At 46.2% G+C, this 127,433-nt stretch overlaps 3 protein-coding genes and 2 long non-coding RNA genes across 13 annotated transcripts; 3 read left to right on the plus strand and 2 right to left on the minus strand.

Moving 5' to 3' along the window:
• Window positions 1-22,314: 22,314 nt before the first annotated feature.
• LOC123392178 lies at window positions 22,315-40,960 on the minus strand. The gene is made up of 4 exons (XR_006606884.1): window positions 40,869-40,960; window positions 39,076-39,243; window positions 37,029-37,087; window positions 22,315-24,816 (listed from the first exon to the last, which is right to left on the minus strand). It is a non-coding gene; the product is annotated as an uncharacterized LOC123392178 (long non-coding RNA).
• MSANTD2 (Myb/SANT DNA binding domain containing 2) lies at window positions 40,492-72,690 on the plus strand. Of its 5 annotated transcripts, none has more exons than XM_004750162.3 (4): window positions 40,590-41,585; window positions 64,891-65,146; window positions 66,729-66,789; window positions 71,154-72,690. In XM_004750162.3, exons 1-4 carry the CDS (start codon window positions 40,824-40,826, stop codon window positions 72,004-72,006), a joined length of 1,932 nt encoding a protein of 643 aa, XP_004750219.1. In that variant the 5' UTR covers window positions 40,590-40,823; the 3' UTR covers window positions 72,007-72,690. The 5 variants fall into 5 exon arrangements, with proteins under 5 accessions (XP_012910445.1, XP_012910444.1, XP_004750219.1 ...); XM_004750163.3 differs by having other exon boundaries at window positions 40,591-41,585; window positions 65,047-65,146; XM_045080390.1 differs by lacking the exon at window positions 40,590-41,585 and adding an exon at window positions 60,091-61,142 and having other exon boundaries at window positions 65,047-65,146.
• Window positions 72,691-76,582: 3,892 nt separating this feature from the next.
• ESAM (endothelial cell adhesion molecule) lies at window positions 76,583-85,010 on the plus strand. 2 transcript variants are annotated; one of them, XM_004750159.3, is made up of 7 exons: window positions 76,583-76,768; window positions 80,281-80,468; window positions 81,491-81,692; window positions 81,895-82,050; window positions 83,436-83,558; window positions 83,832-83,958; window positions 84,196-85,010. In XM_004750159.3, the coding sequence occupies exons 1-7, from the start codon at window positions 76,699-76,701 to the stop codon at window positions 84,509-84,511; spliced, it is 1,182 nt and encodes a 393-aa protein (XP_004750216.1). In that variant the 5' UTR covers window positions 76,583-76,698; the 3' UTR covers window positions 84,512-85,010. The 2 variants fall into 2 exon arrangements, with proteins under 2 accessions (XP_004750216.1, XP_012910446.1); XM_013054992.2 differs by having other exon boundaries at window positions 80,281-80,393.
• A 788-nt stretch (window positions 85,011-85,798) lies between these two features.
• Window positions 85,799-91,155, plus strand: VSIG2 (V-set and immunoglobulin domain containing 2). 4 transcript variants are annotated; one of them, XM_004750157.3, is made up of 7 exons: window positions 86,037-86,249; window positions 86,829-86,992; window positions 87,813-88,020; window positions 88,821-88,979; window positions 89,902-90,021; window positions 90,137-90,281; window positions 90,970-91,155. In XM_004750157.3, exons 1-7 carry the CDS (start codon window positions 86,189-86,191, stop codon window positions 91,100-91,102), a joined length of 990 nt encoding a protein of 329 aa, XP_004750214.2. In that variant the 5' UTR covers window positions 86,037-86,188; the 3' UTR covers window positions 91,103-91,155. The 4 variants fall into 4 exon arrangements, with proteins under 4 accessions (XP_044936328.1, XP_044936327.1, XP_044936326.1 ...); XM_045080392.1 differs by lacking the exon at window positions 90,137-90,281 and having other exon boundaries at window positions 85,801-86,249; XM_045080391.1 differs by lacking the exon at window positions 90,970-91,155 and having other exon boundaries at window positions 85,819-86,249; window positions 90,137-90,285.
• Window positions 91,156-91,419: 264 nt separating this feature from the next.
• Window positions 91,420-98,140, minus strand: NRGN. Its single transcript, XR_001179015.2, has 4 exons — window positions 97,949-98,140; window positions 92,911-93,137; window positions 92,637-92,654; window positions 91,420-92,234 (listed from the first exon to the last, which is right to left on the minus strand). It is a non-coding gene; the product is annotated as a neurogranin (long non-coding RNA).
• Between the last annotated feature and the right edge of the window lie 29,293 nt (window positions 98,141-127,433).

The following is a 127,433-nucleotide window of genomic DNA, read 5'->3' on the forward strand; positions in this document are numbered from 1 at the left end:
TCTTCTCCATCCAGCATGCTTCTGAGTTTTCTGCAGTTCTTTTTACCTGAAAATCTCTTCGTCCCCCACCACCCACTCACTTGCTCACTTTCCTAGGCTGGAGATAGCATTGAGGTGTCAAGGAGAGCTAGAGACCTTGGCCTATCTATCTGGGCAAAGCCATGTTGATGGCTGAGTGGTGGGGTTCTAGTCCAGTCTTCAGGCTCTGGATGATGAGACCACCTTCCTGGGGTGGCTGCTTCTGACCCGGGAGGGGCTGGTGAACAAGCCTGGATCCAGAGAGGTGGATGCCACCGGGTCACAGAGCCCACAGTAAACACATTCCCCGAGTTCAAAGTATCAGGCAGGCAGTGCTAAAGTGAAGCAGACACTTTGTCAAAGAGGGGGAGGCTTGCCCCAGAACTCCACCCCCAATCTACACCTATGAGCTCTGCGCTGGACTGAGTTCCCAAAGCCGGAAACAAAAGTGCTAGGGGGTTGGGGTGCTGAGATGGTCCTGCTGGGAGGCAGCGCCCTGGGAGCTGTTCTTTCAGCACCCTCTGCCTGTGCTGAACTTGGGATCTGGTGCCCCACAAAAGGCTTAAATCCGACCTGACCTTGAGGCTGAGATGAGTCAGTGTAGACAGGGGCTAGCAACACATTTTCTCTGATGCACCAGGGTACTAAAATATGGGATTTGGCACTGTCCCTTGCTCCAGGGCCAGGCAGCATTCAGGTAAGAGACTGTAAGAGATAGGTTTCCCTCACCAGAAAATCAATCAGTTCAGGAATGATGCACCCAGAAGGGCTTTCCAATCCCTTATTTGCCAAATGAAAGACATCCCCTCTGTGGACTTCAATTTCCTCTTCTGATAAGGAGATATTGTACTACCTTCTCTCCTCTGATGCTTCAGATTTCCGGTTCTGGGACCCTGTGTTTTGTCTCCTGCTGACTGGGGTCACCCAGCTTCCATTACACCAGAGGCTAAGCCTGGACAGATATCCAGGGTCCTGGCACCTGGCCCTGCTGCAGGACACGGAGAGCAGACAGGAAACTACATCCCACCATGTGGCTCCTGCCCCATCCTAATCCCCTGATTTGCTCCCAATCGGCCTCTCAGCAAACACAGAGCCTGCCAGCGTCTAGGGGCTTGTCACCCTGTTAGCGGATTTGTTCCCAGAGACAGCGCAGTTAATTGGCCCTTTATGTGGGGATCAGGGTGTATTTGCTCAGGGTTCCCTGAGCGGAGGCTGCAATTCAGCCCACAGGCAAGGCTGCTTCCGAATCCCTCTCATCCTGGTTTGGAGGTCGGACAAATAGTGCGGCCACTCTCCTTCCCTAGACTCTCCTGGTCTGGATCTCTTTTTCCCCCTCTACACCTCCCCCCTTCTTGGCATGTTCTTTTTCCTGTCCCTACCTTTCTTCTTTTTTTTTTTTTTTTAAGATTTTATTTATTTATTTGACAGACAGAGAGATCACAAATAGGCAGAGAGACAGACAGAGAGAGAGAGATGAGGAGAAGCAGGCTCCCTGCTGAGCAGAGAGCCCAATGCGGGACTCGATCCCAGGCCCCTGGGATCATGACCTGAGCCGAAGGCAGAGGCTTAACCCACTGAGCCACCCAGGCGCCCCCCTACCTTTCTTCTTGTTTCTCTCTGGTCTTTCCTTCTCGGTACTCCTCTGTATCTCTAGAATACTCTCCCTTTAAACCTACTCAGACTGAATGCCAAAAGGGGGTGTGTACTCAATTGGGGGTACACTGGGAAATAAATACCTCCCAAGTTCCCTTCCCCTGCCCTAGTGTTCTGAGAGCCCTGGGCCTAGAAGGAGGTGGAACAGAGAGAAAACAGAGGGGTCACCCCTTCCAGTTCTTCTGCAGCCCTCTCTTTCCCTTCCTTTCTTAAGGTCAGATGGGCAGCCGAGAAGTTGGCCCTGCACCTTTCCAAGTCCAGCCTTTCTCTGGACTGTTTCCATAAGCCATTTTAGAAGCAGTCTGCCTCCTATTTGTCTCCTCACCAGCCTTGCCTCCCCTCCCACAGAATAACAACTCTGGAGTCTCTCTCTTGCATAGACAGAGTAAGTAACTCCCTGCATCTACCTCCACTTCCTTACCTGTAGACGGTAGGTGCTCCTATAAGACATACAACACTCCGAGTGTATGCACTGAAATCGGGAAGCCCTTGTCTGGGGGTCCACTCAATTTATAAGTTTCTACCTTGGGCTGAAGGAAGAATCAGAGTTGAGTTCAGGGCCCCTCCCTTCTACTACTTCAGGAGACTCTTTTCCAGAGTCTCATCAATAGTAACGTCTGTACTTTAAAAAGGGTAAGGAGGGGTGGTTCAGTGGGTTAAGGCCTCTCCCTTCAGCTCAGGTCATGATCCCAGGGTCCTGGGATCGAGCCCTGTATTGGGCTGTCTGCTTGGCAGGGAGCCTGCTTCCCCCTCTCTCTCTGTCTGCCTCTCTGCCTACTTGTGATCTCTCTCTGTCAGATAAATAAATGAAATCTTAAAAATAAATAAATAAAAAGGGTAAGGAAGAGAAGAGGAGGTTGGGAAGTTGGCAGAAAGTAGCAGCAGGCAGAGAGGATGGAGATAGTTTGTTCTGAGAGGGTTATGGCATCTAGAGGGAAGAAGTGTGTGTGTGTGTGTGTGTGTGTGTTGAGGGAGAGAATAGTCACCCCAGGCCGACTTCCTTGGCCTAGTGCCAGCAAACAGGCCAGAGGATGTGATGGGGAGTTTTCAGGGACTAAGCTGGGGGCTATATGGGAGGTCTTGGTGGTCCCAAGCCTGAGTGCCAGCTGGTGGATGAAGTTGCTGGCATGTAATTGCCCAGGAGGGCAGTCTGAGGACAAACCCCCCATCTCACACTGAATACTGCGACTGTCTGTCTCCCCAGTGTGCATGCGTGCACACACATACCCCCCACCCCGCCCAGCCCATTTACATCCCCCTGGAGCCTGCAGCCTCCCATCACTCTCTCTGCCTGGACCCCTTCCCAGGGCGCTGGTACACATTGAGCAAATGTGTGTGTTTTGGGGGTGGGGGGGGGGCAAGGAACTAACATCTGTCCCCCACCCCCACTAGGCTTTGCCTGTGAATGGCCCAGCAGGGTTGCTGGCTTCAGAGTGGTGATGCCAGGGAGGGCAGTGACCCAGCCAGCAGGGGCCAGAGGGCCAAACGGGAGGGGGGTTCTGAGAGCAAAGAGCAGACACCCGGCTGGAAGGCGGACAGCAGGAGCCTGCCCCTGGCAGGAGCCAGGGTTTGTTGGCCCAAGCCCTACAGCTGCTGAGATAATAAGCCAGGCCCCCTGCCCAAGAGTACCCCTTGCCCCACAGGGTTCCAGTGGAAGAACCTGCGGGGAGACACTTTGCAACACACTCCACCAAGTATGGAAATCCGGAGGCAACTGGGTAGAAATATCCAGACCCCAGTACGGATGGAACAAGGTCTGGAAGAGAAAGAGATTTCCTGGGTCCCTTTATGAATGGTACACAGCAAGCACTGCATAAAGATCAGTTTTGTGAATACATCTAATGAACTAGCCAGACCTCACGAGTGCCCGAGAGCCGACTAGCTTCTCTGCCTCCTCCTCCCCTCCTTCTTATATTTGTTTCCTAGGGCTATTGTTACAAAGCACCACAAACTAGCTGGTCTCACACAGCAGAAATATATTCCCTCCAAGATCTGGAGGCTAGAAGTCTGAAGCCAGTGTGTCCGCAGGGCCCTGTGCTGGCTGTCAGAAGACTTAGGGGAAATCCTTCCTTGCCTCTTCCGGCCTCTGGTGGGTACTGGCCCTCCTTGACATTGCTTGGTTTCTCATGCAACACTCTAATCCCTGCTTCTGTCCTCACGAGGCATTCTTCCCTGTGAGTGTGTGTGTGTGGATGTCTTATAAGGACAGAGGTCACTGGGTTAGGACTCATACCAATATGGTATGATCTCTTCTTAACTAATTCTGTCTCCAAAGATCCTATTTCCTTTTTTTTTAAAAATATTTTATTTATTCATTTGAGACACAGAGCACAAGCTGGGGGAGCGACAGTGGGAGAGGCAGAGAGAGAATCTCCAAATCAGCTCTGCACCAAGCATGGAGCCTGACGCCATGCTTGTGCATGTGCACAAAGATCATGATCGGAGCCAAAATCAAGAATTGGATCCTCAACCAAAGCATCCTCTAAAGCCACCCAGGTGCTCCAGAATTCCCCACCATTCTTAAGTCCTTCATCCTTAGACCCATTTGCCTGGGGGTAGCTACTAAAGGTTTCCTGTGTATCCTTCCAGACTGAAAAAGCATACATAGCTCTATCCTTTTTTTTTTTTTAAGATTTTATTTGTTTATTTGATAGACAGAGATCACAAGTAGGCAGACAGGCAGGCAGAGAGGGGAAAGTAGGCACCCTGCAGAGTAGAGAGCCTAATGAGAGGCTCCATCCCAAGACCCTGAGACCATGACCTGAGCTGAAGGCAGAGGCTTAACCCACTGAGCCACCCAGGCGCCCCATATCTCTATCCTTTTAAAAACATAAATATGATCAAACTATGTACACTGCTTTGAACCTTGTTTTTTTTTTAACTTATCAATATTTTCAGGGCATAGTTTCATATCAGTATATATATCTCCATCTTTTTTACTTTAATGACTGCTTAATATTCCATATGTATATATGTATGTATGTATGTATAATATACTTGTAATCAGTCCCCTATTTATGGAAATTTGGATTGTATCTTTTTTGAAAATAAACAGTGTTACAAATAAACATACAGGGTGCCTAGGTGGCTCAGTGGGTTAAAGCTCTCTGCTTTCAGCTCAGGTCATGATCTCAGGATCCTGGGATCAAGCACCGCATCGGGCTTTCTGCTCAGCGGGGAGCCTGCATCCCCTCTCTCTCTGCCTGCCTCTCTGCCTACTTGTGATCTCTGTCTGTCAAATAAATAAATAAAATCTTTTAAAGAAGACAAATAAACACACAGATATCTTTGTGCACATGGATAACTGCAGGATAAGTTCTTAGAAGTGAAACTATAGAGACAAATAATAGCTGAGAACAGTTAATGTTTATTGAGAAGTTCTATTCATTCACGTAGTCAGCAGACATTCATCAGGTACCAACTGTGTGCCAGACACAGTTCGGTAGGTAGGGGCTACCTGTCTGAGAAAGACAGACAAGGAATCTGGTGTGAGCCCTCTGAAGACGTAATCTTGTATACTTCCCACAGGAGCCTATGACGTAGTACTGCTATCTCCGTTTTTCAAATGAGAAAATTGGGCATAAGAAAGGATAGTAAGTGAAGTAATTTTACTTAAGTAAACTCCCCAAAATCACACAGCAAGACTTTTGAGTAGAGGAGTGACATAGCCTGACTTATTTTTATTTTTTTAAAGATTTTATTTATTTAATTGATGGACAGAGATCACAAGTAGGCAGAGAGGCAGGCAGAGAGAGAGAGGAGGAAGCAGGCTCCCTGCTGAACAGAGAGCCCGATGCGGGGCTCCATGCCAGGACCTTGAGATCGTGACCTGAGCCGAAGGCAGAGCTTTAACCCACTGAGCCACCCAGGGGCCCCTGACTTATTTTTAATAGGATTTCTCTGGCTGCTGTGATGGGAACAGACAGAAGATAAGGCAAGGGTAGAGAAGGGAAAACAGCTGGAAACTTTTTGCTATAACACAGGCAAGTGATGACAGTAATAGGACCAGGGAGGTACCAGTAGGAAGGGTGACAGCCAGATTCTGGATATATTTTGCAATTAATGCTGACAAGATTTTCCTGAGATGGGGAAGCTCAGATTCGATGGAAAGTATTAGGAAATTAGGTTTGGGGCATGTTAGGTTTGAGATGATTATTAGGAATCTTGGTTGTGTCATCACGTGGACAGTTGGATGAACTCGTCCGAAGCTCGAAGGAGCAGACGAGGTCAGAGCCATGAGTTTGAGAGTCCTCGTCACGTAAATGGTACATAAAGCCACAAAAGTAAGTGAGATCATCAAGGGAGATAGAATAAAATGGACAGGCCCGAGGACTGGGCCTTTAGCTACTCTACGTTTAGAATGGAGGAAGCTGAGGGTGAAGCAAAAGAAAACTAAGAAGGGGCCAGAGAGATGAGAGGGAATCTGGAAGCGCGTGATGTCCTGGAACCCAATTTAAGAAAGGAAATACCAAGTGACAGAGGAGGGGGTCCACGGTAAGTGTAGTAAGATCAATTAGGATTCGGATGAGGACAAAGATTAACACTGGATTTAGTAATGTAGATGCCACTGTTGGCCATGCGGAAAGCAGTTTTGGTGCACTGGCGGAGGCACAATCTGATTGGAGAGGGTCCAAGAGTCAATGGAAGGAAAGGAATTAGTTTTGCCAAAATGGGAAGATTTGTAGGGAAACAGTTAAAAAAATATGTTAATATATATTTATAAACAAATGGGAGAAATATGTTTATGTGCTGACTGACATTATCTAACAGAGAAAGGAAATCCATGATACACAGATGAGAGGGGGAGAGTGCTGGCGCAATGTCCTTACGGGGGAGAAACGATGCAGTCTGGTCCATAAGTGAACAGGTTCATTTAGAAACCACAGTAACAGCCACAGTGACAGACAAAGGGTAGGGTGTCTGGGCACATACAAATAGGTGATAAGAGCCAGTGGGCGTTCTCTTCTGATCGTTCCTCGATTTCCCATGAAATAGGAAGCAAAAATATCAGCTAGAACGGAGATGGGGGAAGAAGTGTTGATAGTTTGAGAAGAGAGGAGAGTGTGTAACAGTCGTGTGGGACAGCAGGAGACTTAACACACAAGGAAACACAGTGTAATTGCTAGGCAGCATTAGAGGACCGCTTGAGGTTAGCAGTCATGAATTAAAAGTGAGACAACTGGGGCACCAGCGTGGCTCAGTCGGCTCAGTTAAGTGTCCAACTCTTGATTTCAGCTCAGGTCATGCTCTCAGGACCCTGAGATTGAACTCCCACTGTGGGCTCCATGCGGGGGGTGGAGCCGGTTTGAGATTCTCTCTCTCCCTCTGCCCCTCCCCCATTCGCTCTTTCGCTTGTCAACAAATAAAATAAAAATAAAAGTGAGACAATGGTGCATGGTTTTGCATTTTTTTCCCATGTCCATTCAGCTGCGTGGGTGCAGGCACAGAAGAGGTAGAGAGTTGAATTCTCCCATTTTTGTGGGTTAGCCAGAAAAGCTTAAAGAAATGAGAGTCGGGTAGGGAAGTTGAGAATGTATGCCAGAAACTGATTCTGATGATTGAGTTAAAAGGGAAGTAGAGCCTAGAGTTGATAAATTGAAAAAAGTGACACTGAAAAGAAGCTAAGATCAATGGAAAGAATCGATCAAGGGATTGTCCTCATGGGATCTAGAGTTGGTGGGAATTAGAATATCAGAAGAGGTAATAAATAGGGAAAAAAACAGGAGATGGTGGTTGGAAATGAGAATGCCCAAAATTAAGAGCAAGAAGTGGTTTGGCTATTGATTAACCAATAACCAGTCCTGATTCCTACAGGATTATGACAAGGTCTGCAGGGTATGAGTGCAGGAACAAAGACCTAGGGTAGAGCGGACAAGATTGTGGTAGGAAAAGTAAATAAACTGAGCACAAAGGATACTGGATGGACCATCTAAGTGGTCATTAAAACCACCAAGAATTAAAGCAGAGGAAGAGTGGGTGAGAGACGGCTACGCAGCAGCTAAAACCCTCCAGGAACAAGGAGGAACAAGGTGACATGACCCTGGAGTAGCTAGTGGGTGTCTTATTTATTTTTGTATCACTGGTGTCTAACTTAATGGGCAGTGTGTAGTCAATGCTCATCTAATGTTAAGGAAAACATGAATTACTGTAGATAGCATTTACTGTAAACGTACCATCGCCAGGGCTGTTCTAAGTGCTTAATTCGTGCAGTTCTTCTAAAGCTCTATGAACAGGTACTGTTGTTACCCTCATTTTACAGATGGGGAGACTTAGGCACAGAGTGATCAGATAACTTGCCTAAAGTTACTTGGTTAGTAGAGGATCCAGTATTCCAACTTGGGCCAAACCTACACCTGTCTGCTTAGTCCATCACATTTCTATAAAAGACCTGCCTCTGGGGTGCCTGGGTGACTCAGTGGGTTAAAGCCTCTGCCTTCGGCTCAGGTCATGATCCCAGGGTCCTGGGATCGAGCCCAGCATCGGGCTCTCTGCTCGGCGGGGAGCCCACTTCCCCACCTCTCTACCTGCCTCTCTGCCTGCTTGTGATCTCTATCTGTCTGTCAAATAAATAAAGTCTTTAAAAAAAAAAAAAAAAGACCTGCATCTGAGGACAGCAGAAGGAAAACTCCCCCTGTTCCTCCCTGCAAAATTCTACTCTTCTATATAATTCTAGTAACAGAATAACTTCTACAGTCACATTGTTGAGTATAATCCATTAAGGCATCCAGGTCTTTTTCTCCCACTGTTTTTAGTTCCTAAATTTCTTAGTTCCTGGTACCTACCATTATCAAACTCACCACTCTTCATATTTGCTCACTTCTCTAATTTCTTTTTTAAAAAATATATTTATTTATTTGAGAGAGGGAAGGAGAGCACAGAGGGAGAGGGAGAAGCAGGCTCCCCGCTGAGCAGAGAGCCTGCCCTGGGGCTCAATTCCAGGACCCTGAGATCATGACCTGAGCTGAAGGCTGACACTGAAACACTTAACAGACTGAGCCACTCAGGAGTTCATTTCTGTAATTCCTGATACTTTTACAATTCCAGGGAAGTCAGAAATGGACTCTGTTCTTTATGTCTCAATCTGTACATTGAATTTATGTTCATTAATGTATGAAATTCATAAAGGAAAAGACTAATTAAGATCTTCAAATCCCCTGCACCCAACAGAGGATGTTCCATTTTTCAATTAAAGAGGACTGTTCCCTTGCCTCTAATGATTTACATTCAGAGGGAAATACTTTTGCGTTAAATATACATGTGAACGGTTTCCCACCTTACTTTACCAAGTCTTTATTTTTCATGTTTCTTTGGTTGCATTCATAGACTTGTCTATGTTTACCTTGAATACTAGACCCATCTCCTTTATTTGCAGGGATCCCTCTGCTCTGGAGTCCTTCCTTCCACTGTTCTATACTGATCCTTGGTTGTCCGTACCATAAGGGGTGCCTTTTCGTGACATATCCTGGAGCTCAATTCCTTGGAGGGGAATGACCAAGATCTCTTTGGGCTCCCACAGAAGGACAGTCTGACCTAGAAAAATTCAACCTCATTGTGACCTCATTCCCCATCTAGATGATGAGTAGAGATTTGACTAGATTTTAAGAAGCAGCAGAAAAGTCACCATTCTTTCTTTTAATAAGATTTTATTTATTTATTTGACAGACAGAGATCACAAGTAGGCAGAGAGGCAGGCAGAGAGAGAGAGAGGAGGAAGCCGGCTCCCCGCAGAGCAGAGAGCCCAGTGTGGGCTCGATCCCAGGACCCTGGGACCATGACCTGAGCTGAAGGCAGCGGCTTTAACCCACTGAGCCACTCAGGTGCCCCGAGAAGTCACCATTCTGACCAGTAATAGGAACCGAGGCTGCCTTTCCTTCCTTCTTCTCATGTGGCCCTCTCCTTTTCCCATGTTTCTCTCCCCTTCAGTCCTCCCTACCCCCCTCCTACTGCCTGTTTATTTTTAAACCTTACCTCCTAGGTCCTGATTGCATAGCTCATAAATATTCAACATTTCCTAGAAGCAACCTCTGAATGATATTTCACTGCTCAGTGTTATTCCTTCATCTAATCAGAAATGGGGCTAGACTTTTCATAGGGTCACTTGCCTCCGCCCCTGAGCCCCACTTATCAGAATGGGGGGCCTTATTTTCCTCTCCACGATCTTAATCATAAAGAGATTGCCCACTGTAACTTTGGAGCCCCTCATGGGTTCCAACCTTGATAGACCCTGAGACTCCTACGTCTAAATGTGAGAATTCTCAAATATTCCATGATGAGAAGTTTTGCCTATTCTAGGGCAATAGAAGAGGAGAACAGAACTGGAGTTATGATCAGGGTAGAAAAATTAAAAGCACTGTGCTTGGCAAATATTTTCATTGTGTTGAATGATTTCCTATGTGCATATAAAAATGGAAAGAAAAATAAGCCAAAATATAAGGAATGTTTGGTTAGGTGTGAAGGGCATTTATATGATTTTTCCATCTTTTCTCCTTTTAAAAATATTTTGTTCACTAACAGTGGAAAATATAAAATTATCATTTCAAAGGTGCTAAGTAGAGGAAGGAGGCAGGCAGATTATGGTCCAGGACTGTCCTCAGGACAAAAACTCCCACTTCCGGGGGCCCTCAAGAGCAGCCCAAGCCCAAGGCAGAAGCCAGTCTCACCTTTCCTCCACTGGTTTGGAAAAAGGATCAGCAAAGCCACCACTCTTTGCATTGGGGCGAAGGAGGGAACAGAGACACAGAAATAGGAAATAAATGCAGGGAATCAAAGAATGGTAGGTCCTTTTGCAAATATCCTCCCCAAACCTCCCTTTATGACATCTTAAACAAATCTCATCCAGTCCTGGCTTCAATCCTTCCAGAGACACAGGGCTCAAAACCTGATGGGGAAGTGGAGTCTGAGTGGAAACAGCTCCAACAAAGAAAAGAGGTCTTGTCTGTGGGTATCTGCCACAGTTCTAGCTCCCAAAATAATTGGTTGGGAAGTGGTTCAGAAGACAAATAGGATCGAGAAACAGATGGAATCAACCCAAGAATCAAGGAAAAGAAATCTCTAGCTAAGGTTCTAATAGTTGAGACATTGGAGACTCAGGGCCAAGCTCACCTTTTTTTTTAATTCCTCCAAAGATTTTATTTATCTATTTGACAGATATCACAAGTAGGCAGAAAGGCAGGCAGAGAGAGGGAGAAGTAGGGTCACTGCTGAGCAGAGACACCGAAGTGGGGGCTCGATCCCAGGACCCCAAGATCATGACTGGAGCTGAAGGCAGAGGCTTAACACACTGAGCCACCCAGGTGCCCCATTCAAGCCCACCTTTTAATGCTCTGCCCAAAACACGCAAGAGGACCTATGTTGGCAGAGGTTGGGGCTAGCGTGGACAGCAATGTCCAAAAAAGCAGCTTCATGGCCCCCAGTTTGGTCCTATTTTGGCACGGCTTAGGTTGGAGAAGGGAGTGGGAAATATTCTAGGGCTATTTCAAAAGGCTAGGGCTGCTGTCAGAGGAGAGCTGTAAAAAAAGTGTGTGTGTGTGTGTGAGGGGGGAGGGTCGGTGTGGGGACAGGGCCCATGTGTTTTGGGCTCTATTAACTAACTCCCTTCCATCCATCACAGCCTCCCCCCCCCCGGGGCCGCTGCAGCCCTGGCAGCTGGGTCACCCCGGGGAGGCTGGGCTGGGGGTCCCTAAAGGGAGCCAGGCTTCAGGCAGAGCAGCGGAGACACATGTGTGCCTGGCTGGGTTGGGGCTGGCGCCTCATTGAGAAGGGGGCTCTCCAAGCTGGGCTTCATTAGGGCAGTGGCACTAATAGGGGAGGGGGTACAGGGGGCTGGGCTGACAGCCAATTACTTGCTCGTCTGCATTATGGATTAACCCATCTGGGCCTGGGAGATTGGCTCTGAAAGGGGCACAAAAGGGGGGGCGTGACCACAATCACACACTGAATTATCCTGTCTGAGCGCAATTGTCCACCAACAAACGGGGCCTCAGGATGGGTGACCCCCTTGGGTTCTCTCCATCCCCCACCCCTCGCCCCACAGGAAGAGCCAGAGATAAACCACTGCCTGGTTAAAAGGCAGGGTCTGGGACAAGGAGAAAAGGGACGCCATTCCAGAGAAGCAGGGAATTTAGGGGAGGAGGCTGGGTTTGAGATGAAGTCAGAGAAGCCAGGAGCCAAGCAAAAGTTCCCTCAACAGACTTTTCTACTTCACTCCTCTGCCTCAGAGGGAAAGCCTGACAGAAGAAACTCACCTATCTGAAATACTGAGCAGAATCAGAGGGCCTCAGCAGAGGCTAGGGGCCAGGGATGAAAGCAAGGACCCTCAGAATCAGGTGTTTTACACTCACCCGTCACCCCTTCTAAGGCTAATTGATTCCAGACATAAGGGGCCCTCAGATGGGGTCTTGGAGGACCCCTGCCCTGCTCTGGCATCTCTGATGCTCTCCCAGTGGGAGTGCCCGCACCCTCCCCCACGCCCCCTTTTTCCAGGAATAAGCATGCTTGCTGGGTGATGGAGAGAAGAATGGGAGGGGGCAGCAGGCAGGGGGGCTCTCTCTGGCTAATCCCCTCATTACCATCTCATAATCAGAATCACGCTTTCAATGTAAATGGGGATGTTAAATATTGGTTTCTCTAGACACAAGCTCCTTTGGAGAAAATTACTGATGCTCCCCCTTTTGCCAGTGCTGGCCCACTCCCACAGTGAGGGGGGTGGCGTGAAGTATGAGTGAGGGCTGGGGGCTTAAGAGTCCAGGGGTTGGTGGGGAAGGTGGAGGGGTCTGACAAGAGGGGACAGAGTGATTTGTTTTTGGTTGGCCTGACCAGCCTCCATTTTCCCGACTCTGTAGAAGAAACTCATCCGGAGGAAACTGCTTGTTTCAAACTCACCAAGACCTTGTTGGAGCTGACTGGCTTCCGGTCTCAAATCACTCTTGACTGGAGATCAGTATGGAGTTGTAGAGCCCAAAGTCGTATTACTGGGGTAAGGGAGTGGTATTCATTAGGGAGCTCGGGCGCTGTTGTCCGTTACTGGAAACTCCTGGCAAACCCCTGGGAAGGGACGTGGACTTTCCTTCCAACAATTTCCAGATACAGAGCACATCAAGTTACAAGGGCTCTTCAAGGCAGAGCTTCGTGACTGTCCTTTCCCATCAGCCCCATGAAATACGTATGGCAGTTATCATTCCCAGTGGGCAGGCCTGGAGTCCTCAAGCAACCCAGCCAGGTCCACATGGCTAGTCAAGGGCAAATCCATGCTGGAACATGGTTCTTCTGAATCCAGCTCCCTCTGCTCTGTGCTCTACCCTTGAAAAGTGAGGCCACTACTCCTATGCCACTCATGGGGACACAGAGAACACTTGGTGTGGGGACACAGAGAGCACTTCTGGTGACCACAGAAGGGTGTGCATGGAGGGTAGGTATGGGGGGTTCAGGCAGAGGTCATTTTCTGCTCTTCTCTATCTGTGTATGTTAGAACACAAGGCCGCAGACTGCTGGGGAGATCATCATACTGTCTGTTCTCTCTCTCTCTGTCAGGGGCTCCATCCCTCACTGCTTCCTCTCCACCCTGGGTTCAAAACTGGGAACGAAAAAATTCATATCATAGTGGCTTCTTCTCAGTTTTGCTTAGCATTTTACAGTTTTCAAAGTCCTTCCCGGAGTCAGAGGATTAGATCCTTACAACCACCCTGTGAACTTGCACCATCACTTCCTGCTTCAGGACACGGGTTCCCACGTCCCACGATAGATTTACTTGCCAGCCCTACTGTTCAGTAGGACGGTAACCTTGGGCCAGTGGTGCCGTATTACCTGCCTTGGTGTCCTTATCTGTGGAACACAGATGATTATAACAGAGCCTACTTCCTAGAGTTGCTGGGAACCGTAAATGGGATTAGGCGTGCCTAACGCTTAGACTAGGGTCTAGCTTATACTAAGTTCTCAGTCGAGGTTAGCGATGGGGGGGGGGGGGGAGGTAAGGAGCGTGACCAAATTTGACAGACGCAGCAACTGAGGCCCAAATGACTAGGAATTCGTTTAAGGTTGGTAAGGGCAGAGCTGGCTCTTCGTGCGGTGGGAACGAAGTCTGCAGGTGGTCTGGGACTTCTGCCCAACGACGTTCCTCAACGTGAAAAGAAAAGGTTGATCTCCCGAGGTCCTCTGTTGTGCTGTAGACGGCGAGGGCAGGCTCTCTTTCTGCTTAGCCAGGGTAGGCCCACGCAGAGGAAGGAGAAGCGAGCTCCCCACTGAGGCCAGCATGCGGCGGCGGCGGCGACCCCTCCTCTCCCCGGGCCGGAGGCGCTGGCGGGAGCCAGGGGCACCATGTGGTTTGCGCTAAGCCTCTCCCGAAAAGAGAGGGCGGGAGATGCCTTCGGAGAGCCCCCTCCAGGGCCTCCGAGACGGCTTCCGCTGCTCCGCTCTCTCCGTTTAGCTTTCTCCTCATTAACTCCCCGGCCTCATTAATCAGCCCCGATGAAATGCGCCCCCGGGAACGCTGCCCGCCAGCTTCACCGTTTGGCGCTTTAATTATCCTCCCAGCGGGAGGAGGCGGGGTGGGCGACGTGCGCGCGGAGGTACGCGCGCTCTCGCACACACACTGCCCCGCGGTGTGCGCACACACACCAGCCCGAGGATGGCCAAGCCCAGGTAGGTCCTGGGTCGTGACCCAGCCAGGGCAGCAGATACCGGGCTCGGTGCCTAGGATGCTGCATGAGCCCCAGGTAGCGGCCAGCGTCTCCGCGGCATCTGTCCAGTCAGTCTACTACGGACCTGTCATTTGCATGAAGTCTCCTCCCTACGAGGGAAGGGGTAACTTCTGTCCCCAAAACCCCACCAACCTTCATCTCTCTCGTTTAATTTCATTTACTCATCACATCCTCGCTGAGCGCCCGCAGTGTGCTGTGGTTTGGGACGTAGGACACATAGACACAGTGACTTCAGGGACTTCCCAAACCATCCAGGAGGGACAAAAGAAAAAAATCCAGTCCAACTTGAAAAAGCAACACCAAAAACCCACCATGGCAAGGGGAGATTCTTTTTTTTTTTTTTTTAAGATTTTATTTATTTATTTGACAGAGAGAGATCACAAGTAGGCAGAGAGGCAGGCAGAGAGAGAGAGAGGAGGAAGCAGGCTCCCTGCCGAGCAGAGAGCCCGATGCGGGGCTCGATCCCGGGATGAGAGATCATGACCTGAGCCGAAGGCAGCGGCTTAACCCACTGAGCCACCCAGGTGCCCCGCAAGGGGAGATTCTTAAAGGGAGCACAGGATACCGCATTAGAGCAGAGCGGGACAATGGAATGCAGCTGTGGCCTGCCTGGAAAGGTTTTCCTAAGAGGATCAAAGCTTGAAGCGGGACTTCAGCTCTAAGTGGGAGTTAACTGGTGAAGGAGTGGTGCCTAAAGAATCAAACGGCAAATACAGAGGACCAAAGCTAGACTGCACTGTGTGTGTGCAGAGCTCTGTGTGTGGGTAATTTGATCCCGTTGAAGGACAGGGTCCAGACCAGGGGACAGCAGGAGGAAAGGAGGCAGATGTGGTAAGACCCAGGTCAATAGGGGCCTTGTACGCTATGGAGAGAAGGTAGATTAGTTTTAACCTAAAGGCAATGAGGAGTTATAGAAGCATTTTACAGCCAGACGGGGACATGGTTAGACTCCTGTTTTGGAAAACCTCTTTTCCAGCGAGGAAGATGATTTGGAGGGAGACAGGAATGGAGGGAGGAAGGCCAATTAGCAAGCAAGGGGACTGAGTGGGTGTGGGAGCGGAAATGGGGGGGGGATGTCTCAAATATTTCCCAAGTTTCCTCTGCAAAGGTTTTGGGAATTGGGAGGAATATGATACTAAGGTATTCCAAGGTGTCTGACTCATTTCAGATTGGAGGGAAGTCAGAGTCCAGATACTTCTCCCCTCATGGGAAGTTTATCTGCTAGTCCCAGGTAAATAATTTACTTCATCAGTTCTCTCATCTGTAAGATGAAACATGGGTTTAATCAGGCTTACAAACTCAAACCTACAGGGTCCAGGAAGATTAAAAAAAAAAAAAAAAAACAAGATCTAAGCAGACCAGGGCGAGAACAAATGCCCACTGAGGGCAGTCCCCTTCAACCTGAGGCTACTCCAGCCAGGCCAGAAAGGGTCTCGGGCTTGACAGATCATCTACAGGACAAGCCAGAGCTCAGTATTTTTAATATGGTATCTCCTAATTTAAAAACACCCATGCAATCAAAACATGTTGGTGTAAAACACATCACATGTATTGAAATCCATGAAATTATATATATATATATATATATATATAAATTTTAAGTCATTGTTCCCCTTCAGAGCACGCTAAGTAATCAACTACTTCTCTAAAGTATTCCAGATAATAAATGAAGAAGGAATCACAGAATTAGAATGTCACAATTTGGCAAAGTCTAATGAAATAATGGGTCTAGGCAATGATCATTGTTGGTTGTTAATATAACAACAGCAACAACACCACGACACAAGGAGCCATTTGCTCTGGGGACAAACAGTATTGCCTATGAAGAATTCGTGCAAAAAAAAATCAGACATTAATTGATCTAGCTTCTATATCTAGCAACCTATTTACAGAAAATATAGGGGCAGAAGAACATGTTAAATGGCACCATGGGGATACATTCAACAAAATCCAGACTGTGGAAAATTCTACAGAACAAATGGCCCAGTTTTTCAACAAACAAATTGCAAGGGGGGAAAAAGAGATTAAGCAGTGAATATCAGGTTAAAAGAGTCATTGACCTGGACAGATTCATTTGGATTCTAATCTGAAAAACAATACCAAGAAGACAAGTAATTGAGACAGTTGAGGGAGTTTGAACATTGATTATATATAATGATACATGGTTGATAATGGTATCATCATTATACTACTAAACAAGTCCTTACTTTTTAGAACTATATTGAAATATTTACAGAAGAAATATGATTTCCAAGATTTGCTTCCAAATCCTGAGTGGAGAATGGGGGTATAAATGACAGGAGATTGCCTTTGAATGTTAAGTGCTCAGTCTGGGTGATAGATACATAGGGCTTCATTCTATTATTCTAATTTTGAATGTGTTTATTATCCACAATATACTCTTATCCACAATAGAATGTTATATAAAATATATATAAAATAGACTATATATATGTGCATATATATATACATACATACACACACACATGCATGCATACATATATATACACACTGATTTTAAAAAATACTTTCTGGGCCAAAAGGTGCTGTTGTCTCCCCTGGATTCATGGGCAGCCAGGTTGTGGTTCCATTCACCTGTAAATTGCCCATGATCGAAACCATCAGTGGTGAGAACCTTTATTACTAGACCTCATTTTCCCATACCTTTTTCTGGTCCCTTTTTAGCTCCTTTCCCAGAGGTGCCCATCTCCCAGAGAAGACGTGATGGTGTGTAGAGAGGAACATTAAAAAGAGCCATAAACACTAGGACCAGTTCCCTGGGACCAAAGACACACAGGATGATGATGTGTGGAGCAGGAAGTTAGGAGCGGTCACACCCTAGCAGGCTTCCTTAAAACCCCTGCCTGCGCCCTTCTATCCTGGCCTCTTCCTACTGTTTCACCTCAACCTTAAAGGTGCACACAACATCTGGCCGACCTCCCACCTTCTACCTCTGCGTTCCAGAACCCAGACAAAGGCATTCACTGCCCAGGAAAAAATAGAAATAAAAGGCGGGAGTCTCCTCGGGTCAGTTTGCCTTAGAGAAGACGGCTGTTAATGTGGGGAGTGAGGGAAGACCCCTTATCCACAGACACGCGTGAGGGACAGTGTTGGACCCAGGCTGTGTGTGTGTATGCGCATGCAGTCTCTTCTGGCTGCATTCCCTCCTGCCTCCACCCCCACTTTTCCCTCCGCAGTGGACGACCCTTCCCCCCGCACGTGTGTGCGGCGCTAACTGCTCATTTAGAGCCGAAGGGGCGGGCTGAGAGAATGAATTACGCGAGCCCCGAGCAAGTGGAGGCTGCGGGGCCGGGACGCTGGGCGCCGGGCGGGGGTGGAGGGGCGACGCACAATAGGCAATCAGCGGACCCGTGCGCGGCGGGTTGGGGGTCGGGGGAGGAGGGAGACGCCTACAGGGAGGTGCTCCCTGAAGAGTCCCGGCCCTCCCCAGCCCGCAGGCATCTTTTTGTCCCTTGGCTCCTCCTCCCGCCCGGCCCTGGGGGCCCAGCTTGGCACCCTCTGTAGGCGTTTGGCGAGGGTCGCTCCAGGCCGCCGCTAGACCAGCGTCCTCGGTGCAGACCTCGCCCCTCCGCCCTCGCGAGCGCGCAGGGGTCTGCGCGCAGTGGTCGGGCAGCCGTCCTCCCCTGCTCCCACCTCTTTCATCAGCCGCTCCCCGGCCGGTCCCGGTAATGAGCTCCTGGCCCCCGCGCCATTGTGTGCACGTTAGAGTGAGGTCGGGTCTCCGCGGTGCGGTGGAGGGTGACCGCGCGCGCGGCTGCGACCCCCGCTTCACACCTGCTCCCCGCCCCCAGCCCGGGGCCGGCGCGGGTGTGTCCTCTCGCTCCCCGCGGGAGGGGTCTCAGCTGGGGCTGCACTTGGTAAAGAGGCCGTGGAGAGGACGGCGGCGGCCGGAGGAGCAGCTATAAATTTGGAGCAGATGTGGCCTGACAGTCACCCAGCCTGGGGAGGTGGGCGGGGCGGGGTGTGGGGGACTCCGTGCCCCTCCCAGGCCCCATCTTCCAGTGTTACCAGCACCTGGCCCGAGGTGACCCGGGACTGCGGACATACGGAGCCTGTCCCCCGACTCACACCGGCACTTGGGCTCTTTGTGTGCCCACGTGTGGGGGAGGAATGGAGGTCAGGGAGATGCCCGAATCAGCTTATTCCTTTTCCCCCTTTAAAAGAAAAAGTGTTTTTGTTTTGTTTCGTTTCGTTTTCAGAAGAGACAAGCAAAGTCTGCACCCCTGGCTCTGAGCTGCCACTTTTCTGCCAGCAGCTCCAGGAAAATGAGGAAAAATAGCAGAAGCAGGCTTCGGTTGTTCTTTCTACTCTTTTTAATCAGGTGCTCATTTTGTGCAGGAAATGCCAGGTCAGGAGGCACAGGCAGACAGGATGGTGGGGGAGGGCGGGGGGGGGGGGTGGAGACGGAAAAGATAGCAACACACACACAGAGTTAGGGACCAAAGCCTGCCCTGAGTACTATATATACAGCAATACTGTACCTTTAAATAGCACTTCCTTTAGTAGGTAGTATTCTCTCCATTCAACATAGGGAGCAGCCTGCAGTGTGTCCCCAGGAGTGTGGTGGAGTTAGCATTCAATGCAGGCATCCCCACACTAGTGTGTCTGTGTGTTGGGGCGGCAGGAGTTGCAGTAGAGGGCTTACCACTATACCACACTGCCACGGAGCTACCCAATGGGCCTTCCGTGGACCTGGGAGAGTGAAGAGACTTGGAGCTGAGCCTGGGTAGGGGTGGGCACAGCCTTGGGTCAGCCTGCCTGGCCCGACACTGTCTGGGCTCCCTACCTAAAGCAGCACGAATTGAAGGAGGAGTCCGTGAAGTTTCCAGCATGAAGGTCATGGTACCATAACCAATCTGACAGAGTAAATTTGGGGGCTAGTGTCCACAACACAGACTCCAACCTCAGTTGGCAGAAACCTCTACAATGACTCTGTGTTCCCTCCTTGTGGCTGCCCCTCTGCCTTCCCTAACCCTGTGGGGCTCTCTCTGAGTGGCTTGTAGGATCCATTGCTCTTTCCCACCCTTCCACTCTCACTGGTCTCCCCGGTCCATGCCCAGATGGTTTACTAGACCAATGGTTCTCAGACTTTAACTTGCATCAGAATGCCCAGAGGGCTCATTAAAACACTCCCAGCTTCTGATTCAGTGGGTTTGTGGTAGGGTATGAGAATCTGCATTTCTAGAAGTTTCCCAGGTGATGACAATGCTGATGCTTGGGACCATACTTTGAGACGAGAAGATGGGAAGCAAAAGTAGGGGCTGAATACTGAAGTATTGTACTTGTGGTACTGGAAATGGTTACTGGCAGTTCAAGCTCCCAAGGATACTGGGGTCTCCTTTCTCTGTAAGGGAGAGATGGGCTAAGTCCCCAAGGAATTGTGGGCATGGTTTGGAATTAGCGCAGTGCCTGTGACTTTCCTGGGGACTTAGCACTCCCCCTAATGGACTGTAACGATTCTGCGCTTTCTTCCACCTTAAAAATGGAAGCAAGAATGACCCTAATTTATATTCCCAACCTAGTTTGGTCATCTGTTCATCTCTTTGTCATTAGGGTGCTGTCATATATGTTTCTATTTGCAAACTAATTAGCACAGGTTTTTGGTACTCAGCAGTGAATCAATGAATGTGTATGAGTAAATCAATTATGCTTTTTTTTCTCTCTTTAGGAGAAAATTAACACTTATAAGTCCCCTCCTCTTCCCTCCCCTCCCCCAGCTGTTCTGAAACAATTTAAGGTTGATTTAAGGTGTTCAAATTCCAGATATTTGCCCAAAAAATTCTCTCTGAGGTGTCAGTATCTTTATCATCCATTAGAAGCCTTTGGCACGCAAGCAAGCAAGATTTAAGCCAGAAACTGAGCGTGGATTTGCAAAAATTGAATTGACAGAGGGAGGGAGGGAAGGATGGACAGAGTGGGAGTAGGGAGGGAAGCAGAGAGGGAAGAAGGGAGTGAAGGAGAGGAAAGGGGAGAAGGAAAGAGGGAGGAAGGAGGAATGGAGGGAGCTCGGAGGAGTCGAGCAAGTGGCATTTCACTTCTTACCACCAGGTGGCAGACCTTTCCTCAGGAATGTGAACAACCCTACAATTATTTGAAGCCGGGCCTAAACAAACTTTTTTCAAATCAGAGCTAGGACAAAAAGGGTGTTTCTCTACTTAGAAGACTTGGGAATTGAGGCAGGAGAGCAGTTGCTTGTAAATACCTTTGTAACTGCTGCCAGGGTACTTGAGCGATTCCCTGAGCTTCCTTAACAGTCAGAAAGGGATCAATGAGACGTTCCAGTTTTTCCTTCTGGGAAAGATGTACACCCTGTTGCAGATGTAAGAAAATGGGTTACTTAACTAAGAAAAATACAAAAAATGTGTTTTTTGGTTTTTTTTTGTTGTTGTTTTTAGAGGAAATGAGGCTTTTTAGAAGAATGAGGTTTCTGGTACCATAAAGACACGTGGCAGCCCTAAACCACTTTATAGGCACATTGTTTGGCTTCCTTCTCCTGGCCATTGTTAGGGAGGTACTCCTCTCTTTCCTACCATCCGAGAGTGCTTTATTCTGTTGCTCATATTGAACTTTTCTCAAACAAACAAACAGCAAAAAAAAGAAAACAAGTTTTATTCTAACCCTAGAATCCACTCAGGGGCCTTCTTATGAAATTCCAGCTTGCAATCTAATGGACACTTGCATGGTCTCTCTTACACCCCAAATGATCGTGAGCCTCAGATGATACTCAATAGTCAACAAAACCTAACTCCTACAATAACTAAAGCAAGAGATACACACTTACAACAAGAATATATGTATTGGGGAACCGGGTGGTTCAGTGGATTAAATGTCTACCTTCAGCTCAGGTCATGAACCCAGGGTCTTGGGATGGAGCCCCTCATAGGGCTCGCTGCTCAGTGGGGAGCCTGCTTCTCCCTCTCCTTCTGCCCCTCCCCCTGCTTGTGCTCTCTTTTGCTCTCTCAAATAAATAAATAAAATCTTTTTTTGAAAAGGATGTATGTATGTATCTCTTATAGCAGGACCTAATGAAAGTTTTGGGAGAAAGTAAGGTAAAGATTTCTGTTGTATACATCTCATCTCTGGTGTGGGAACAGCAGATACTGAGAATATAGTATGACCAACGCCAAGGTCAGAGCAGATCTACTCCTTACATAGAAAACAGGAAACTGTATATACCAGTATCAGGCTCTCTAACACAGGTGGGATATTATCCTGTTAGCCTGCAGGGGTCCTTAAGTCTCTCAGTTGATCAACATGAGGGCTTCTCCCTCATTTGGGAGTGCTCAGATCCCAGGTGCACACTGAGGGTCTCAAACTAAGCAAAGCTCCCCTGCCCAGAGTTCTTCGCTAGTCAGTTCTCTGCCTCGGGCTCAGCTCCCTTGTTCACCTTCAATATTAATGGATATGGGTGGTAAATACAGAGACTATGGAGAAAAAGTATTATTTAAATAGTACACATTTGTTGTGTGTGTGTATGTGTGTGCGCTCTATTTGGGTGAACAGAGTCACTCAAAACATATTTATGGAATGCCTTTGGGGCACATTGCATAGCACTTCACCCTTCATTGAAAATCCATTAAAACAATTACCAGGTCATGCTTGGAAACTTTTTTCCACAAAGGAATTTGCTTTAGTTGCTCAGTTAGCAGAAACTAATTTGAGATGCAAATTTAACAGCCCCGTTTGCACTAGGAAGGCCTTATGTAAACCATCACACAGTGAAATAATATATGTGAATTTATTCACACTTGTATCTGAGTAGATGGACTTAAAAGCTACAAAACAGGGGCGCCTGGGTGGCTCAGTGGGTTAAGCCTCTGCCTTTGGCTCAGGTCATGATCTCAGGGTCCTGGGATTGAGCGCAGCATGGCATTGGGCTGTCTGCTCAGCAGGGAGCCTGCTTCCTTCCCTCTCTCTGCCTGCCTCTCTGCCTACTCTCTCTCTCTCTCTGTCAAATAAATAAATAAATAAATCTTTTTTAAAAAGGTGCTACAAATCTAATGGGATAGTGTTCATGTGAGGGAAGAATAACTTTAGAAGTTAGTGAAGCATCTTGTACTAATTCTCCAAAGTTAAATGTTTACCTGGAAGGTTATGCCCTGGTTATAGGCCATCTAAGGCCACCAATAAATGGAAGTGGGTTCACATCTGTAACACTTATGGAATGTCCTATCTTCTTGACTCTCATACCAGGAAACTAGACTCAAAAAACAAAACAAAACAGACCAAACCCCTAATTTTTACTGAGCTAGTGTTGATCAAGGCAAATATCTAGACTCATTCAAACCAACATTTGGTCTTTGAAATTAATTTATAATTGTTTTTTCCCATTGCTCCCTTTAGGAGCCTTTATTAGCATGTGTATGTACACCAACTTGGTTCTGTCTTCTTTCAATTAATCATTTAAAGGAATTTCCATTGCCTACATAAGGAACGAAAATGGAGCTTTCCCCCACATCTTGAAAAACCTAAGTTATCTAGCAGAGAGATGCAGTTTGAAGGAGTTGTGGGCACTTGTTAACAGTTCCCAGCTGCAGTAGAACCTCCTGCCATTCTATTCCTGTCCCTTGTTTCGTGTCCCAAATCTCTGCAACCAGTGCTTAATCCAGTGTCTAATCCTTTTTAAGGCAGGAGGAGAGACAAAAAGTGGAGGGGGGCAGAGGGTCTTACTCTGCCTTGAAAAGATACATTTTCTAGCAAATGGCGGAACTGACATAAGGGAACTGAAATAAGGAAAGCAGTACAGACATAAGCTGGCATCAGACAGTCTCGGATCTAGGGTGGAGATCCACCACTTACCAGTGATAAGATTTGGGGTAAGGAACTTGTCTGAGCATAGGCTAACTTCATTGTAAAGTGAGGCTTTACATTTACATTATCTTTACATTATTACATTTACATTATCTTTGAAAAAGATAATGCATGGGAAATGCTTCATATTCTGTCTACTAGAAAGCATCAGTGAATGAAAGCTCTTCGTATCTCCAGACCCGAAGCTCCATGATGATAGATGCCTGTCTAGTTCACTCCTGTGGCTTCGGGTGGGTTCTGGCAAAGCTTCGCCTGACAGAGTATGAAAGGACCAGCAGAACAGCAGAAAGCCCACTGAACCATCAGTAAACCAGGGTCTTGCATCATAGGAACTTTCTATTCTGGAAAAAAGCTCTGTTTCGAGAAAGAGTCAAAGATGTTCTAAATTGTTGGTCCATTAGGTGGGGTCCTTCCAGAGGTGGATACTGAGACAAAGATTAGAAAGCAAGGAGCTCATTTCAGAGAGAGAACACCGGTAGGAAACGAGAAGTGTGGGAGAGAAAGGAAGGACGTCAGTAATCCCATCAGGGAGCTCTGGGAGATGGCACAGGACACATCTCGGAGTTTATACCATGTGAGGAGCAAGGAAGCCAGGATATTTATTTACCAGCATTGGTTAAGATCTGCTGCTGGGAACATTAAAAAGAATGGAGGTGCAGCAGAGCCCTTAACGGTCTATATGGCAGATTTCCTAATGGAGCTTGCCAGACACTGAGTGGCATGGACACCCATGACAAACAGCACTCTGGAATCTACTAGTCCTGTGACCCAAGCATTGGTTAAGATCTGCTGCTGGGAACATTAAAAAGAATGGAGGTGCAGCAGAGCCCTTAACGGTCTATATGGCAGATTTCCTAATGGAGCTTGCCAGACACTGAGTGGCATGGACACCCATGACAAACAGCACTCTGGAATCTACTAGTCCTGTGACCCAAGCAGCAAGGCCACTTAAACTGCAACCAGAACTTGTTGCAGCGTCTAGTCTTTCTCTGGCTCCCCGTCAAAACTTGTTACTTTATAGACAGATGGGAGCAGTATTCCTAAATGTGTATGTATCACCAAAGTCTGAAGAGGTCTACCCAGTACTGGATCTCTGAGTGGTAGGAAAAGCAAGGTACTTGTCCTCAAACGTGGTGTGGATGTCTTGGGATTCTTCAGACAACTGGTCTCCTAAAACCTTCACTGATATAGTAGACTACCCACCCCCGCTCCCGCCCCAATCATTTAGGATTTATTCGTTTCCCTCTGGTATTCCAGTGATCCAATTAACATAATGCCATCAAAATAGGGGAGCTTCATGGTGTTCTGTGTTATATATATAGTCTTTTGGGCAATGATTTGAGGCTGCTGTGAGAAAATATCCTTAAGATCTCAAAAGCTCTACTTGAAACAGTCCTTTAGGCATTACTTAAATTATTCAGGGGTCTGAACAAGGGTCCTTACAGCCATACCCCTGGTTTGATTTTTCACTTCGAGAGATTTTTACCAGATGGGAGAACTGGGGCAAGAGTTATATTTTCCAAACCAGCAAATCCTTGGGCTTCTAGATGTCCTCTAGATTCTTCTAAGTTTCATAGTTCCTTCTGTTGCTCCTCTCTTCTTGTCCATTGTTACGCAGCTAGAAGAAGCCAAAGTGGCACTTTTAACATTCTGTCTGGAAATCTCCTGAATCATATTTTTTAAAAAGGCTATGAGGTACATTTTTTAGCTTTCAAGTTTTCACAGGCAACATTTTGCCAATAATTGCATCACCACATAACATGAGTTGTCTCCTCCTTCGGCCTCTGATAAGGATTTTCTCACTGCATTCCCAGCCTCCAGCAACTGTTTGTCCACCATTCCTCCAGTCTTTGCTAACAGCCTTTTTGGGGTTTTTCCAGCTTCTAACCACCAACTGGTCCAAGGGCAGAATTCCAAGAGCATGAGAGTGGAAGTTACAAGCCTCTTGAGGTTAGGCTCTAGAACAGCATCACTTCTGCAAGCCACAGGACCATCCAGAGGTTAGGCTCTGGAACAGCATCACTTCTGCAAGCCACAGGACCATCCCAGATGTAAGGAGTCCAGGAAAGACTCATCTCTTAGTGGAAAGAGTTATGAAATACTGTGACAACGCCTTTCAGCCTACAGCAGACATCTTCATAGTTAACACGTGGATACATCTTTAGAATTCTTAAAATTGAACTCGCTGAGTCAAATGCAAATACCTATTGGTGAAATATTGCCAAGTCACCCTTCCCAGAGGTGAGACAAATTTTTAACCTCACCAGCACTGTATGATGCCAGATGAGGGTTCTCCAGATCGTACAACACAATGCATTTTCCAAATTATTTTTTTGCCAACCTGACAGGTAAAAATGAAATCTTCTTGTAGTTTTAATTTGTATTTGGCGTATGATGAGTGAGATTGGACATATTTTCCTGAGAGCCAATTGTATTTTCTTGAAAGCAGCTAGTCATATGTTTGCCATTTGGTTTGTAGGCATGACTTATCATGTTTCAAAGCCTTTGAGAACTTGCATATGTTAGTAGTTGGAGACTTGGATACCAACTCTGGGACAGGTTCTCTTAAGTCTCTGAAATAAAAGATTCCTAACATACTCAATTTGGGTCTTTCTGACGGTAACAAATTTTCTCTCTTGGGGAGGGCCATTCATAGGAGGAGATCAATATGTCATTGTTTAACTGGAGAAGACCCAGGTTCCTAGATATTTTCTCCTAAATCTTGCTGTCCCAAAAGGAGAAGATCACATAGGTGGGAGAGAATCCTGAGTCCTGTCTGGAGGGACCCAGTTGCCTTCAGTTTCCTACAAGGTGTTAAAGGAGAACTGATCATAAAGATACCTCCCAGTGCAAGTGATGTAGACCATTTCTGCAGTTTGTGGGTCCCTGTGTGAAGCGCTCTGCAATGAAGCACAACACCTGTGTTTGAGTCTAATGACTTTGGGTGAGTATTTCCCCCTTCACTTCAGTTTCTTCACCTGTAAAAGGAGGGTGACACTACCTGTTTTGAGGCTCAAATATGAAAGCAATTTGCAGAGGCAAGATATAAAAATATATGGTGTTATGATGTTTACCTAGAGGTTCTAGATGCCATTCAGGATCTAACGCAGGATGTGGAATCTCAGTAAACTAAACCACTGTTGCCTGTAGGACACCACTATCTTTCCCAGCCCGAGATATGGATACTCCTGCCTAAACTCTTCTAACACCACCATGAGTAGCCAAACTTGAGGTTAAGCGAACAGTCCTCCAGTCTGCCAAATGTGTCTAAGACTCCAGGTACTTGCTGCAACTTTGGGGACACCTAGGTCCACCTTTACTTCAGATTGGCTGGCTACAAATTAGGGGGCTCTCATGACCACCATCAGGTTCAATAATTTGCTAGAATGATTCCCAGAACTCAAGACTTATGATTGTAGTTTTATTATAATGAAAGGATACGAATTAGAGCCAGTCAGAGGAAGAGACGCATATGGCAGAATCTAGAAGTGAGAGCGTTCCAAATACAACCTTTAGTGTCTTCAAGAACGTGCTTCGCTCCTGGCATTAATGTGTGGTAATAGGCAAGCTACTGCCAACCCCAGACACTCACCCACATGCTTTGTATATTCTAGAAACAGCAAGGAAGCCAGTGTGACTGGAATTGGAGACTGCAAAAAGAGATGAAGTCAGACAGGTAATGGAATGGAAGCAGGAAGACCACACAAACAGTTCTTAAAATCATCTAGGCAAGAGATACTAGTGGCCCAGAACAGTGGTGGAAGCTGCAGGAAGTGATATTTTGAGTAATTTTGAAGGTAGACCTAACAAGACTGGCAGATAGCTTGGACACAGAGTGAGAAAGAGTCAATGACAGTACCATCCTTCTGAGGCTGAGCAACGGGGATGAGGAGGAAGCCTGGAAGGAACAGGTTTGTAGGGGACGATCAGGAGCTGTTTTGTACACACAGTGTGAGAAGCCCATCAGGTGACCGCATGGAAATGTCAGTCAGGCAGCACATTACATGAGTGTGTGGCTTGGAAGAGAGGCCTGGCCTGGAGATGCTTTTGAGAGCCACCAGCCTATGGGGAATTACTGAAAACTGTGAGACTGAAGGAGATCACGAAGGAAATGAGTGCAGATAAGAAGGACAAGCGGTCCAAGGACTGGTTCTGAGACACCAGCAAAGGAGACCAAGGAGGAACAGTGAAGGTGGTGGGAGGAAAACCAGGAAGCAGGGGAGTGTCGTGTTCTGAACGCAAAGTGATGAAAACAGCCGAAGGTGGGAGACGGGATCGTTTGTGTCAAATACTGCTGGCAGGTCAAGTAGGATGAAAATGAGACTCCACCTACAGGATATGGCAACAAGGAGGGCAACGGTGACCTTGACAAGAGTGGTTTCATTGAGTCCATGGAGCGTCAGAGCCTGCATAGAGTTGGTTCAAGAAAGAGGTTGGCAGGGAGCAGGAGGAAGGAGACAGGATTTGAACAGGAAGTACTGACAACACTTTTGAGAGGGAAGGAGAGAGAGGATGGCTTCTGGAATGGTAGTGTGAGGAACTCTGTGGTTCTTCTCTCCCACGAAATAGCCATAACAAGTGAAAATTATTTCTTTAAAAAAAAAAAACAACTTTCAGTTTCTGGAAATTGTCCTAGGGGCAAATAGCAAAAGAAGAAATATTTATTCAAGAACAGTTTATCAGATCTGTTTGAACGAGAGTCTGTGGCACCTCAGCCACAACCCCCTGCCTCTCTTGACCACTCTCCCATCTCAGCTTGATAGAAACTCAGCATGGCAGCAGTGGCCTTGAAGACAAGGCCCAAACTCCCCAAACCCCAGGTCCCCATCATAGATTGTGTTATTTCCCTGTGCATGGTGGCCACCAGAATGTTCCAGACCTCCCAACTCTGTGTTGCAGACATTAAATGCCAGGGATATGTTGCCAAAAGGTTGGAATCTCTCTTCTTTCCCTGAGCCCCCATTCACAGGTCAGAGGCTTTACCCAGGTATGACAGGCCTAGAATACTGGGAGCCCAATCTCTCTCAGCTCAGTTCACTCGTAGAACAGAGGCTCTACATGGCCAGAGGTAAGCCAAGAAGACCAGATGGTTATGACCCTGACCCTGTGCCCGGGAGAGGCAGGTCACTCTGAGATACTTGGACCTAGACAGTTAGAGCTGTCCCTGCCACCAGCTCTAATGCATAAGTGCAAAGATTTGGCCCAGGGAGAAAGGTAAACCATAAGAGTACCAAGGCCTTCACCAAGTGAACTGACTTTATATGGAACAGAGTGCAGGAAGTTCAAGCCTAAAGGCACTCTTAAAAACAATGGAGGTTTAGGTGGTAGCAATGAAAAAGTTGGTAGCTCCATGAGGACAAGAAGCTAAACTGTAGGCTGATAAGTTTATCAGAGAGAAGTAGGGAAAGATTCAGCTAAGAATAGCACTTCTGGAGTGAGGACAAACCTCCAAAGCTTAACTCAGAAACTACCCCTGCAGGGGTGCTCAGCTGTAGAGGCGCCTGGGTGTAGAGATTACTCAATAAAATCTTAAAAAACAAAACAAACAAACAAAAACCACAAAAAACCAACTAGGCCTGCAGAGGACCAGACTTAACTAGTTCCCGCTGTGGGGCAATGTGGGCCTCACTTCATAATAGAAAACAGAGAGAAATCAGCTGGCAATCAGTGAAGCCTGACTGTCCAGTGGGAATATAGATATAAAAATCCTAAAAAAAAAAAAAAAAAAAAAAAAACCACACACACACAAAAACCAAACAAAAACAAAAACAAAAAATACTTATAAACTGAATCCAACAACATATAGAAGAAATTACAACTCATAACCAAGGGATTTATTCCCCCAAAGGCAAAGTTGTTTAAAGACCTGAAAGTCAATTAACATAATTTATTATATCAATAGAGAAAAGACAAAAATCACCTACATGATCATCTCAATAGAGGCTGAAAAAGTTCTTTGACAATATTCAACACTCCAGCATCCTTTCATGATAAAAACACTCAACAAACTAGGAATAGTACAGAATGTCTTTAACTCGATAAAGGACATCTACCAAAACTCAGAGCTAACATCATTATTAATGGTGGAAGACTGAATGCTTTTCCCCTTATGATCACAAATGAGACAAGGATAGCCACTCTAGCCCCTTCCACACTGTACTGGAGGTTCCAGCCAAAGTAATTCAGTGAGAAAATGAAGTAAAAGACATTCAGATTGGAAAGGAAGAAGTGAAAACATCTCTATTTTTTTTTTAAGATTTTATTTATTTATTTGACAGAGATCATAAATGGGCAGAGAAGCAGGCGGTGGGGGTGGGCGGGGAGGGAAGCAGGCTCCCTGTGGAGCAGAGTGCCCCATGTGGGGCTCAATCCCAGGACCCTGGGATCATGACCTGAGCTGAAGGCAGCTGCTTAACTGAATGAGCCATTCAGGCGCCCCTAAATATTTTTTTAAAAATAATCTCCACATCCAATGTGGGACTTGAACTCACAGCCTCAAGATCAAAAGTTGAATGTTCCAGTGACCGAGCCAGCCGTGTACCGCCAAATATCTGTTTTTAGATGACACGATCTTGTTTGTGGAAAACCGTAAAGAATTCACTAAAAAATTATCAGACTAAACAAGTTCAACAAGGCTGCCAGCTACAAAATCAATCACATACATCAGTAGAATTTCTAGACACTGGCAATGAACAATTTGAAAATGAAATTAAGAAAACAATCCTATTCAGGGGCACCTGGGTGGCTCAGTGGGTTAAGTTTCTGCCTTCGGCTCGGGTCATGGTCTCAGGGTCCTGGGATTGAGCCCCATGTCTGACTCTGCTCAGTGGGGAGCCTGCTTCCCTTCCTCTCTCTCTGCCTGCCTCTCTGTCTACTTGTGATCTCTGTCTGTCAAATAAATAAATAAAAATCTTATTAAAAAAAAAAAAGAAAACAATCCTATTTGGAGTAGCATCAAAAAGAATAAACTACTAGGGTATATTTAACTGCCAAAATGTATAAAACTTATACTCTGAAAACCACAAAAATTGTTGAAAGGAATTAAAGAAGACTTCGAGGGACGCCTGGGTGGCTCAGTTGGTTAAGCGGCTGCCTTCGGCTCAGGTCATGATCCCAGCGTCCTGGGACCGAGTCCCACATCGGGCTCCTTGCTTGGCAGGGAGCCTGCTTCTCCCTCTGCCTCTGCCTGCCACTCTGTCTGCCTGTGCTTGCTCTCGCTTCTCTCTCTATGACAAATAAATAAAATAAAATAAAATCTTAAAAAAAAAAAGAAGACTTCGATAAATGGAAAGATATTCTTTATTCATTGATTGGAAGATTTAATATTGCTAAGATGGCAAACTGATGTACAGACCAATGCAATCCCTATCAAATCTTTGCTGGTTTTTTTGGGGGGGGGGAGCGGGGAGCACAAATTAACAAGCTGATGCTAAAATTCATAAGGACACAAGGGGCCCAGAGTAGCCAAAACAATCTCGAGTGAGACTAAAATTGGAAGACTCACTCTTCACAATTTCAAAACTTATTATAAAGCTACAATAATGAAGACACAGTGCTTATGTCAAAGTGATTGATATGTAGATCAGTGGAGTAGAATTGAGAGTCTAGAAATAAATCTCACATTTACAGTCAATTGATATTCGACAGGGGGTAGGCAAGACAATTCGATTGGTAGCAAATAGTAGTTCCCACAAATAGTGCTGAGACAAATGGATATCCAGATGCAAAAAAAAAGGGGGGGGGCGGGGGGAATTGGATTTCTTCCTCACAAATATTTAATATGAGAAAAAGACATTGAATAATGTAGTCATACAGGAAAATGAGAGAATGAATGAGAGAAATGAAATGATTGCTCAAGCATATCAAGGGGCCACTTGAGGTCAGCAATCAGCATTTGATTGAGAAGCAAACCAGTCAGCCTGATTGGTCTATTTCTCCAACCACCAGCAGTGGTTATATGGTTATATGGTGCAAGGAGCATAGGCAGACAGTTGGATTAAACAGGATTGTAATTTTGACAATGAGTACTATAAAGACAGAAATTAATAAGTGAATGGAAAGGAACAGTCCTCACTTAAAGGGCTGAAGTGGGAAGCTATGGAGAGCCACAGTTGAGTTAGAGCAGGAAGGTATAAAGAAGGCTCAGAGAGGAAACCAAGGACATTAGGGAGTTTTTCTTACCACTGATCACAAACACCAGAGGACACAGGAGCTTGAAGGGGTGCGTAACAAAATCAGAGAAGAGAATTTACAGAATCCCAGCGTTATTAATTTCGAATGCATTTAAGATGCCCTTGTATTCCTGGGCTTCCTATGTGGAGTGACTTAAACAGGGAAAAAGGGCATGAGGTTAGTCCCTATAGTCTCGAGTCAGATAGAGATGGCAAGGCTGTCACTGCTGGTCTGGGTCAGGGCTGGGGACTGAGAGACCTTCCTTAGCAGCTATCTTTCATTAAGGGAACTTCATCATTATCTTACCTATGCTCCAGAATTTCCTAAGAGCTAGGCCTTCTGTCCCCATTTGGAAACAAAATTGACACAGTCCGCCTTCAGTGTTACCATGTCCCACAAGTGCTATAGCAATGGGAGAGAGGGGAAATGGTTGCATTACTTCTTCAAATACTTCTTTTTAAAATAACTGGGTCTTAAAAGGAAGAAAGAACAAAGAACAGCTTGATCATTGCCAGAGGGGAGGAGGGGTAGAAGGATGGGCAAAATGAGGGAAGGGGAATGGGGAATACAGGCTTCTAGGTACGGAATGAGTGAGTTATGGGAATAAGAGACACAGCATAAGGAATATAGTCAATCGTATTGTAACAGTGTTGTTTTGCAACAGATGGTAGCTACACTTGTGGTGAGCAGAGCATAATGCTTAAGCTTGTGGAATCACTCCTTTGTACCTCTAAAACTAATGTAACATTGTGTGTCAACCACACTCACATAAACAAATTCATTAAAAAATAACAAAGAAAAAATAACTGAATTTTTTTGTTTTCTCAAATATCACAAAACCATCATTTCTTTTTGAGAAGACAAAGATCAACAACAAAATGAAAACCAGAATTAGGTATTACCAGTATTAAAACCTGTTGCATATTATTTCAGCCCTTTAAAAATTAATATATTACAATGGAAGCTTATTTTTCAACAAATTACTAAGAAACCTTTTTTCTTAAAGCAGTTTTAGGTTCACAGAAAAATTGAACAGAGGGGTGCCTGGGTGGCTCAGTGGGTTAAAGCCTCTGCCTTCGGCTCACGTCATGATCCCAGGGTCCTGGGATTGAGCCCTGCATCGGGCTCTCTACTCTGCAGGGAGCCTGCTTCTTCCTCTCTCTATCTCTGCCTGCTTCTCTGCCTACTTGTGATCTCTGTCTGTCATATAAATAAATAAAATCTTAAAAAAAAAAAAGAAAAAAATTGAACAGAAAGTATGGAGACCTTCCCACCCTGCAGCTGCTCCTATTACTAACACCTTATTTTCCTGTGGTATATTTGTTACAACTGAGGAACTGCTATTGATACATTATTATTATTATTTAAGATTTTCTTTATTTACTTGAGAGAGAGAGAGAGAGAAAGGGAATGCACAGGGAGACAGTGAGAAGCATACTCCCCACACCCCAGCAGGAAATCTGCTGGTGGGGGGAGGGCTTGATCCCAGGACCCTGAGATCATAACCTGAGCCGAAGGCAGACGCTTAATGGACTACGTAAGCCACCCAGGCACCCTTCATATGTTATTATTAATTAAAGGCCATAGTTCACATTAGCATCTGCTCTCTTTGTTGTCAAGCTGTAGGGATTTTGACAAATGAGTAAGGTCAGTATCTATCTACATGTATGTCAGTATCATACAGTGTATTTTCATGGCTCTAAAAATCTGTGTTCCACCTCTCTCTTCCTCCGTCCCTCCCTCTCTCCTGCCCAGCCTCTGGCAACCGCTGTTCTTTCTGTATGTCTCCATAGCTTTGCCTTTTCCAAAACATCATATAGTTGGAATCATGTAGCTTTTCAGACTGGGTTCTCTCACTTAGCAATATACATTCCTCTGTGTCTTTCCATGGCTTGATAGCTCATTTCCTTTATTCGCTGTGTGGTTGTACCACAGTTGGTTTTTCCATTCACCCGATGAAGGACTTCTTGGTTGCTTCCTGATTTGGGCAATTATGACTAAGGCTGTCATAAGCATTCATATGACGATTTTTGTTAGATTTTTAAGAGGTTGGAACCATTGTCTTGAAATCCATTATTTCATATATTTTGTCTAGTTTTCTAGTTATTTAAGATAGGAGGGTATTAGTCTCTGTTACTCCATCTTCATTGATGGTGAAAGCCTGCCTGACACCATTCTATGTGCTGGCTCTATTAGAAGCAAATAAATTGGACACTACTTAGATTCAAACAGTTTACATTTGGGGGAGAACAGATGATAAATACATGAAAGAAAAATGTGCATAAATAAATGATTTTGGAAAATGTGTATTGATAAAATAAAATGGTAATGTCATAAAAGAGGCACTAATGGCTTCTCTGGGGAGGTGACATCTGAGGAGATGGATTATAAGAAGGAGGCTGTCACTTGAAGGGTTAAAATTGTTCTAAGACAAGGATCTATGATAACTCTAAAGGCCCCCAAACAGATATAAGCTTGACTTGTTTGATAGCACACATACAATGCCAGTGTGGCTGGAATGTGCCTGAGGTGGGAGATGAGGTTGGTGCAGAAGGTAGGCTGAGCTTCGAGTAAAAAGGGCCTTGGAGACCATTGTTCTCATTACCTATCACTGCCTAACAAAACACTCTAAAAATCAATGGCACAGACCAACAATCATGAATTTTGCCCATGAATCTGGGCATGCTGGGGCCAGCAAGGCAGCTCTTGCTAAAGCTCTCGCATGTGTACACAGTCAGATGGTGGCTGAGACGAGGATTATTTCAAAGCTTCTTCATTCACATATCTGGCTATGTGGACAATCAACTGGAGGCTGGAACATTTCTGGCCCCTTGGCTTTCCCTCTATAGATACATGGTTTCTACATGGGTTAGGGTAGCCAATTTCTTACAAGGCGGCTACAGGTTTTCAGAGCAAGTATATCCAGAGAAACTGGCAGAAGCTTCAGGGTATCTTGAAATCTTGAAAAGCCTTGAAAAATCACACAGTGTCATTCTACCATGTCTGATTCATTGAGGGAGTCACAAAGATTCACCCAGATCAAAGGGAGGGGACATAGACTCAGCTTCTTGTTGGATGATGTCAAATAATGTGCGAATACGTTTTAAAACCACCACAGTCGCTGCAATGAGTTTGGATTATATTTCTACAGTAGGAAGATATTGGTAAGTTTTTAGCAAAGAAAGGATGTGCAGTCATTTACAATTTTATTAAAAGACTGTTTCAGCAAGATTACTAGATACAAAATAAACATGCAAGAATCAGTTATACTTTTTTATATCAGCAAAAACAATTAGAAAATAAAATGTATGAGATGACACCATTTACAAGAGTGTTAAAAGAATACACCAACTACCTATGGATAAGTGCAATAAAATGTGTAAGATATCTTTGTAGAAAACTATAAAACCTTAAAGAGAAACAAAAGACTAATGAAGGGGTACCTTCCCAAGGAAATGTTCCAAGAGATATCATTTCCAAGGACTGTAAGACTTACAAAGATGTCAGTTTTTCTCATGGTGGCCCACAGATTCAGTGCAATACCAATCAAAATACCCACAGCTTTTTCTGTAGAACCTGACAAGCTAATTCTAAAATATATATGGAAATATTAAGGATCAAGAATAGCAAATCACTCTTGAAAAAGGAGGAGGAGGAGGAAAAGGAAGAGGAGGAGGAAGGACTTTCTCTACTTGACATAAGACTTATTATAAAGCCAGGGTGACTCATTATTGTGCTGCAAGGAACACAGAAAAATAGACAAATAGACCAATGTAACTAAAGAGCCCAGAAACAGACCCATGCACATATGGACACTTGCTTTATGTCAAAGATAGCATTGCAAGAGAAGGAGGGAAAGGATGGTCTTTTCAGAAAATGGAGTTAGAATAATTGGGTATCCACATGGGAAGAAGGAAGACAAGAAGGGAAGGAGGGAGGGAGAGAGAGAGAGGGAGGAAGGCACATCCTCTTGCACATATGCGCTGGGAGACATGTACAAGAATGTTTGTAGCAGCATTATTCATAATATCCTAAATTAGAGACAACCCAAAAATTCAACAGGAGGATGGATAAATAAAATGTGACATAGTCATAAAATAAGAGTATTTTACAACAACAAAGATGAATAAACTGTAGCTTCATATGGAATAGATGAATCTTAATTAAAAACATAACATTGAATGAAAGAAGGGAGATACAGACTACATGCGATTTTGCTTACCAAAAAAAATCAAAACCAGGGAAAACTTTTAGCAAAGCATGATACCGTGATAACACTATAAAGAAAGACAAGTCAGTATAGTGGTTATCATTAAAAGGGAGATAGGAATTAACACAGGGCAGGGATTATGGGGCAGAGCTTCTGGAGTGTTTCTATTTCTCTGACCTGGAGGGTGACTATGTAGTATTTGCTTTCTAAATAAACCATATAATAATAAACCATACAATAAATAAACCATATAGTAGTAATTGTACATTATAATAAGACATGTAATAGTTGTACACATATGTTTCATGTACTCCTCTATACTCATGTTATATTTCACAAGCAAAAGGTTGTATAAAACCAAATTCACCACGTCAGTGGGCAAGTATGCAAGCAGGAAGTCCAGTTGTCCAGTAAAGACATGATGGAGGCTTGGACTAGAGCTGACAAGTAATCAGATTTAGGAACTATTTCAGAGGTGGAGGTAACAGGACTTGATGTGGAACATGAAGGGGTAAAAAAGCTGAAGCAACAAACACACTGACAGTCATAAAAACACAGCAAGAGAGTGTACAACAGAATTAGCGAAGCTTTGGAAACAGAACACATTAAAGTAGAGCGCTAAATTGTAGGAGTGGGTATTAGACAGAGGGCTTCTGTCCAGCTGGTTAAGAGATGCTTCCTAGAAAAGTTGGCAATACAAGCACTGAACACAGAAGATACACACAGTCTCTTCAACAAATGGTGCTGGGAAAACAGGACAGCCACATGCAACAGACAGACACGGGACCACTTTCTTTCACCGTATACAAAAATAAACTCAAAATGGATGAAGGACCTAAATGTGAGACCATCAAACTCCTAGAATAGAACACAGGCAGTAATTTCTTTGACATCAGCCATAACATTTTTCTAGATATATCTCCAAAGGTAAGAGAAACAAAAGCAAAAACAAACTCCTGGGACTACATCAAAATAAAAAGCTTTTGCACAGTGAAGGAAACCATCAATAAAATAAAAAGGCAACCTACCCAGTGGGAGAAGATATATGCAAATGATATATCCAATAAAGAGTTAATATCCAGATCATATAAAGAACTTCTACAACTCAACACCAAAAAACACACAAATAACCCCATTAAAATATGGGCAGAGGAAAGGCTCCTGGGTGGCTCAGTCAGTTGAGTCTCTGACTCTTGATTTTGGCTCTGGTCATGATCTCGGGGTTGTGAGATTGAGCCCTGCTACAGGTTCTGTGTTCAGCAGGTGGCCTGCTTGGGATTCTCTCCTTTCTACTCCCTCTGCCCCTCCCCCTGCTCTGGCATGCTCTCTCTCTCCCTCAGATAAATATATATATTTTTAAATTGCGCAAAGAACCTGAACAGACATTTTTCCAAAGAAGACATACAGATGGCCAACAGACACGTGAAAGGATGTTTAACATCACTCACCATCAGGGAAATGGAAATCAAAACCATGATGAGATAACACCTTACACCTGCCTGGATGGCTAAAACAAAAAAGACAAGAAGTAAGTGTTGGTGGGGATGTGGAGAAAAAGGAACCCTCATACACAACTGGTGGAACATAAATTGGTATAACCACTGTGAAAAACACTGTGGAGTTTCTTCAAATAATTAAAAGTAGAAATACCATAAAATCCAGTAATTCTACAGAGGATGTTTACCCAAAGAGAAAAGGAAACACTAATTTGAAGGATATACACCTCTATGTTTATTGAAGCATTATTTACAATAGCCAAGATATGGAAGCAACCTGAGGTACCATCAACAGATGAATGGATAAAGAAGAGGTGGTAAATATATATAAAATGGACATTACTTGGCCAAAAAAAAAAAAAGAGAGATCTTGCCCTTTGTGACAACATGGATGGATCTAGACAGTCTCATGCTAAGTGAAATAAGTCAGACGGAGAAAGACAAATGGCATATGATTTCATATATATGTGGAATCCAAGAAACAAAGCAAGCAAACAAACAAAAAGCAGAAACAGACTTCTCAATACAGAAAACAAAGTGGTTGCCAGAGGGGAGGGAGGTGGGGAAATGGGCAAAACAGGTGAAGGTGGAGTGGAAGAGGCTTCCAGTTATGGGATGAATAAGTCATGGGAATAAAAGATACTGCATGGGGAAGAAAATCAATGAAGGAATAAAGGGAGAGAAAAGCTGAGAAATTCTGGGCACAGATTGTGGAGGAAGTAGAAAAGGGAGGTATACAATTAAAGGGAGGACTTGACAGGTTTTTGTGTTTTTTTTTAAGATTTTATTTATTTGTCAGAGAGAGCGAGCACAGGCAGACAGAGTGGCAGGCAGAGGCAGAGGGAGAAGCAGGCTCCCTGCTGAGCAAGGAGCCCAATGTGGGACTCCATCCATCCCAGGACGGCGGGATCATGACCTGAGCCGAAGGCAGCCGCCCAACCAACTGAGCCACCCAGGTGTCCTGAGGACTTGACAGTTTATAGGTCAATTACCATGTATTGTTCTGTATTCCTTTGCACATTATTTTGAGACATTGTGCACATTATCTCTCAAGTAGGTTTTAATCTACTTATGCTATCATTTGAATCCACAAAAAAAGGTACAGTACTTCAAACACATTCCATACATTCTGATTGAACTATGAAGCCTTGAACAAGTCCATCACACAGCCCCTGGAAGCCAGAATCAGCCATGGTAAGCCAACAAGACAAGCACGTGATGCAGGTTGCCTATATAGCAATGTCTCCACACTGTGTAGTACATATTAATAGCTTTTATGTTATTGAATTAATTTTAACCTCAGGATATTACTGGAAATTTTATTTTTGATATTTTTTCTCATTGGATAGACTGATGAGTGTGGGAATAAAGGGGGGGGTATAGAGAAATAATGTCTAGAAACAGAAGTTTGTGGGAAGGGAGACTTCCCAGTCAACCCACTTTATCTAGGAAAGCTTCCTGCATGAGTCAGAGTTGATCTGAGAATCATCCAGAATTAACAATAGGAGGAGGGAGGATCTTTTTCAGGCTTGTGGGAAAATGAGAGCAGGATAAGCAGAGATATTAAAACTCCTCAGAGTCTCTGATCTTATTAAAAAAAAAACAACTTACTGTTGGGCTGAATGAGAGTGAATTGTGCTTTGACAGGTGTTTGAGATGCCACTAGAGCCCTTAAAAAAGCTGACAGGGAAGACACCGGAAACTAGTGATGGAAAGCGACAAAGGAAAGATTCTCTATTAACTAAAAGTACAATAGTCCTCTTCATCCATAGGGGATTGTTCCAAGACCCCCGCGGATGCCTGAAAGTGCACACAGTCCCTAACTCTACATGTACTATGCTCTGTCCTGTGCATACATAGATATGATAAAATTTAATTTATAAATTAGGCATGTTTAGAGATTAATGACAATAATAGACCACTTAGAGCAATGTGTTGTAATGAAAGTTATATGAATGTGGTTCCTCTCTACCGAAATATATTATTGTACTGTACTCACCCCTCTTGGGATGACATGGGATGATGATAAATTGCCGACATGATGAGATGATGAGAGCCGAATGACAGAGGCATGGTGAAGTAGCCTTAGGCTACTGTTGACCTTCTGGACCGTAGATGAGAGAATTATTTGCTTTCGTGACTGTCTTTGGCACTGGTAATTGAAACCCTGAAAGTGAAACCGCACAGAAGATGGGACTACTGCATAGCCAAAATGAGGTAATAGCGCATACAGTGTTTATTATGAAACAGACACCATTCTAAGAGAATTAACTGTATTAACCCATTTACTCACAACAGTGCTGTCAGGTCATCCTCACTTTATAACTGAAGAAACCAAGGTACTGAGAGATTGCTTAAATAAATTGGCTGAGGTTACTGATCTGGAATTTGAAGCCAGGCATCGACTCTAGAATCCATACTTTCTTTTCTTTTCTTTTTTTTTTTTAAGATTCTATTTATTTATTTGAGAGAGAACGAGAGAGCAGGAGAGGCAGAGAGGGGCTGAGGGTGAAGAAGCAGCAGACTCCTGCTGAGCAGGGAGCCAGATGTGGGACTCCATCCGGGACTCTGGAGCCATTGAGCTGAGCTGAAGGCAGCTGAGTAACCCACTGAGCCACCCAGGCAACCCTAGAATCCATACTCTTAACTAAGGAGCTGACTATATATTTTTTCTTAGAAAAAGAGGAAACGATGGCATAAATTCTGGAACTTCTTTGATTCCTCATACTGGTAATTTAAAACTATGGTGGCATTGTAATGTGAAATACAGACCCTCTACTTCTTCCCAATTGCTTATTCTTTTTGGCTTTCTAACCATCTTTCTCTCGGGTGATTCTGAGTTTAAACGTAGCCAGTCGATGCCTGGCTTCAAATCTGAGGATCTATTAAAAAAAAAAAAAAACAGACTAATGTATATTTGCTTTTAAAAAATCGCATGGTTTATTCATATTTGAAAGAAGGTCCACTGAGGCTTTTAAGTTAAGGATCCAAGATAAACAATTAAGAGTTTTGGCTTTCAAGAGTAATGAAATACCTTTCAGCTATGTATTGGATTTGGGGTGCTAATGTTGATTAAATTGCAGCATTTGGAAGAGTATTCAGTAACGGTTAATAAACTAATTAGTAGAGGTCACAAGAGTTGCCAGAGACAGTCTTTTTTTCAATCTCCTTACACTCCAGAGTGTGAAATACAGTAGGAAAATGATGCAACTTCCAAATTAGGAGGTTGGGGAATGGTACCGGAAAGTAACTTTTCTGCCGGGCTCCAGAGTTTGTAACATATTTAAGCTACAAATTAGAAACGCGATAATGACATCTCATTCTTCTACAGACCGTCCGAGTTACCCAGGCTAACCGGAAAACACATCTTAACTGGAGTCAGAGTTGCAGCTCTTCAAATAATGCACTTGGGTTTCTTGAAAAGCCACAGCTACCAACTCTAACCCCGGTCCACAACTGCTTTTTTAAAGCCTCCCCCAGAAATGCACTCCTTCAGCCTTGGCCCTTCCTGGATATACCCTCCGCAGCTTTCCCCAGTCCCCGCCCTGGACGTCAGCCTCTGCACCCCGAGGCCAGCTTGGAGGGAGGAGACGCAGAGAGGAGGGAGAGAGGAACGAGAGCGAGCGAGCGAAATGGTCAAGTCCTCCTTAACTCCTGGCCCCCTCGCGGGCCTCACCCCTCCTCCCGGGGGCTGAGATTGGAGAGGAAGTGGGAAGGCTCCAATCTGTTCCTCACACCAGCGCCCTCATGCCCCCACCCTTCTCCTCCGCTCGGGGCTTCGGCGCGCCTCACCCCCGCCCCTCGCCCCGGGAAAAGAGCGCGCGGCGCGGTAGGGCTCGCGGAGAGAGGCCTGGGGGAGCCGACAGCGCCCGCTCGGCAGCAGGAGCCCGAAGCCGCCCGCCCACAGGCGAGCCAGGCCCGAGGGCAGCCCCGGAGACCGCGGCGGCCGGATGCGCGGGCGCGTCACTTCCGGGCGGTGCAGCGGCGGCCGCTTGGAAGATGGCTGCGCCCTGTGGCTCGGAGCTGCCCGCCAACTCGCCGCTAAAAATCCCGAAGATGGAGGTGCTCTCCCCGGCTTCTCCTGGTGGCCTGAGCGACGGAAATCCATCGCTGTCCGACCCTTCCACGCCTCGGGGTGCCTCCCCGCTCGGGCCGGGCAGTGCAGCGGGCTCGGGGGCAGCGGCGTCCGGGGGTCTCGGGCTGGGGCTGGGGGGCCGCAGCGCCGCCTCGTCCTCGGTCTCCTTTTCCCCTGGTGGCGGCGGTGGCGGGGCTGCGGCAGCCGCCGCCGCCGCCTGCCGGGGCATGTCGTGGACGCCGGCCGAGACGAACGCGCTCATCGCAGTATGGGGCAACGAGCGGCTGGTGGAGGCGCGGTACCAGCAGCTGGAGGGAGCCGGCACGGTGTTCGGCAGCAAGGCCCCTGGGCCAGCCATGTACGAGCGCGTGTCCCGGGCCCTGGCCGAGCTGGGCTACGAGCGGACCCCGTCCCAGTGCCGGGAGCGCATCAAGGTAACCGGCCGCCCGGCCTGGGGCAGCGAACCAGAGGCAGAGAGAAGGCGGGGAAGCGGGCCTCGGGGGCGGGGGCCGGTCTGAGCGCAGGGCTCCCCTCCGGGGCCCGGTGGGCGATTCGCATCTCCTCCGCCTTTTTCTTCTCTCCCTGGGAAGGGGGCTTTTTTCCAGATGGCCGCCAGCCCGTAGGTTTCCTGAGTTTGAAGTTGGGCGTGCCTGCCGCCGCCCCTCTTTCTTGCCAATTGAGGATGTTCCTGCGCTCTGAAGTTGGTAGTTTCTCATTGTGCGCTGTGCGGCAGTCCCCGTGTCGCTGGCGCCTCTCGCCCCCACCGCCGGGGCCCCTCGCTTTGTTCCAGGCCGAGGGGCTCCCAGGCAGAGGCTTACCAGCCGGGGCGGGATTGAGGAAGGGTAGAAGAGGGGGGCCGGTGAGCCCCCAGTTTAGGAATTTTCAAATGAGTGGCTGTGCAGAGCCATGCCAAAAGCGCTTTTGGACGACTGGCCTTTGTGTCAGTCGCCTTGCTTCTAACTTGAGCTTCGAAGGACGAATAAGACTTGAGATGCTTTGGAGAATTGGAAGGGCTTGATTGCAGTCAGATAGTGTATTGTTATCGTGGAGTTAGGGGCGCAATTAAAGTTAGCCTGGCTGAGAGTTGGTCTGGAATTTGTGGAGTGTCGATGCCTCCAGAGTTAGATTGGCTTGAGGCCCTGCTATGTTTCTGACTAAGCTCCTTCACGAAAGCCAGTTTTTCCCTGCTTTAGTTATTTTGCCGGATGTGGTGACAAGTACAGCTCTCATTGTGCATCTGGCTATCTTTGTGTATCTGAATGTTTAACTACAGAGGCTTAATTTGGGCTAGAAATTTTTTATCACCAGCCAGGTTATCTTTTCGCTGTTTCTAGTGACTTTTAATCTAGGCTTTCAGATTTGTATTATTGGCAGCTAGGGAGTGGTTTTATAGGTAAGCTAGTTCCCTCATCATAGTGTCTGCTAAAACATTCTGTTAGGACTCTTTCTCCCAGTTTTCAATGAACTACTTCTTGTTAAAAGTCAAAGTTATGTGTGTACTTCTTTTCTGGTAGGGTTGACACTTTTTCAGAGCTCTTTGGGGGTAAAAATCCAGTGAGAACAATCGCAATCACACTAAATAAAATCAGAGATTGCTCCCAAGTTGAGGAGATCTTGGCTCAAGTAGTGTTCATCCTGGGGTAATGTTTCTTAGAAAATTTGGGTCAGAAACAGATATTTCAAACTTACTATTGTTCAAGGAATTTGGCACCCATTTCTCAATTACAAAATTGAGTTGGTTTACTTGATAACATGTACCTTTAGGTCTTCTTTTGTCCCCTCTTCCCTGCTCCTCCTCCCCAATTAATAAGATGGCATTAAAATAATTGTTTATAGACAGGACTAAAATAGTACCTAATAGTAGCCACTGTTTCATTTTTCTATTAAAGAATAGTTGTAAGTTCAATTTCAAGGTTATCAGGGTTAAATTTCTGGAAGCGTTTTTGCACTGTACTGATTAACATCCACCCATCAGCTTTTCTTGACTTTAGAAGTGTACTTCGGCATTTGTAATGGTTTCAGCTTGATCGATTTTGCCCATAGAAACTTCCCAAATGGAAAAAGTGTTGTGCTGTCAAAACCTCACTGAATAGAAATCCCTCCATAAAATTGTTTCTCAAGTAGCCAGGAAATATCTAGTTGGGTTGCATCTCTGTCTCGTTATGAGAAGCATAACCTAAAGCAGGAACAGGAGATTAGGCTTATCTGAAGATTTTTAAAAGAGGGTCAGTTGCCTGTTTTCAAACAGGTAAGACCAAATTGACCTCAACCTCTTAGAATTTTTGGAAAATATGTTGATGATAATGGATTCTCTGATCAACAGTTGTAGTTGATGAAGGGGACAGATAACTCTGTGTGTGTGTGTGTGTGTGTTTTCTCTACTTGTTAAGTGATTTCAACCAAGGAACCGATTACTTCATTATAAGAATGTTGGTCTTTCCTGCCAGAATTATAAGTACCATAAGGCAAGTTCTGGTTTCTCTTATTCAGTAATGTATCTCCAGGGTCTAGCACATAATAGTCACTGGATACGTATTTATTAAATTTACCAAATAAAGTCTAAAAGGAGAATTTTGAAACATATAGAAATCTAGATTAGTGTTACTCAAGCTTTAATCCAAAGATAGACTTTGAAACCCCGTTTGAAAAATTTTGCATTGAAAACTAAGCTCTGTCCCTCCAGAAGACTTAGGTTAAATGTAATGTTAAGCATAGAAGCAAATGTTGTCACTGAAATCATAGCCTTACCCAGTTATGAGGTGGATGTCCAAGTAATCCAGAATATGTTTATGAAAATAACGCAACCTTAAAAATATCGTCAGGGAATCTCAAATCCCTGAAAACAGATCTTTAGATCCTAGTTTCAAAAATGCCATGTGTGGTTCAGAAATCTCTTCTTTAACTTTATTGTCTTGATGAGAACTGCAAAAACAAATTCAACCATCCTTTTTGCTTTAGATTTTGTAAAATAGAAAAGAAGTGGTACAGAAGATACGGACCATAAGGAACTTACTCAACAGACGAATGTGCTCACTTAATTGTGAGCTCATGTCAAAGGTTCTCAGGGAAGGAATATCATTTGTGTCAATTAAATTTCTGGCTGAATGTATCTGGAATATTTATTAAAACTCAATTATGAAAACTCCGTAAATGATTTCTTGTAAATTTGAAAGGAGGGAAGAGATATACAGGAACTTCGGTTTTTCCTTGAAACTTACTTTAATCCTAGTTTCAGCGTGTTAATCTCATCACAAGAAGGCATCAGAAAGCTGAGTGGTAGCCCAGCCTCTTCCCTGGCCATCTACCTGAATAAACTGAAAGCATATCACTACCCTTTTCTGGACTGTGTTTTAGATTTCCTGTCTATTGAAATTGTAAATGTTGAAATGAATAACTCTTGGATTTTGCTACCAGAGTATTATTTTTCAATACCATCCAAGTGAAAATGTGTATTTCTAAGTGCACAGGATTTTAGCTTAAAGTAACATAGAAACATTGTTTATTGCTGTGAAGGGCTTCAATTTGAAGTCTGACATGTCCAGTTACTGGTATTTATTCAGTCCTTTAGATGAAATGGGTATGTTTGAGACTGTCTTACTCCACAGACTGTTTGGTTCTGAAGTTTTGTTGCTTTTTTTGTTTGCTAGAGGGAAATTTGTCCACTAACAATTCCATTGTCCACTCTAATTTTAGAGTCAGATAAACACATAATAAGGTGGTTTTCTGTCTGGTCCTTGCATGATTTTTCTCTTCCTCTAGAGTATTTTTCTCCCTCTCTCCATCCACAAATACTTAAGTGCTTTCTATGTGCAGGGCTGTATGCTAGAGGTTAGGATAAATTTTAAAAAATTGTAATATACAGCCCAAGAGCTTCCAATGTATTTGAAGTCTGTATACATGCAGCAAAGAGTTAAAAAGCTCTACAACACAAGGGCTGGTATGTGATGCAGTATTTGATTAAGTGTCATATGACTAAAGCAGACAATAAATGCGATGACTTCAAAGGAGGGAGAGATCTCATCACAGTCCATACTGTAGTAGTTGAAAGATCTATCTAGACTTGGCATTCATTAAAGCATTCACTTCGGGGCCAGATGCTGTATTCACACTTCAGTCAGTTAATCTGATGCACTGCAAAACTCATTCTCAAGTCCCATATTTTTGGGTGTTCTCCAAAAATTTGCCTCTTGAGAGTTGGCTTTATGTCTTTGAAACAGATGTGTACTTCTAGCTCTGCCTCAAGATGAAATGCAAGGTGTTGTATGACCTAAAAAGCTTTTTTTTGCTGGATCAGTACGGGTTGCTCATAAGACAAATTTAAAAGTGGTCGGGAGTCTTCTGCCTAGCCAACAAAATGATCAGTTTCTTCAGGGATATTTCTAAGATTTATTCATTAGTCATTGTCATAACCTTTAGAACAAATTTCGTACTTTAGCAGACAAATAACATATAGTACATTTGGTCTTTCACTTCTGGCTCTCAAGCTTTGTCATTATTTGTTTGCCAGAACCACTAGGGTAAAGTGACATGGAGCCAGAAGATATCTTTGTCCCTGTATAAGCATTGTAATAGCCTCCACCCATCTCTGAGGACTTTCCTCTGATGTTTGCAGCCAAGATGGTACCTCTGTACTATCATTGAAAGATTTCCAAGAAATACGGAGTATGGCTCACATAGTTTGTAAGAAGGATTTAGTCAGATTTGTTTGCTTCCATTTTTTGACATATTCCTTTGTTGTTCCCTTGCCCCTGTCACCCAGAAGCTTGTGTGTTCCAGAATGCTTGTCTGCATGTGAATCTGATATAGGCTTGATGCGTATCTTTAGAGAATAGACCATCTTAGACTACTGAACGTACTCTTACAGTCTTTCCGTTTAGGAGGTAAGCATCTAACAAGCACATATTAAAACTTAGGAGGAAGAGGCTTCCAAGCTTATTTCTTGGCATTTTGGGAAATCTAGTGAAGACTGGAGTGAAATTATTATGGATCCTTCATTAAGAGGATGTGTAAAAGGAAAAAAGAACTTTGAAAGCACATAGTTCAGTGCTATTTAATAAAACTTTCCATGATGATGGAAATGTTCTATGTCTAACGCAGTTCACTATGATAGCCACCAGTCACTTGTGGCTCTTGAGACATTGGAATGTGATTAGTGTGTCTGAGGAATGGAATTTTAAGTTATATTTTGTTTTAAATAATTTAATCTTTTTAAAAATATTTTATTCATTTTAGAGATCGAGTGAGTGGGGCAGGAACAGAAGGGGATGGACAAACAGGCTCCATGCTGAGCACAGAGCTTGACATGGCCCTCGATCTCATGACCTTGAGATCATGACCCGAGCCGAAATTAAGAGTCAGGTGCTTAACCGACTGAGCCATCCAGGCACCCCTTAAATTATTTTAATTTTAAATTATAAGTGCCACATGCAGTTAGTGGCTACCATATTGAACAGTGTAAGTAAAAAGTTGTTATTTAGAGTCCTAAAGAAGTCTATTTTATGAAACAGTTCTCTTAGCTACATACTCACACTTTTAGGGAAAGCACAAAGTTCGTTTTTCTTGTCCTCCCTGTTACTTTACTTCTGCTCAGAAGTAAAGTAACTTCTATCAAGAAGTCAAGAAAAATGGTCCACTGAATTAGGGAGGAAAAGCGTTTAGTGCAAGGAATAATGTGTTTTAACCTCAGGTGGCTTAGGTAAAGTTTGTCCTATTCTTGGTTCTCTAGGATAATACCATCTAATAGAACTTTCTGTGATATGAGTGTCTTATTGTCTGCACTGTCCATCAGTCACTATGCAGTAGCCACTACCCACAGCTGGTTATGGAATACTTGAAATGTGGCTACTGTGACTGAATTTTAAATTTTATTTGATTATTAATTAATTTAATTTTAATTAATTTAAATAGCCATATGTGTGTAGCCACTGGCTATTGTATTGGCCAGAACAGCTTTGGAACAATGGTATTTAAGCTTTTTTGTTTATGTACTCCCAAGAATTTTAAAGCTGACATTAAAACTTTTTCATTCTATATGAAAATCTACAGAAGTTAATAGGATATAGGAAATAGGAAATCTAGAATGAGGTGAATAAGATGGAGATTTGCTATAAATTTACTCAGTAATGTACTCTGAATCAGAAAAATCCATACAAAATTCATATCTGTAGATTTCTATCAAATGCATCTTTCTATCAAAAGTACAAAATAATGTACTCTGAATCAGAAAAATCCATACAAAATTCATATCTGTAGATTTCTATCAAATGCATCTTGAAAATATTGATGATCAGACAATGTTCCACTTATATGTAAAGATGTAAAGGTACATGTAAAGATACAGTATCACTAACCTATTTTGCTTTGGTTATTCTAAATTAAGGGGCCAAGCTTTATACCTAAAAAATAAGGACCTAGACTGGGAATGCCAGGAATCCCTAAGGTTTTAAGGGGCCTTCATTAATCATTTAAGAAAGAGTAGAAGATACCCCAGTGGGAGGCCATTGCTTTAGAACTCTGAGCATCTTTCTGATATCTTTCTTGGCAGATATAGTGGGACTGGGCCCTTGGAGTCCACTGCCCTTAGGAAATGGGAGAAACTTTTGGGGCTTAACTCTTGGCTAGAATGCAAGAATCCATGGGAAGATTTGGAGATCTTGCCCATTCTCTTTCATCAGACTCAACTGACAGATCACAGCGTTTCTTCAAATACTAAAGTCTGAACTAGGCACTTAACTTTTTTTTGTTTTTTTTTAATTATTCACTCACAAATATTTGAGTACCTTGCATGGAAGGTTCTAGACGTGCAGCAGGGTACTATCCACCATCAAGTGTCACCTTCCAGTGAAGGAGTCAGACTACGAAAGCACCAGTGACGGTGTTGTGAGTAAGGTCTGTCAGCACATTGGCATTATGTTCATGGTGCTTTGGACTCACACAGGAAAGGCATGTCATCATAGACTCTCAGGAGGTGGCTCTTGGAGGTAAAGACTGAGCAGAAGAAAGTAGAGAGAGATGAGCGGTTGGGGTAAAAGGCCAGAAACAGCAGAACCTAGGACAGTGCAAACTGCAAATACAGTAAAATATATTTTGTTCATGAATCCTAAACTGGAAACATCTAAATGCTGTAGTTCCAAAAAATTTTTAAGTGATAAGTTGTTAAGAAAAAATGCATGGCTTTCAGGTGCCTTGTTAGCACAGAGGATAGTGTGTCAGTCTCATAAAAAGTCATGCCTTTCAGTTGAGGAACAGTTTGCCATAGGGCATGGTATTGGTGAAGGTAGGACTTAGAATGTACAAATGACTAGTTGGTGGTATCCTAAAGAACCAAGAAAAGTGAAGAGCAGGTAGTTTTGGAATAATAGTAATTTGCACATACCAATTCTAGACAATTTTATGTGTTGATGAGTAACCTTTTTATAGTGTTGGATTATAGTTGTGCAAATGCCTGTTATATACCTCATTCTTTTTTTTTTTTTTAAGATTTTATTTATTTATTTGACAGAGAGAGAGAGAGATCACAAGTAGGTAGAGAGGCAGGCAGAGGAGGAGGGGGAAGCAGGCTCCCTGTGGAGCAGAGAGCCCGATGTGGGGCTCCATCCCAGGACCCTGGGATCATGACCTGAGCAGAGGCTTAACCCACTGAGCCACCCAGGCGCCCCATGTTATATATCTCATTCTTATATACTGGAAAGAAAAACTGAAGCAGTACATCTTTTTTTTTTTTTTTAAATTAAATTTTTAAAAGATTTTATTTATTTATTTGACAGACAGAGATCACAAGTAGGCAGAGAGGCAGGCAGAGAGAGAGAGAGAGGAGGAAGCAGACTCCCTGCTGAGGAGAGAGCCTGATGCAGGGCTCAATCCCAGGACCCTGGGATCATGGCCTAAGCTGAAGGCAGAGGCTTTAACCCACTGAGCCACCTAGGCGCTCCCAAAGCAGTACATCTTCTGAACATACAATAAGAAGGCAAATATTTTACCCTGTGGCCTAATATTCCCATGATACATATGTGTAACTGAAACCCTTTCTCAAAATTATATTGATTATAGCTAAGATTTATATAACATTTGCCACGTGCTGTTCACTGTTGAAAGTGTTGCACAGACATTCCTTTATTTAATCCACAAAATGACTCTCTAGTTAACGATGTACAGTATACTCTGGTATGTTCTGTTAAATGGGAGCACAAGTATCCTAGCTCCGAATCCACTAGGCCTTATGTCCTCTTGAGTGTCCCAAGTATACGGTATCTGAAAGGACCCAACACGTTGTCCTCTGGTAGGCTCCCTTTCCCCAGTCTACTCCCTGCATCGTCCTCCTCCTCCTCTACCACCTCTACTTTGCAGCATAACCTCCCCTTTCACCCCAGTCCCTCTGGTGCCTCTCATCTTTCCCTCCCACAGCCACAGTCTCAAGTTCCCTCACCTAAAGCTGGTGCAAAGAAAACCTGGGTGGATGGGGGTGCCCTCTCCCACTGGTACTGGGCAGCTGGCTTACTCCTCGGGGACTGGCAGCTCAGGGTCACATTGGTCCCCACACGGGGCACACCCAGGAGACCACAGGATGGAGGAGCTAGAGGAACTGAAGCAGGGAGACAGGTTAAAAGCTCAACCCCAGGGGACAAACAGATCCCTCCCACCCACCCACAAACACCGCCGACCCCCCCCCCCCCCTTCTGGCACTCTGTCTGCCTCCTCTAACCTTTACACTCATCAGCCCTTTGGGAGACAGACCTGCCTGGGCTCCCGTGGAGCTGGGGAAGGTGTTGCCAAATGTGTGCTTCTCACTCACCCAGCACACTGAGTTCTAAAGTTTTGCTGCTGTGGCTCCTTTTGATGCCTTGGTGGTCTTTTTTTTTATTATTATTTTTTAAAGATTTATTTATTTATTTATTTGACAGACAGATTACAAGTAGGCAGAGAAGCAGGCAGAGAAGGGAAGCAGGCTCCCTGCTTAGCAGAGAGCCAGATGCAGGGCTTGATCCTAGGACATTGGGATCATGACCTGAGTCAAAGGCAGAGGCTTTAACCCACTGAACCACCCAGGCGCCCCAGAAATAGCAGAAAGGTGATCACAACCTACTGAAATTCGGATTTCCCAACCCAGCTCACTAATGGGCTATAACCTACAGTTAGATAAAAAATGAGAAGATACTGAGGTGAGATCAAGATATTTCCAGTCATTGTGCTCTTAGCTTAAAGGTATCAGAACTTCAGAAACATCATAATTTGGAACAGGTCACATCCCAGATATTCTGGTGAAATGTTTTACGCTGTGTAATTCTAGATAGCTGGAGCCTAGGGTTGGTGGAAAGAGATGGACGGAGGTGGGCAGTGATAAGAAATGAGACTGGAGACATAAACCAGAAGCACAGATCATTCAGAGGCTTTTTGCAGTAAGCTGGACTAGAAGTGCAATAAAACAATCGTTATGAAAACAGAGAAGACAGTAGATTTCAGATACACCCAAGTCAGCAGGGCTTGTTTGGGAAATCTGAAAATTCTAATCTCTAGGGTATGATAGAACTTAACCCCACACACAGCTTCTACCAGCTTACACGGGATCTTTGTCATAGCCTCAGAGATCATCACAGTGCCTCATAACCTACGTTTTTAGAGTTGGTTCTAGAACCAATGAGATCCAACTAACACACCATTTTAGCAGAGCTCTATGTTACCTTGAGGATATATTCTAGACTCTTGGATTCTCATCTCCCTGAGCTTTAGAACTGATGATCCTGCCCTTTTTTCCCCCCTCCTTTTTCTAACATTACCAGAGGGCAACAACTAAAAGTCCCATCTCCAATTTCAGATGTTAATTGTCGTACAGGCCCTCTGAAGTATGCTCATATCAGGTAGAATAGCAGCTCCTCCCCTCTCCTTTTCGAAGGTTATATCTATGTAATGTTTAAAAAGGTTTAAATATGGGAGGAAAAATGTCTTGACTTTGAAAAACAAAGACCAGTACCACAAAGCTGTAGATTTGAGACAATTGATTGTTAGGATTGCTATGATTATCAGGTTCTCTTTTATCTTATTTCTATGGTGGGTTCATGCAGTTTGGTTGTCCGCCTGCTAATGACCATCGCAAAAACTTCATTCAGTGTTCTGGAATGAATGCAAATCTGTGCCTCGTATGCATATGTTACAAATTATCTGGAGTTTGTAATCTATGCGGAGTCTTCCCCCTGCTGTTCTGAATCACTGGAAAATGGGTATTAGAATAAGGCATGTATTTAAATGTTTTAATTCTTACCTATTGTGGCGGAGAGAGTCCTTGAGAGCCAGTGGAAATCCTTTTTTTTTTTTTTTCTTGGCACTAATCAAGCAAGTGTTATCTTGTCACTTAGTGGGATGTATTGTTATTCCTTAGTAAAATACAAATCTGTGTTTATTCTCAGATACTTAAGGAATAACAGCCATTATTTTATTTTTATATATGTGTTCGTGGCTGTATTCATAAATTACGTATTTTGAGCTACCAAGTAATACTTCATTCAATATAAATCGATACAATAGAATGGAAGTTATTTACTTAGATTTGTTTTCTAGTTGCATATTCTCAGCCTATGTAAGACTATTTTGTTGTAATAGCCTGAATTTTTGAAACTCACAATATTGTTTCTCTAATATCTACCTTCAGATTTCATTTATTCGAATAAGTCAATTATGTTTGTAATCGATATTAATAAAATCAGAATAAAGTTCGTATCTATCAAAAACTGCTTTTATTATTATTATTTTAAATTTACAGATACTTTCTCTAAATGGAAGGAGCTGGTTTATGATTTAGAAAGAAGAGTGTGTGATAGGTCAAAGAATATCTCACTTTATATTTGATCTCTCAGTCGCCATATAAAATATTAAGGAAGTTTTATTCATTCATTCATTCATTCATTTAGCAAAAAATCTTCTGAGCTGCTTCTGCATGCCAGGCATTGATTTAGGTGCTGGAAATGTATCAATGGACAAAATCAAAGAAAACCCCTTTCAAAGAGCTTACATTCTTATAGAAACCAATGTGATATTTAAAATAATGCAATTTAAAACAATTAGCACAATAGAAAGAAGGCCAATCAAATATATTACTAGGTATCAACCTTATTGACCTTACAATGTTTGGGCTTTTTTTCTTTTTCTTTTCTTTCTTTTTTTTTTTTTTTTTTTTAAGTAGGCTCCATGCCTGGGGCTTGAACTCCTGGAGATCTAGAGTCGCATGCTCTGCTGACTGAGCCAGCCAGGCGCCTTGGAATGTTTAACTCTTATCTTTCATTGTATGTTAGTCATAGAGGTTCAGTTTGCCTTTTCTGTATTAAGAATGAGTATATGGTTTTATATGAGACCTTTTTATTGTAATATGTCCAGTTGTCACTGAAGTTTGCCCCATGAAGCAGCAAACTACAACATTGTTAATATTCATTCAGTCATTAGAGAATGAACACCCTTAACTCAGTCTTTTGCATAACCAGGTAATGTCCCTTCTCTCTTTTGCAAATTAGGAGACATGGGTAATAGTTGGACTTTGAGGGATCAGAGGTGTGCCTGTTTTTGAACAGTATAAAAGAGTATTTCTCCTTTATATGGTAATATACAACCACAGTATAAAATTAAGAAAAATCAGTGGAGATACTTTAACTTCATGGTAGCATAATTCTATATCTGTGAAATGTTATTTTGCAAAAAGTGGTGAATCTAATTTAAAAAAAAAAAGATTTACTTATTTGAGAGGCCGGGGGGGTGGGGGTGCGCGAGGGCAGGAAAGGCACAGAGGGAGAGAATATCCAAGCAGACTTTCACTGAGCACAGACCCTGAAACCTGAAGCAGGGCTCCATCTCACAAGCCATGAGATCAGGACCTAGCCAAATCCAAGAGTCAGATGCTTAACCAACTGAGCCACCCAGGTGCTCCCTGATTTTAATTCCAGTAAGTTTTCATGCACCAAAAAAAGAATGAGAGATCCACATGCTTTTTGTTCCATTAAACTCCAAGAAAATATATGGGTCATTCATACTTATTTGATTCATGCTATTCTGCCTACTGCTTCTTGTAAGCAGGTTGCTCGATGAGTAAGGCCTATTCCTGTAGTTAGTTAGGATTCTTTGTCTCCCCTTTTCTTTATATGTCTGTGTTAGTCACCATATTCTCGCCAAGACTACAGACCTTTGAAAATAGTTAGATGATTGGTTTATATATATAAAGAGGAAAGGCAAGCAAAAAGTTAAAGAAGCTATGCTAGTATAGCCTGGTGTTTCTGAAACTTGAATAATTCATCTAAAACATGTTTATGCAACAATGTTACTTAATATGTAACAAACCTAAATCTAGGTATAACACTTGCTGATCTCACATGTTATCAAACAAAAATAACTTTAAAATACTTCTACATACCAATAAAACTAAGAATCAGAAAATCAAGCTAGCATTCCTTTAACCTTGGGTGATGTGGTTTAGCGGAAACTTGCTTTCCAGACAAGATTCTGATACGGACTGCTACAATTTGTTATTCTTACCATGTGCTTTGTGATAAAACTTTGGGGCTGTCTTTTTCTATTTGAACTAACCTTTATTTATAAGTGGTCTCCATGTGGTGTGACTTTCATTTTTGTTAGAATGGCTAATATTTATTGAGGACAAGCTATTCAGTAGATACTATTTTAAGTGATCTGTATTTTTTCATTGAACCCTCACAACAATTCTATGATAGAGGTACTATTATTAGCCCCACCTAACAGATGGAGAAATTGAGGCACAGTGAGATGAATTCACCTAAAGTCACAAAGCTAGCAGGTGGTGAAGTTGGACTGAGCAGTCTGTATCCATGCTCTTAACCACTTGTTTATGTTAACCCCTTTATGAATCATCAGCCCACATTTTTAAAAATGTTGACAGTTGAACTGTTTTTGGCAACAGTGTGATCATAAACAAATGCAATAGCAAAGACACATAGCAACACGGATGTTATTATGCTCATATATGTTACTTAACATGGAAAACACGTTTCAAAAATTCTTGCAGGTAATTCATGGTGTCCTAAGATTATAAGCACAGTGAAAAACATTTGACTTGAAGACCCAAGGAAGAGTTTACAACAGGTGTTGAAACAAATAGTCTTATTGTCAAAGATTCAGTTCACTAAGATCTTTATATAAATGATGGTATTTATTGAACTACGAACTCCTCTTAAAGGAAGTTAAGTTTGAACTGCAGAAGGAATTTACAAAGTAGAATTACTTTTTGGCAGTGAAAGCAGGTAAGGATGTGGGTTACCAAAAGGAGGCCATGGAGTTTCATTACCTAAGCCTGCCATCACTCACCTAATGTGTAAATGGTATAGGTACTCTTCTTAGAGATGATGAGGATGAGATGAGCTGTTTGTAATACATAATGTAAATGGGTCAAAGAAAGTAAATATGCATAGGAAGAAAGCTAAAAATAGAAAATAAGAAATCAGTGCAGGGAGTAACCCAAGTAAATACGGTTACTTCCGCTAACTATTAAAATGAGCTCTGTTATAAACTTCTGGCAACTATGGCAGAAAGGTAAATACAGTGAAGAGAGGAATACCGGGTCCTAGTTTTGAATCCTTAATCTGCGTGAACGAAGCTCTGATAGAGACCTTGGATAAGTTCTTACCTTGCCCTTAGTTCTCTATTCAGTTAAATAGGGATGTATCACGTGTCTTTCATATACTTGTGATACACTCCTCAGACCCTCCTCTAGGAGTGAGACACTAGTCAGTCTACCCCCAACCCCCCCCCCCCCACCACAGGCTGCTTGGAGCAATGACTGGTCATGGCTTCCTAGTGAATTCCTGGAAGGAAGTTCTTTTTGCCCAAGGGAGCTGTCTGTCCCAAGGTCAGGCTCCTTCTCCAGGGGCAGCCTGCATCCGGTGCTGAAATACAAAGATACAGCCTCCTTGCCCCAGTTCAGGACGACTCTGAAGGCTCATCCCAGTTCCCTCACCTCACTTTAGGTTAGCTGAGGCCTCTGTTACAACCTGTTTGTCTCCCCAACCCTGTTCCGGTCAGTCTCTCATAGGCGTTCTCAAGAGCTCTCCTCCATAAGACTGCTGCCCTGGCTCCTGAGACTGCTTCCTGGGACCCTCTCTTTTAGCATTAAAGTAAACATTAGGAATAATAAATATAAACTGCTTAGCCCAAATCTCAGCATACAGTAGGCACTGAGAATAATGGTAGTTAATGGTTTTTACCTTCATTGCATGGGACATTGAGCCGCATATGGAAAATGTTTGATTTTTGTAAGCTACATTTTTCATATGGCTATTACTTTTAGCAAGCCTCATAAAGGTAAGAGTAAAATATAAAAATGCTACCAAATGAGCTATAGAAAGTGTTATGATTGCTTGAATTTCTTTCTAACAACTTCCTAAATAAGTTCAGGTTGCCAAAGGACAAATGCATAAACTTAAAACATGCTTATTTTCAGGGCTTTCATTGAAAAGGTATTTGTCAGCATATGAAGATGTGTTCTGTGCATGTGTTTATGATCTGTAGTTTACACCATGGAAATGCAAAAGAAAAACCCCACTTTTTGAAGTACATTGACCCCTGAACAACATGGGGATTAGGGACACCACCCCCTTGTGCAGTCAGAAGTCTGGGTGTAACTTTTTTTTTTTTTTAAGATTTTATTTATTTATTTGACAGAGACAGATCACAAGTAGGCAGAGAGGCAGGCAGAGAGAGAGAGAGGAGGAAGCAGGCTCCCTGCTGAGCAGAGAGCCCGACGCGGGACTCGATCCCAGGACCCTGAGATCATGACCTGAGCCGAAGGCAGCGGCTTAACCCACTGAGCCACCCAGGCGCCCCTGGGTGTAACTTTTGACTCCCCAAAAACCTAACTGCTAATAACTTACTGTTGACCAGAAGACTTGCTAATAATATGAAGAGTTGATTGACATATTTTGTATATATATTATGTACTGTATTCTTATAATAAAATAAGCTAAAGAAAAATATTTTGAAAATCATAAGAAAGAGAAAATACATTTACAGTCATGTATTTGTCAAAAAAAAATTTATGTATTTAAGTGGACCCTTATAGTTCAAATCCGTGTTACTCAAAGTTCAACTTTAATTCAGTATTTACCCTTTTAAAAACAATTGTCTGAATCTTGTCCCAGATTCAGTCAAGACTAATGCTTGTACCCAGATACCATGATGGGGGATTTCTAATAACCTTTCTTTTTAGATGATTTTGTCTAGACGTCACAACCAAATATGCCAAATTTACTAAGGGAAAGAATCTGTGGTATAGATTATCTTTGCATAATAGATGGTAGTTTTTGGTAAGAAAATATATACAAACCTTTCATGGTTCACATGAAAGGAGTAAGGTGGCTTACTGTATTTTTAATGGGGGGAGAATTGCTTTGCACCATTTTCCTTTTAAACACTGGTCTCATTACTAGCAGGAAGTACCCTGTGTTTGGGAAGCAGTACAACGTTGTAATGCTAAAGCTGTGTGAGGTGTTTTTGTAAGTGTGTGTGTGTGTGTGTATGTGTGTGTGTAGTTCTTAATTATGGACCAATTAGTGTCCAATGCAGGATGTTTGTGTGGGAGGCCTTTACAGATGAGCGGTTTCCCCCTGCTATCCTAGAAATATTTTAGATAACTCTCTTGAATATGTTTTCTTTCTTTTTTTTTTTTTTTTTTTTAGTTCTCACATATTCACAAAAGTTAACATTTTAAATATCATCTGAATGTCCTTTGAGGTTCTGCCCCAGAGTGTGAAGTACTGAGAAAAAGATTTAACAGAGATGCTAATACAGCAGCTTCAGAACTGATGGAGGAGGGCAGGTGAAAATAACCTAATCCAGGTGAATTCTTTACCAAACAACTGATTTTCCCCCATTTAGATGGGGAGAAAGTTCTAGACAAAGAGTGGTATGTGACCATCTTTGATGGCTGTAACTCTCTGTGGCTGCTTATGTCCAAAAGAGTTCAATAGTTCAGGAAGCCCTAATTTTTTGACCTGTCTTGTTCTCAATAGAGCAGCACTTGAGGATTTCATGCCTAGAAGGATTCTCGTATCCCAAGAAGCCCTTAAACATGACCACACTTCCTAGGTCCCCTTGTACGGTGTTGCTGCCAAGACGAGATACTGTATGAACACCCACATGACTTACCAACAGTATAGAATTGAAAATGGATAGTCCGTGAACATAGTTCCTTGAGCAATGGAAGATGTGTTTTCAGCAGTTACATTGCCCTCCTTGAGGGTTTTTCTTCTTCATAATCTGAATGGACAAGACCCTCACCTGCTAGCACGGAGAAACCTAGAAAACATAGGGGAGCTGATGCTCACTGAGGATTAAAAATCTGAAGAGTCTCTCCCTCCTGAAGCCAGGACTGACCAGTTATAGACACAAAAGTGAGTCACTCGTAGCCAGAGTTGGAATGTGGCGCAAGCTGAAAAAAAATCCAATCCTGGCCAGTTCCCCACAGAAACTGGGGCTCCAGAGAGGTAAGATCTCTTGGTTTGTGGTGGGCCTTCTGTCTGGCCCTATCAGAATCCAGGAAACAATTGAGTGTTTTTTCCTTTTCTATCTTTGACAGAACTGTACTCTATATCCTTGAATATTTTATTTATTTAATGTGTAAGGCATAAGAAATGATCAAATTTGGACAGAGCAACAGAGCCCTATTTGGTGGGTGGACCCCTCCCTCACCCAAAGTAAACCGTAACAGCAAGCATGGTAGATATTGTTAAAATAGCCCTTGCCCTCTGCAGCTATTCCCTTTGTTACGAAGGGAATTTGCTTTGCTAATTATAGCTGTATCTATGTGTCATACCGTTTTCTGCTCCCGCTTTTTTCAAGGCGGAACCTTAGCTACCTTGGATTTATTGATTCTATACATATAATACAAAACCGTGGTTATACAATGAGTTTCCTGATTTTCTCTGCTAAGAAAAAAAAAAATTGCTCTTCTTGCAAGTGATTTACAATGTGAAAATTACCTTAATTCATTTACTTAATAAATATATTTATTGAACCCTTATGTGATAGGCACTATTCTGGGCATACGGGAATATTGAACTAGGCAGACATAATTTCTACCTCCCAGAGTTTATGATCTAAGGGAATAGTTCTCTTAGGGAACATTCATATTTGCATTTGGTACCTCCCCTTCCCCCACCCAAATCCCTTTCGAAGGAATACTTACTTCTCTTGGGTCCTTGTCTCCTCAGTTGGTAAGTGAGGAAGGTGGACTACATGATTTTTGAGGTTCTTTTCCATTCAAAACATCTATAATATTTTGAAAGATGGAACCTGGTTTGCTCTTAGAGCCTTGGACAGCTCCCCCCACCCGCTGTCAATCAGTGTATTATAGAAAGTTTTACCAAAGAGATTTTCTGGCAAGGATAGTGATATAGACACAAAGTATCAAGTGTTCAAATGACTTAAGGACAAAGTTTAAGGGTCATTCTTCTTAGTAATTAAGACACTGCCAACCATGATATGAACAATTCCAGCAGAATAATAGATCAGACTTAGTCCCATCGGGTTAAGGACAAATTAGTGTAGACATTGCCAATTTCTTTGAGACCCTTTGGTCTTTAGGCAGTATTAAAATGGGAGGATGCTAGAGCTTAGCCGTTGTGACTACTAAGGAAAGTAGTTAAGACTTATTACACTTGTTTCTAGATCTGTGAACTTCCCTGTTGTAAGTTGTTACCTTAGTAATTTATCTAGCATCTGTAATGATAAGTGAATCAGATAATGAATAATCACATATTATGTGATTCAATTAATAATCAGTATAATTTATGAATCATTTAATATTGCCTAATTACCACCTTGGAAAAAGATTTCTTCTCTAGCAGGTGGGAGAAAAGTCCTACATGTTTGTGATGAGTAAATTGATATCCTTGTATGTTTTTACTGCTAGGAATTGCTTCTTTCAAAAAGCAGGGGAATTTGGCTAATTATCTCTTAAAGGAAATATTAATGCTGCTTTATCTAAAGGAGCAGGATACGGAGCAAATTGGTTAAATTGTACTTTAACTGGTTGTCCCAATCTTTCTTGTAATACCTAATACACAAATTAAACCTACCTTATTTTAGGGCTTCTGACTAATACCTGTTCTATTCTTTGATGGAAGAAACAACACCGTGGTATAGAGCAGCTTTTTAACCCAAGATTCTTGTATGGGCTTTCAGAGTCCATGTTCCCCTTGAAATTGTATGAAACAATTTCATATGTGCGTTTTTCTGGGGAGGGGATCCATGACCCAAAAAAGTTAAGAACCTCTGTTCTGGAGAGGAAAAGGAAAAGAGAAATTTAAGAATAGAAAGATCTTTCACTTGCCAAAACCTCCTCTGTAGCGCTAAGAAGTGGGAGAGTGTGAAAGTGATGTATTTTTGGTCTTGGTTTTGATCTGTTGGGGTTTGGGGTTGATTTTAAAGCGTTTGGGTGATTGGCAAATGCACTTGCCAGATTTTGATGGAAAACCTAAGAAAATAGGTAGTAAAACTTCTGCAAGCCCCCAGAGGGATTTCACCTTGAGTGACTTCCTAATCATTAGTTATAGTTCTCTGTAATAGACATGCATTTGTAGTAATATATGCTATACTTATAATATCTCTCTTACTGTATGCAGAAATGTGTTTATTTGCTTATGTCTCCTGTTTCGGGGTTTGTTTGTTTTTTGTTTTCCCCCACCTTTTGTGCTCCCAGTAAGCAACTAACGCAAATTAAAGAACTTTTGAGTTTCTCTAAAAGATACTGGAAGAAACTCAGTGGTTTTGTTGTTGCCTCATTAACTAAGAGCAGCTTGCTGTAACAGTTACACTACAGCAATAACATTTTTAGAAAGATTTTATTTATTTATTTGAGAGAGAGCGTGAGCACAAGGGGAGTGGGGGTGGGGAGGGAGGCGCAAGGGAGAAGCAGACCCCCCGCCGAGCAGGGAACCAGATGTGGGGCTCGATCCCAGGACCCAAAGGCAGACGCTTAACCCACTGAGCCACACAGGTGCCCTAAAGCAGTAACTTTAAAGGAAGAAGATAGATGTATTTCACAAAGACCTTTTTGCTTCAAAACTCATGTGTGCTTAGGCTAAGGTATTGTTTTTAACACTTTTATAAATGACTAGTTTGGCGATTTTCCCCCAGGATGATTTCCCTTATCTTTTGTGGAATAGAACATGTGATTTTTAAGACTCTGACTGCAAATAAGTATATTCTTTATAAGTAACCATTTGGGTTTAAACATCCATTTGGGTTTAAAACATCTCAAATTTATCCTATTTAGTTGCTAGAGGGTTAAGATCAACTCTGTAATCCATTTCTAGTGTTCCCAGTTCTACAACTCCATTTGAAAATCTGTTTCAGTGCTTGTGTTTTCTTATAACATTGTTTCCTGCTATACAACTAAGCTGTCCTGCCTCGCAGTTTGATTTTGTTTTTCATCCGACATCCTAGATGGATCATGCCAGTGTTTCCTAAATGACACATTTATGTGGCCTTATTTCCATTCCTCCTTATTACATACCCTGTCCCACCTGTAGTCAGTTTGGTTAGAACAGTGGTTTTGTCATGGTGATTATTTTATGATTGTATGAAATGGGGCAAATTTTGAGACAATGATTGAGCCAGTAGCAGAATTGGTTGGCATATGCCCATATGATTATTTAGTTTGCTTCCCGCTTTGCCGTAGCAGGGAAGAATTCAATTCCTCCCGCTTCCTGAAAGTCAGAGGAGGAATTGGAGGACACAGAAGTGAAAGACACCTTATTTTTTACCCCCAAAGTAGCTCATGTGATGTCAGGAAGGGCTTTGATGAAACCACTGGCCCTACTTATAGATCTTATTTTCCAAGCCTTTCATTATTTTATTTGCCCTTTTCTGAACTCTACAATTTCCCTCTCTTGTAGCTGGTTCGATGCCCAGAACTGAATGCTGTGCTCCAGCTGTGGCCTCACCGGTGCTGAATAGAGAGGAAGAGCCACCTTCATAGCTTACATGTGATTCCTCTGCTTATACAACCCAATACTGGATTTACTTACTTTGGCAAGATAGCTGCATTGTGCACTGTATTTAATGTTACGTGTACTGTAACCCTGGGTCTTTCTCTGCATTGCTGCCGTTAAACCCCCAATCCTGCCAATCTAGAACTCCTGCCTTTGTTTACCCGCACCCCCTCTCCCGTAGACCCTTCTTACATTCATCCACAATGAATGTCATCTTTATTCTCTCATTTCCTTTCACTCCAGTCTTAAACTTTGGTGAAACTTTCCCTCTGTCTATAAATTATCGGTTGTCAGCCATCTTACTTTCCTCCCTGCTTTGGTAATGGGACAATCTTTCAAGCCTTTTCTCTGGTTCTTTTCCTGTTGGAGTCATTAGCCACTTGGCGTTTCTTCCAAACCGAATACCTCCAGACTCTTCTGATTTGACCACCTGATCAAGTTGTTACCTCTCCTTTAGTTCTTCTTTCCAGATTTTCTTGACTCCTCCTGACCTCTATCCCTCTGACTTCGTTCAAGATACAGTATTATCTCACTCCTCTTCCCCAGAAGGGAGATTGTATATTGATTTATGAGGAAATTTCTAGTAATAAGGAAAGTGTTACTCTTCTCCATTGTGAATAGACTGGTCTTTAATAATTTTAAGCAAATTCTTTCCCTGCCCCTACTCCCTCTGCGAGATCATAATTAAAAAAAAAAAAAGTTAGAAGTTAATTTCCCATACATTTCTAAGACTAGTGAGCTAAAGAAAGAAGGAAGGGCAGTGAGGTGGGTATTTGTGTTGGGTAGGAAATGGCCTTCCAAGAAAGCTAAACTGAGATTCTTGTTGGGTTTGGCATGGCTGTCTGAAATGGGAGGTGAGACTTTGTTTTTCCTAGATTCTGGAGCATTCTCTTAATCTCAGATTTAGAGTAGGTTTTTCAGTTGGCTTATTTAGGACTGTTGACACAGACACACAGTTATTTAATTGCCTGCTTTGGTTCATCATTTAGAGTGTGGGAAGTGTAACTTTTTCTGATTGGAAGGTCTCCATATGCTCCTTTTATCCATTTCTAAAGTCCCTGCAGTTCCACTGAATTCCAGTGTCTCCTGTAGTGGTGGTCAGGTTCATGTTTGAGTTCTCACTTTTTTTTTTTTTCTATCTTAGTTGATGTGTCCCTATTCAAACAGCCTCTCCTTGGATCTGTGGGTCTTTTACTGAACTCAGAAGGTACCTCTTATGTGTACTTATGTCTTGAGAGAGTTAAAGTCAATCTGGAAATCTTTTTAACATTATTTCAACATATCAAATTCCTACCGTATGGATTTAGGAATTACGAAACATTTTTCCTTCAGGCTCCTGATAGATATTTTACATATCAGCACATTACACTATTAAAGTGTATTACAGAAGTACACTATGAAGAAAGAGGTGGCAAGATCTCTTAGCCTTTTTTGATGAAATATAGAATGTATCCTGACTATTCTTCGGTCTCTAAAATCATTAGATATTACTAGTTTCCTTATTCACAGTTATTTAAGCCAAGTAAAATTGTAAGCTCAATTTGGTGGTTTCAAAGAAAGCCAATCTTTTCTGTGGTTTTCCATCATGTATATAGTCAACAATTGGTGGCTTTGCTTTATGCCCATATCACATCCTGAGAAGGCTGGCACCTTTCTTCGAAGGAACATCAGTTTTATTCCTTGACTTCTGAAATAACCCTCAGTGACAGATCCCACTGGGCTCTTCTGTGTGCTGCGTGCTTTTCTCTGGGCAGCCAGTAAGGAGTGAGTGGTGGCATCTCCATTTATGGCCTTGGAAGGGTGAAAGGGACATGGCCGGGACTCTCCATGTACGGTCTTTGGAGGAGTTGAAAAGAGTGGTTGGGGTGTTCTTGGAGGCAGAAACAAGACATTGTGAGATAAAAATAAATTGGCAGGAGATGTTTGCAATTCAAATTCCAATCCCTGCAAGGAGGGCAGAGGGCACTGGGAAAGGGGAGTATATAGAAAGTCAAATGAGATCTGCTGCAGGCATTTGTCTCCTTCCATTGGAAGAGTTGCCCTGTGACACATTTCCCAAGTTCCTGCCTGATTTTTTTCTAGAAAGTTCTGTGTTATGTAGTTGTGACTATCTTTTACAAAGAGAAAGAGAGGGAACACTTTTTTAAAGAGTGTATTAATCAGAAACCTCAGTTCTTTAAGGCATCGTTGGAGGCACCAGAAGAGATCTCTAGAAAGAGGCGGGAAGAGGCAGGTGCTTATGCAGGGGGTAGGCTGGCTGGTTTTCTGATGGGGAGACTGCTCACTGCTCTGTTTATGTCTGAGGAAGATCATCCTGTGTGTCCTGCTTTGATTATTCCTTTTGCCCATCTGGATTTCTGGTCTCAAAGGACAGATCTGCAAAGTATTTGACAGTGTCTTGTCGTTTGTCAACTGTGATTTAAAGATGCGGAACTTTCATGGAGGTTCTGTAAAGACCATTAAGAGTTGTTTCAGTTTGGTGAGAATATGTGACATATTGGCTTATGGAAAGTAATCTCACATTTAGGAGAAACCTACAGTCTGGCTAACATGTATACATTAAGTCTGAGGTGAATGGGTTTTGTAGAGTTGAGTCAGAAAGTATTTGAGAGCCATCAGGGAAAAAGGGTCTTGTCTCTCTCAAGAAAATTCTGAGTGAAATCCAGTCAAGGAGAAGGGAGGTTCGAAGGAACAAAAGCAGCAGAGATGAGTTAGACAGTGGATAGAACTGAACTAAATGTGGATGCTGGGACTAAGTCCTTGATTTATCCTTTAGAACATGTAAGACAGAGTTAAGGAAGCAGGGCTAATGATCAGAAGTATGCATTGAAAGACCATGAAGAAAATGGAAGTGTTGTGCAAGATAATAAAATCGTCCGGGTTTTCTCTGTGGACTCACATAGTGATTTTTATTTGCTGTGTGGCACGAGGCAGAGAAGGAAGTAAAATGATCCCTGTCCACCTCACTTCCCCCCCGTGCCCCCCAAAAAGGAAATTATTGGCCTTCTTTGTTGGTTTTAGCTGGCAGTTTGTGTTGGTTGAATTGATGAGTACTGGCTAATCGTTCAATGTGGGAATGAGTGTATTGTTTCTGGATGGTTGGTGTTTGAGACCGGGGGATCTGTAGCATAATCAGTTTGACCTCTTTCAAATTTTAGCAACCTCCTTAAAGATAGAGTAAGTTAGTTAAGGACTATGGACTTCGTAAGTAATATGTTTTACTAGCTGATTCATTTAGACAATTGTTTTGACCCTGTTTTCCTTCTTAGGAGTAAGGAAGGTTATATTCTTTGCTTTGGGAAATTCTTCTTTCTGTCCTCCCTTCCCTCACTTTTTCCAAATTCTGGGCACAATAGCAGCTCTTTTCTCTTCTGTGGCAGGTGTGCATCCTATTGGCTGGCTGGTATTTCTTGTTTTCTTTTTTTTTTTTTTCTTATTCTTTTTAAAGGGGGGGGTGGGGGTATAAAAATATATGTATGGGGTACATGCAATAATGTTGTAATGTTTCTTGTTGTTTAATGGATGATTAATTGCAAAATAATTGTTTGAATTATAACATGTTTGAGTAAATGCTAAATTAGTTTTTTTTCTAATATAATAATGAATTTGAAATCTAGCATTCCTGTAACAATGTGTCTATGTTTGTCTGTCTGTGTCTGTCTAATAGTAATTAATATCTGTGGTCCGTACCTGGAAGAGGAAGTACAGCTTTAAAGGAATAACAAAAGACTTTGTGTCTTAGACCCTTCGCAGGTGTTACAGTCGGGTGAAAGAACATGGTGTTGGGAAAAGAAAGAGCAGTTACACATTTGAACAGTTGGAACAGGTGTTTGGTCAGGGAGGATGGGATGCTCAGCCCTGCCAGCCTGTACTTATTAACAGTAGTGGCTTGTACCAGGAGCTGGAGTCAGATGGCAGCACTATGGAGGAGTATTCACAGGAGGACTGGGGAAACCACAGTCAGGATCTCCATGGCTATCCAACAGATCAGGAATTGGGTAAGAAAGCCAATACATATGATTTAACGTGTGTGTGTGCATGCGCGCACGTGTGTGTGTGTGTATGTACCCCTTCACATGTGCACCCACCCTTAGTCGCTGTCCTAGCCTCTGGTGCTGCTCCCACTGTCCACATGAAGCACATGGCCAGCCTCCTTGGGGCAACATGGGCATCGTTGTTTTGGCCCTAAATTGCCAGCTAGAGCTTGGTGTGAGTCATTTGGATGAGGCTACGAACAAAATTCCTAAAGATGCAGAATTCCTAATCAGGGACAAGTGAAATCCTATGCAATTTAAAATATCCTGCACCTCCTGAGTTCTAAGACAGCTGCCAGGAGTGTTAACTCTTGGTGCAACTTCTCTGGACATGACTATCTTTTCCTTGCTTTATCCCAAATACTTTTCTGCTTATGAATTGGAAAAGGTCCCCAGCCAGACTTTAGTCTGAACAACAACAAAAAAGAAGCCTCAGTTTATATTGAAAAGAGCTGATGTTTGAATTTTATCAGTGATCATACTTCAGAATTCACTAAGAATCCCATCCAAGCAGTAGCTGGAATGATTTAGATTAGCATTAAAAATGGAAAACAAAACTCTTGGCCATCGATTTCAAACTGGGATGGCCTAATTGAAAAAGAGGTATATGTAGTTGTTTTTGCAACAATTGCTCCAGTTTGGGCTTTCATAATTTGGAAGTCCCAACCCAGTTTCTGGTGCAGGCAGTGTGGTTCAGTAACAAGTTATGTGATGAGTGTTCACTTCTAAGTAAACGTTCTGACTACCCAGTGAGCTGCTCAGGTAGCCTCCAAGGAAGCGTAAGTAGGATTGGCATTGTAAATGTGCTTCCTTAGCTCACGGTAGAAGTCCACAGGCCAGGTGTTACAGAATTCCTGATGATAGAGAAATGCTAATTTCAAAAGAAAAAGGATTAAATGCTAATATCTCTTACAAATGCTATATTTTTTTAATCTCTCAAATATTGGAAGGGAAAAGGAGAGAAGAAAGAGGCTATAAAACTATAAGATTAACACAATGCGAGAAACTTAAAGATTGGGAGACTAAAAAGGGCTGATGCCAAGTTATCGCCACCCTTTAATTTCTAAACGGTAATAAGGTCTAAATGGCTTTGGCATCCCATTACTTGGGTTTTGCCCTAGAGAGTTAAGTTCCACCCAAACCTTTGAGAAAAAATAACATGCAGAGTATATTGATCGTGATATTGGGAGAATAATTGCTCTGTAAAACCTACATAGAAAATCTGAGTAGGAGAGAATCATTTTTCATTCTCGTTTCTTTAAAAATCATGTTTGCCGTGAAATTAAGCTTTAAGCTCCTAGCTAGAAATCCACTGGTGACCTTGAAGAATTTTATACTTGTAGAGCTGGTTTCTGATCTTGCATATAAATGTATGCATCTCATTATATAAGAGTTATATTTATAAATCTGGCATTGGACAGTGTTTGACACTGGAATTACAGCCTTGCATTCAAAGTATGAAATGAACAGTAAACACGGTTACTTCTCTACCTAAATGTGTGCTACTTAGAAAAATATAATTTGTTTCAAAAACCTTGCTTTTCAGATGAAATACCTGTCACAAAGAGAGCATTAAAAATAAAACAAGAGTCTTCTGAAGAGGCACAGTAAGTAGATGCTTCTTTCTACAAAGTATATTAACCTAAATTTAATGACCGTTGGGAAGACATAGAAAGTCACTGCTGTCATTAGACATGTATGGAAAATACAGCCATACCATTGAGGGAGCAGTTGTATTCACAGTGTCTCATCTGTTTAGCTTATGTTTGCCAGTAGTTAATCTACACTGAGAATTTTGTATATGACATGAAGAAATAAATGTGTTAGCACAAAAACAAATGGTGTTTGCCTGTACTTGAATGTGGCTATGTAGGTAGGTGTTTCATTACATTACAGAGATGACTCGCAGGGCCCTAAGTTAATCTGGGGTTGCCTACGATGCCAGAAAGGCCAGAGGGGCACTTGCATGCCTTATGATATTACACTGTGGGGATCAAGAAGCAAGCTCCTAGGTGGCCTTTTTATCCATTTGGAAAAGAAAGACATTGACAGACGAAAGATGGAATCCCGGGCTGGGGTCCTTCTGCTGGCTACGTCAGTTCAGTTCTGTCTTCTGTAAGGAGACCACAGGACTCTGAGTTTCAGTGATGCTATGTTTGTAGTTCTTTTATTTATTTATTTTTAAAGATTTTATTTATTTATTTGACAGAGAGAGAGACAGCAAGAGAGGGAACACAAGCAAGGGGAGTGGGAAAGGGAGAAGCAGGCTTCGTGCTGAGCAAGCAGCCCAGTGTGGGGCTCAATCTCAGAACCTTGGGATCATGACCTGAGCCGAAGGTAGATGCTTAATGGCTGAGCCACCCAGGCCTCCCTGTGGTTCTTTTAATTAATTTTAAGGAAGTCCCTCACTAAGTCTATGACATAAATATATTAAAAGATCAATTTAGGGGGAAAGTAGAGGAACGCCATTCTTTTTTTCGATCTGGTCATCCAGAAACCCTGATAGCACCCATTTTTTTCTTCTGTACTTCATTGTGCGCATGTGAACTTGGTGTTTGAGGGGACGGTGGACAAAGGGGGAACAGGCAAGATGGAAAGAGCTGTGATAAGCAACAAGCAATATAAAAAGGAAACTTGTTTTCACAGAGCCAACCACCACCACCACCACCCACTTTGCAAATGCTTCTTTTTCAGAGTATCTGTAGAACAAAAGAATTCCCAGTATCAGCTGCTCCCCTGTCAGGGGAAAGGGTGAAAGTTTAGGGATCAAGAATTATTTCTCAAAATTATAACCACTCCGCACGCCTCAACAAAGAAGTTTATGACTCAAGTCAGTAAGCCTGAGGCTGTTTCTTGTTGGGAAGTAGGTCTGTTTTCCAGTTGGGACATCAGAATGTCCCAAAGGAAGGGAAACTCTGATGTTGAATATTTTTTAAAAATGCATTATTACTAGTCCATCCCTTCAGGCCCTGAGTCTCCAAAAAGGCCATTGTCTCTCCTTTACTAAAATGACCCGTCTCTCCCTTTCAACTGCTTGGACCTGGAGGAGAGGCCCAGGTGACCTAACTGGAGATGAACTCAGACCTCACAAAATGGGTGTCCCTACCATCTGCACTTTTCCCGTGGTTAGAATTTCAGAAATCAGGAACTAAAATAGATCCTTCTCTGGAGCCATTTAAAAACCTGGGTCTCATTTTTACTGTGCTCTGTAGTTTTAAAAATGTGATGAGTCATAGGCCCAGGGATCTCCAGACAGACATCAGATCAGCAGGTTCTGTAGAAATGGACCACTTGCTGCCTCTGCTCCAGGTTTTAGCTCACACAGTGAGAATCTTTAAAGTGGTTCCTAATGGGCCATTTATTTTCCAGTGCAAGTTTACTCAGAATTATTCCTTATGGATGATTTAAGGCTAAGACAATGCTGAATAAAATAACTTCATCTGGGCATTGGATATGTTTTTCTCCAAGTATAAGTGGGATGAGCCTAAGATAGTGGACATAGTGTGTAGTTAAACATACCAACCTTCAGGGTGCTTGGCTGGCTCAGTTGGTTAAACAACTGCCTTTGGCTCAGGTCATGATCCTGGGTTCCTGGGATTGAGCCCTGTGTCAGGCTCCCTGATCCTTGGGGAGCCTGCTTCTCCCTCTCCCTGTGCCTGCTGCTCCCTTTGCTTGGGCTTTCTCTCTCTGTCTCTCTCTGTGTCATAAATAATCTTAAAAAAAAAAAAAAAACTCTCTTAAAAAAAGAAAAAAAAATATATATATATGCTCCATCCTTCATCCATAAAGTAGAGTCACCTAACCTGCTCATTTAGTTGACAGATATTTGCCAAGTGCCTACTTCATGGCAGGCACTGGGATGTTGATCAGTGAGCAGAATCAATGAAAATCTCTGCCCTCTACCATCCCAACTCCTTAGCCTGGTCCTTGATATCGTTGTAGCATTTCAAAAGAGGACAAGGAAGGATGGTTTTCTTTCAGCATTCATGCAGACACACAGTCCTCTATCTTTACCTCCTGAGCACCAAGCCGAAAGTGAATGATCACTGAGTGCCTTTGTGTACTCTGAGAAGGAACAGTTCTCCAGCAATGCAGTGATTTTATCGAGATGGCCACTCCAATACCTGAGAATTTCTGTGACAAACTAAAGAGTGGAAGATAAGTCTAGGGCAGTCTCTGGCTTCGAGAAGCAGCAGGCGACAAAATCTTAGCATTTTGTCATCTTGCAGAGAACGCCAAAGAGAGTAAGAGGACAGACGGAGAATGAGTACGTGGGAGGTTCCCCAGTTTGTTCCCCAGACTCTTCCCCTAGAAGATACAAGGATTTAATAGGAAACTTTCAAGCATTGTCTCCTTCCAAGAAGTTGTACACCCTCTTCTCTGCCTGCGTTCAATCGTACATAAGGGCGGTCTTTGAGTATTTTTGTAGCTTAAACCTATGACCGATGTAGACCGTAATAGATTGTTACTAAGTTAACATTTAACAGACTTCCATCTTTCAATGTCAAAGTCTTTGCCATACCTGAGAAACAAACTTGTAATTACATATGCTCATATATAGTGCATGAATTATCGTAAAGTATCAGTTCCGGTTTTAGGAGTTAAGCAGCATCTGAAACAAAAACTTCCCAGCACGTTCAGCCTTACTCTGTTAACTCTCCAAATCCAAATTGAAATAATTTCTATACTTTTGCTCCCCTTGAGCAATAGTCCCCATTCATTTTTCCCTTCTAAGTTTGATGTAGACTTTTTCCATCTGAATTCTCAGATCTTAATTCTGTGATTAACTGACAATTCTTCGACATTTGGGAGTAGTATGAGTTTCAGACAACCGGAAGAAAATATCGTTTTGTTTCTGCATCAGGCCATTAGACATAATTGGTTGTGCATTTCCTACAGCAAACACACATGGGCCAAAATTACTGAACTCTAAGAACTTCCAGGTTAGAAATTAAGCTCTTCATTATTTTAAGTGATGCAGGATGCCATTTTGAATAGAGCACCCTTCGCCTGCCTTTGGTACTTAGATTGGAAAGCCATTCTATGCATAGAAATAGCCACTTTATAAACCAGCCAGAGAAAGAGAGATACCATATGATTTCACTCATCTGTGGAATTTAAGAATCAAAACAAGCAAAGGGAAAAGAGAGAGATAAAGCAAGAAATAGACTCTTTAACTATAGAGAACAAACTGATGATTCCCAGAGGGGAAATGGGGGCCAGGGATGGAGGAGTGCACCAGTCGTTAGGAGCACTGGGTGTCGTGTGGAGGTCTTGAGTTCCAGGATGGTTCGTCTGAAACCAATATAACAATGTGCGTTCACTGTACTGGAATTGATTAATAAGTTAAAAAATTCTAAATTCTTGATTTGGGTTTCTAAATCAGGGACTTACATATCAATAGTTACTAAGTTTAATATAGCCAGACTCTAGAAGTCATGGAAAGCACTTTATCATTAATTGCTAGAAATTTCCTAGGAAAGAGTGTTTCTCAGATTTTAATACTATGTTCATCTTGGCTTGCACTGTCCAGTACGGTAGTCCCTAGTCACATGTGGCTATTTATTTATTTATTTATTTATTCTTAAGATTTTATTTATTTATTTGACAGAGAGAGAGACTGCAATAGAGGGAGCACCAGAAGGGGGAGTGGGCAGAGAGAGAAGCAGGTTTCCTGCTGAGCAGGGAGCCCAATACGGGGCTCGTTCCCAGAACTCTGGGATCGTGACCTGAGCCGAAGGCAGATGCTTAATACCTGGGCCACCCAGGTGCCCCAACATGTCTATTTAAACATAATTTTTAAAATTATGACTAAAAATTTCATATGTCACTCACACTGATCACATCTTAAGTGCTAATGGCCACCATATTGGACAGCACAGATTAGAACATTTGCATCACTGCAGAAAGTACTGGTGCACCGTGCTGAACTAGACACCTGAAGAATTTGACTTTGTATTTCCCTTTCTAGGAAGAGAGACATCATGCAAAATATCGTCCAGATTTTGGAATCAGTACAATTGAAATGGGAACTGTTTCAGAGCTGGACGGACTTTTCAAGGCTTCATCTTTCTAACAAACTGGCCATTTTTGGAATCGGTTATAACACCCGTTGGAAAGAGGATATTCGTTACCATTATGCTGAGATCAGCTCCCAGGTGCCCCTCGGCAAGCGACTGCGGGAATACTTCAACTCCGAGAAGCCCGAGGGACGGATCATTATGACCCGTGTGCAGAAAATGAACTGGAAAAATGTTTACTACAAGTTTTTAGAGATCACCATTAGTGAAGCTCGGTGCTTGGAGCTGCACATGGAAATTGACTGGATACCCATTGCCCATTCCAAACCAACTGGGGGGAACGTGGTTCAGTATTTATTACCGGGAGGCATTCCCAAAAGTCCAGGCCTTTATGCCATTGGCTATGAAGAATGTATGGAGAGGCCCCCATCTCCACACCTGGAGCGACATTCTCTGGACCCGGGAAAGGAGGGCCGGGTTGACTTGGAGACCCTCTCGGCGCAAGCCTCATTACAGGTGGAAATTGAACCCACCCGAATAATCTATTGCTACCTCGGGATTGCTGAGGTTAGGACTCTCCAGCAATGCTTATTTTTACATTTCCAAGCAAATACCAAAACCTTCAGCAAAGATTGGGTTGGTATTAATGGGTTTTTGTCCCAGAACTGTATTGTGGATCCCGGAGTCTCCCCCAAATCTATCTATATCAAATTCGTAGAAGTAGAGAGGGATTTTCTTTCCGCCGGCTCTTTAGTTGAGTGCCTGGAAAAAGCCATTGGATATCCCTTAAAATTTAACAACTGAACGTCATCCTTCATAAGGATTTGGGCTCTTACCTCCCTCTTCTCTACTCACTCTGCATTCCCGAGACTGCCCCTTATCCAGATGCTGGCATCAGACTCTTCACGGAAACTCTTTCCACAGTCGGGCCTGTACAACTGCAACTGAATTATACCAGACTTTGGGCAGAAAAAACAGACCTCACCTGAAAATGCTCATTTTGAGCAAACAAGATACACAGCGAACTTGCATGGTGGGTCAGCTGTTCTTTTTTTAAAAACAAAAGACAATTTTTAAATGGATTTTAGAGCCCTAATATAAACAAATGTAGGTACATTCCATATTGGACAAAACTTATACTTTGAGTTTCATATGAAATTGAAAAATTGTATTTTTTTCACAATGTTTCATTTTTACACATCTCTATGTCTCTATATAAGTATTATTTACAACCCTGAATAAATAAGCAATAGATAATGGCAAGTTAAATCGCGAGTCACAGTAAATAAGACTGTTTTTCAATATCACCCTTAGCTACTATTGTATATAATTTAGAGTTTCATTTTTTTCACCAGCCAAGTGTTTTGCTATTCCCAATCAGTGTTGCCTGCAAAGACCTTTGTTTCTGTGATGTATCAACTTTACGGTTGTGTTGCCATTTGAACTTTTTAAAAAAAAAATTATTAAAGTAATTCTTGGCCTCTTGGAGCACTGTTTGAGCTTTTTTGTAGCAGGGCATAGGCACACCGGTGGTATGACCTATGCAGACTTCACTGCTCACAACATACAGAACAAAGGGAGCAGGATATCTTCACTCTCTGTACCCCGCTGACCAATGTCATTATTTGTCAGAGCACCAAAGTCACTGGATGTTGCATTTTATATTTCTTTTTGAAAAATGGGATATTCCTTCTAACCCTACGTACGTGAATTTGCAAGAGATTCTCCTTCTTCATCTTAACGCTCAGTCATCAGGGGCCACTCTCTCAAAGAGTGTAAGTGGGGAATTATTGTCATCATGCTGTTTATAAAACAGAAAATATAACAGAAACATCCAAAAACTTTTTTTTTAAGTGATCCACAATAAAGCTTCCTATCTGTCCATTAGGAAGGCAGCTTCCTTGCTCAGGGATTTCTTGGCATCAACTAATGAACACTCCACTTAGAGGTTAGCACTTTTGGCTAACAGCTAGTTTACTGGAAGGGCAGGCAAAGATCACTTTGGTCTCATGGCCGGGACTTGTTAGCTTGATGGTGTATCTTCAATGATTCCCCCAAAATGTCTCAGGTGCTCTCCTTTAGATGGACTGCAAATCCAGGTAAGAGCTATAATTTCGCCCATCTTTTTTATACTATTAAATATAAAATTGCATATTGATTAAAAAAAATAGTCTTCTTCTTCCTACAACCTGAATAGCCTTAAATCAGTGATTTTCTCATCCTGATACCTCTTAGTTGGCTGACGCTTATATTCTGATGGCTAGAGAGCTTATAATCAATGGGATGATTTTATTAATGTCTTATTTAATGTATTTTAGTCTAAGGAGTTGACTGTTGCTAAAAACGGATGCTAGTTGGGGCCCCTGGCTGGCTCACTTGGTAGAGCATGTGACTCTTGATCTCAGGGTTGTGAGTTCACATTCCACATTGGGTGTAGAGCTTACTTAATAAAACAAACAAACAAAAATATAAGTGGATGCTAGTTCAGGGAGAATATAAATATTCTTGGAATTTAAGTGTAGCACCTCTTCTCTCTGGGCACAGTAGACAGGTATGGGCCTTAGGAAATTCTCCTGACTTTGCTCTTCTTTGGAACTTGGAATTACAGACCATCTTTTAGCAGTAATTTCTTAACATTCAGTGCTAAATGCTGCAGGAAAAAGCATTACCAGGAGTAGCATACAGCATCCCCCCAAACTTTGCCGCCAACCAAACCCAAAACCAACATGCTTCGTGCATTTTTTTCTATCCCACTTTCTGTTGCTGTTGAGTTACTTAAGCTGGGGGATCATTTTGTGAGGGTATTTCAGATCTACCCAACATTACTGAGAAGGGGGCATTACTAGAGCACCATGGGCAGCATGGAGAAGAGGACCAAGGCTGGCTGGATCCAAGAATCAGTGTGTTTTTACCACTCAGCATGGGATGAGTGAGAGTAGGGGCAAGAGGACAAAACAGACTGGGAAATGGGAGCTTGGAAAGGAAAGGAAAGCTTGGAAATGGAAAGCTTGCTGATAACTGAATATCCAGTTTCTCTGGCCAGAACAATCTTGAGGAGAGGGTAGCAGGGTATCATGTAACTAATTTGAGCATTATTAAAGATAAAAAAAAAATGGACCTTAATGAAGCCTTAGAACTGAGTCAAGGGGAATGGAGACGCTATGTTCATGCTTTGAGAAATGAGATGAAGTACGATCGGAAGAAACACTAGTAACCTGCATGTCTCCAAACACAGGAAACCATGAACTTAGCTCTCTCATTCAATCCGTTTATGGAAGCAGTCCCCAGGCCACTCACGGGTTATCTGCTAACATTCTCATTTTACACAAGGGTAGACAGCTGTGTTCATCCTAAAAGGCATCCTGGCAAAAACTTCCAGAAAGGAACGGAGCTGCTCTGCTAATTTCTGTCACTCTGACTGAGCCGGGGTCAGTGGAAAGAAGTGGTTGGAATAGGAGTTAGAATGGAAGATCTTTTGGTTGGGGTGAGGGCATTGAAAGAGTCCTAACGGGATGGCCCCTATATAGCACTTGGTAGGAGTGAGCACAGCCCATGTAATTAGATGCTTCGCCGTTCTTGGGATACAACCAAGAGACTTGGTGCTACCTTTCTTGGAAGGAGTTACTGATTTGGTGTAACTTAACCCTAGTCTGGAAATGAAGGAGGAATGTTTACAGGAGGTGGTTTGAAGCATAAACTAAAGGAAAATTTGAGTGTGACAGAATAGAAAAACTAAACCAACAGCCCCCAAGTACACACACACACACACACACACACACCCTCTCTCTCCTTGACAATCCAAGTTTGCAGGCCCTTGCATAAGGGTATGAGATTAGCAGTTATCTGTTTCTGTTGCCTTTGCTGCCTCTCAGCTGCCAAGTATTGGATTCCAGGGTTGCATGAGCGGTCTAGTGTTTGCATAGGTATTTCTCGAAGCCACTGCATGGCAGATATTTGAAGAGCAGTCAGGCAAGTCACACGAGGCAGAGGCATCCTACAGGGTGTGTGGGGCAACTCTGTAGAAAAAGACGTTCCACGCAGGCGCCCGGACCACACCCGGTGTTAAAACAGAGCGGGACTGTGTGGAATAAATGGAATCGGAGGCCTGGCTGCTTTTCTTCCCTGTCAACTGCCACCCAGAGCAGGCAGCGCCAAGAATTGGTTGTTATGCTTTCTGCCGCCGGTGACCTTTGCTCGGTGGTTAAGCTGTGCCCCAATGTTTGAAGCATCTGTATTTGGGCTGTTGGACTGAGAAGCAAGAACAGGTGCGAGCCCGGCTGTGGCGAAGCTGCGGCCGCCAGAGGGCGCAGAGGTGCCTTTGGACCAACTGGAGGTGGGGGGGTGCGGGGGAGACGGTTAAATTAAATTCACAGCGAACGAGAGCTGGTCCCGGGAATTAAAGGATCAGAGCCGGCCTGACGACGGATGGGGGGCAGCGAAGATACGGGGATAAAGAAACGGGGGGCTTTGTGGGGTCTTCTTCCCACAGCCGCCCCCACCTCCCCAATTAGCATAAGGTCCATAAGCCATTCTTTTCGCTGGGAGCCGGGCGCCTGTTGCCTCAGTTTCCTGCTTAGCTCCTGGGGCTTTCTTAAGCCGGTCCTTTCCCTGCTCGGGAGCTGAGACACAAGACCCAGTGACCTGGGGCCTGGGTTTTAGGGAGTTTCCGAGGACGTGCTGAGAGCCCCTCTCCGCCGCCCGCAGGTGCAGACGGTTCCCGCACGACCCGGCTGGCGCGGCTCTCGGCCTTCCCCGGAGCAGACAGTGGGGGCCCCTGCGGGGCTGGGCGGAGGCGGGCTGGGCCGCATCTCTTCCCCGTCCGGTTCCGGAGAACCGGGCCCCCTCCCGCCGCTCCGCCCCACAGCCTGCGGAAGCCCAGTGGCTCCGGGACAACGCAGCCCCCTTCTTCCTCCATCAGGGAGGCCGCCCCGCTTAGGCGGAGGACGCGGTACCCCCAAGCTCGGAGCGGTGGCCAGAGTCTCGGCCGGCTCAGGTGTCAGAGATGCGGGCGGCTCCTGGACGTCGGAGAGTCCCCCAAACCTCCCTCGGTTCCCCGTCTTTCCCCCACCCCCGCGGCGGAGGGGGAAGGGTATGGCCCCAGTGTGGGAGTTCAGGCCCCTTCCCTTTTCCCCTGGCCCCCCGGCCGGCTGTGGGGGCACCGAGACTTACCGGACCCCACCCTGCGTCCTACCAGGGTGGAGGCCGCGAGATCCGGCCGTCGGAGCGCAGGAGCCGCCCCCCCCCCCGTGACGGGTCACCCGCACGCCCCGCCCGGGAAGACCGCGACCTCTCCGCCCCCTCGAACGCCCCGCCCCCCCGTCCCCGTCGGTCCCCACCCCGCCGCCGGGACACACGCGCACAGATTCTGGCTAGAGCCGCCCTCGGTGTCAGTGGCCAGACTCCTGCGCCCGCCCCAGCTGCCTACCCGCCTCAGCACCTGTCGCTCAGTGTGTCCCGGAGCCGGCGCCCCTTACTCCGTCGGGGCCAGGGAGTGCCATGGTTTCCCTGCCCAGGCCCCCTGCGACCAGCTTGCTGCGGTTTTTGTTCCTGGGGCTGAGTACCCTCGGTGAGTGAAACGTGCTCCGGGAGGGAACTTGAGCCGGGTAATGGGATGAATCCGACCCTGAGGAAGGTGGTCTTGGGCACGATGAAGGAACTGGATGGATGGGGCCACCCCCCTCTGACTCTTGCCCTCCTCCCCCACACTCCCTCTCCCCTCTACCCACCCAGGGCATCACTGGCTGGGGTTGACTTCTATCTCCACTGTGTCCCGACAACTACCACTTTGGGTGTGGACTCTGCCCGGTTGGAGAGAGGGTCAGGGCATCTGTGTGGGTAGACCTCTCTGGGAGTTGTGCGAACCATTCCTCACCAGCACTCCCCACCTCCACCCAGCAGGGCCAGATGAGCTGAGCGGCTAGATGAGACACAGGCTAAAGAGCTTAAGGACTTAACTCCAGCCCCCTTATGTCCCCCCACTCCACACAGGAGCTGATATGTAAGAACCCCAGGAATCCCCTGGATCCCAGGCTTGGCAAATGCACTTCACATCAATTCCCCAGTCCAGATCCTCCCTCTCCCCCCTCCAGCTTCCTGCCCTGGGAATAAAGGGAGGTGCCCCAAAAGTTTGACCGTGAGGTCACTTGGGACACAGGAAACGGGGGAGGGGTTTGAATGCCTAAAGGAGCAGAATTGTGACCCCCCCCCATGAGGTCCACCACCCCCATTGGTTCCCAGAGCTAAACGGACAAAGGAAATAGAGAGAAGTTTCCTCAAAGAGTCAGAGAAGAAGGGCGCTTCCTTGGAGCAAGTGCTCAAGGAGTGCTGAAGGCTTCCAGGAGCTCTCAGGAGCTGGGGATGGTCCATTGTGACATCTGAAGAGTAAGGGCCCAGCAAGAACTAAACCCATTGTAAGCGTCTTCCTCTGGGGCTGTCTTGCCATCTCTTTTCAAGGATCTCCTGAAGGGTGAAGGGTGAGTTTGTCAAGGTCAAATTTAACTCATTTCACTCAGGTTGGAAATCACAGATACAGAGAGACAGAGTGAAATTCATCCACAGTGATGGGGACAGAGACAGGGACCAGCTAACTCTCACCCATGCCCCCTTTAGCCTGATTTGTGCTGCGAGAGTGTTGGGGCATGAAGTGATTAGGGTCCCTAGACAAAGAGGACTTCGAGCAGCACACCCGCCACACCAAAGCCTGGACAGATTTCTGTCCCTGTAGGCTCGGTGGGCTTGCTCTGGATCCCTTCACTTCTTGGCTGCCTTCTCCCAAAGGCAACCTCAGCACCCCTTTCCCTTCTGCATTCTATCCCCAACTCCCCCATCTCTCTGCTGGGGCTTTTGCCAAGCAAGGGAGAAAAGTCCCAGTTCCTTGCTTGGACAGTGTCTGCACCTCTCCTGCAACTTCTCCTTTTCCTATCCTAACTCTGGCCCTCAGTTTTCACAAGGACAGCCCAGGCCCAACCTCCCTACCAGGCGGCCCAGGGGGTTGCTGACCTCCACCAGCCACTCAAGAGTTAACTGGCACTAGGGCCCAGGGCCCTGGGGGCAGGCACCAGCTCTGCTGGACTCTGAGGCACTGGGCTGTCAGGGAGGCCCGGCAGCTCCACGCTCCTCTCCTCGGTGGCTCTGCGCTGGCTGCTGCCCCTGGGGCGTGAGAAGCCCAAGCGGGGAGTTTCTCAGAGAAAAGGAGACTAAAAATAGTAGCCTCGGGGAGCAGGCCCATTTTTTGTGCTTCTTTGGGCCTTGCCGGCTCCATCACTCCGGTCTCGGAGTGGGCCAGAAGGGTCCCTTTCTTGGCCTGTTCCTGTGTCCTTCACTCGGACCCAAACACTCAGTTGCCCTCTGCCTGTGGTACCGTGGACCCTGCCAGCGAAAAGGGGCTTCTGCTCCCATTGACACCCAGGCCTGAGGGTGCCCTAGTTTCAGCTCTTAGTTTCCCACTGGGGCGTAGGACAGGGAGCATTTGCCCAGACCCCAGTGTGTCCATCACTAGCTCTTTTACCGCCGCCACCTTTCCCAGTGAAAAAAGGTCAATGCAGGACCTGGGGGAGGTCGCTGGGGGCACCTGCGGCGAAGGAAGCTCAAGCGTCTCCCGGACCCCAGGCAGGTTTCCCGACGGGAACTGTTTGCGGCCTCTCGGGAGTGCGCTGCAGAAAGGCCGGGGGAGATTCGGCACCGCCCACAGGCCTCCTGTAGTCCTGGCCTCCCGAGACCCGCGTGCGGGCCAGGTCCGCTTGGGTCCCCAGGGGGGAGTCGGACTCCTTGAGGCAGAGTTTGTTTTCTCCTGTAGAGCCTCCGGTCCAGCGGCGCCCCGGTCATTGTCTTCTGGCTTATCACCGGGCACAAGTTTCCTGCCCAGCCCGCAGGGACCCGCCAGGAAATGGATAGGGGGGTGCTGCGAAAGCCAAGGAATAGGGGTGGGGGTTCTGGAAAGACGCGCAGGCGGAAAGCGGTGGGGGTGGCTCGCATCCTGGCCGGATCCGCGCCGGGGCCCTTAGGGGCCTGCAGCCCGGCTCCAGGTGGGCGGAAAGCCCAGCCTGCGTGCGGCCTCTGTCCGCGCCTTGGCCGCCTGGTCATCACGCGGAGATGGCGTCTCAGACTCAGAGTGCGGAGGCCAGGGGCTACGGTGGCTAGCCTCCTGGGGCCTGGCCGGTACAAGCCCAAGGTTATTCCTCCCAAGGGCTTAGGATTCCGCTGCTCCATTGCCTCTCTGAAGGGCAAAAAGTGAATGTTTCTGGACCTCATCAGCAAGCACTGGTTCCACTGTCCTCTTCTCGAAACCGACACCCCGGTCCACCTCCTGAACGCCAAACACACGCAGATTTGTACTTGACTGCCAGGAGGCCTTCCTTCGTGTTCCAGCTCTGCCCGGGATTTCCTACGACATCATAGGACCCTCCCAGATCGCCTGGACCCCCAAAGGGCCCCTTTCTGGGCCTGCTTTCCCAGGGCAGGCCCTGGGTCGGGACGGAGCGGGAGGCGGGGGAGCGCGGCGGTCAGTCGGTCGGCTGGAGCGCTGGGCTGCTCCAGTCTCTCTCTCCGAGCTGTGAGTTCAGAAGGAGCCGCGGGTTAATCGCTAATCCGGCGGCCTCCCAACCCCCTCCACCCGTCGGGTTGAGAAGCAGGAGCGGGGAACGCTTGCGATCCTGACCAGCGTCGCTACGCCCTCTTGGCTCCCTCCCTGGGGAAATTGAGGGAGCAAGTGGGCTACGTAGAGTGAAGATTAAAAGTATTCAACACGCCCTTCCTCTTAGAGATCTTCCTCTCCCCTCGCCGTGGAAATCAGCCCCCTCTTCTTGGTGCTCTGAAATCTGCTCCTCTGGATACAAATAAATGCACAGAAATGGGTCCCTACCCCTGTTAGGAACCCACAGGCAGGCCGAGATTACGGAGAACACGTTCTGATGAAAGCAGGACACTAGGTCAGCAGTCCCTGGGCCTCGAGGCTCGAGGCCTACAGAGGTGGGACTCTGCCGGAGTCTTCCTCTCCCCCCGCTGCGCTGGGCAAGATCCGCAGGTGGAGGAGACAGGAGCCCGTCCTCCGAGCTCATGCCTCTGTGCTCTTGTCCCCAGCCTCTCCCTCACAGGCCCAGCTGGAGCTCCACGTGCCCTCTGGCCTCACCAGGTTGAAGGCAGTGGAAGGATCAGAAGTGGTGCTCCCAGCGTGGTACACCGTGCAAGGACAGGTATCTTCCTCCCAGCGGTGGGAGTTGCTCACGGTGATGTGGTTCTTGGAGCAAGAAGGGAAGGATCTGAACCAGGTGAGGGAGGGCTGCATCTCAACTGGAGGCTACAACGCTGTGGCTGAACATGGGGAAGAAGTGGCCAGAGCGGGAGGGTTCGCCAGGGGTGGGGGATGGGGAAGGAATATTCAGGAAAAAGTAAGGTCCTCCTCACCAGCTCAATTTTTGCTCTGACCTTGGAGGCCCCCAAAGAATTTTCTTTTCCCCAACTTACCCTAGAAATCCAGGACACAAAACACAGGAAAGTGGAAAGGCATTTTGCTTTGCTTCGGGGGAGGGGCAGCGAGGATTGGGGTTTGAGGACCAGGGAAGGGTTAAGGCAAGTTTCTCACAACTTGAAAAAGCTGAGCATCTTCCTATTTTCACCTTCTTTGTGCTTCTGGGCGCTGTCACAGGCCACTTCTCTTCCCGAATCCGTCCCCCTGCCCCTTTACACAGGGGCAGTCTCCTTTCCCAACCTCACATCTATCCTCTTTCCTGATATCAGACTTCTTCTCAGAGGTTATTTACCCGGAAGCCAATGAAACTTCATTTTCAGAGCCCCTTATTTGCTTGGGATCTCCCAAGGCTCTGGAAAGTATTTTCTAGAGGTCCTTTGATAAATAGGAGTACATATGAGAGAAATCTAGATTGCAGGGGTACATCCAGGGTTTCACAGAGCCTGAATTTATACATGGGGAAGGGGGGACATCTTCAAGAAGAAGATGATAAAAAGGTTTAAAAAAATCTTTGACCTACCCCCTGTAATCTAAGTTTCTTTCATAAATACCTTCTGTTTACATTATCCCTCACCCATCATACCACCTTTCTTAACACCCCAAGAGGGAAATGAAGAGACAAAGCACTGGGGAAGAGGACCCAGGGGCAGGGAGAGAGAGGGGAGAGAGACAGTGGGGGAATGGGGAGCTGGGGCAGGTCAGAGGAGGTGAGTGCAGGGGAGAAGCACTTGAAGACTGCCAGTTTGGGGGAGGGGGGATTAGCTGAACCTGTGGGCACAGGGCACACACGGAATAACGGGGAGGCATTGTGTCCCACACCAGGTGCTGGCATACATCAGTGGGACCACGTCAAGCAAAAATGGGGTATCCCTGGTCTACGCCATGCCTTCCCAGAACGTGTCACTGAGGCTGCAGGACCTCCAGGAGAAAGACTCTGGGTCCTACCGCTGCTCTGTGAATGTGCAAGACCACCAAGGCATCAAAAGGAGCCACAGCAGCAAAACTTTAGAACTCAGTGTGCTGGGTGAGTGAGAAGCACACACTTGGCAACACCTTCCCCAGCCCCACGGGAGCCCAGGCAGGTCTGTCTCCCAAAGGCTGAGTGTAAACGTTAGGGGAGGCAGACAGAGTGCCAGAAGGGGGGGGGGTCGGCGGTGTTTGTGGGTGGGTGGGAGGGATCTGTTTGTCCCCTGGGGTTGAGCTTTTAACCTGTCTCCCTGCTTCAGTTCCTCCAGCTCCTCCATCCTGTGGTCTCCTGGGTGTGCCCCGTGTGGGGACCAATGTGACCCTGAGCTGCCAGTCCCTGAGGAGTAAGCCAGCTGCCCAGTACCAGTGGGAGAGGGCACCCCCATCCGCCCAGGTTTTCTTTGCACCAGCTTTAGGTGAGGGAACTTGAGACTGTGGCTGGGGGAGGGAAAGATGAGAGGCACCAGAGGGACTGGGGTGAAAGGGGAGTTCGTGCTGCAAAATTCTGGGCTGAAGGAGGGAGTGGGGAGAAGGGATGGAAAAAGAGGGCCCAGCAGGTGCAGGCTCTGTGTTGGGGACTTTCACACGCTGTATACTTGTGTCACTGAAGAGGCTCTTGAGCTAGATAATCTGCATTAAAATTCCAGCTCTGTCGTGTACTAGCTGTACTTGGCTCTGTGCTTCCATTTGTAAAACGGGATGTCATAGCCCTGATTTGAACCCACTAATTATAAAAAATGTTTTGGGACAACTGGGACATTTTCAATATGGATAATTAGATAATTATTATTAGGTATTAGATAATTCCATTAAAGGATTATTAACTTAGCAGATGTGGCCGTGGTATTATAGTTATGTAGTCGATGCCCTTATTTTGGGGGGACTCATGGTGAGCATTTATTTTTAAGTGTCTCACAAAAAGAGGGAAATGAAGTAAGTATAGCAAAATGTTAGCAAACTACATTGGTATGTGGAATTTCATTTTGTCCCTCTTTCTACTTTTCATTTGATCATTTTTATAATAAAAAATTATTTGTATTTTTTAAAAGACTTTATTTATTTATTTGACAGAGAGATAGAGAGCACAAGTAGGCAGAGGAGCAGGGAGAGGGAGAGGGAGAAGCAGACTCTCTGCTAAGCAGGGAGCCCCATGAGGGACTAGATCCCAGACCCTTGGGATCATGGTCTGAGCCAAAGGCAGCTGCTTGACTGACTGAGCCACCCAGGTGCCACAAAAATCATTTGTATTTTTTAAATAGTGCTCAAGCTCATAGGTTTGTTGTGAAATTTTCGCAAGTTAGTTCAGGTAAGAAACTTAGTCTCTGACATAGAGTAAGTGGCCAATAAACTTTAACTGTAATAATGATTATTTAATATAATCCTTTCAACACCATCAAGGAGGTCATATTACCCCTTTTACAGATCAAAAAGTTGGGACCCAGGGATAGCAAGTAACCTGTTTAAAGTCACATGTCCTATTCTGGACGGCAGGTTTTCTGATTCCTAGCCTACTGCGTTCTTTCTCCCACACCGCCAATCGGAAATAAAAGCAAACATGGTGCTTGGGTTTTTCTGGGCACCAGTTCCTCTTGGATGCTTTTTAGATATCAATCAGGACACTGACCTGTGGAAATGGGGAGGGTCATCGAGTTAGCAGCATGATGGTTGTCACAACTTTTACCACTGTGAGGGAACAGACAGATGAGTCTCCCAGAGAGTCAGAGAGGACATTCCAGAAGGGACAGAATTTTTTCCATTGGGAAAAAGGGTCCCTGGACTGATGGCCCAATTGTGTCCGCAGATGCCATCCGTGGATCCTTAAGCCTCACAAACCTTTCCAGTCCCATGTCTGGAGTCTATATCTGCAGGGCCCACAATGAGGTGGGCAGTGCCCAGTGCAATGTGACCTTGGAAGTGAGCACAGGTCAGTGAGGGGTAAGTGTGGTTAAGGAGAAGATTGGACACCGGTGGGGGTGGGGTTGCAAGAGGAGAGGAGGCCTCCTGCTGAGGCCTCTCACTGTTAACAGGACAAAGAGCTTGTCCCGGTCAATGTTTCTACAAATGTCTGGTCACTGCATTTTCTGCTTGACAGGAAGAAGAAAAAAATGTTTATGGCCGCAGTGGGGTAGAGGGATTGGAGGGGGTGGGGACCAGTGTCCACCCTGGATGTCTGCCCCTGACACCAAGGCTTTTCCAGGGCCAGGGCCTACGGTTGTTGCTGGAGCTGTTGTGGGCACTCTGGTTGGACTGGGGCTGCTGGCTGGGCTGGTCCTCTTGTACCAACGCCGAAGCAAGGCCCTAGAGGAGCCGGCCAATGATATCAAGTAAGTGTGTCTGGTCTCTGCCCCAGTGGAGTTCTCCTAGCTTCCCTTGGCTGGGAGTTCTGGCCGCTGTCATCTAAGGGAAAGGTGGGCAGTGACTGAAACGTCATTCCATTGGGGGAATTTTAAGGGCGGGGAGAGTGAAAAGGTGTCTGAGCAGGGAATAAGACAAAGCAGGTAGAAATCCTCCCTTCTTGCTCCTCCAGCTTCTGACCTCTTAATCACTTCTTTGATCACTAGGGAGGACGCCACTGCTCCCCGGACCCTGCCTTGGCCCAAGGGCTCAGACACAATCTCCAAGAACGGGACCCTTTCCTCTGTCACCTCAGCACGAGCCCTCCGGCACCCCCAAGGTCCTCCCAGGCCCGGTGCACTGACCCCCACGCTCAGCCTCTCCAGTCAGGTCCTGCCCTCACCCAGGTTGCCCAGGACAGATGGGGCCCAACCTCAGCCAATATCCCCCAGCCCCGGTGGAGTCTCTTCCTCCGCTCTGAGCCGCATGGGTGCTGTCCCTGTAATGGTGCCCGCCCAGAGTCAGGCTGGGTCTCTGGTGTGATGGTCCAGCCACTTATTACCCAAGCCATCTGGTTTCTCTCCTTCCTGTAAGGGTCAGCCCTAGCTCAGAGGCTTGAGTCTTGGGGGAACACCTTCCAGACCCCCAGTCCTCCACCCACATCTTTCTCTACTATGGGAAAACTGAGTCTCAGTTAAGATCCAAACATCAGGAGGTAGAAGAAGAGGAAGTGGACCTCAGATTAGGAAGAGCGCCCACCCCCTTCCCCAGTCCTCCCTATGACTGCAGGGAACGCTGGTCTGGGTAAGGACTGCTGGCCAGTGAGTCCTCCAGGCCCCCTCCATCTGTACTCCTCCATATCTAACAGCACCGTCACTCCCACTTCAGCTCCCTGCATTCATATAACCTGTCCTGCTGTCTTAGTTGGGTTTTGTTGGGACAGGGGATAGGGAAGGTATTTTTTTAAACTAACTTGAAATGTGTGTTTTTGTTTTTATTTTGCAAATTTCAATAAAGATGCATTGTGTTTGTATGAAAAGTACCAGTCGAGTCATATTGCCTTTTCAAACCCTGGAGGGCTTTTCCACACAACTTCCTGGAACAGCTCTTCTAGAGTCATTAAAAGGGTCATTTGTGGGGGCGCCTGGGTGGTGCCACCGGTTGAGGCTCAGATCCTGATCTCAGGGTTGTGATCTCAGGATCCTGAGATCGAGCTCCAGAGTCTGCCAGGGATTTTCTCTTCCTCTCCTCTGCCCCTCCTGCTCATTCTCTACCTAAAACAAATAAATCTTAAAAATAAATAAAAGGGTCATTAGCTCTCAGGTATCATGGGGAGGGCTCAAAAAGTCTGAGGCCAGGAAGACCCTAACCCACTCGGAGCAGGAAAGGGTTGAAACCTGGTGCCCTTCCTGCTAAGGGTGCTCACAGACTTGGGGTGTCGGTGCTCTTAATCTCCAGCTTCCTCTTAAGGGTAGGAGGGAGAAACCTGACTTTTTCCTCCCTCTCCCAGACCACTGAGTCCTTAACATACACATCTTGCCCTCCAGTGCAGTGTGGGAAAGCTGGACATAGGACAGGATGTAGGCCTGTGCTCCAATTCTGCCACGCCTGTCCTGTCAAGGGTGGGGTCTCCTCCAAGACTCAGTTTCTCTGCCCAGACAAGGAGTGCCTAGACAGGGAGTGGGGAGGTGGCTGTGGTTTCCATGGAGACTCCTACCTCAGCAAGCCTGATAAAGGTGCCAAAGAAGGATCTCAGACAAAAGAAGGGTTAGGAAGGATAAGAATCTCTGAAGGGGTCAGAAAGGGTCTTCTGCCTGGGCTCATGCTCTGGAACACCAAAGTAGTGATGTCCATTTGCCAACTCAGGTTATTAAAATGCCTCCCTCTTCTTCCAGGGCCACTCTCTGTTTACAGATCACTCCAGATCTGATCCTTTCCCATGAGGTGCCCACCCAAGCCCTGCTCTTTTCCCCGGGACCTGACAGTTTCAGAAACAGGGGGGAAGAGGAAGGAAGAGGGAGTGAGGCTAGGATGATTCCAGTATTGGGGCTGGAGGAGGGAGGAGCATTTCCTTACCTGAGGGCAGCGGCCTCTCCCCTTGTTTGCTCTGAGATAGCCAGTCTCGCGGCTGCCCTGCACGAGGAGGCTGCCCTTTGGGCGCTGCCTTCCCTCACCCAGACCCAGACGCCTAGACCGACCCCCAGACAGCTGGACTCGATCATGGCCCGGCTTCCGGGGCCCATCCTCTGCGGGGCCCTGCTGGGCTTCGTCTGCCTGGGCGGTGAGGAGGCAGAGGGCGGGGGTGGGGCCGGAGGTGGGAGGTTGGGGGGTGCTGAGCTGGGGGCAGAGGCCTGGCTTCCCGGCTGCGGGTGGGGAGCCGGCTCAGTCCCGCGGGGCGGGCCAGGGGTGCTGTCGGCGGGATGGGGAGAGGGCGTCGAAGGCCGGGCGGGCGGGTGAAAGACACAGTCACGAAAACCTGCGGGCAAGTCCGGCCTCCCCGGCAGGGTTTAACCACCACCGGACTATTGTTTTCTTTTCCCTGACAAACACACCCTCATACCTGGCCCAGTCTCGGTCCTTTTACCCACAAAAACCCTGCCTAGATGTGTGCTCCTCCCTCCGGAAACCTCCGGTTTCGAGAAGGGAGTGATTGAGGGCCCGGAGCTGAGCTCGGGAGGAGGGAGGGAGGCCCCCCTACCCAACCCTGGGCCTTGGAAGCCGCATGTCGGGCCGGACCCCCACCCCCACCCCCACCCCCACCCCCCGGATTTGGGGCCGGGCCTCCACTCCACCCCAGCCCCGGGCCTGGCTCCGCTCTAGCGCTTCTCCCGCCGGCCTCCTGTCCCTCTTCGTCTCGCAGGCCCCGGGCTAGCGGTGGAGGTGAAGGTCCCCGCCGAACCCCTGAGCACCCCCGCGGGCAAGACCGCAGAGCTGATCTGCAGCTACAGCACGTCGGTGGGAGACAACTTCGCCCTGGAGTGGAGCTTTGTGCAAGCTGGGAAGCCTATCTCTGAGTCCCATCCCGTGAGCTGAGAGTGGTGGCGCTGGAGTGGGGGTGGCTGGGAGAGGCTGGAACAGAGGGCCCACCCAGGATGAGGGTGCTGGTCAGAGAGGTTGGGTTTGGGGATCAGCAAACCCAGGATGCTTGGATGAAAAAAATGAGTGGTCTCTTTCTAGATGTTCTTAAGACCACAGTCTGCATGACTCCAAATCCCATATATGACTCTGTATATCCAACCTCTCTCACTCTCTCCCCTAACTCCTACAAGCAACTCTCCTATCCCTGTTTCGGTTAATAAGCCCACTGACACTCAGCTTTGGTGATTGTTAGTAAGATCAAATGATGTCCCTTCCAGGAATGTTTGCGTTAATCCACTCCCCCGGCCCCGAATCCCTGCAAATTGAGACCCATGCTTAGCTGAAAGCAGTAAAACTAGTTCATTTAGCACTTGGGGAGGGATGGTATTTGGGAACAGATAGATCTTGCTTGTTCTGGCTTCAGAGCATTAGCTTCCCTGTCTGGTATAAAAAGAGGGGCCCCGGGGCGCCTGGGTGGCTCAGTGGGTTAAGCCGCTGTCTTCGGCTCAGGTCATGATCTCAGGGTCCTGGGATCGAGTCCCGCATCGGGCTCTCTGCTTGGGGGGAACCCGCTTCCTCCTCTCTCTCTCTGCCTGCCTCTGTGCCTCTATGCCTACTTGTGATCTCTGTCAAATAAATAAATAAAATCTTAAAAAAAAAAAGGGGGGGCCCCTAATACCTTCTTATACCTGCTTTCAAAAAAGGACTGTAGAGTTGACACCAGGCAGACAAAAAACACGTTTGTGTGTCTTCTGCTTCTCCCCAGATTCTGTACTTCACCAATGGCCATCTGTATCCAACTGGTTCTAAGGCAAAGAGGGCCAGCCTACTTCAGAACCCCCCCACAGGAGGGGTAGCCACCCTGAAACTGACTGATGTCGACCCCTCAGACACCGGAACCTACCTCTGCCAAGTTAACAACCCTCCAGATTTCTACACCAATGGGTTGGGGCTAATCAACCTTACTGTGCTTGGTAAGGCAGGCTGGGGACCCAGCAGCCACCCGTGTACCCTGAAAGATTGCACTGGTCCGGCTAAGTCCTCCCTGCCCCCCAAGCCCCCGATTCTACCCCAAGCACACACTGCACTGGGGACCCCAAGGGGAAATACCTCCTTCCCAAAGTCCTCCATCCTCCACAAAGATGGAGGAAGAAGACTCCTCCCTCAGTTCTTAGTCACAAAAGATTCAAGAGAAAGTCTTTCTCATATATAGATCTGAGTTATGCCCCCCAATAACCCTATCTTTGGGGGGACATCCCATTTGTAGCTCAGATTCTGTCTCTCCTTAGGTCAGTGGCAGAGAAAGGGAGTGACCATGAAAGGAAAAAGGGCCCCTGTTACTAGGCACCAACCTTCTGTGCAGAGTTTCCAGCTCACTCCAACCCAGAACCTGCTCAGAGATGAGCAGACAGGAACTATTAAAGAGTCTGGGGATGTCTAGATGGAAAAGTGAGAACTTAGGAGGTGTGTTACAACTGCTTTCAAGTATCTGAAGGCTTGTCCTATGGAGGAGAGATTTTTCATTTCTCTTTGTGAGCAGAAATTGGGACCAAATGGGTAGATATTACATTAACACAGATTCTTGCTCAACATGAGGAAGAATTTTCTAACAATCAGAATTTCCAGTAGTGGCAATCATTTCCTGGGGAAATGTGGAATGTGGACAGAAGTGGACTACTATTTGGTGGGAGTGCCAGAGCAGGAAATCTAGCACTTAATGGGGAGGCAGGGCAGAGCTAAAAGATGGCTAAGGTACTTTCTTTGATTTTTGCAGTGCCCCCTAGTAGTCCGTTGTGCAGTAAGAGTGGTCAGACCTCTGTGGGGGGCTCTGCTGCACTGAAATGCAGCTCTTCCCAGGGAGCCCCCCGGCCAGTGTACAACTGGGTACACCTTGGATCTTCCCCTACACCTTCTCCTGGCAGCATGGTGCAAGGTAAGGGCCTGGGGCACCAGGCAAGAGGGGACTGAGGTCCTGGGCAAATCTGATCTCTAAACTCCACGTCCCCTCATTTCTCAGTTCTATGCCTGTGGGTCCGAGACAGACGGCTGTACCTTTCCCTCTTCTTTCCTGGTGTCTGTATTGTTCCCTCCTATCTGTCTTCCTGCCATCTGTAGCTCTGTGCTCCTGGAAGCATTTCTCGTTACATGCACTCCTGGGATGTTGGAAAACAGTGGAAGGTGAGGGGGGTCTTTTATGATTCCCACTTTTGAGGATTTCTTAAGGGTCATGGATCACTTCCAAGCTTCCCAGAGAGGAAGCTGAGGCAGAGTAGCGAGGATGGGCTTGAATCATTTAGTCAGTGTCTTGGGAGGAACCAGAGAAAGAGTAAGAGCCTTGGCTTCTCAGCCTTCTCATGCTTGTTCCAGTGCCCTGTCGCTTACCCCAGCCCCAGCGCACTCCTTTATCAATACAGAGAGCCCCCCCCCCATCATCTGGTGTGTGTTCTGCCTTCTAAAGGGAGGGTAAGCAGCTTAGTGAAACATTTGGGGGAGCTTTGGGCCACCCCAGAAGATACCGTTTCTAGCAATCAAGCCTTCCCTCCATCCCAGTCAGGAACCTGCCATCAGCCAGTAAGCATCTCACTCCGATTCCGTGAATGTGCCCTCTCCCTCTCCCCTGAAAAGGCAGCTTTGCAGGGTGGAAAGAACACAGAAGTGGCAGTGGCTTTGGCACTTCCTTTCTGGGTCGCCTCAAATGATTACTTTCCTTCTCAGAGCCACCGTCCCCCCTAATAAAGGAGATTAGTCCCTTCCTGACAGGATTGTGGTAAGGATGAAATGAAATATGCTTTCATCATAGTAGGCGCTCCCTGTGAGTTGAATGAATGATGGGACCCTTCCTCTTTACCCTCCAGATGAGGTGTCTGGCCAGCTCATTCTCACCAATCTCTCCCTGACCAATTCTGGAACCTACCGCTGTGTGGCCACCAACCAGATGGGCAGTGCGTCCTGTGAGCTGACCCTCTCTGTGACTGGTAGGGGATGCTGGGCAGAGGTCTGGCTGGCAGGCCCAGGCTGGGAAGGCTGCATGAGACATCTGAGCAGGGGCAAGGAAGGTCTGCTCCTCTGAGTTCCTTGTGTCCCCTTTAGACCCATCCAAAGGCCGAATGGCTGGGGCTGTGATTGGGGTGCTCCTGGGTGTGCTGTTCCTGTCAGTCGCTGTGTTCTGCCTGATAAAGTTCCAGAAAGAGAGGAGGAAGAAACCCAAGGAGACATATGGGGGTAGTGACATTCGGTGAGCAGGAGGGTTGGGCGGGGGAGGGGTGTCACAGAAAAGGGGAAAAGGATAAAAGGGCTTGGGTTATGAGTAGGTGACTTCAGCCCTCAAACTCTGACATCTTTCAGGTTGTTTGGGGGTAAGGAGTGCTGCTCAGCTCTGGGATTTGGTGGTGGGGGTGGCAGGTACAGCAAGTGCACTTGCGTGTGAGCAAGGCACAGGGTGGAGGACTTGGTTCATGGCTTCCCTCACCCTCCTCATACTTAAAAGAATTTTCAGTTTTTAAGGCCTTTTCGTATACATATACAAGAGTTGCGTTTGTCCTGAGACTTCAACTGAGTTTAGTTCTGTGTGGAAAAAGCTGCCTTGGTCACCCACGTGAGCAGTCAGTCGTGGGGTCCAGAAGAGGGCTCAGAGCAATATTTCACCACGTATGGTATTCAGATTATCTGGACAAAAAACACCAGGGGCTTCTTAAACATTCAGATTCTGGCTACTTCCTATATCCCTCCTGAAGCAGTGTGTGTGTGTGTGTGTGTGTGTGTGTTCCCGTGCACACGTGATGGGGCATGGAATCTTCATTTCAACCCAAATTCCACAGATGATTGTCATGCACAGTAAAAATCTCAAGTCTTTAGGATAGAGAATTGGTGGGGGTCCCTTGAGGGATACCCCCAGCCTTCACTAAAAAATTTTCTTCTATCAGGGAGGATGCCACTGCGCCTGGGATTTCTGAGCAAACATCCGTGAGAGCTGATTCTAGCAAAGGGCTCCTGGAGAGGCCCCCCTCTGCCAACAGTGTGACGACCACCAAGTCCAAGCTCCCTATGGTTGTCTGATCACCCCCTCATCCTTGCGGAGGAGTATCAAGAATTAAAGCCTTTGGGCACCATATTGTCTCGCTTTTCTTTCTGCCGGCATAGCAAATTCCTCTAGGCGGCACAAAGAATATCACCAGTAGAAGAAGGAATGGGCTTGGAGTTCTAGAGGAGGTGCTGTAGGTGGGAAGTCTGGTTGGCTCCAAGAAAGCAGGTTTTTAACAAGGTCCTCTTCCCCTATTCTCCCCCTCCTCGCCTCAAATTTCAAGTGAAATTTGCTCAAGCTTCAGGTGATGGCCTTGTGCACCCAAACTCCCTTCCCTCCGGCACCCTCTGAATACTTGGACATTCCTCTTTATTGTTCACATTCCAACCCAGCACGGTCACATGCACACACGGATATAAAAATCCTTCGGGCCACAGCCCCAGGAGCCCGGCGGGGGCGGGGCTAGAGGGGCGGGGGCGGGGCCGCGGCAGACTCCTCCTACCGAGCCTCCCAGGCGATTGGCGTTTGCATAAACAACAGGAGAGCTGGAGAGGGGAAGCAGATTACAGGCAGGCGTGGGCTCGGGTGCGAAATAGGTACTTGGTACTTTCCCTCACGATCGGAACAGGAGGTATTTAACACCATAAAAACCCTCTTTCCCTCTCTCCTCACCCCAGAGCCAAAGTTCTGGGGCTAGGCTGGGGCGCGAACAGCACGGACACGCAGAGCGCCCCCTTTATCTGAGTACAGAACCAAAGGACTTTTCTTTCTTTCTTTCTTTTTTTTTTTTTTTAAAGTGTACTTGGGCGACGCTTAGGGCGCCCTCCGCAGTGCGCGCAGGGAAGTGCACGGAGGCTGCGGAGGCAGAGCTGCATGCGGGGTGCGGTCAGAGGTGGGCGAGAAGCAAAAGAAGGAAGATATGAGAGCGCGGCGTTTGGGGCTAGGGTGGGAAGGAAGGGCGAATAGGGACCATATTAGACTGGAGGGCTAACTAAAAGGGCACGGACTTAGCGACTCCTCGACGGAGCCTGCCTGGGAGAGGGGGGTCTCTGGGGACGCAGGGAGGGCTCCTGAAGCTGGCAGGCTGGTGGGAAGGAGAGGATCACAAACACTGCAGGGAAGTCTCGTCACTGCGAAGGGGACGCGGCATCCATCTCTCCTCGGCAACTGAGGACAGAGAAGGTCTGAGCACCTGCCCTCCCCGCGACTTCCTCTCCCCCTTCCTTCTCCCTTCCTGAACCAGGACACCGGGGCGGCGAGCGCCAGGGGGCCCTGGTCACCCAGAACCCCCACGCGAGCCACTGAGCCAAAACAAGCCCGCGGCCAGTGCGTGTGTGCGCCGCACTGTGTTTATAGCCTCAGGCCGAGTTTGTGCAGCCAAACGCGGGTGGCTGCGTTTCTGTGTTGGTCCAGGTGTGTCCCTGTCGCAGCCTCAGGCGTTCTGATGTATCAGAAAACCCGCAGGCTGGGAGGGGGTGAGGGCGGACAGAGGGAAGGGTGAGGGATTTGGTCCTTTCCTCTCCCCGCCAACCTCAGGCCTCCCACCCGCTTCCGAGTCGTATTCATTACCTTTGAAAATGCTCAGTTCTTCGTCCAGGGCGGGGCAGAAGGGAGGGAGGAGAGAGAGGAACAGGTGAGCTCTCGGGACCAGCAGCGCCCTCAGCCTCCTCCCGGCCACCCACCCCAGGTCTCGGATGTGAGTCCCCCACCCTTAGCTTTCTCTCCACCCCGCAGCCCGCCCGGAGTCTTCGGGTTCCTTCGTGGGGGAACCGGGGCCGCTCTCAGCAGGCCCCAGGCTTGGGAAGGGGGGAACCTGCCGCCCGCCGCTCCCTGCCCGCCTCACCTGGTCTAGTCTCCGCTGGGGCCGCCGCCCGCGCCTCCCCGGGCGCCCCCAGCTCCGCCCGTTCCCCCGTGGCCCGGGCCCTTCCGGCCGCGCTCTCCACTCTTTATCTTCTTCCGCGCCATGTGGCCCCGGAAACTCGCCTGGATTTTGGCAGCGGCTGCGTTGGCGCCAGGATCGTCCAGCGGGATGTCTAGGATGTCGTCGTCCGGCTTGGAGCACGCGCTCTCCTGGGGGCGGGGCAGGGGGGTACTCGTGGGGTGACTGGGCTGAGACCCCGCGAGGGTGAGATAGGAGTAGAGCCGTGAGGGGCCCGGGATGAGGGGGAGCCCCCTCGCGCGAGTGGGAAGCGCAGAGAGGGGAGCTGCGGGTGTGGAGAAATAGCTGAGCAAGGGCCGTGCACGCTGCTGTGTGTGTGTGTGTGTGTGTGTGTGTGTGTCCCTTCTGGAGAGAGGCAAGCAAAAAGTTAGGGTCAGGGTCAGGTGAACAGCTGGGTCTCCAACTCGGGAAAGAGTCGTGCACGGTGGAATGGGGTACAAGACAGCCAAATAGCCCTAAGTGAGGGAAGGGTCCATCACCATCCGCTGAGCTGGAGAGCAGCAGAGCTGATGGAGGATGGGCTGGGAGGAGCAAAGTAAACAGCGGCAGGGACTCCTGGAAGTGGCTGCTCCTCCCACGTTCTTAGAGGGTGCCTCCAGCTCAGAAGGGCCCCTTCTGAGTCCAGGATTCCCTGGGACAGGGTGTAGAAGGATCAGGCCAGTCCCTTCCCTAGCTAAGATCACATCAGGGCTCAAAGCTGGAATTAGGGTGAAGGTGGGGCTAACCCCTGGTAAGTCAGCCTCCCTCCACCTAGGGCTAGAGGCCCGGAGACTGCTTTGCCAGTGATTCTTCCTTTTCTTGTGCTCCCCTGGAGGTACTCAAACAGCAGAGAGGAGGTGGTCTGGAAGAAGCTACAGAGAAAAGGCTTCACTCCAAAAAAGGACAAAGGAAAGATAAGGAGGAGCAAGAAGCCCTTGGTGTTGTGTGCTCCAGAAGAAAGGCGTTATGACAATAGCTATCCATTAAGTACTTCTCTTGTTCCAGGCACAGTAACACAATGTTTTACAGACATTATTTTATTTAGTCCCGACAAAGCTATGACGCACCTTTTATTGTCATCCTAGCTAATAAAACTGATGATTCAAGTGTTCATAAACCTTGTATGAAGTCGTACAGATAGTTACTAATGGACCTAAGATTCTGACCCTTGCATGTCAGAGTCCAGAGTATATCTTCAACCCCTATTCGGTAGGATAAGCAAAGGCAGTCAAGAAAATGAGCCAAACTCTTCCTCGTGTTACCTAATGCTTTCTTGTCTTAGCTCCTTCACTTGCAATCAAAATCATCGTATCTACTCTATGGGTTGTGAGGAAGAATAAACAGCATGATATACATCCACTGTCTGGCACAATCTAGTTGCTCAATAAATGGTAGCAATTATCAATAAGTTGATATGAAATAGTTGTTTCTGTTGGCCAAAAAAACCCCCAAAATTCAATTTCATATGGATCAGCCTATAATAATCATATCCACTCCCAGTCTTCAGGTTTCTGTCTCCCACAGCCTACCCTAGCTGAGACAAGCAAAGGTTAGGGACTTGATGGTATTGATTTTAGAGGTAAGGCTCTGGAATGGAGAGGGCCTCAGTCTCTGAGCCCCTTTCTTGCTTAATATTATGCAAAGCACTAATGTGGGTTGGGATGTAGATGGTTACTATGGAGTTAAAAAGGCATTTCTCTTTTGATCTGACCCTCTGGTTTCTGGGCATTGTCTTTAGCCCCCCCCACCCCCCAAGGACTTCTACTGCTTTAAAAATCATACTTCACAATGCTGAACTTCACAGTTCTGCCATTTGTGCTCAAGATGCCCACAACTGATTTAAATGCAGTTAAACAGAGTTATTAAGAGCCAATATGGTTGTAGACAGGATTGGCATTCTTTTTGTCTTCTGCAGGTCTAGCTCTCTCTCTTTCTCTCTCTCTCTCTGACCTCTTATTCTCCATCTGTAATCAGAAACAACTCTTTTGAGTTCCCTGATTCTCAGAGCTCACGTCTCTCTTGGAATATCCTTAGGGAACAGTGATTTAAAACCAACCAACCAACCCATCCCTGACCCACTTATCCTTGGCCAGCAGCTAGGGAGGAAGGGGTCTCTTCCCCAACCACGCTGTGGCCAACCTGCTGTCTCTACCCACCTCAGCCAGATCCAGAATGGAAACCTGGAACAACAGGCAGAGCTACCCAACACACAGCTCCTCCCCCAGAGCCGCTCCTTCTCCCTCCAGCTTAATTCTCAGGGCATAGCTGCTAAGTGGCCTGTCCACAGGCAGAGCCAGAGAGAGAATAAATGGAATCCAGGAAGGGTCTCGGCTCTGGGCTGGTGCCTTCCAAAGCCTGAGAGCTCCGTATGAACCAGAGGTGAGAATGTGCTCTAGAGGGTCAAACAGGAACCATGACTTCTGGTCCCAAGTGGGCATACCACTTCACCTCGGGGAGGGGGGGGGGTGTCTCAGTTTCTTCAGCTGCAACTGGAACTTGGCCTAGAGGGATAAATCCTTTAGGTCCCCAATCCTAAAGGCCTTAAGAATTATCCCTGCCTGGGTGCCTGCATGGCTCATGGCTCGGTCAGTTAAGCATCTGCCTTTGGCTTAGGTCATGATCCTGGAGTCCCAGGACTGAGACCTGCATAGGGCTCATTGCTCAGTGGGGAGTCTGCTTCTCCCTCTGCTCCTCACCTCATTCTTGCATTATCTCTCTCTCAAATAAATAAATAAAGAAAATCTTTTAAGAAAATTATCCCTGCCTATTGCTTACTATAAGCTAGGCCCTATGCTTTGCATACATTACCTCACTTAATCCCCACTTCAGAGATCAAAAACAGCCTCAGAGACATTTTGTAACTTAACCAAAGCCACAGAGCTAACTAATTGGGATGGGATTCAGAAGCCTCAGGGCAGGTAATTATTTCTAGGAGTTCAGCTAGACCAAGTCAACCAGACTCAGTAAAAGAAAGGAGTGGGATCCAAAAAAATGTCTTTTTGCTTTTCATATTAGGTGAGTGGAGGGAAGTCATATATATGTGACTGTGTAAATCAGCAACTGGTACATTTGAATCAGCAGCTCTGCGTCTTAAAAAAAAAAACAAAAAAAACAAAAAACTGTTTTCTTCTCATTTCTGTTTGAGCCTCCTTACCGAGGGACAAGAAGGAAATAAGGCAGGATTAAGTGTTTACCATACACCAGGTCAGATGGTCAGCAAGGAGAGCCCCAGAATGAAAGATAAAGAGGGCTCTGCTTTGGGGTAACTGGCTGGCTCATGCAAGAGGGGGTTGACATTGAGGGGGTTGGGCATAGAGCTTACTTTAAAAAAAAAAAAAAAAGACAGTCTTGCCTCTAGACCCCAGGTGCACTCTGTTCTCTGCATGTCCCAGGTCCCTTCCAGCTCTCAGTCCACCTCCACAGAATGGGGATGGGGTAGGAAGAGGCTCAGTCCCAGCCTTGTACCAGCTCTCTGCCCCGGCCATCTGCCCCTGCACCTCTTCTCTTTTTTCTTATCTCCCCCGCCCCACACAATCTGACCATGGTGCTATCTCTTGCTTAGTCTTTTAGCCCTGCAGATCTGGGACAGGGTATCACAGGGTTGTTTTGATGATTAAATATAAAGTCAGACACATGGTAAACAATCACAAATTGACCAATATTATTGATGTTAATGAATCAAAATCATAATAACAACCACAATGATTCACCTCTAAGTTCTTTCTGCCTCTTGGTACCCAGACATAGGGAAGTTTCACCTCTTATAAACTGGGTTATTCTTTCCTTCCAAACCCCACTTTTTTCTTTTTAAGATTTTATTTATTTATTTGACAGAGAGAGATCACAAGTAGGCAGAGAGGCAGACAGAGAGGGAGGGGGAAGCAGGCTCCCTGCTGAGCAAAGATCCCAGGATCCTGAGATCATGAACTAAGCCAAAGGCAGAGGCTTAACCCACTGAGCCACCCAGGCGCCCCCTCACTTTTTTTTTTTTTTCTTTTGTAAGCCATAAGGTGGAGGGTGGGGAGCAGGTAAAGTCATAACCTCTGGTATCTTTAGCTGGGTTGACTGAATGACAAAGAATGCAAGGACTTTGGAGTAGCCTTTCTCCATATGTAGGGTCTAAAAATAAATAGTAATTAAAATTAAAAATAAACACATTTGATATATGTATGATCACTGTACTCCTCTAGTGTGCAAGGAGCCAGGTCCTGGGCCAGGCGTTCTCATACCCAAGTCACCTTAACAGCAACCTACTTTGGCATCAGGCACTCGCAGCATCCAGGTCTCCGTGTGGGCGCTGACAAATTGCAGACACTTCCTTGCCTCGCCAGCAGGGCTCTCTCGCGGTCACTTCACCCAGCCCCCTCCGGGGCTAGAAGGCATTGGGGGACGGGCCAAGCCCTCCCCAGAACCACACTGACTAGGCTCTCTGCTGCCCATCATCAGTCCTAAGCTAACCAATATGAACTGACTGTCCCCCCAAACTCCGGCCTTGCGCTGTACAGTGCACGAGGGTCACGGAGATCATCCTGTCTGCCCACCCACGGTGGCGGCAGTGGGATGGGGAATGGATGAAGGCGAAAGCTAGAGGAAAGGAGACGGAAAGGAGTCGCCGCAGCTTCGCTACAGTTTACAGCGTCTCTCTGGGGGAAGTTCCTCTTCTCGTCTAACCTGCAGCTTCGCAGCTGCGGAACCCTGCAGAGTCCCCGGTCCAACCTGGACTGCCTGGCGGATGGGCGTCCAGACGCCCCCGCGAGTTAGGGAGCATTTTTCCTAGGGCTTCCAAGTCAGGCTGGTACCTTCCACCACCCACCACCCACGTCTCAGCAGGCACCCCTTATTGCTCCTCGGTCTTCAGCACCCTCAAATGCACTTCCATCCCTTACTCTCCCTCCAGGGGGTTCTTGGGAGCCCCTTGCCCCAGATCAAGCTGAGTGCCGGTCCCCCCGGCCCTCTAACTTACGGTGCAGCAGTCCATGCTGGTGTTGGGGGTCCTTGGCTGGGGTACAGGCTGGCGCAGGGCGGGGGTGGGGTCTGTGTGGTGCTGGGTGGGGACTCTGGGGCCTTGGGGTGCCCGCTGACCAGCACCGAAGCAGCCGCTCTGCTCTCGGGTCCTCTCTCCCGCGCTCCGCTCCGCTCGCGAATGTAACCTGAGCCCTTCGGTGGAGAAGCCAATCAGGAGAAGCCTCGGGCAGGGCGGGCGGGGATTCTGCAGGGAGGACCACGCCCCCTCCCTGCTCCCTCCGCCTCGCTCCCGCTCTTGCCCCAACCCCTCCGCCTACACACTTCCATCCATTCCTCCTACACACCCCAGCCTCCCAAATTCAACCCCCTTGTTTGCTGAGGCGGCAGACTGCCAGGCAGATGTACGCCGCCGCAGGCAGAAGGAGGCCCCGACATCCCGGGCACAAACACACTCACATCTGGGCACAACACCCCTCCCACCCATATGTGGAAAACCACGCACCCCTCACCCATCTCCCCACATTTCCACAACTTAGAGTCCCAAATATGGCTCCCTCTAACTCCTTCCCTCCTCACCCTCGCCAGTCCTCAAAGAAAAGCCCCCTAAGACGTGCGTTTAAGAAGTCCCATCCTCGCTCTGCTAGGGAATCAAGAAAGCTGTCAGTACAGAACCTGAGGGTGAGTACACATTAAACACAAAAGCTCACAAGCCCCACATGTGCATAGATGGCCCTGCCCGGCTGGCTAAACCGCGCACTGCTACATCCAGACTCTACAGATACGACCTAAAAAAAATAACTGTATAGATCTTGTACACACGCTGTGCAGATAAATGCAGACGGTGCGCCGCCTACACAGGTGGGTAATCACCCTACCTGCTATGTCCCCATTACCTATTATCTAACTATCTATCTACCATCTATCTAATGTATGTATTTATGCATAGATACTAACTTGGGAGATATACCCTTCCTTCCCACTCCGCAGACCAGAATCTCCCTAATGTCTTTTTAAAAATTAATTTATTTTAGAAATAGAGAGAGGCAAAGAGAGAGAGAGAGCAAGGGTGGGGAGGAGCAGAGGGAGAGGGACAAGCTAAGGGGGGGGGTGGGGACCCGATGTGGGGCTGATCCCATCACCCCCGAGTTCATGACCTGAGCCAAAACTAAGAGTCCCTTGCTCAACCTGCTGAGCCACGCAGGCAACCCTCCCTAACCTTGATCCATTGCTTCAAAATAAAACATAAAACTGGCCACTCTCACCTTGTCCCTGGGAAGAAGAAAAATACCTGAAACCCTAAGTATTGGGAAATAGAAAAAATCGTTGTCTTTTGGGGTCCATGGTGGAGGAAGGATGTGGGCTTTGTGAGAGGCTGGAAAAGGGAGATATGGGACAGGCATGGTGGAGCAGCAGCATCTGTGGTGACCAGGGCCCCCCAGCCTGTCAGGGTGTAAGAGCTGGCTGCATGCTGTGTTAAGTGGATAGGGTAGGCCACATCTGAGGAAAATATAGTCTCTGTCAGCTAAGATCCCAGAAGAGGGAAGGCTACTCAGGCAGGCTGAGCAAGGAGGAGCAGAGCAGAAACAGAGCAAGGAGGGGACAGTGTCCTGTGGCTCTGCTTGGGACAGGGGATCCTGAAGGAGCACTGCAGTGAAGCCACAGCCCCTGGCCAGTCACAGCATGGCTGTTGCATGCTTCCTTCCTACCTGACTGGGCTACAGGCTTTGCTTGGCAAAGGGAAAATGAGTGGGAGGGAAATTCTGGTGGCCACTCATGGTGGGAACAGGGTTAGTCAGCTTGGTCCCCCAAATTGGGCTGGATGCTGGCTGGGATTCCAGGGCTTGGGGTATCGGGGTGTCTCTCCCAGCATGTTTGGGACCCACCCACCCTTGTAACTGAAAATCTGTTCCCCAATCTGTCTCTGGCACATGTTCTATCCCCCCCACCTCCACCAAATGGCAGGATGTCCTGGGAACTCAGCCCCTTGCCTAAATGAGGGGCACATCTGGGGCCTTAGCTTATGCCGGTTCCTGTTGGACTTCAAATCTAGAATCCAGAGGCGAAAAAGAAGGAGGAAATTGGGGACAGAATGGATATCAGGCCTGGACTCTGCTTTTCTCTTCCCAAATTAGAGCTGAGGAATTCGGGATTTAGCGAGTTTGCAGTAAAGTCTCCCAAGTTGCTAGGCAACATCCCTCTGCAGGCTGCGCTGCCTCTGGGCCCTTCTTCCTGCTGGTCAGAGCTGAAGGGGGGGTTCTCTTTACAACATGCACCCCTAAACTCCCACACAGGCAGCACAGCCCTTCCCTCTTCCTAAAAGCTGCCCTTGTGTGGGGTGAGGGCGTCCCTGAACACTGGCGGGCCCATGGGAGAGCAGAATGGCAACTGTCAGTTCTATCCTCAAAACAAGCATTTCAGCAACAGCCCACTTGAGGCGCCCACGCAGAACTGGCCACTGAACTTGCCGTGGGGGATGGGCAGTCTCCAAGGTAAGGAAAAGGTAGACAGAGAGGAAGGCAGAGACAGGAATCAGAAGACAGACACAACTCAAATAATCCAGAGGAAGAAGCAGCTACATGTACAGCCTCATTTAAATGACACACGCGCGGACCCAGAGGCACAGAAACAAGCCCTGCTCACATAACCACAGAGACACAAACTGTGGGCCCGTTGCCACCCACTGATATCCAAAGATATGCATGACAGTGGACCCCTTTTCCATCATGTATCAAGGGCATGCTTGAGGCTTTCTTGGTGAGGACCTCCTCTTTTGGACTAGGTGCTGAGGGTTCGCCAGCAAGTTGGGCTGGGTGGAATTCTGAGCCCCTGCTCAAATAGATGAGCAAGAAGAAGGGACAGGAGCTGTGTGGAATGTCTGGGTCTGGTTGCTTTAAGGAGCAGGCTGCCTCACTCTGCAAAGCTCAGGAGCTTGGCAGAGGAGTACCAGATGACACTCCCCTTGAGGGACTAGACTATCTGCCTGGCTGAGGACCTGGGTGCCAAGGTCATCTTTTGGAGGGTCACCTTTAACCAGCTGGACTTGAGCCCTGTAGCTTTCCACCGTGCTTCTTCGAATTTCATAAACTCTGCGGCCCCCACAGTTACTGAAGGAGAGGAACTGGCAGCCTGGAAAGGAGGTGAACTCTGGAGGGCCAGGTTAGAGAGGGAACCTGGGCATGTAGGGGAGGGGGGCTGCATCCATCAGGAAGCATGGCAGGGGAGGGGCACAAAGTCAAAGCCAAGGCCAGCAGAGGAAGAGATTTGAGACAAAAGAAAAGATAAGGGATGGATTAGTGGGAAGATTCTGGGGTCCAATACGTTCCATCTGGGGACAGATGGTGGGGGATTTGGAGAGAGTTGGTCCTCGTAAGCAGAGAGAAAAGCCAAGGCACATGGCAAGCTATTTGCCAATACTTGCGGCTTCCCTTCCTTGGAGTGGGCATTTTCTGAACATAACATCCCAGCTCAAGCCCACAGAGGCACTCCAAGATAAGATGGGGGTGGAAAGTCGGAGGCCGATGCCTCTGGTGGAGCTGATCTGGGGGTTTCTTAGGTCAGGATTTCACCCATTTGAATGGAGGGGGTGGGGGTAGCAGGAAATTCAGTTTTCTCTGCAAATATTTCAGCTTTTGCTGTAGTAGTATTTTTAGCAACTTGGTTGGCAGAGGAGGAGCCCGGGTACATTTTTAAAGGGGCCTCTGCCAGACTGGAGGCCTCCTCCCACCGTTACCCCACCCATCCTAAAGGAGGGGAGAAGAAAGCACCATGGATGGCTCAAGGGGTGCATTCAAATCGGGGTTGCTGGGCATTCGCTGACCTTTGAGTGCTCCTCACCTACAGTTGGTAGCAATCATCAGCAGTATCACTATCATAAGTAGCATTACCCAGAAAAGAAAATACTTCTTAAAACTTCTGTTGTGTGTGGGGGACTCCTAGGGACACAACAGAGAGGGTTTAAGATACTTGGAAAGACAGCGGAAGGATCCAGCACTCCTGAGGGTCCTGTGTTGTGTTCACCACATCAGCTCCATGCTTCCATTTCATTCTTAAAACAAACTTGTGACTTCAGCCGTATGTTTCCTATTTACAGAGGGAGGAGCAAAAAGGCTGAAGAACTTGCCCAAGCTTATATCGTCATTCAAGGGAAAACTCTAGATCAAAACTCAGAGCAGAATAATAATATTGGAATAGAGCTTTCCCAAGTGCTACCAAATTCACGATTTAATTTGGTGCTCATGAGAACTGCATGGGAAAGTATTGGTATTTTTAACCCCTTCTCCTGAGGACAAAGTAAGGCCTAGAGAGGCGAAATGACTTATCTGGAATTAGCCCTCAGGTGAATTGCAGAACGAGGGCTAAAATCAGGAGTTCTAACTTTGAATTCTGTGTTTTGACCTCTAAGCTGCTCTGTGCAACACCTAGACCTTGCAGTGGGCTCCTGGGAGTGGGCGCTATAGTGGTTAGCAAATCAGACATAGTCTCTTCTCTCTTGGCTCCAACAGTCTGATGATGAAAGTACATATGTATATGTGTGCGTGTATATATAGATATAGACGTGTATATGTATCTACTTGTGTATATATATGAGATAAATTTAAGTAATAAATAGTAGATGCCAAATGAATGATGCAGAGTAAGCGTTATGGGAGTTGAGGTGTGGGAGAAATGATTGAGAATTGGGATGATCCAGGAAGGCTTTCTGGATGAGGGGGATAGAGATGGGCAGAAGGACATCTTAGGCAGGAGTAAATGTGAGCCATGCATTGCATTTAGTGTCTCTGTGCTTAAGCTACCTGGTCCAGAAAGGCGCTGAGGACAGCCATCCCCATCTCCTCCCTGCCACTCACAAGGATGTTTTTTGTTTTGTTTTTAGTAGGATCAATGCCCCATGCAGGATTGAACTCAGGATTCTGAGATCAAGACCTGAGCTGAGATCAAGAGGAGGAGGCTTAACTGACTGAGCCTCCCAGGGACCCTGCCCCAGCGAGGTTTTATGTTTGAAGCTCAGCGTCCTGATTTTACCTATGGCAACATCTTGAAACCCTCCAGGACCTGTAGGTGTGCTGCAAGTGTGTGCGTGTTCCTGCTCAAGGCCCTGCTCCTCCTGCTGTGGCCGGAGGCTGCTTTCTTCACCTCCACCCCCTTGTTCTCTGGGCCGTTGTGGTTCAAAGTCCTGGATGTGGTTTTCTCCCTGTTCCTCAATTGCCCCAATTGTCTACTTGTTTTGTTCCACTCCACTTCCCTTTCTTCAGTTTGCTTCCCCACCTTTCCTTACGAATCACAGCTGGTGATGGTGTGTGTACCTTCTGGGCCTCCACATGCCATCTGTAAACATTGGACCCACACAACCATTCTTACAACAAGGGAACAACCATCTTGATAATATTTTAATGACAAACTCCAGCATAAACCTGATAACTCCCCCAATTTGGGTCCAGAAAAATGTCTGTTTGAATTAGTTTTTATAAAAAGACTTAGATGAGGTGTAATTCTCACCTGATTTTTTTAGTCCATTTATGGACCCTTATTTTTGTGGTTCAGCCAGATATTCAGATAAAAGACATGCTTTTTTTTTTTTAAAGATTTTATTTATTTATTTGACAGAGAGAGATCACAAGTAGGCAGAGAGGCAGGCAGAGAGAGAGAGGAGGAAGCAGGCTCCCTGCTGAGCAGAGAGCCCGATGCGGGACTCGATCCCAGGACCCTGAGATCATGACCTGAGCCGAAGGCAGCAGCTTAACCCACTGAGCCACCCAGGCGCCCAGATAAAAGACATTCTTGATTCCACTAGCAATATGCGTCAAGGGAGGCTGAGGCCATTCTCCTTGTCATCGTCTACCTCAGGACAGAGCAATAAACTCTCATCCTGGAGAGGGAGACCCTCTTATAATAATTCAGAATGCGCATCTCGTGGAGCCTGTGTATGAGGCAAGGATCCTAGCCTTCCCCTTCTTCATGCTCACACTGTTTAATCTGAGAGCCTGGAGGGCTGGTTTTGATCTGGATCCTCTGGTCAGGGCTCTCATTCATCTGGCATCTAGCAATGTACATTTTTTTTTTTTTAACCTTTTGTCTTATTTTAGGAACTTGAAACTCTTGCAGAAATTCAGTAATACATAGTGAACCCCGCTGTACCCATTACCCACGTTCAATAATTCCCAGCATGTCACTGAACTCATATAACCTGTATTCCTTATGATTCCCCCTATTACCATTTCGTTTATAAACATTTAAGTATGTGTCCTTGAAACATACAAACTCTTTAATACTTATTTTTAAAGTGTATGTCCATTAGCCTGGAAGCCCCCTAAGGAAAGGGACGAGACTGTTTTCTTTACCACTGTAGCCTTCATGCAGTGTCTGGGACATAGTGGATACCCAGTAAACATTGTTTGAATGATTGAATGAGGAAAGGCTGAATGAATCATACCATTACAGGGAAACAAGGTGGGGAGGGCCTGGTGGCTTAGTTGCTTGGACATCTGCTTTTGGCTCAGGTTGTGATCCCAGGGTCCTGGGATCCAGCCCTGCTGTCAGGCTCCTTCCTCGGCAGGGAGCCTGCTTCTCCCTTTCCCTCTGCCCCTCCCCCTGCCATGCTCTCACTCTCTCTCTCTCAAATGAATAAATAAAATTAAAAAAAAAAAAGGAAACAAGTGGTAAAGAAAAAAGTGCATATTTCTGTGATCAGGTATGATCAAATTTCTTAGAGGCCAGGTGTGTTTTCAGCAAGCACTCAGTGGGCGGCCCTTAAAGAGGGAGGCAACTCTTCACTTCTCTGAGATTCAGTGTTAGGCCTTCCATTCTGAGGAGCTGAGACATAGACCCTGTGCTCCTCGGAAGTCCATGCTGAGGTGGACATTTTATGGGAACAGCATGAGAAATGGAGCATGAGAAGGGCCTAAGAGCTTGGGAAGGAGCCATGCCTGTAAAGCAGTTTATTGAGTTTTGTGTTTCTATTTCTGTTTTATTATTTCTTTCCTTTATCTTGGTTAAGCATTTCAACCTTGTCTGAGCTATGAAAGGGGATATTTAAGGAAGAGGTCTATCCACAGTCTCAGGGGAGTCCAAGGTGGAAGAGCCAACTTGGTGGCAGCCGCTGTTTGTGGGGTATCTTACAAGGAAATGTCCCTCAGCAGGTAAGAGTCCAACTGTGTGGTCTTGTTGCCCTGTTCCATGGAGAGAGTCTCTTCCCATTGATAACCTTAGAGAGTTTTGTTATTATTATTATTTTTAAAGATTTTATTTATTTATTTGACAGACAGAGATCACAAGTAGGCAGAGAGGCAGGCAGAGAGAGAAGGAGCAGGCTCCCTGCTGAGCAGAGAGCCCGAAGTGGGGCTCGATCCCAGGACCCTGGGATCATGACGTGAGCCAGAGGCAGAGGCTTTAACCCACTGAGCCACCCAGGCGCCCTTGTTATTATTTTTTTTAAGGGGGATGTTTCTTTTGTTGAGTGATCAGACCATGGTTGATCCCAATTCTCTTGAATAAGTTTATATGTTAATGTTTTCTGCCTCCCAGGCCAATCCAGGGGTCTGATAGGTAGATGAAGACCAGCCAGCCACTCCCATTTATAAGGAATTAAGGGCCTACCACCTTTCACTTTCCTCAAGTCAGTACAGATCAGCCACGTGGCTAGAGATGCTGTTACCAAAGATCATCTTCTACTGAATCTCCATTTGAGCTCCTGTGAGAACAGTAAGTGTTAGTATGGAAAGGTCTCTTAACCATAAATTTCCAAAGGATGGAGACATTGACAGAATTTCCCTAGCAGACTGTCATCTGTTGGGGCCAAGATATGGGGGAGCAGATATTAGAATTCAGCCATTGAAAAGCCTGGGTGGCAGACCATCTGCAGGAGAAAGCTTCCTCAAAGGCATCATCCAACATGAAAGACATGTCACACACCCCTGAAATTAGATGACACAGGAATTTAGTCATTGGTTCAAATGTCTTTCCTAATGTAAAAATGAAAGTAGCTCTGTTAGAGACAGCTTAACCCTGTCTCTAACCTTGGACAGTGATGTTGCTTTGCTTGAATTTTTTTTTTTCCTTTGGCCAGATGAAGCACTGAAAGTAAAGGATTATTAACTACAAGCTTTTGTTATTCTGTAATTTGGGCGGAGCATTTAAGTTTAACGAGGTAAGCACTGGTAGTTATTTGGGGTTGGTACACTTTTGTTATTTTTGCTTTGCCTGCCGTGGGATTGTGTGTTGGAGTGGGGTGAGTGGGGAGTGCTGGAACATGAGCTGTTTTGGGACTGGGTTGTTAGTGGAAATGTTCCTGTTGCTTAGACAGAAGGCATGCCAGGTAAAACCATCCTGTCCTTTTGACCCTGAAGCCTTAAGGTCTTTAAGTAGTCTTTCTACAGGTGTTCAGTGTTCACAAATACCTCGAAGACGGAGGTTCTATACCAAGTTCTATACCGTAGACACAATCCTATGGCATAGCTATTCCTCAGAAGCAAAAGAGTATAAAGCCTAGTCCTTAAAAAAGAGAGAGTGCTTTTTTTTTCTACTGGGAAGAGCGTCACGGAGCTATGCTATGTTATGATTTGTTAAACATATGTCAGATCATAACAGTAGGAAAGTTCCACATTTGGGATACTATGTGAGGATGTGTATAGATCTTACTAAAACCATCATGGCAGACGCTGTTGATTTCCTAGCCAATATCTACGCATTTCCCCTTCTTGCTTGCTAACAGAACGGCAGTTTTGCTGGGAGCAGTCATGGGTCCGGACCTGACTTTGTGCCATAATCAGTCTCAGCCTGTTTCTACTTCAGCTTTTATGACAGCTAGGGCTGGTCACAAGAGGCAGATATGGCCAATGAGATATAAGCAAATTTCTGCTGAGAAATCTTCTGGGAAAGCTTTTGCTTTCCCGAGAGGAGGAGGCAGATGCAGCTGGCACCACCAGCCCCCTTCTTTCTGCCTTAAATACAGACCTTAAATACAGAGCGGTATCCGCTAGCTTTCGACCATGCAGCAAGTCAAATACTGAAATCACCAGGAAAAGTACTTCCTTTATATTTAAGCCATTGTCATTCAAACTGTCTGTGATTTACACAAATGAATCCCTAAGATGACATCATAATAAAGAGAGGTTCAAGTGCAGATCAGGGCACCTGTCGTTGACAAGAGGAAGACTGCATGCGCAGGTTATTTCCAGGGATTCTTTGATGACAGACCTGAAAATTCTAAGTTAAAATAGCTAGTAATTCAGGCACAAGTGTACGTGATCTCGTGCAGCTTGACTTCCTAATCGGTTGTCCTGGATTGGCTCTGCTTAATTAAAGGAACCATTGTAGGATTCTAAGTGACCATTTATAGTTCCTGTAGTCACGCTCAAAGCCTTTGTCCCTGGCCTCACAGCATTGCTACCACATCAAACCTCTCAGTTGTCCCATGACTGGTGTGTGGGTTTGCTATAATTAGAATTACTGACAATTAAGGAAAATTCCTTTAAGACAGAGACAAGAACCCAGAGACAGATGAGGACTGGATGGGTTCAGGCATTTTATCTCTAGCGAGACGGCTGATCTGTGCTGCTTTTTAAAAAGTTCCAGGTTTTAGACCCTCGATTCTTCATAAATGGCAGCAACAGGCTGGCTTTTGTCCACCCGACAGGCCACTGGTTTGGTTTGGTAGGGAGAAGTCGTTAACATATGAGTTTATTCAAGGGACTTGGGATTAACCTTATCAGACCATACAGCGAAGTGAGGTCCCCCCGCTTTTGGTAAAAATAAAACCTTCCAAGGTTAGCGCTGGAAAGAGAAAGATTCAAGGCAGAGCAGATATTCATCCAGAATCTCTGTTTGTGCAGCCTTCAGAGCTCTTTCAGAGCACGCTTCTCTCCTCTCCTCTCCACCGTCCTCGCGGCACAGTCCGTGCGTCGGCATGGAGGGGCCTGTCTAGTCGAGCTGATATTCTGAAGGGCTAATTAGATATCCTGAGGACGAAGGTTCTCTACCAGTTCTTCGGCTAATGAAGGCATGTCTCCTTTAAAGTGGGCATTACTTTTGGGTGCCTGGGTGGCTCAGTGGGTTAAAGCCTCTGCCTTCGGCTCACGTCATGATCCCAGGGTCCTGGGATCGAGTCCCTCTCTCTCTGCCTGCCTCTCTGCCTACTTGTGATCTCTGTCTGTCAAGTAAATAAATAAAAAAACTTAAAAAAAAAATAAATAAAGTGGGCATTACTTTTAACCACTACAAGGGGATGCTTTGCCCCTAGAAGCAGAAACCTTGGGCACACTGTGAGGGCACTTATTATGATTATTATAAACCAGTACCTATATGCAAGAACTTTTTTTTTTTTTAAGATTTTATTTATTTATTTGACAGAGAGAGATCACAAGCAGGCAGAGAGGCAGGCAGAGAGAGAGGAGGAAGCAGGCTTCCTGATGAGCAGAGAGCCTGATGCGGGGCTCAATCCCAGGACCCTGAGATCATGACCTGAGCCGAAGGCAGTGGCTTAACCACCCAGGTGCCTGGAGAATGAGCCACCCAGGTGCCTGGAGAACTTTTTCTTTTTTTTTTTAAAGATTTTATTTATTTATTTGACAGAGATCACAAGTAGGCTGAGAGACAGGCAGAGAGAGAGGAGGAAGCAGGCTCCCCGTTGAGCAGAGAGCCCGATGCAGGGCTCGATCCCAGGACCCCGGGATCATGACCTGAGCCGAAAGCAGAGGCTTTAACCCACTGAGCCACCCAGGCGCCCCTGCAAGAACTTTTGAATTTACTTGAAAGTAAAGTAGACATGTCAGAAGTCTGAAAGGTCTCAAATCATTTTCCTAGAGCATTTTCTGTGCCAAATATTTATTTTGAGCATTTATTATGTGCCATCTGCTTTACACCAAGGGCATCACATATTGTACTGATCAAGCCTTTTTTGGTTGTAAGGGATAGAAACCCAGTTTCCATTAGCATGAGCATAAGTTCACTGCAAGGACAGAGGGGGAGCTTCAGTAACACCAATTCCAGGAATATAAAATATTAAAAAGATTCTCCTCTTGCCTTTTAATTTCTTGTCTTTGCTTCATTCTGCATAATGCTGCCCTCCTCATCGTACTGGAACTGTGGCTGCAGGCAGCTCTGAACTTAAACCATTACAGTCTTGAAATTAAAGGCAAATATCATTCTTCAATCCCAATTGCATTAATAATAACTTAAACATTCCTGGGAGAAGTGTCTGATAAACCAGACTCGGGCCACATGCTCATCCCTACCCCAATCCCTGTGGCTGGAAGGACGAACTAAAACTGACCCAGCCTGTTGCACAACCAGGTGGCCAGCTGGATTCTATGATGGACGTCCCCTCCAGAACCATTTGGTTAGAGTGGGCAAGAGCATTACCACCAAAGAAAAGGAGTTGTTCCTCATCAGGCTGACCGAGGAGTATAGGCCCAATTCAGTACATGAAGTCAGGCTATGCTAGTAATACTCCAGGGAAGCAATTACAATTATCCGTGTTTTATAGTCAAGGAACTTGTGGGGAAAGAGAGGTGAAGCAACTGGAACAAGGTCACACAGCTGGTGGGCAGAAGAGCTACGATTCTACTGGGGTTCGCTTCACTCCAAAGCTACGCCATTGCCTGGCCACCTCTCTTCCCTAGATGAGTTTCTCCTTGACCTATTAGAGTCATGGGGCCATCAGGAAAAATTACCCCAAATCTGCACACTGGGCAACGACCTTCTACCCCTCAGCTCCACTCCAGGAGACGCCATCTTTGTATTGCGGGCTCTTTTCAGGCTTCTGCTTCCTTTGGAGTTCCTAGCTGAAACAAAAATAAGGAATTAGTGGGCCGCTTGACTGGGTTGTCATGTCTGGACCCAGGGGCTTGGAATCCTATTGTAGGTTGCTGTTAGCCTTTCCATTTTCCAACCATGGTTCCCTCAGAGTCTCTCTGTGTTATCTTTACCCTCAGATTGGTGAGAAGGCTGCAGACAGGTCAGAAACAACAAAAGAAAGAGAGACCTTTTCCTCCTCTGCATACGCATAGCAAATTTTGTGCAGGTATTCTGCACAGTCCTTCTTGGGTATGTGTGCATGTTGCTGACCAATACTTGTGGACAACACAAACTCAGCCAACCTTTGGCCGGGGGGCTGGCAGTCACAAGCACGGTCACACCAAAACCTAACAAGGTGTAATCATAGACAGCAAAGAGTTGTGGTCAGTCCCTCCTTCTCTGTGCCTGGAGGATATGTAATGGTTTTTTTAGTGGCTGCCACACAGCCTGGGAATTGCTCATGTTTTGTCTTTCTCACTAGGCTGCAAATGCCTGTGGAGCCAGAATTTGGCCTTTCGTTTTGACATCTCAGGATCTAGCATGGTGCCTGAAATACAGCAGGAACTCGGTCAGTGTTTGTGGGTTGAATGGTTATAAGACAATGCTGTGGTTTGCATTGCTACGGTTAAAAAAGCAAGCATTCTCCAGGGGTCTGGCACACACAACAACCGTAAAAGCTATCACTTAGATGCCACTGGGTAGTTTACAAAGCAACGGATAACTCCTTGGCCAAAAAAACGTTATATGTGCATCTCATTTAGACCTAAACCACAATGAAAATGAGCTTTGGACTTGGCTGGGTGCAGAGGAGGGAGAAGGAGGTTCCAGAAGGAAAGGGTGAAACCTGTAAGCCGGGTTTGGTCTTGCGGAGAGGCACGATAACGAGGACAATCAGACAACTTCTCGGAGACAGCATGCGCTAAGTTCTTCCATTGAAGTTGACCTTCAGGTGCTCCCTGGCGAAGGCCCAGCCTCTGTTCAGGTTCCAAGGAGGAAGCTGGATATGTAACCAGAGCAGGGTTAGAAGAGTGACTAGGAGATCAGCGAAAAAACATGACATGTGCGGGAAGGTTAAAGGCGCTGGAGATGACTCAGGTTGGAGAGGAGAAGGCCGAGAGGAAACTGAATCATTTTCTTCAAGCCAAAGAAGGGCTCCCCGGCTGGGGGATGGCGACCAGCTGTCCTCCTTTGCCTCTGCATGCAGAGCAAGGGGAAATGGGCTTAGACCGAAGGCAGGGCTAAGATTAGAGAGAAGGAAGAACTTGGCAGTGAGGGATGTTGTATAACCTAGTTTTCGAGACACTTGAGGACTGAGGAGACTCCCACACTCCTGGTCCGGGCCCAGTGGACGCGTATTTGGGGATGGTCTGGCATCTGGCTGGAGACGGAGGAGGGGGTCCTGTGGGCCCTTCTGTGTGGAGCCTGATCTCTCTGGGTGTCCTCAATTTCCCGTTGGAAGTAAAGTTCCCAAATTTTGGAGCTGGCAAGGCAGCACCTCCCCCACCCACCACGCACTGCACCAGTGTTCTGGGCTGGGTAATAATGCCTGTCATTTCCTCTCCCCGGGGGAGTGGGGCTGCAACCGCCCTGACAGCCCCGAGGGATTGAAGGCAACTAAAAATAGTGCATTAAATATAATCTGTTGAGGGGCACATTTGCATTGCTTTTCTTTCCCCCTTGCCTGTCTCTTCATCCTTCTGGGCAGGCCACGCCTGGGTCTAACTCCGGGCACCGGGGCGCAGTTCTGAGTTCCAGCTGCTCCCATTTTGTCGCAGAAGTGTTGTTTGGATGGGAGATCCGAGGGAGCAAATCCATATAATATCATCGAGGGTATCCTCGGGGGGTGTCCACTGGTGCGCCTCGTCGTCACTTCCTGTTGGGCCCTCTGGGCCCTGAGATGCGGGGAGTGAGGCTGGGAGTCGGGGAGGCAGTGCTGAGAGGGAGAGTCAGCCCAGGCTGTGTTCTCCCGCCACTTCTGTCTGTGGCACAGTCTCAGAGGTTAAATATTAATTAAAAGCAGAATGACAGGGAGAGCGGAGCAGCGTCACTTTTTATCCCAACACAAATGCTAATTTCCTTGCTGGTATACTGAGACTTTGCAGTGGGATTGGGAGCCCAGGCAGAATAGGTGGGGAGGGGGAATGAGGGGAGGAGAGGGGCGATGGGAGGGGGGAGGCCTGCCTTAGAGCTGGTAAGAGGAATGAGGCAGCCGAGGTATTGGTGCTGGAATTGGAGAAGGAAGTAGGGGGCTTGCAGGTTACAGAGTTCGTGGTCACAACACCCTCCTAGGCTCCCCCTACTTTAACAGTCATGATCTAACAACTGTGGTAGAGCTGGCTCTCCCCAGGAGTCTAAAGCAAGGGTCCTGGGGTCCATGCATTGGTTACAGGGTTCACAAAACCCTGAAGATGCAGGTGTCTTGCATAGTTGCAAAACTATGTGTGCACGCGTAAAAGGTATTTGTGGGGCAGTAGTGAATTTCCATCAGGGCTGGCGTGACGTTCAACAGAGTCATCCTCAGCGTGTGGTATCCACCTTTGAGGTCACCTCAAAGCCCAAGATGGCTGCTAGAGCCTTAGCTCAGGCTAAGGCTCTATCTTCTGGATAGGGAGCAGGAGAAAGCTGGGGTGGGCAGAGAGGGCAGAAAAGATCCACTCCAGTCTTCTGTCCCCTTATTAGTAAGCTATCCCAGAAATTCACCTCCAATTTACTGGCCACACCCACCTGCAGGAGAGGCTGGGAAATACGGTCTTTTAACTGACCGTGTTGCAGCTCCATATAAAATCAGTGTTTCTGTTAATAAGAAAAAGGAGAGAGTGGCAGACCCTTAGAAATTTCTGCAGCAGGCTCTGTCTCGCAAAAGGTCAAGAATCTCAGCTTTGGGGGAGGAGATGTTGCCATCTGGCCAAGGGTTCCATGCCCCTGCCCAGACAAAGATGCTTACAGAAACAGACCGAAAATCCAGGTGCCTCCTTTGTTCAGATGGAGTCCCATCAGCCACTCCAGAGTTGACAGCTGGATCTTCAGCGGCTGGTGGTCCCACTTGAGGTGGGCAGGGTCAGCCTCAGATAAGGATGGTTATTTGAAAGGAAGCTAACTACCCCGGTTCTTGTTCCCCTGAGGAATGTGGCTCACAGGAGGCTTTGTGGTATGTGTCTAGGAACAGCTTTGTTTGGTCTCTCGTAATTATCTTCTTTCTGGCAGCACTTTGTTCCCCACAACCTGGAATAGGTGGCTGAGGAGAAGGAAGACATTGTTACTTTTCTTTTCTTTTCTTTTAAGACTCTACTTATTTATTTGACAGAGAGAGAGAGATCGCAAGTAGGCAGAGAGGCAGGCAGAGAGAGAGGGGGCAAGCAGAATCGCTGCTGAGCAGAGAGCCCGATGGGGGACTCGATCCCAGGACCCTGAGATCATGACCTGAGCTGAAGGCAGAGGCTTCACTGCGGTGAAGGACACTGAGGTGGCCCAAAGTTGTTACTTTCTGAGGGAAGAGGCCAATGGGGATGAGTCTGGGACGTGAGTGTCAGAGAAGTGAACTGGGCCAGTGAGAGATTCTATTTGTTGAGTACCTGGGTTGTATATTCAATTCAATCCTATTTATTTATTTTAGTCTTTGAAACTTTGTACATGCTCTTCCTAATGGAAATGGTCTTTCCATGATGGACGTTGATCCCTCTTCAAGAGTAAGCTCCATGAAACCGTTCCTGACTCCCCTTGCCCAAATGCCACCCTCACCCCCGCCTCAGGAAACTCGTTGCAGTTCTGGACCTATCTTTATTACAACATTCATCACCTTGTTTAAAATTGTTGACTTGTTTCCCTCCATTAGGCCAAGAGCTCCTAAATGATAGAGAATGTTTCATGATTACTTAGGGTGTGCAAGTCCTAGTAGGGCTTGATACCTGTTTGACGGGGGATGAACACATTTTGAAAGTGTTAATCTATTGTGAGCAGATAATTTAGAATTAAGAAGGGGATTAAACAAATTGCAAAGATACTGGCTTCTGGGAGTTCAACAGTCTAGAGGGTAAGACAGGAGAGTAGATTCCTGATCTGAAACAAAAGTAAAGGTGAGAAGATGCAGGTTATTTTTAGAAGGGGGAGGGAGAGATTAATTAAACAACAGGGGATCTTGGAAGGTTCAATATAATTTATAAGATATATAATATATAATTCAGATGACCAAAGTGTATTCATCAGATATATTTGGTCTTCATGTACAGTTTCTGAAAACATTTCAGAGCCATGAAGGTGAAATGGGTATAATGGGTATTTTATTACTAATACAGCTGACTTTTGGACCCCAAAAGTTGGGGGCTGGTTGCCAGAAGGACCAACCTTGTGATTGGAACTTTCAGCCTCCTTCCCCCAACCTCTGGGGAGAGGGGCTGGAGGTTGAATTGGACAATAGGCAATGCTTAGCCAATTATGACTGTGTCATAAAGCCTCCATTAAAACCAAGAGGACAGTATTTGGGTTCTTTTTAAGGAAGCTTCCATACTTGGGGAACCAGAATGCTCCTACATGCAGCCGAGTGGGGCCCTAAGCTCCAGGAGGACAGAGCTCCTTTGTTCACGAACTCACGCTATGCATCTCTTCATTTGGCTGCTGATTTACATCCTTTATCACACCCTTTTATACACTGGTAAATGTAAGTGAGCGTTTCCAGGAGTTCTGTGAGCTGTTCTAGCATATTCATTAAGTCTAAGGAGGAGGTTGTTAGAGCCTCCAATCTGTAGCTGGTTGGTCAGAAGCAAAGGTGTCAGCCTTGGGCTTGTGACTCACATCTGAAGTGGGGGGATGGGGAGCATCTTGTAGGACTGAACCTTTAACCACAGGATAACCTGATGTTATCTCCAGGTCGTTGGTGTCAGAATTGAATTCTCAGACACCAGCAGCCTCTCTGAGAATTACTTGGTGTAGCGTGTGTGGGCCTGCTCTCCAACCCCCACCATTGGAATTGGGGTCAGGAACCCTAAAGGAGAGGGGTAACACTGATTTTTGGGAGGCCTTGAAGGAAAAGCCAAGCCTCCGTCTTTAAGGCAGGCCTGGGGAGAAGGGGCAAGGGAAAGGAAGAAACATGTGCCCTCTTCGGAGATGAGGTATTTTGACAGAGTTGGAAATCCCTATGGGAATCTAGAAGTGTTTTTACCTGTTCGTTTAAAGATGGGGAGACGGGTGCTCTGTGTGCATTCGGTTGAGTACACGGCTCAGTCTTGTGCTGGAAGAAGGCTGCTGTTTTGTTCCTGTATGGCTGGCAGGTAGGTGTTCGTGATGGTGTCAGGACGGGGAGGTTTTGCTGTCCAGCAGGGGGAGGAAGCCAAAGGCCTGGGTGGGGCCGGGGTCTGGGATGGGTGTCCTCTTGGTCTGAGTGCCTCAGCCCCCTTGGGGAAGGAGGTCCCTTGCTAGGTGTTCCCCTCACCCTTCCCTTTTCTGTCTTTCTTAAAATACCCTGTGTTCTTGCAGCAGTGCGGCTGCTAATCTAAAATAAAAACAGCAGGAAATGCAAATGGTCAGGTTCTCCTAGCAACAGGAGCGAACCCACGCAGGGCGTGTGGAGCAGAGCAAAGCTGTCCTGAAGCTGGGATGCGGGTGGCTGGGCAAGGAGCGAGTGTCCTCTTCCAGCTCGGCCCTCTAACTTCAGACAGCGACTCTCTGGTGGGCAGCCACCTGCCGTGCAGAAGAAACTCTCCAGGAAGTGGATGGGGGCAAAGGTTCTGGGGAGCAGGTGCCAGGGTGGGATGGGCGGCAGCTGGAGTGAAGACATATGATAGCAGTGGTTGGAATGGTGCTTCTCAGAACCTGACACTAGGGGACCAAGTAGGCACATGACTGGGGAAGGGCCTCAATTTGTGGGCATGTTCCTGTGTGTCCATTTTGATCAACCCATGGAGTCTTGTCACTCCTAAGGTTATGAAATCAAAGGAAGTAAGGTTTCCCTTGCTACCCAAAAGTGGAGCATTCCTCTGAAATCGTTCCTAAATCAAAATGATATAAAATGAAGAACCGATTACCATCAATTTATATGGAAAATTTTTTAACAGTTGTAGAAGCCCAAAATAACCTTTCTCGAGCCTTTCTGATATCTTAGGGTGCCTCTTGGATGCACGAAATAAAACAAGATCAAGCACAGGTGCTCATAGTCACAGGTCAAAGCTCTGGTGGGACCGTTCTCACTGTTTGGGGGAGCGGGTGTGCACATTGCCTCTTTGGGACAAACACACCCCGAACACTATTTTCACTTTTCACCTTCTGTCATAAAAGCGGAAATCCCCTCTGGATTTCTTTCAGTGAGTGAAGACAGGTGTCGTTATTGTACGTCTTTCGTAAAAGCAGAGTGATGTAAGGTGAACTTTCGGGAAGTGGAGGATAACCTGTAGAAGATGATTGCGATTCCTAGGTAAGGGGATCAAAACCAGGAAACTACCAAGACTCTTAGAGACAGCCAACTTGATCCTCTTCTGTTACAAATGAAGAAACTGAGTTCCAGACATGTAAGTGACTTTCCCAAGACAGAGATCTCATTAGTGGCAGAAGAGATGACGAGAAAACAGGTATCCAGGCCGAGACTCATTCCATTTTAAGTCGAAACTGCTGTTGGTGTTCCTTTGCATACAGCTTGATAATTAGAAGCCACGATCACCCTGACGGGGGGGGGGGGGGGGGGCCCTGGGGGAGAAGGCATCTTAGGTATGTCAAATAAATCTAAAGACATTTGAGAGACAAATGGGGCCATGCCCGCTGGGGAGTAAGGTGGAAAAGTTAGCATCTGGAGGCAAGAGGCTTTGGCTGGGGGTTAGAGAGAAAAGGATGTCTCTCAAATTGCCACACAGCTCCCAGTGCTGCAGGCATTCCTGGGGGCCTCACAGTGGGAAATGAGAAGAGCATTCCTTCCCCTTCACCCCCCACATCAAGAATATGTGGTGGAAAATGGGGGAAGGTGTGGGCAATTTGTTCAAGGGGACAAGTCTATGCTCTGTAGATCTTGGAACAGAACTCTGGAATTCGGGCTCCCTGACTCCCAGAGAGGTCCATGTGGCCCAGACTGGGTGGTTTCGTATTATATAAGCAACTCTTCCATTACTCAGTCTCTGGCTTCCTCCTGCTTGTCTTCAGCAGCATCCCCCTCAGAAAACACCGTGGAAGGAAAGGGTTCTTAGTTCCAGCTGAGTCTTGGGAACTTGCATATATTGTCAGTCTGGAGGATTCCAGGGTAGGTGGCTGGGCCCATAACAGCGACAAGCCATGCCGGGGAAGGTGGCTGGTGTTGTCAGAGCTTGATTTCGACAGAGAAATCATGTATACATCTGTACTCTCTACTTCCCCATGGCCCCGTGGCCTCATGGCCCTCCGTGGTCAGAGCCCTGGAAGGGTACCTTCCGGCCACACCTTTCCAAGCTGCCCCACCTTTCTGGGCCAAAAGCCGAACTGAGGCAGTCCGTTGATGACCAGAAGAAGGAACATGGGCTTTGGTGGCAGCAGCTTGGGCTCGAATTCCAGCTTAGTCACTAACTGTATGACCTTAAGCAACTTCACTTGGCTCCTGAGAGTTGGATGCTTTATTGGTAAAATGAGAGCAATTGTGTCTGTCTCAGAGAGCCATATCCCGTAGATGTATGTAAAGTGTTAGCGCAGCCAGACATACAGTCGGGATGCAGCATATACTGGCTTCTGCACTTCTTACTTACGGTTGCAGTTGCTTAGGGACCAGGTGGGAGTTCCAACTGCTATTGCCAAGGCAAGGAATGCTATTTTCCAGGTAGTCCAAGATGGAGCTCGGGATGTAGTTCTCCCACATGCAAAAATTAGTTTGCCTTTATTATGGATCGAACCGGTTTTTACGGATTGATCTGAGGTTGTGACTCTATGTCCCCATTGTGTCTCCAGCAACTGGTAGAGCAGGAACTCAGCAAACAGGTGTTGGGTGAGTGAATGAATATGCTGTTTATTTTAGAAAAGGCATTTTACATGAAAGAGCATCAGCTTACAAAAGAATGTTAGAAACATAAGGAGTTTGTGAGTCTGGTCTACTTATAGAATCTTTTTGAGGCTGGGCCGAGAGAAGAGAGGTCAGGGTCTGGGTTGGGCACCTAATTTGCTAGTGGGCCTACGAAGCCACGACATGTAGCTCTGGACAGCCCTGGACAGCTTCCTCGCTCATACAAGGCAACAAGTTGCAGGCATCCGTGTGAATGGGTTTTGAGGGAGAGGGTCTTCCCAAGAGGTGTCCGAGGGGCTGTTGGGGCCAGTAGATGAATAGCCTTGGCCTTGACAACTCCATCCTCTATCCTTCTCTCAGCACATGAGAGGCATATTCAACTCGGGCTGTTCTAAGGAATGGTTTGTTCTTCCCTCTTCCCCCAGCCCCACCCAACCATCTCATTCTCTCCGTCTCTGTCTCTCTCTGCATCTGTCTGTCTGTCTCTCTCTCTCTGGCTGTCTTTCTCTGTTTCTCTCTCCCCCTCTCTCAAACACACACACACATTATGTGTGTGTATATAATGTGTATATTATGTGTGTGTATATATACACATACACACACGCATATGAGTTTGGATATTGATCTTACCATCTTAACTCCAAAAAGTGTTTTTTTCAAGTGAGAATAGTTCTGGCTTATTCACTTATTCACTTATTGCTGGAGTTGTCAAAAATATAAATTTCCCATTGCTGAAATTTACCACCACTGTAATTTACCATTGCAGAAATGGTAGTTCCCTGTGGCTCCTGGGGACTCAGCGGGGAAGATGGCCTCCCCATTGGACCTCTGGGAAATCACAGAGTTGGTTACAGCCATGGGGTCCCAAGGGGATGATAGCCCACTCCTCCCGGAAAGGGTGCCCTTGCTGAGTTTATTTGCAATCTCCTTGAGTCCCCCACTCGTTGAAGTGTTCATATCCTCTTCTTTGCACTTCCTACACGGAACACTCTACAGACCTGCAAGAGGAATCAGAATTCCAGAACCCCTAAGTGACAGGCAAAGAGTTTGGTCTTAGCTTTTTCCTTTCTAAAATGAGGATCTTCGCTCCCTGGAATCAGGCTGCCTGATATCCTTATCTGTGAGACTGGCCGAGAGTAAGAAAATCGTATTTCTCTTCATGGGTGGGAAATCAGGTCATCCCTGTCCTAAGGTATAGAATACTCCCCCGGGCGGTGGAGAACAGATTCTGGTTTCTACCAAGAAAAACTATAGAGGAAAACTGTGGCTGCCTACTACTGAGTATCAGGGGAAAAAGTGGAGATATTTTTAACATACGGAATATCAGTGAACAGAATGCTAAGGAACCAGAAAACTTATTCCAATAAATATGAAGCATATGTTCTGCCTAAAGCAAACCCAGCTTTTGCTATATACAAATTTCATGAAGGAAAAAAAATGTCGGAAATTACAGAAATATCTGGCTACAACCATTTGTTGCAGCCGACCTGGAAGGCGCACAGGTGGCATGCCAAAGTGATTGGGTGGGCCCGGGATGCGTGGGGGGCTTGGCCATCTTGTCGTGCAGGTCTGGGGACTTGTCCAGAGCCCTCTGGAGTCCCGGGAGCACAGGCTCCAGATGGACGTACCCCCCTACACACAACCCCAGTTTGTAATGTCAGGGTGTGCGTCACCAACAATCAGAACATCATCTCCAGCTTCACAACCCTGAATCCTCAGCCAGGGAGAAAGCCTGTCTCAATGGCAAGAGATTTCCTGCAAGGGGGAAAAAAAAAACAAAACAAACAAAACAAAACAAAAAACCAAGGGGAAAAAAAAAAAAAACCACCCTGCACACAGGTTCTTCCTTTTGCAACTAGGAAAAGCAATTCGTATTCATCTCATTAGTGAAGTTCTAGTAATTGGGGATATTAATTTCATTGCTAAACCTGACAAATATTTTACTCTCTCCTGTAGTGGGTAATTGCATTCCCACAGTCTCTCCTTTTGTGCTGCCAGATGGGAAGGATGTGTATTTGCCATTTTCGCTAATACAATTAGTACCTTAGCCTGAAGCCAGCCCCCTCCTCGGGGGCACGCTCCCGGGGACGGAGACCGGCGCGGGGGACGCGAAGCGAGAGGAGGAGGAAGCGGGAGCCCAGCGGAGGCGGCCGAGGTACCCGGGACGCGAGAGCCCGCGAGCACCGCCGGGGGAGGCGAGGCGCTGCCAAGCGCTAAACCGCGGCAATGAAAACACCACCGCTAACAACCGTGCGGTTGGGGAGCAACAAATCATGACGCCGCCCGCCACTCCCCCGGCAGCATCTCGGCTCCCCGCACCAAGGGCGCCGCCGCCGCCGCCCCCAGCTGTCCCCACGCCTCGGCGCTGCGCTCGTCGCGGGTGCCGGGCCCCCGGCGCGGGGCTGCACGCCTGCCGCGGGAGGAGGGTTGCTGCGCCGGCGGCCGGCAGGTGTTCGGCGGCCTGTTTCTTTCTCCCCGGGAGCAGGAGCGAGAACAATGCTCGGGCTTGCCTGGGCCTCCATGATGCTCTCTGCATCCTTCGCTTCTCCATCCCCACTGCTGCTGGGGCTGCCAGATATTTACTACGCCCTGGCCCGCCTCCTCAGCCATCACAGGACTGAGTGGCAGACGCCTGCTTCTGACACAGTTTCTCTCCCCGAGAGACGGGGGCGTGGGCACATCGGTGCCGGGCATGGGCGGCAGCTGGGGTCTCAAGATTCCTTTTTGCTGGCCTCGCCAATGAGACCCATGATTCTCTGGCTGCTCCCTGGCCTCCCCTGGGGTCCGAAGGTCAGGGCGCTGCGGGCACGGTGCTGCTGATTTCCAACCCCGCCAACGCCAGAGGGAAGGCAGAACCAGACAGGGCACCCATCCTGCTTCACCCCTCCCCTCCGGCCTCACGGCAGATTTGGGGACCCTTAAGGAAAAGTTCCAGAAAGAAACCACCTCTAAGACAGCCAAGGGCTGGTTCCAGGAAGGAGTCTGTCCTTCTACGGACTGTGATCGATATAGAATAGAAAACAATTTTAAAAAATCATCATTGAATAAATATATCGGGTAGGAGGGCCCGTAGCCACTATCCTGGTGAAGATTTACCCAGGGGTATTGCATTCATTTTCCTCATTTGGGGTCACCTCCCGGTGTTGGGCATATCAACTGAGATGGTGTCGGTGGCAAAGACTTACCTTAAAACACTCGTACTATTACACTGGGGTTTCAAGGAACTTGGGTAGAAGCAAGCCCATGATTCCTAATCCTGACTGTGTCACCAGAGATTAGGAAACTCTGAACTTCATGTGACCTCTCCAGTGTAGAAATGATACTTCTTCCAGAGACTGGGTTTTCTGAAACAAAGCTAAATGGAAATACACAAGCCTTTTAGCTGTTTTCCCTGACTGAAATGGACTCATGCTTCTCCAACATATGATCCCATACCTCTTCTTCCCCCAAGAAACCGTCCTTGACCATAGCTGTGCGAAGTAATCTGTGTGGAGGGTGCCCCATGGGCCCCATTCCCTTACCTGTAGTCAGCATTGCCCTATACAGTTAATTAAAAATGAAAGTATTTTGTTCAGCAACCTGTTGCAAAGTCTTTCCTTGTTTAGACCTAGCCTTATTCAGAGTTTCCTGATAAATGAGTAGGAGAAACCCACTCATAGGTACTATAGGTTGCTGCTAAAATCGAGAGTCCTGCTGAATATTGTGCCTCTTTTTAAAATTTCCTATTATTTTTGTTTTTTATTTTTTGAAGATTTTATCTTCTTATTTGACACAGAGAGAAGGACAGCAAGAGAGAGAACACAAGCAGGGGGATCGGAAGAGGGAGAAGCAGGTTTCCTGCTGAGCAGGAGGGAGATGCAGGGCTCCATCCCAGGATCCTGAGATCAGGACCTGAGCCGTAGGCAGATGCCTAATGGCTGAGCAAACCAGGCGCCCAGTGTGCCTCTTTTTTAATGGGTAAATGCAATCAATTGTCTTTTCCTTTAGAGAGTATATCTTGACAGGCGCTAGACCACTAGATCCTTAGGAACTTCACTGATGTGGTAAACCCTTGAATATGGTAAGAGTGTAAGGGATTAGTATGATGTTTAATTGAGGTGTCTCCAAGACCATGACAAAGAGCAGGAACATTAACAGTGAAAGTATATTGTTGTCCTTGCCACATGAAGTCAAATTGCTTCTGATTAGTTTTGGTGATAGGAATGGAGAGTGGGGGAGAATTTGCTAATTTAGTATCTGCATACCAGCTTCCAAGGGCTCTGTTGTGTTGTTCCAACAAAGTAACCACATGCAGAGTTGGCTGTAAATGACAGCATTGATTAAGTGTGTGATAATCAATAGCTATTCTCCAGGACCATCTGGCTTTTGCAAGAGCCAGTGAGGAAGTTAAATGGAGATGTGATTGGAATCACACCTCTGCCTCTTTCAAATTTTAATGGTGGCTCTAACTCTGTAATTCTTTCAGGATGCTGGGTTTGCTTTTGGATTACTGTTGTGGCAGGGGGGAAGTGGGTTGAGGTAGGGCAGTTCTAGGGCCTGCTACTTGGTTTTCCCTTCTGGCCATAATAGACCTCACCCTGTAGGGGTCAGGGAACCATGATGAAGATTCTTCCAGTTACTGAGTATATCTTTTCAAAATATACCTTCTAAGACCTAGAACCTGGCCTCGATCTATGGTCTCGCTGGACTTGGACAAAAACTCCATCTTTTACCCGACTTTCATAAACACATTCTGGTTAGTGATATAAGAGGGTATTTCAGGTTTTAGGATTAATTTAATTCATCTATTTCTTAATGCTCTGAAGAATAGAGTATCCTCTGGGGGAATAGGATAGGGGGTGGTGAACAGGTTGCATAGAACATATTCATCTTAACATTCTCATATTCTGTAGCATTTAGACTTCTTCCTCCATCTGTATATGCCTGGGAAGTTCTGACATTTTGATCTTACTGGCTGTAGCTTATAGTTGAGATTGGCCAACTTACTTGTCTAGTAATGCCACTTCCCAAGTGCTCAAACCTTAATACTAAATCTTCATTCCCAGTTGTGCATTCATTTTCAAAAATTTAGGTAATCAAGTTAAGGTGTGTTCTTCTTGGTCTAACAAACTTAGAATCCCCTTAAATACATGCTCCTCAGACTCCTGAAGTCCTGAAACTCTTTTGGTGTATGGTCTCTCCCCTCAGGGCCTAGGGCTGGTACTTTACAGTCTGAACTGTGCTGTTCTTTAACTTTCCTCGAGGATCTGGAAGCCATGAGGGTAGAGGAGGGGAGTCCCGAGGGGAACTGAATTTCCTTGGTGCGATCATTGAAAAGTTTTTATTCAGTGGGGAAAGGACTGCAGGACATTCAGGGAGGTTTAGCGAGTTTTGAATAGTCAAGATTTTAGTCCCATCTTGTCATCATGTCTACATAAATGTGTCCATCCCTTGTCTTGGGGCTCCACTTGCTTCCCATCAGCTTAGTCTACGAGACTGAAACTGAAGGATTTGAGTATTTAATTGGGTTGCAACTCTGTAACCACTATAATTATTTTCTAGATTTGGTCTTCACCCGTATCAATTCAGAGATTACAAGAGATGGAGTCCTTTAGAGCTACCATACACACTTTCTGATCGGCTACCTGGTTCTGAGTTGGGTATTACGAGGCTTTCAGTAAGTCCTTTTCATTGTTTACTCTCTGGGGAGTCATCAGAAGCAGCCAGCCAACACCACCGTCTTTATAATCACAATTGTCACCATGGAGACTAAGTGCCACGGTGACTTGAATTCCATTGTCCTCCACCTGCACTTCATTCCTCACCACCTTGTAGGCTAAGTTGAGTCACTGTGATGCCACTGGATGCCATTATTAGAATAGATTACCAGTATTCCATTTTCTCCTGGTAGGGAGGTTAGTCCTGTGCTTTACAACGACAAGAGCAATAGGATATCAGAATTCTGGTTTGGGGAGATGTTTTCTGGGTCCTTCCTGATATCTATTCTTATATCAGTTTAGAGCCTAGCAGGAAACATGTGGCACACTCACATGTCACTGAGGTGGGTTTAATAAAGTGACTATTAAAAAGCTTAGTGTGGGGATGCTAGATTGAGTACAGCTCAATTCTTCACCCTTATCTCTGTCCTTTTGGGTCCTCATTAGGGGTGGAGCGTACTTCCTTGCCTCCTGTCTTTGGACTCATGTGACTTTTTGGTCAATGACATGTGAGTGGAAGTGAGAGGATGCCAGCTCCAAGCTTAGGCCTTAAGAGGAATCACACTTTTTTTTTTTTTAAGATTTTATTTATTTATTTGACAGAGAGAGATCACGAGTAGGCAGAGAGGCAAGCAGAGAGAGAGAGAAGGGAAGCAGGCTCCCTGCTGAGCAGAAGCCCGATGTGGGGCTTGATCCCAGGACCCTGGGATCATGACCTGAGCCGAAGGCAGAGGCTTTAACCCACTGAGCCACCCAGGTGACCCCATTTTGGGGGTTTAAAAATTTTATTTATTTATTTATTTGAGAGAGAGAGTGAGAGAGCGCATGCATGTGCATGAGGAGGGGGAGGAGCAGAGGGAGAGGGAGATGTAGGGTTCTATCCCAGGACCCCGAGATCATGACCTGGGCTGAAGCAGATGCTTAACTGGCTGAGCCACCCTGGCATCTTCCACTTGTTTTTGTATATTCTTTTTTTTTTTTTTTTAAATTTTATTTTTGTATTTGACAGAAAGATCACAAGTAGGCAGAGAGGCAGGTGGCGGGGTGACGGGGGGGGGGGGGAAGCAGGCTCCCCGTTGAGCAGAGCGCCGGATGTGGGGCTTGATCCCAAGACCCTGAGATCATGACCTGAGCTGAAGGCAGAGGCTTAACCCACTGAGCCACCCAGGTGCCCCTGTTTTTGTATATTCTTATAAGCTTCTTTCATCACCATGACAGAAATATATATATACTAGCCCAAGGAGGATGAGAGGCATGTGAAACAGAGTTGGTCCAACTATCCTATAGACCTACAGTGAGAATCAGCATAGCTCCTCTAGCTGCCAGAGCTACCCTCCTCCCTTTCCCCCCAAATTTCTAATTTTCTCCTATTTTCCATCTTTGTCTTTCTCAGAGATTTCCCCAAACTTTTCCTTCAATCCTTCTGTTGAATTTTATTTTAATACCATTTAAAATTGAGATATGCCTCTCAAAATATATGATTCACTACTTTAAAGTGCATGCTTTAGTGATTCTTAGTATATACACTATGTTGTATAACAATCACCACTATCAAATTCCAGGACAATTCTAACATCCCAAGATCAAGACATTTTTTTTTAAAGATTTTATTTATTTATTTGACAGACAGAGATCACAAGTAGGCAGAGAGTCAGGCAGAGAGAGAGGGGGGGGAAGCAGGCTCCCCGCTGAGCAGAGAGCCTGATGTGGGGCTCCATCCCATGACTTGAGGCGAGGGCAGAGGCTTTAACCCACTGGGCCACCCAGGCGCCCGATCAGGACATTTCTAACATTTCTGTACCTCTTAGCAGTTAATCCCAATTCCCTCCTACTCCCATCCTCTGGAAATCATTAACCTATTCTCTATTTTTATAAATTTACCTATTCTGGACATTTCATAAAAATGGAATTATACAACACGTGGCCTTTTGTGTCTGGCTTCTTTCAATTAGCATAGTTATCTTCTTTTAAGTCTCATCCCTGTTTTAGCATGTAGTAATACAATTTTATTCCTCTTTGTTTTAAAGATTTATTTATTAGAGGAGAAAGGAAGAGAGAGAGAATGAGCAGGGGAGGGGTAGAGGGAGAGGGAGAGAATCTCAAGTAGTCTCCCCCTGGAGCATAGAGCCTGATGCAGGACTTGATCCCATGACTCCTGAGATCATGACCTGAGCTGAAATTAAGATTCAGACGCTTAACCAACTGAGCCACTGAGGCACCCTAATACTTCATTCCTTTTTATGACAGAATAATATACTGTTGTATGGATATACCACATCTTCTTTACCCACCAATTGGTTGTTGGACATTTGGGTCATTTCCACTGTTGGGCTACTCTGCATAATGCTGTGGACATTTATGTACAAGTTTTGGTGAAAACATATGTTTTTATTTTTTTTTTAATTTTTTTTTAAAGGTTTTATTTATTTATTTGACAGAGAGAAATCACAAGTAGATAGAGAGGCAGGCAGAGAGAGAGAGAGGGAAGCAGGCTCTCTGCTGAGCAGAGAGCCCGATGCGGGACTCGATCCCAGGACTCTGAGATCATGACCTGAGCCGAAGGCAGCGGCTTAACCCACTGAGCCACCCAGGCGCCCCGAAAACATATGTTTTTAAATCTTTTGGCTATGTACTTAGAGATGGAGTTGCTGGGTCATATGGCAATTCTATGTTTAAGTTTTTGAGGCACTGCCAAACTTCATTGAGTTTTGAAATTCTATCATCAAATTTGATATTTCTTTTTTTTTTTTTAAAGATTTTATTTATTTGACAGAGATAGAGAGAGATCACAAGAAGGCAGAGAGGCAGGCATAGGAAGAGAGGGGGAAGCAAGCTCCCCGTTCAGCAGAGAGCCAATGTGGGGCTCAATCCCAGGACCCTGAGATCATGACCCGAGCCAAAGCCAGAGGCTTAACCCACTGAGCCACCCATGTGCCCTCAATTTGATATTTCTAAGCATCTCATTAAAATTATCTGAATGTGGGGTGCCTGGGTGGCTCAGTGGGTTAAAGCCTCTGCCTTCAGCTCAGGTCATGATCCCGGGGTCCTGGGATTGAGCCCCGCATCAGGCTCTCTGCTCAGCGGGGAGCCAGTTTCCTCCTCTCTATCTCTGCCTGCCTCTCTGCCTACTTGTGATCTCTGTCTGTCAAATAAATAAATAAAATCTTTAAAAAAATTATCTGAATGCTTCTTCTTTTTAAAAATGGAATGTAAAAATGGAATGTAATATCTTCCTCCCTGAGAGTTTCATGATATATCTATTTTTTGAGATTTCTTCTCCCTGTATAGTCTGTTGGAAAAGTTAATTTAATTTAATTTTAAAAGTCTGTTTCTATGTTAGAGGCTTTGCCTACCCTCTATGTCTCATAATCCTTGGCTGATCAAGAATGGTTTTAGTCAAGAATGAGGAACTGGAAAACTCTCTATCATGTTGGTAGTCTTTGAGTGTCAAAGTGATTTGATGGGTTGTTTGTTGAGAACTCCTAATGTCAATTATTTCAGTCAGCGTCTTCAGAGAAGGACCTTCCAATCTCCTGTGGAAGGATAGGATCTTTCTACCTGTTTTCTGGGCTGGAGGTGGAATGATCAGGAAAGAAGGCTGGAAATCTCTGGATTCACAATTCAGTATGCACATGGTCACCTTATAGCCCTCTTTGAGCATAGTGTCTCTGTCCTCCAGTGGGCCTGGTAGCTTCTGGTCTGGAGGCTGTTCTATTCTCTCTGCACTGTAAACCTCTAGGTTTTGGCTAGAATAGGGGTGGGGGTCGGTTCCTAGTGGCATGGAGTGGGAAAAAGAACCTGAGGATCTAGCTTCTTCTCAAATAGCTTTTACTCGGTTTTATTTAGCCTTTTCCCTTTCACCTCTAGATCCTGTACTAACTTAATTGATACTGCCAATTTCTGCAACTTTTCTGAATTTTGTGGTGCAAATTGTCTTAATTCTCAGTCTTCCTCACATTGGGTTTGGAATTTGGCTCTTTCAGTTCTTCCGAATCTGGTTTCCAGTTTCCAAAACTTGTTAATTTTGTCTCAGTTCCCAATGCACTATGTTTTCA

This window comes from Mustela putorius, unplaced genomic scaffold, assembly GCF_011764305.1.
Source record: "Mustela putorius furo isolate JIRA1106 unplaced genomic scaffold, ASM1176430v1.1 tig00000460_pilon_pilon_pilon, whole genome shotgun sequence".
Taxonomy (NCBI): Eukaryota; Metazoa; Chordata; class Mammalia; order Carnivora; family Mustelidae; genus Mustela; species Mustela putorius.

Coding starts and splice junctions, on each gene's coding strand:
- MSANTD2 (XM_004750162.3), top strand. CDS start 40,824: ATGCCCCCACCCTTCTCCTCCGCTCGGGGCTTCGGCGCGCCTCACCCC. Junction 65,147..66,728: donor TCCAACAGATCAGGAATTGG/GTAAGAAAGCCA, acceptor CTTGCTTTTCAG/ATGAAATACCTGTCACAAAG. Junction 66,790..71,153: donor GAGTCTTCTGAAGAGGCACA/GTAAGTAGATGC, acceptor TTCCCTTTCTAG/GAAGAGAGACATCATGCAAA.
- ESAM (XM_004750159.3), top strand. CDS start 76,699: ATGGTTTCCCTGCCCAGGCCCCCTGCGACCAGCTTGCTGCGGTTTTTG. Junction 76,769..80,280: donor CCTGGGGCTGAGTACCCTCG/GTGAGTGAAACG, acceptor TCTTGTCCCCAG/CCTCTCCCTCACAGGCCCAG. Junction 81,693..81,894: donor TTTAGAACTCAGTGTGCTGG/GTGAGTGAGAAG, acceptor TCCCTGCTTCAG/TTCCTCCAGCTCCTCCATCC.
- VSIG2 (XM_045080391.1), top strand. CDS start 85,844: ATGCCTCCCTCTTCTTCCAGGGCCACTCTCTGTTTACAGATCACTCCA. Junction 88,021..88,820: donor AATCAACCTTACTGTGCTTG/GTAAGGCAGGCT, acceptor TGATTTTTGCAG/TGCCCCCTAGTAGTCCGTTG. Junction 90,022..90,136: donor GCTGACCCTCTCTGTGACTG/GTAGGGGATGCT, acceptor TGTCCCCTTTAG/ACCCATCCAAAGGCCGAATG.